General features: G+C 41.5%; 1 protein-coding gene across 2 annotated transcripts; it reads left to right on the plus strand.

Moving 5' to 3' along the window:
- Window positions 1-5583: 5583 nt before the first annotated feature.
- Window positions 5584-107330, plus strand: LOC117521909 (tensin-3-like). 2 transcript variants are annotated; one of them, XM_034183274.1, is made up of 27 exons: window positions 5584-5853; window positions 27670-27837; window positions 28022-28072; window positions 29339-29461; window positions 29576-29640; window positions 35491-35574; window positions 42826-42938; window positions 46488-46548; window positions 48204-48279; window positions 49617-49746; window positions 50872-50937; window positions 51898-51999; window positions 70042-71220; window positions 82665-82822; window positions 83695-83827; window positions 83923-84006; window positions 92447-92585; window positions 92675-93228; window positions 93681-93767; window positions 93874-94005; window positions 95619-95714; window positions 97114-97191; window positions 97488-97568; window positions 99407-99575; window positions 99660-99728; window positions 106210-106239; window positions 106352-107330. In XM_034183274.1, the coding sequence occupies exons 2-27, from the start codon at window positions 27688-27690 to the stop codon at window positions 106494-106496; spliced, it is 4155 nt and encodes a 1384-aa protein (XP_034039165.1). In that variant the 5' UTR covers window positions 5584-5853; window positions 27670-27687; the 3' UTR covers window positions 106497-107330. The 2 variants fall into 2 exon arrangements, with proteins under 2 accessions (XP_034039165.1, XP_034039166.1); XM_034183275.1 differs by lacking the exons at window positions 5584-5853; window positions 70042-71220 and having other exon boundaries at window positions 27688-27837.
- Window positions 107331-139680: the final 32350 nt, after the last annotated feature.

Here is a 139680-nt window from a genome sequence, read left to right on the forward strand (position 1 = left end):
GTTGCAATAAATAGACCTGTTCTTTTCTGGCCCCGCCTAGCTGGCAGCATAGCCACCGCTTGTCTCTTGTTGCTGTGAAACATCTGCTATGACTAAAAATGAATGTCAGCTGGATGCTTTGCCTCTGTTACTTGTAGCTAATATGACTAAGGGGTGATGGGGTCCCAGCCATGCTTGGCATTATTGTAAGAAATGCCATTGGAGTGCATTCTGCTGGACAAACTATGCAATGATACCACTTTCAACAGCAAGTGATTTTCTGCTTTGTGTATTATGTAAACTGAATGTTTTCATGTTGCCAAAAATAATACTATATGTGTGTGGTGTGTGTGTGTGTGTGTGTGTGTGTGTGTGTGTGTGTGTGTGTGTGTGTGTGTGTGTGTGTGTGTGTGTGTGTGTGTGTGTGTGTGTGTGTGTGTGTGTGTGTGTGTGTGTGTGTCAGGCTCTATGTTATGTGCCGACGCGTGTTGAGGAGCGGACCTGCGTCTGACTGAACCCAGCGCTAAAATAACCAGAAAGCGGTTCCAATAACAAAACAATTTATTTTCCCCCTTTTGTGCAATACTCGGTGTACAAACATAAAACGCGTCTGTCTGGCGGAGTGAAGGACAGCGCGCTCTCCAGCGCCCAAAGGGATCGAAGCTCGGCGCCTCTGGACCCACGTTCACCGCCAAACACCCCCCGGGTGGACACGACAAACCGACTCTGTGAAGGATAGAAAAGGTGAGGTAAGTCAGCAGCTACAACTAATATCCTTCAAAGGCACACACTATCAGCAACACATTCAGGTCTGAATTTAAGCTTTATGTAAATGAGCAGCTTCTCACAACAGGTGGAGGATCATCTGTCCGCACGCCACAGCCGTGAGAAGCGAGCTGCACAACTCTCATCAATATTCACATATACTGCGTAACAAAATACCAAATTACTATTAACAATTATTCAGACAATCAAATCACCTCTGATGTGTGCTGACAGCATGTGTCCCTCACCCGTCCTCCTTCACAGGCACGATGTGTCAAACCCAGGCGCGGTCCTCAGCGTCTCACAAACGAACATCACAAGGTCGAGTTCCCGGCAATTCTGCTTGAATCACACATGGCTTAAATGCAGAACGCCATCTCATTATCTGCTTCAGCTGAAAGTCTTTAAGGTTGTACGTGAGCATCATCCACAGGTGCTGCATATCACGTTGATAAGGGTGAAGGACTCTTCTGCCAGCACCTTCTCCACAGACAATAAATCAGTTTGCATACCACCTGGAGAGCAAAGAAAAGAAAAGAACACCAAAATGTCCAGCCAAACCCCCCCAACACACAACACTCTAGTTGCAGCCATGACTGTGTATATATAGTGGACAAAGTCTACATGACCTCACCCATAGGTACTGACCAAGAACAACTGATATGAATGTCAATGTCTGGGCGTTGTCATGTTGGCAGAACCTGGCAGTGCTGATTCTGGCTACGTCACAATGGACTCATTGATGCATATAGGTGTGAAGCATGGGTGGCTCAATGTATGATGAAAAAAATGCTGAAAACACCCCTATCTTTAAGCCTGGACTAGCTAAGCTAACAGGGTAACTTCGGGTTGTGGGTTTATTAAATCATATTTTTGGGGACTGCATGGCAGTGTGCCTAATGGTTTCCTTAAAATATATGAGTCGCTTATTTTCTCAGTAATCATGCATTGAAGGGACCTAACAGATCAGGCTAGCCATAGGTGCTAAAAGTGGTAACACCATTAGCATACAACATGAAATCAGAAGAGAATTTCACTCAGCGTGAATACGGCAGCAGGGCGTCTTAGATGATCCATTTGGACGTGTCAGCACACAAGTGACCATGCCCACACTTACACATAAATTTGGGCTTTAAATGTCTTAAACTAAGACCATTGTCATGGGAGGAGGAAATTATCTATAGAGACCAAAACCTTTTTTTTTTTTTAACAGGCTGTAAACATGTTTATTTCTGCTCCAAAGTTAGAGATTTTAACAAACTCCTATGGGAATGCACTCTGTTTTGGAACTGCAACTTTTTCTTCTTCCAGTAGGGCTTCATCTGAGGCCATTGAAGCTCACCGATTCTGCTTTTTTCTCTTCTCTCTGTTTGAGGTGTGGCTCCATCCAGAGATGGGTGTGGTATCTGTTCTGCAGGGCTGTGAAATGAAAACTGTGAAATCCGAGGAAAATTTGCAGGGGGTTTTGGGGATGGGGTGGGGGGTTCAGCACCCCAGGAGCCGGGGTCTAGGGCCCTGTGGGGCCACAGAATTAAATGATACTTTTTCAGCATCTCCTGAAAGAACAAATCTCAAAATTAGTGAATATTTAAATGATCCTATATTCATCTTTTATTTGACCTGTCAATGATGATGTTGAAATAACAGAATATGACGTGGAAGTAGGACCTGGAATGATTTTCCTTTTAATTGTAAACCAAATTATGCATTAACTCAGAATAATTAAACTACATGAAATTTATGAAGACTTCAAAAACCACAGCTAAACTTGTAGAATATTTGGAAAATCATGGTAAAATATTAATAACATACCTTATAGTAAAAAGTCAGTTATATTCTTGTGTAACTTCATGCAGCCTAAATCCATTCAAAGCCACAATGTCTTTTTTACAATGAAAGAAAGTCTAGATTAGTGGAAAAAAGTCACATAGTCTTGTCTAAAATCCTGTTTGAACAGCAGAATGTTTATTTTCCAGGGAGATAAAAATTCATACTGTGTTTTACTGAGAGGGCACACTTCACTTTTCCCGTTTCTTTTATCTTTCAGGTGTGTTGATGAAGCCAGCGACAATTCCAAGGATTCTTGTCCTTATAAGACTTTTTCAGCCCTGGTTTTGGAAACCGTCCTGTGCACCAGCAACATTTCCTGTGTAATCGTTTTGTGAATTATTTTGTAATTTGTGTCTGTAGCATGGCCCAAGCAAAGGGCCATCATAGTAACTTCTTGATCCATCTTTGTCAATCTTGAACAAACTTGGTATACATAGTAGTTAGGGCCATAATCGGCACCAGATTTGAAATCGGGATCCAATTTTTAAACTGTTCAAAAATTTCATACAGATTCCATACATGTCAACCCCTTTGAGGGTCCACCTGTATAACCAAGTGAGAAATCCATAAAATCAACTCAAAATCCTTATAACCTCCAAATCGCACCAAAATCAGTTTTATTACAGTACACAGAACCGCATAGCGGTATCGCATAACTGGGTTTTTGTCCACATATTACGAGTTGCCACAATGACATTAAAGTTAGGATCATTAGTATTTCCTCCACAGTTGAATTTCAAACAATAGAGGTCTAGTATTCAAACGTCAAGCTGAATTTTATAGAACTGAATGTGTCAAATTTAGTTATTTTTTACAGAAACAGGAACTGTGTGTCACTAGTGGAAATACATTAATAAAATCATGAAAATAAATTGAATATAATGAACAAAATAAAACATACCTCAGAACTTCATCAAGTGTATCGAAAATTGCCTTGCCAGTGCTGATGTTGCAGACTGGCATGTCGATGATCCTCGACTTCACCCCTGTGTTTGTGTCGAAGATCTGTACCAGGATGGCCAGTCTCTTGTCGGTTTTCTTGTCATAGTTTGGATTTCAAGTGTTCTTTCACGTCGTAAATGCCAGACGCGCATGACCGGATACAAACAAAATCATTACCGTAATGTAATGTAATGGGGTCCCTGATAGGTAACTTACATATCAGGGACTGGCAGACCAGTCTAGAAGTTATGGTAATGCGCGAGACTCAGAAAAACAAGCATCCGGCTTTTTGTGAGGATCATTTGATGATGTTTAAGAAAAACAAAAGTAAAATAAATTTTCAACAGAAAACCCTGAATATCCGTAAGACTTTATTTGTACATCCGTATGACTCTGAAACTCAGAAAAATCCATATAATTTACGGACAATCCGTATAGGTTGACATGTATGAGATTCTCAAAGTTATTGATAGTATGTTCCAGGTATTTGCAATCTTAAGGGTTTCAATCACGTTCGAACTTCTTTAAATGGGGTATTCATAGTGACTACAATTTTTTGGGACTACATATATTTATTATCTGGAAATCCTCCCCATAATTAAACTGAGTTCATCCAATGAGTCATTTGTTTGTGTGATACACTCAAAAAACTGAATCACTGGGTTGGATTCCATCTAATAAATATATATAGCCCCAACTCAATTAAATTACATTATCTTGCATGGATATGTTTTATTTGAGTTGGGGCTACATATATTTATTAGATGGAAATCCTGAACATAATTGAATTGAATTCATCCAAAGAGCCATTTTTTGAGTGTTGTGTGCAAACCCCGTGAATGACCACCAGGCAACAGGCAACCATTGTTTGTTTCCATGTTTCCATTGTTGGGCCACAATGGAAACAAGCGCTTTATGCTTTTTTGTGTTACCCTGTATATTTATGTAGCCATGTTTATTTAATACATTTTATAGAGGGTTTTCAATCACGTGACTGATTTGCTGCAGGACAGGTGCCGTCTCCATTCTGGATTACAAGCAGGCTGACGTGTGATAGAAAATTGGAGAGAATGTCTGGTTATTACGATGCTTTAAATCCTCGAGATAAAGCTATTTATTGTGATAGATGTGTAGCAGTTGGTTCAGTGGATCCGTATCTTATACCAGATAGTGAATTTAGTGGTGATGTAACGAACTGGCCGACAGTGTCACACTGCGACATTGTGAACTAGGAAGCTGCCGACCAGGTCAGCCTCGGCGGCCTCCTGCAGAGCATCACAGCGGAGCTCTGAAAGCGGAGGTCATCTTGAAGTCCTGAGCGATTTCTCTCACCAGGCGCTAGAAGGGCAGCTTATGGATCAGCAGCTCGGTGCTCGAGGACCACAATGTAAATAAGCATCCATATTGGAAGCATTCTTGTGTTATCCTCGGCAGTATTTTTATGTATTCTTATATAATTTAATGGCTGAATAAAATAGTGGATTTCTGTTAGCGGCAGATCTCTCTCAGCGCCACGGTGCCGTGAGGCTTCTTCACACCGACGTTGAAGCTTCTGCAATTGTTCGCCAAATGTATGTAGCGTATCACAGCGGCCACCACGTGGTAATCCAGAATGGCCACGGGACACAAAATGACATGACAGATATGTCACATGAAAACCCTCTATACTGTATTGTCTTACATATGTTTACATTTTATACGAATAAAAAATCAATCAATCAGCATAAAAAAATTCCATTCTGGGTATTGCAACCCCCCTCAGCTCCCCCTTCTAAATCCGCCACTGTTCCGCCACGAGCTACTAGCAAACAGTTTGCTAGTAGGTCGCTAAAAGCTAGATTTTTCTGTGTGCCGAGATTAATCTGTGTTTCTAAATCTTGTGGATGTAAACATCAAACTTCTTAGTTTTCTTCGGGTTTTTTTGTGTGTGTGTGTGTGTGTGTGTGTTGATGTGAAACGAAGACTGCGCGGCAACAAGTTGCCAAGGCGACGCGTCGCCGTCGTTTATTTACCCATAATCCTCTTCTTTGCGTCGACTCAGATGGAGAGACGGAGGGAGGAGGAGGATTGTCCTGTGCCAGGACTTGTGGCGGCTGGAGGAAGTGTGCTGGGGGGCCGAGCAGCGAGTTCAGGAACCGAGCGAGGAGACCTTCTTCCATTTTCTCGGCGGTGGCGGCTGAAATTTTCCCGGCGCAGCTGCGTCTCGAGCGGTGGTTCCAGAGACAAACTTCCAGCGGATAAAAATGAGTCTGTGCGGCTTCTCCTCCACCAGCAGCGCCGACTAGAAAACACAAGAATCTAAAGGGGCTCTTTTTTTTCCCCTTTCAGTTTGAAAAGGTAAGAACTTTTCCCGTAGTCAGTGAGTCTGTAGCAGAGTTGTCTTTTTTCCCCCGCTCCACCTCCTTACATCCACTTTGTAACGCTTTAATCAAACTGTAATTCAGGCCACTGTTCTTTCTCTGTATTTTGGCTCCGAGTCCTCAAACCAGCAGGATTTTGAAGGGACTCATTCAAACTAAGCAAACATTGATCCTGTTTTCTTCTCCTTTTATGAATATGAGTATTATTGAAAGTGCAGATTCCCAAATCTGAACTAAAACTTTTCCTGGCGTCTTTTTTTTTTAAAGCTTTTTAAAGGTTTTCTTAAATGCATTGTGTTTTGCATTGGCTGTAATTTTGTATTGCTTGTTGTTGTGGCATGTGGAGACCTTTATAATGTCAAACATATGGAGTTGAATAGAAGTGCTGTGTGTCCAGTAAAATTACACGAGTTCCAAAAATCAACTTTTCTTCTTTCTTTTTGGGTTCTTTTTTGACCAGTTGGTTTCTTCTGATGGTCGATCGTAAATGACGAAGATAATTTTTTTTAATTTGAGTTACAGCTGCTTGCGGTATTTCTAGCCTCAGGGCTTCAATTCTCAGCCAACCATTGTTGTTGACATTCACTGTAAACCCAAATAAGTTGGCAGAACGCAAAACAGTTGAGGTACCTGATTGCCTCAATGTTTTTAAGTTTATGTACTCAAAAATAATAAGTGATCATAGCTTAATATGACAAATTCTTGTTACATCTCTTCTGATTGCAGCTAAAGTAAAATGGTTGATTAAATTAACTCTTTTATATAACGCCTAAATAAATCGTTGTCATTTGATTGGTGGTTTGTATGTCACATGATATTGATCGTTCGTCCCATTTGCCATTATGTTCCATTTGTCATGCAATTTTGGTTCCATTTACCATGCAATTTTGGTTCCATCCATATGTTTTGTACCATTTCACCCCACTACCACCTTAACATAAAACACAGGGACTTGCGCTTAGTTTAAAAACAAACATGGTAGGATTTGTTTTGGTGACAGACGATGATTTGAATGAGCTAGAGTCTGTGGTGGAGGTGTCAGAGAGGAGGATGTTGAGGAAACTGCTCAGCATCCGGGACAGCACCTCCCACCCCCTGCATGCCATACTGACGTCCTATCAGAGCACCTTTAGCCACAGACTGAGACCACCAAGGTGCACCACAGGAGGGCTTTCCTACCTGTGGTGATCAGACTGTGTAATTCCTCCCCCTCTTCAGGATGAATACATAATGAGCAGAGTTATTCAGTTACTCAGACTTATGTGCATTATTGTCCAACATCTTGCACAAATATCTTTTAAAAAAAATTGTTCGCTGTGTACTATCACTGTTTCGGTTCTCTGGCAAAATAATTTCCTTCGGGATAAATAAAGTTGATCCTGTTCTTATAGACGGTGCTCTTTCTTTTAACACAAAAAAACTCCCAAAAACAAATCCAGTAAGCCTTTTTGAGACATCTGGAGCTCAACAAATTTCTGTTGTGATTTTTTTGCTGGACTGAGGAAAGCAGACGGCAGTCTATACACTAAGAAGTCAATGCACAGCATCAGGTACGGACTGCATCGTCATTTTAAACCTGTGAGAGATGTTGGATTGGATTGCTATTTAAAGTTCGTGTAGGACTTTTTGGAACCTCTTGACCTCAAGGGACCAGTGACACACACCAAAATGTAAGTCCCTTTTCTCTTGTTTATAACTTAATAAAATATCAAATGACAAGTATCTATTTTAGGAATTATATAAAACAAATAATGAATGTTTTTTTTAATTTGTGCAATGGTAAGAATATTTCATGAGGTGAAAGATGAAATGTTCCATTCAGTGAGGCATTGTATATCTATACCTGTTTCAACTTAGAGCCTTCAAGTTATTAGGAGAAGTCGGGAATTCCCGAAAGTGACACAGTCCTCATGTGACACTGGCTGACAGCAGAATGGCAAAGTGCACCATTGTTGTTAGCATTTGAACCATAACATTGTCAACAATTCTTGTAATCGATGAAATTATGTCTGTTTCAACTCATGTAATGTGTTAGATGTTAAGGGCTTCTACTACTCGGCAACTCTGTGGCCGCACAATTGCTTCGACACGGTCGTGAACCATCAGAAATTCTCCATCGGGGTTAACACATTCGTGGGTGTCGTAATGTAATTTGCCACCAGAACAGTAGGGGGCACAATGTTTTTCTCAAAGACTGGCCTACTATCCCATGATGCCTGTGGTTGTGAAAGTTGTTGATTGTGATACCGCAAATGTGAGATTCTAGATGTAGTTAGCTGAGCAATCACAGGTCGTGGGGCCTCCGTCAGATCAACATGTAGTTACAATTTTTGGGTGGTGCATATCAGGCTACAGAGAGGGGTTCGAAGGGGCTTGCAACAATGCTGATGACTCTGCATCGCTAAGGAGTTGTGAAAACAGAGTAGCAAAAATTGGGCTTTAGACTCTCACCAAGCGGAAGTGCGATAAAGTATGGGAAACTCGTACTGATCTCTACAAAATTCCAGTGTAGAAATGAAGCTGTGACCTGACAAGTTGATGGAATTTGGAATTCGGACAAATGTGCACATATTTGATCTCGAGTCCAATTTAATATAGATGAATGGTGATGAGAAATTACATAAACTGGTAGGCCTACAGGTTTGTAATGAATTTTTTTGTTTCTTTTGAAAATGCATTTGGCTCTGTATGCTGAAAGCAGACATATTGCAAAATGAATTTAACGATGTGAAACTAACATTTGTGATTAAAAACACACTTTCGATGTTTATTGAAGTGAATACTACAAGCATGTGCTCTGTCATCACCGGCTAGTTCCCAATGTTTTTCCGTGACTTGGGTCTCTCCTACTGATCACTCTTTCCTAACCACTGATTTCTCCTCGCGAAATCCTTTGGAAATCTGTGAAGCTTCAGTAAATAATGCTCTCCTTCCCCCATTGTCTGTTTTGATGTTGATCACTAAACCTTATTATAGCGGTTGCAAGTAAGCTGTGTTGACAGCCGGCCAAGCTACTTTAGGAGCGGGAAATCCCCAAATGTGACATTGCATTGAATTCTCTTGTAGAACTTAACTTTAAATATAAAAAAAACCCCTTAATATTAAAATGACCATTGTTATAGATACAGTACTGTATACAAACTTCTGATTCAGATGGAAAAAGTGCTATATAAATGCAGTCCTTTTACTGTAGTGATAGCCACTTCTTATTTAAATAGTACTCAAGGTGGTAGAGCAAGTAGCTCAAATCATTTTGTCAAAACTCACAATGAACATATCACAACGCAATGTATCATGATGCAATGGTGCATACATGCAAAATTCTAGAGGGAGTTCCTTCTTTCCTTGATCATTCCAGCAAAGATGCACTGAACAAAAGTTATTGTCAGTTGTAGTTTGCTTTGCTGACAGTTTCCTAAGCGTTGGCAGTCTTAGGATAGCCAAATTCCAAGTGTTAGTGTTAAAATGTGAATCCATGTAGAGAGAAACACAAGCCAGAAGTCTTCCAATGATTTCATGTGCATGCTTAATAGTTCTGCAGCACCACGACAAACCACTGAGTGGAATAGCAACTGGCCTACGAATATGTAGACCTGGGTTTGATTCCTGGTCATGCTACCTGTCTGTGTCATTGGGAAAGGCACTGCATTGTCCCAATCCACTCAGCTACAAATGGGTATTTGCCTTGGTTTGGGAAGTAAGTAACAACTGAAGCAAACATTTCAGAATTATGTATGTTGTTTGAAGAAGACATACACAAGTTTTTGTAGACAATTCTACCGGCTACAGGATTGGTACAGCACCCTTTGATGCAGAAGCACGAGTAGTGTTCTCCATGTGTACCTGCTACAACCAGAGCTGATTTGTCCAGTTTGGTGTTTTCTAGCTGTTTATTGGCTGAGCACAATTGGCAGTTGGTTTAGTAGGGAATGACATGCAGGCAGGTTATCTTTAGGAACAGGGTTAGTGACACTTGGTATAAGCAATGGGTCATTCCATATGAAATCAGTCTATTTAAAAAATCTCCCCCGTTCATGGTCAAATATTAAATCATTCAGGATAATTATTTTTGCATCAAAAAGATGTCATCAGGGGATACTTTCAGAACTACATTCCTTTTATTGCAACAGGGGCTAGGTATGTCAGGTAGGGGATTTGGAAAATGGATTTTTGGTTAAAAAAAAAAGAATGAGTTGTTTTTGTAAATCGAAAACTGTATAATCAATAAAACTTTTATTAGGTTTTAAAAACCCATTGCCTATTTATTAGGCAAAAAAAAAAAAACCTTGAGAAAAAAAATCATGGCGTTATATACTTCTAGAGATATGGCCCTTCAAAATTGGGAAGAAAATAGGCATCTGTGCCCAAAAAGTGCCACGCCCCCTTTTTGACACTTCTGTTTGGAAACCTATTTGGAGTATGAACTGAACATTTTGGAATTTTTATATTGGGTCTGTAAGCTCCAAAATGTGTGAAAATGAAGTAAATCTGAGATCCATTCTTGGGAGCCATTTGTTGATTTCTTATGGGGTAATCCCCATACACAGCATGGTGGCTTAGTGGTTAGCAATGTTGCATCATAGGGAAACGGGATTGCTTCCCAATTGGTCCTTTCTGTGTGGAGTTCACGTGGGTCCCCTTGGGTGCTCCGGCATCCTCCCACTTCTAAGGACATGCAGGTTAGGTGAACTGGAATCTTAATTGACTGTAAGTGTGAATGTGTTTGTCTGTGTATATGTGGCCCTGTGTTAGACTGGTCACATGTCCAGGGTGTACCATGCCTTTTGCCCAGTAACTCCCAGATTAAGGGTTAGTCTTAGTCAAACATTTTCACATTACGGGAAAAAAAGCATAGCAGTATTAGTTTGTAGAACAGGTTGTTGACAAACCAGAAGATCCCTGGCTCAATACCTGCCTATTTCCTTCTGTGCTTTTGCAACATCCTTCATTTGTTTTTAAGCATGTTACATTTTTGATTGAATAAAATTGAGCCTTTATTGTCATTGTACATGTATACACCAAATTTGTCCTCTGCATTTAACCCATCCTAATTACAGTTAGACACAGTCCAACCACTAGGAGCAATAGGCTGCCACAGTCCGGCACCTGGGGACCAAGTCCAGATATAGAGACGCTGCCTTGGTCAGGGGCAGAGAAAGGAGCAGACCCTAAATAAGCATGTGTTTGATTGTGGGAGGAAACCGGAGTGCTTGGAGGAAACCCACGTAGACATGGGAAAAACATGCAAACTCCACACAGAAAGGACAGGAAGCAATCCCGCGACCTAACCACTGATCCACCGTGCCACCCCTTATTTAAGTTGACAAACTTAAATAACAGCTTATTTAAGTTGATAAACGAATCAAGTCGATTTAACATAAAATTTTGGGTTTACAGTGTACAAGTGTCCTTACTTGTCTCTCAGGGTTCAGTTTTTGGCCCATTCTTATTTTCCCTGTATGTAGCACCATTGGGGTAGATCATTTGTGGATTTGCGCTGAACTTTCGTTGTTATGCAGACAATTTGCTTTCTATTTTTGGACCACCAAAATTGAGAAACCTCTTTCATTGGTTGCATTGATTCAGTGCAGTGAGACTCTTAGGAATCTTAGAATAGAATAGAACAAATCCTTATTGTCCACCAAGGTGGAAAATTGTTCTTGGCTCACCAACAAAAAGGACACAGCTACCTATAAAAACAAGACAGGACATATAAACAGAGATACATTGTACATCAAACACTAAAAACAATGAAATATGATCTAGTCAGTCACTTTGTGGAGTTGTGAATATTGGCGTCATTTGGAAAGAAGGACTTAAAAAAAGTTTATTCTCGACGATTCTCTCACATTTAGTGTAGAGTAGCACTTTTTATTAACTAGCAGTAGATGGTTTGTGAAGCACTTTCTTCATGTTAAAGTTAGGGGTCGACCAGTTGTCTGCGCCAATAATCGGCTGACACTAACCGATTATCAGAACCAGTAAATATATATGATTATTATTACGTCATCGCATCTACAGCCTTCTTGACCTGGATATCCTTCCCTGCCTTTCTGCGCTTTGGGTCCAAAATCAGACACACCTGCATTCACACCCTTCCATGCACCTTTCTATCAAGCAACATAAGCCGTACAGGTTGTTGGTAACATTGAGAAGGCAAAACTCTTTTAACATTTTAATTACAGGCCAAGCAGGACAGAAGAACATTTTTGAACTGGCAATTACATTGTAGCTTTTGTTGCTATTTTAAAGGTCAGAGTTGTGTGAACAATATCTGGCCTTCATGGCAAACTAAAGCATGTGTTTTTCCTCGTCCTTCTTCTCCGATAACAGGCAGCAGTTAGAACAAGCTGGCACGTATGAGGATCCAGATGATGTAGTTTGGACAGGTGGGTTGGCAAAGGGTTGGCGTTGTGTACAGTAAGCAGAGCACATGGGTTTAAACCCTCAAAAGAACAGCGTGAGGCATTTTGCTTTGTCACAGCAGTGCCACTTGGCTAACATATGTAAGCCATTATCCAAAGAGAAGTAGACCTGGAGCAGGAGGAAGAATTAAAGCAATAAAGGAGCAAGAAAGGCATGGACGTTTTAGAAAGAAGGGGAAGAAAAACTCAAATGGGGAGTGTAATTCATTTTGGGACGCATTCCACTATGACCTTGGGATAGAAAATGGTAATTAGGGAGTACTTTATAGAAGCTTTAAGAGATTTGCTCAGAGCCAGGGCTGTCATTTTTATTCCTGTCAAAATATCTCATGAAAACGAGGGACAAATACACGTTAGAGTTCCAGAGTTACTAAATAAACGAGCTAAAAATACCCACTCCACCGTACGTGGCTTTTCTCAATAGATTTCATGGTTTTGTTTATTTCAGTTCGTCAGTGTTGAATGGGTGTCAAAGCCACAGTGTAAACACAGAGAGCCCCTGACAGGAAAAGGCCAGAACAAACTGTGGCCTTGCCTCTTGCCAGACCTTTTAATCAGACCTTTATGTCACTGTGGACATGGCATTCTGCAGATTGAGGCATACTGCTTTGCCAAATTTGAATTCAAGGCACTTTGGAACCATGAGGCTGGTATTAAAAGTTATTCTATGAGCATACTAAATGACAACTGGAGTCTAGCTCAGTATGCAGAAGTGTAATGGAAGGGTGCAAGTTGCAGTAATGTGCTACCTGACCAGAGAAAGAAATTTAATAGGAAAAAAGTGTGGCCCAAATTCGATAAAATAGCAAATGGCTCTTTTAAAATGTTGCAGTTCTTTCCGGCAGCCCTCCTACAGCAAGCCAGACTGCTTGAAGCGTTTATGGCCCCTTAGGTGTTACTTGAGTTTTAAGACAACTAGTTCAGGAGATTATTAATCTGTCCAGAAATGCCTCGGGTGACACAGCTGTACTTGATATACAGCTGCATCTAACATGGGTACAAAACAGTTTGAGAGAATTCTTGCACGCTACATTAAAGGGACTATTTTGTGCAAGATTGTCTTTAATTGCCTTTTGCAGTAAAATTAGTTTGGAATGTCATTTGTAAAACTCCCTCAGTGTTAAAGTCCCATAATTTTGTGCTTGTGTATGTCATACCTCCCCTACTATAAACAAAGTTTAGACCATAAATAAATTATTTGATATGGTTAGAAGATAACAACCATAGGAAAAAGGGTGAGGAAAGCAACAGCTCCTTTCCGTATATAGTGACAGATAGAGAAAGTGTTTGTTTCTTTGAGACTTATTAAAGGATGCATTGATAAAGTAGCCACAGGGATCAAAAACCGGTTCCACTTGATAATCGGTTCCAAATATTTCAGTGCATTGGAATTATATAGATGCCATTAGTTCCTCTTATCAATTTCTAACAGTTTACATTAGAAATACTTGTCATATGCAACTCTTTGGCATAAACACTGCTTCCGGCAACCAGTAAAACAGTGGCATCAGTGCAGAAAACATCTGTAGGATTTCATTTTTCCATACGGGGAGGTGATGCTCTAGTGGTTAAGCAGTGTGCTCGGGTCCGGAGGATCCTCAGTTAAAATCCCCAGCTGACCGGATAAGCGCAAAGGGCCCTCGGGCAAAATCCTTAATCCCCAAGTTACGCCCGGTGTGTTGTGAGCGCCTTGCATGGCAACACCCTGATATCAGTGTGTGAATGGGTGAATACGAGGCATCATTGTAAAGTAAATGATGCTGTATAAGTGCTGTAAAAAAGTGCTGTATAAATGCATCCCATTTGTTACACCAAGAATTGATTAGGGAATGTTGTCTAGTTTCACACTAAAGAAGCCAACCATCCACTGGTATGCCACCTTTGCAGGTACTCATTAGAAGGAACATAAATACTGCCAGTCATTGTTTGCAGCTGAAATGGATTTTTGCAATTCATTTGACTGCTTTTCTGGCTGCTCGCTGTGTTCTGGCTCCAACTCTGTTCAATGCTTGTGTGGTCTGGGTGGCAGGTAGCGTTGTGAAGAACAGCAATGTAAGTGCCCAAGGATCCTCCAAAGAGAGCTTGTACCACATACATCCAGCTGTCACCTTAGATCCTGATTGAACATCCAAAAATCACAACTAAACAGTAGGACAGGAAGCACCAGGATCTGAAAAGACTTGGTCCTTTTCCTTCCTGCAAAGGTGCCAGGTATCACCAGACAACTCTGTCCAATGACTTTATGCCTCTATAAGCTCTTTCCAGGCTTTTCCTGTCCTCAAAGACAATGTACCCATTCATGGACTCATTCAGTTATTACAAGTTATCATGAAATGGAGGCTTCTGCTCTGACATGTTGGCTTATGTATCTATTCCTTGATCAGTTATACCATAATAATGTTAATTAACATTTTTATTTCTTTATTAGCACAAGATGTCTCTTGCCTTTTTTTAAACTCTTGATACTGGTCAGGGTTGTAGGGACAGCCAGTTTATTTCCCTGCCTGCAATGGTGACAGAAAGGCAATAAATTCAGTCATCGAGTGGGCAAACAGCTCATGCTCCATCTCAGTGGGAAATCCTCCATTGCTTTGAAGATCGCCCATAATCCTTTGCCTTTATTACCCATTACAGTTATAATGTTTTGACAACTGGTGGCATAGTTTGCCTACTTAGCAGGATTTGATATAGGTAGACCTGATATAGACCTAATATAGGTATTTAATTATTTTACACGTGGCTAAAAAGGCATTTATAAATGTCAGAAATACATGATTTTTTTTTTTTTTTTGGCTTGCAGAGTTTTGACCTCCCAGAATTAATGCCTCAAAATTTGGATTCAGAGAGTTTTATGGTTCGGAGAGTTTTAAGATATGAATGTTTGCTGGAAGGATTATGGAAGGACGAAATGGAGTGGAGTTCTGAACCAGACTGTTTAATAAAATATTGGAAAGTGGGAGGATGCCTGAGGAGTGGAGAAGACGTCTCCTGGTTCTGATTTTTAAGAACAAGGCTGATGTGTACAGTTGTGGTAACTACAGAGGCATAAAGGTGACCAGCCACCGAATGAAGTGATGGGAAAGAGTAGCAGAAGCTAGACGTGGAAAACAGTTGAAGATTTGTGAGCAGCAATATGGTTTCATGCTGAGAAAGAGCACTACAGATGCAATGTTTCCTCTGAGAGTGCTGATGGAAAAGTATAGGGAAGGCCAGAAGGAGCTGCATTGTGTGTTTGTGAACTTAGAGAAAGCTTATGACAGGGTGCCAAGAGAAGAGTTGTGGTATTGTATGAGGAACTCTGGAGTGGCAGAGAACTATGTCAGAGTGGTACAGGATATGTACAAGGACAGCAGTGAGATGCGGGGTAGGAATGACAGATGCATTCAAGATGAAGGTGGGATTATATCAAGGATGAGCTCTGAGTCATTTCTTGTTTGCAGTGGTGATGGACAGGTTGACGGACGAGATCAGACAGGAGTCTCCAGGGACTGATGTTTGCTGATGACATTGTGATCTTTGAGTGTAGAGAGTGGGTTGAGACTAAACTGGAGATGTGGAGATACACTCTGGAGAGAAGGGGAATGAAAGTCAGTAGGAGCAAGACTGAGTACATGTGTGTGAATGAGAGGGAGCCCAGTGGAACAGTGCAGTTACAAGGAGAAGAGGTGGTGAAGGTAGATGAGTTTAAATACTTGGGGTCAACTATCCAAAGTAAGGGAGAGTGTGGTAGAGAGGTGGAGGAGAGGGTGGAGTGGGGGGAGAAAGATGGCAGGAGTGATTTGTGACCGAAGAATATCCGCAAGAGTGAAGGGGAAAGTTTACAAGACAGTAGTGAGACCAGCACGTTGTACAGCTTAGAGATGGTGGCACTATCAAAAAGACAGGAGGCAGAGCTGAAGATGTTGCGATTCTCTTTGGGAGTGACAAGGATGGACAGGATTAGGAATGAACATGTCAGAGGGAATTGTGGGGTACATTTGTGATGTTATCAAATCATCAGTGTAAAATAATCAATTAGCATTGCGAAAATCATTTATTCATTAAAAATACTGAAACCATTCCCTATAGCTTCAGATATGTGAGCATGTTCTGGCATTGGTGTGTTGTATTGTTATTTGCATGCAGTCCTCTCGATGGTATAGGCTCCAGAAAAATGACATTTCACTGGATAAACATCCAGTTAAAAATACTAGTTACAATTAACATTTTTTTTTGTCGTATTTTTATTCAACTTTAAAAAGCCTGGTTATAAGATGGTTGTATGCTGTGGTTGGCACTGGCTTTAGAAGCTTTCCTTGCATTCAATTTAATGCGCTTGTCTGTTTTCTGCTCTCACACGACAAAGGCGCTTTCTTTATCCTGTTATTTCTCTCCTCCCATTTAGTGCAAATATGCAAAAACAATCTGCACGGCGACCGCACTGATGTTGCAAATGGAAATTACACTCAAGGAGCCTCTGGACATGTAGCAACCAGCACAGTCGCACACAAACCTTCACGTAAATGGATTCAGCTATTTTGGCTCAACTCCCATGGTTTTGTGAGAGACTGTGACGGGCAAAGTTTTTGCCTCCATGGCGGAGTAAGAAAAATGAAAACAACCGTGAGGTCACAATCCACATGATGAGAGCAGGGTTTAACTCCTAGAGGCGAACTAACTCTGATCTCTGCGCGGTGGAATGGTTCAGTATCTGTGTTATTACATGATGCAGTGTCCTTTCATCTTGTGGTTCACCTGTTCGTACAAAATGGATGATTCCAAACAGTGCAGGCCAGGTGGTGGGTGTGGCTTTTTCATCCCGGAGCTTTGATATAGCTTCCAGCTCTGACATTGTTGCAGTTTAAAAAAAAATGAAAAAAATTATTAATGGAATATTTGCTTTTAATTTCAGTGTTGTTCAGGGTAAGTGAAGGAAAGGTATTTGGAATTGGTCCCAGGTGATGGTCATGCGTGTGTAAACATGGCTGACAGCACTCATGCAGTCCTAGTCAAGCTCTTACCTGCAGGGGTTGAGCTTGGGGAGCCAGACACACCCTAATCCCCCAACATCCTGACCTTAGTCAACCTGTTGTAGCTTGTTCACAGCAGACCTGACAGCCCGTTTTCTCCAGTCACCCTGCCTCCCCTCACTCTTCCACCAGACTTGCTCTCACAGTGCCATGGGTGGGCTTGGGATTTGAGATGCTTGGCACCGCTTATTCTGGCTTTGTGAGCTAATACCGTGCCTCGAACCAGGAACAAAAGCAGTCAGTGCAAATTAAAGACCAATTATCTTTAGTGCGTGCTGGGGCAAGTCGCCGATGTTAGCGTGAATGACGAGTGGGAGAAGCAAGAGGTCTTGCTTGCGGGAGGTGTTTGGTTACTGAAAGACTGCAAAACATCATTCATGTAAAACTGACCTATTGTAAGACCTCCTGGTTCTTCAGAACATTTATTTGGCTTGATCTAAAGGATAATCTGCTGCAAACATTTCTTTAAGACAGGTCTTTCAACACATGACAGCAGCAACAATAATCTTCCAGTATAGTTCGTTTGCACCTCTGGGTCACGTAGAGGTTAAGTGTTGATTAGACCTCCCAGGCTCTAGTTAGCACAGTATTTTGACACTTTCAAAGCATTGCTTATGTGGAAACAGCAGAACTGTCACTCACGGTTATTTTCAGTAACAGTAAAACTGTTTGCTATTCTGCTTTTTCCATTCCTGCAGTCCAGTAATGTCCAGTCAGCTGTTCATAAAACACAAATATTCACTTTACATTAAGTAGATTTGAGAAGCGGTTAATTTAAAACTAAACTAACTGTTAATAAATGTATTATCTTCCTGTCAAACAATAATCCAGTCAGTACTATCAGACACAGCAGTGTACTCAGTGATGGACCCAGTGTGTTTTTTTTTGTTTCTTCAGTATATTTAAAAAGTAGGATGAGAAGGAAGCAGAAAATGCCAGGTTGATGAAACATGAATTGAATGTTTTATGTGTTGGCTCCAGCTTCAGTACAGGCTGTGCAAAAGAAGAAGAAGAAGAAGAAGAAGAAAAACCTAAATCAGTGTTCTGGAGCACCACTTCTTATAATAAGTCCATTCAAATAAGAGAACACAGAACATCAGTGTGCAAAAGGCATGAAGTCATCTTCAGTAAGTGGAAAAAAAAATTGAAAGCAAAAATTGAGCAAACCTGAGCCAAAATGTAATTTCAGAATATCAGACACTGAAGTAATTCTGGCATTCTGATATTGTGACTCTAAAGTCAGAGTAACTACAAATGACTACAACTCTACCTGTATTTATAAAATCTGTTTGTGCTCATTAGTGGAGCAACAATAAAGCGTGAAACCGAAAAAGTAAAGTCTGTAACATTGACTATTAATTGTATCATCATGTTCACATGTTTGTTTTTCATGTGGTTATGCAAAATGCAATGTATAATTTTCAAACGGAATGTTCAGGATGTGGAAACTGTAGGTGCTTAAGCCAGTTGTTGAGCACTAGGAGGCTGAGGTGGTAGCCAACCCAGGGGGTATCTCGTTAATGGCACGTGGGCAATTCTCTATGGTAACAGAATTACAATCACAACAAATTTTTAATGGTAAGATAAAATATGATTAGATTATGCTGTCATTGTAATTCTGTTACCATAGAATTGCCCCTGTATGTACACATCCTAATTTTGCTGATAACTTAAGGAAGAAGAAAACAATCGAAAAATTATCACAAAACATTTTATTTAAACATTTAAATTACCATGTTCAACTTAACCCTGTTCAGAAGATAAAAGGAAAAAACAACAGCAGTTAAACTAAGTGCTAATTGACTTGAAGTTCTATATTTATGTAGTCAATGACTATAATATTACTTGCTGGAGAAGCCAAAATATCCATCCATCCATCCATCCATCCATTTTCTTCCGCTTTATCCGGAGTCGGGTTGCGGGGGCAGCAGCTCAAGCAAAGACCTCCCGATCCACACACACCTCCCCCAGCTCCTCCGGCGGAACCCCAAGGCGTTCCCAAGCCAGCCGAGAGACGTAGTCCCTCCAGCGTGTCCTGGGTCTTCCCCGGGTCTCCTCCCAATGAGACGCGCCCGGATCACCTCTCCAGCGAGGCATCCAGGGGGCATCCAGAAAAGATGCCCGAGCCACCTCAACTGGCTCCTTTCGACGTGGAGGAGCAGCGGCTGAACTCCGAGCTCCTCCCGAGTGACCGAGATTCTCACCCTATCTCTAAGGGAGCGCCCAGACACCCTACGGAGGAAACTCATCTCGACCGCTTGTACTCGCGATCTCGTTCTTTCGGTCATGAGCCAAATCTCATGACCATAGGTGAGGATGGGAACGTAGATCGATCGGTAAATCAAGAGCTTTGCCCCCCTACTCAGCTCTCTCTTCACCACGACGGTCCGATACAGCGACCGCATCACTGCAGATGCTGCACCGATCCGTCTGTCGATCTCACGCTCCATCCGTCCCTCACTCGTGAACAAGACCCTGAGATACTTAAACTCCTCCACTTGAGGCAAGGACACTCCACCGACCTGAAGAGGGCGAAGCACCTTTTTCCGGTCGAGAACCATGGCCTCGGATTTGGAGGTGCTGATTTTCATCCCGGACGTTTCACACTCGGTTGCAAACCGCCCAAATGCACGCTGAAGGTCCTGATTTGATGAAGCCAACAGAACCACATTGTCCACAAACAGCAGAGACAAGATTCTGTGGTTCCCGAACCAGACCCCCTCTACACCCTGACTGCCCCTAGAAATTCTGTCCATAAAGATAATGAACAGAACCTGTGACAAAGGGCAGCCCTGGCGGAGGCCAACGTGCACTGGAAACAGGTTTGACTTATTACCGGCAATGCGAACCAAGCTCCTGCTGCGGTCGTACAGGGACCGGATAGCCCTTAGCAAAGGACCCCGGACCCTGTACACCCCCCACAGGGTGCCCCAAGGGACACCGTCGAACGCTTTCTCCAGATCCACAAAGCACATGTGGACTGGTTGGGCGAACTCCCATGAACCTTCGAGCACCCGATGGAGCGTGTAGAGCTGGTCCAGTGTGCCGCGACCAGGACGAAAACCACACTGCTCCTCCTGAATCCGAGGTTCGACCATCTGTTGAATTCTCCTCTCCAGTACTCTGGAATAGACCTTACCGGGGAGGCTGAGGAGTGTGATTCCTCTGTATTTGGAACACACCCTCCGGTCCCCCTTCTTAAACAGAGGGACCACCACCCTGCCAATCCAGAGGCACTGTCCACGACCGCCAGGCAATGTTGCAGAGGCGTGTCAGCCAAGACAGTCCCACAACATCCAGAGATGTGCTCAGGACAGATTTCATCCACCCCAGGAGCCTTGCCACCAAGGAGCTTTCTAACCACCTTGGTGACTTCGGCCTGGGTAATGGATGAGTCTGCCTCTGAGTCCCCAGTCTCTGCTTCATCTTCGGAAGACGCGACGATGGGATTGAGGAGATCCTCGAAATATTCCTTCCACCGCCCGACAACATCCATAGTCAGGGTCAACAGCTCCCCACCTGCACCGTAGACAGTGCTGGTGGTGAGCTGCTCCCGCCTCCTGAGGTGTCAGACGGTTTGCCAGAATTTCTTCGAGGCCGACCGATAGTCCTCCTCTATGGCCTCCCCGAACTCCTCGCAGACCTGAGTTTTTGCCTCTGTGACCGCATGGGCTGCGGCACGCTTGGCCTGCCGGTACCTGTTAGCTGCCTCCGGGGTCCCACCTACCAACAAAGACAAGTAGGACTCCTTCTTCAGCTTGACGGCATCCCTTACTTCCAGCGTCCACCACCATGTTCGGGAATTGCCGCCGCGACAGGCACCAGAGACCTTGTGACCACAGCTACGAGCGGCCGCATCGACAATGGAGGTGGAGAACATGGTCCACTCGGACTCCATGTCTCCAACCTCCCCCGGGATCTGGGAAAAGGGAGTTGAAGGCCTCGCTGACAGAGGGTTCCCAGCAGACCCTCACGATATTTTTGGGCCTGCCAGGTCTGACTGGCTTCCTCCCCTCCCAGCGGATCCAACTCACCACCAGGTGGTGATTGGTCGACAGCTCAACCCCTCTCTTCACTCGAGTGTCCGAGACACGTGGCCGACGATCAGATGATATGACTACAAAGTCGATCATTGACCTCCGGCTCAGGGTGTCCTGGTGCCACGTGCACTTATGGACACCCTTGTGCTCGAACATGGTGTTTGTGATGGACAAACTGAGACTAGCACAGAAGTCTAACAACTGAACACCACTCGGGTTCAGATCGGGGAGGCCGTGCTTCCCGATCACCCCCGTCCAGGTCTCACTGTTGCCACCCACGTGGGCGTTGAAATCCCCCAGGAGAACAATGGAGTCCCCAGTTGGAGCACTATCTATTACCCCTCCCAGGGACTCCAAGAATGTCGGGTACTCTGCACTGCCACTCGGCCCATAGGCCGAGACAACAGTGAGAGACCTGTCCCCGACCCGAAGGCGTAGGGACGCGACCCTCTCATTCACCGGAGTGAACTCCAACACACGGCGACTGAGCTGGGGAGCAATAAGCAATGCGACCCCAGCTCTCCGCCTCTCCCCATGGGCAACGCCCGAAAAGTGGAGCGTCCAGCCCCTCTCCAGGAGTTGGGTACCAGAGCCCAAGCTGTGCGTGGAGGTGAGCCCGACTATCTCTCGTCGGTATCTCTCAACCTCCCGCACAAGCTCTGGCTCCTTCCCCCCAGCGAGGTGACATTCTATGTCCCAACAGCCAGGGGCTGTGAGCGCGGACTGGGCTGCTGGGCCACCCGCCCTCGACCGCCACCCAATCCTCTCTGCACCCGACCCCCATGGCCCCCTCTGCAGGTTGTGAACCCACAGAAGGGGAAGCCAAAATAAATTACTTTTAATCACAATATTATAGCATAGCACTACAGATTCACTGGCCAGTAGATGTCAGTATGAAGATGAGCTGATCCCTTTGACACATGAAAAACAAAATTTAATTTTGACCTATCTAAACCACTGTGACTTTTTTCTTTGACTAGGTTTTATTTTTATTAACAATGAAAACATTGCATCATTGTTGCTTGCTGTGTGCTAGCAAGGCAATACCAAATGCTGCTTCGTGACCCAGTGGGGCTCACTGAATACAAGCTTTAGACATTTTTTGAAAATAAAAGTCGGTGTTTGTGTCACGAGATGTGTATTGATTTGGTTGAGAACCCGTATATATCGTATATCTTAAGGGATTTCACATATCAGCACTCTGGGTATGTAAAATGTGTGTGTTTTTTTTATATTTATTATTTTTTTCTTTCGATGGAGCAGTGGCATTAAATTGAAACATTTTATTCCCAATGTTCCGATTTATTTATGTATTTTTTTTGTGCTACACTGATAAATTCCGCTAACCACATCAGCTGACAGCACAATCTTATCGAGACTTTCTACCAACACATCTGCTGATCCAATAAGTGTGCTCTCGCACCTGCAGTATTGTTTAAGCTGCAAAACAGCAAAAATGTTACTCAGCAAGGAATTATGAATTATTTAGGCCTGATCGAGCAAACATCAATAAAATATTTTTACATCATATTTGTCTCTCCAGGAAAAAATACCCGCTGGATATTATTCCAGTTTTTTTGTTTTGTATAAGCATTTTGTTTTCTACCTTCACAAGAAAATATGAGGTGAATGTACCATGGTTTGAACTGTAAAATGATTCTGAAACTGTCATTCGTACCAAATTATGGGGGAAATGTCCTGTTGCAACTGTCAATGTAAAATTTAGTTGTAAGCTCTGTGCAGAATTTGAGTGAGTCGCTGGCCAAAACATCACTGACATCATTTCAGCTCTCATTTCTAGAAATCTGGCCAGTTTTCTTAAATCCTCCAAACCGTGACTATCCAGGGTTGGGACCAGGAAGCAGAGTTGTAGTCTTACACACCTCTCTGCAGCTTCTCTCCCCCTGCCATCCCCTCATTACCCCATCCCTGTAGAGACGGTGCCTGCTCCCAGACCACCAATAACCAGTAAAAATCTATTTAAGCATAAAAATTCAAAAAGAAAAAATAATATAGCACCTTCAACTGCACGACAGACTAAAACAGTTAAATGTGGTCTATTAAACATTAGGTCTCTCTCTTCTAAGTCCCTGTTAGTAAATGATATAATAATTGATCAACATATTGATTTATTCTGCCTTACAGAAACCTGGTTACAGCAGGATGAATATGTTAGTTTAAATGAGTCAACACCCCCGAGTCACACTAACTGCCAGAACGCTCGTAGCACGGGCCGAGGCGGAGGATTAGCAGCAATCTTCCATTCCAGTTTATTAATTAATCCAAAACCCAGACAGAGCTTTAATTCATTTGAAAGCTTGACTCTTAGTCTTGTCCATCCAAATTGGAAGTCCCAAATACCAGTTTTATTTGTTATTATCTATTGTCCACCTGGTCGTTCCTGTGAGTTTCTCTGTGAATTTTCAGACCTTTTGTCTGACTTAGTGCTTAGCTCAGATAAGATAATTGTAGTGGGCGATTTTAACATCCACACAGATGCTGAGAATGACAGCCTCAACACTGCATTTAATCTATTATTAGACTCAATTGGCTTTGCTCAAAATGTAAATGAGTCCACCCACCACTTTAATCATATCTTAGATCTTGTTCTGACTTATGGTATGGAAATTGAAGACTTAACAGTATTCCCTGAAAACTCCCTTCTGTCTGATCATTTCTTAATAACATTTACATTTACTCTGATGGATTACCCAGCAGTGGGGAATAAGTTTCATTACAGTAGAAGTCTTTCAGAAAGCGCTGTAACTAGGTTTAAGGATATGATTCCTTGTTTATGTTCTCCAATGCCATATACCAACACAGGGCAGAGTAGCTACCTAAACTCTGTGAGTGAGATAGATTATCTCGTCAATAGTTTTATATCCTCATTGAGGACAACTTTGGATGTTGTAGCTTCTCTGAAAAAGAGAGCCTTAAATCAGAAGTGCCTGACTCCGTGGTATAACTCACAAACTCGCAGCTTAAAGCAGATAACCCGTAAGTTGGAGAGGAAATGGCGTCTCACTAATTTAGAAGATCTTCACTTAGCCTGGAAAAAGAGTCTGTTGCTCTATAAAAAAGCCCTCCGTAAAGCTAGGACATCTTACTACCCATCACTAATTGAAGAAAATAAGAACAACCCCAGGTTTCTTTTCAGCACTGTAGCCAGGCTGACAAAGAGTCAGAGCTCTATTGAGCCGAGTATTCCTTTAACTTTAACTAGTAATGACTTCATGACTTTCTTTGCTAATAAAATTTTAACTATTAGAGAAAAAATTACTCATAACCATCCCAAAGACATATCTTTCTCTTTGGCTGCTTTCAGTGATGCCGGTATTTGGTTAGACTCTTTCTCTCCGATTGTTCTGTCTGAGTTATTTTCATTAGTTACTTCATCCAAACCATCAACATGTCTATTAGACCCCATTCCTACCAGGCTGCTCAAGGAAGCCCTACCATTAATTAATGCTTCGATCTTAAATATGATCAATCTATCTTTATTAGTTGGCTATGTACCACAGGCTTTTAAGGTGGCAGTAATTAAACCATTACTTAAAAAGCCATCACTTGACCCAGCTATCTTAGCTAATTATAGGCCAATCTCCAACCTTCCTTTTCTCTCAAAAATTCTTGAAAGGGTAGTTGTAAAACAGCTAACTGATCATCTGCAGAGGAATGGTCTATTTGAAAAGTTTCAGTCAGGTTTTAGAATTCATCATAGTACAGAAACAGCATTAGTGAAGGTTACAAATTATCTTCTTATGGCCTCAGACAGTGGACTCATCTCTGTGCTTGTTCTGTTAGACCTCAGTGCTGCTTTTGATACTGTTGACCATAAAATTTTATTACAGAGATTAGATAGAGCATGCCATAGGTATTAAAGGCACTGCGCTGCGGTGGTTTGAATCATATTTATCTAATAGATTACAATTTGTTCATGTAAATGGGGAATCTTCTTCTCAGACTAAGGTTAATTATGGAGTTCCACAAGGTTCTGTGCTAGGACCAATTTTATTCACTTCATACATGCTTCCCTTAGGCAGTATTATTAGACGGCATTGCTTAAATTTTCATTGTTACGCAGATGATACCCAGCTTTATCTATCCATGAAGCCAGAGGACACACACCAATTAGCTAAACTGCAGGATTGTCTTACAGACATAAGGACATGGATGACCTCTAATTTCCTGCTTTTAAACTCAGATAAAACTGAAGTTATTGTACTTGGCCCCACAAATCTTAGAAACATGGTGTCTAACCAGATCCTTACTCTGGATGGCATTACCCTGACCTCTAGTAATACTGTGAGAAATCTTGGAGTCATTTTTGATCAGGATATGTCATTCAAAGTGCATATTAAACAAATATGTAAGACTGCTTTTTTGCATTTACGCAATATCTCTAAAATTAGAAAGGTCTTGTCTCAGAGTGATGCTGAAAAACTAATTCATGCATTTATTTCCTCTAGGCTGGACTATTGTAATTCATTATTATCAGGTTGTCCTAAAAGTTCCCTGAAAAGCCTTCAGTTAATTCAAAATGCTGCAGCTAGAGTACTGATGGGGACTAGAAGGAGAGAGCATATCTCACCCATATTGGCCTCTCTTCATTGGCTTCCTGTTAATTCTAGAATAGAATTTAAAATTCTTCTTCTTACTTATAAGGTTTTGAATAATCAGGTCCCATCTTATCTTAGGGACCTCATAGTACCATATCACCCCAATAGAGCGCTTTGCTGTCAGACTACAGGCTTACTTGTAGTTCCTAGGGTTTGTAAGAGTAGAATGGGAGGCAGAGCCTTCAGCTTTCAGGCTCCTCTCCTGTGGAACCAGCTCCCAATTCAGATCAGGGAGACAGACACCCTCTCTACTTTTAAGATTAGGCTTAAAACTTTCCTTTTTGCTAAAGCTTATAGTTAGGGCTGGATCGGGTGACCCTGAACCATCCCTTAGTTATGCTGCTATAGACTTAGACTGCTGGGGGGTTCCCATGATGCACTGAGTGTTTCTTTCTCTTTTTGCTCTGTATGCACCACTCTGCTTTTAATCATTAGTGATTGATCTCTGCTCCCCTCCACAGCATGTCTTTTTCCTGGTTCTCTCCCTCAGCCCCAACCAGTCCCAGCGGAGGACTGCCCCTCCCTGAGCCTGGTTCTGCTGGAGGTTTCTTCCTGTTAAGAGGGAGTTTTTCCTTCCCACTGTCGCCAAGTGCTTGCTCACAGGAGGTCGTTTTGACCATTGGGGTTTTTACGTAATTATTGTATGGCCTTGCCTTACAATATAAAGCGCCTTGGGGCAACTGTTTGTTGTGATTTGGCGCTATATAAATAAAATTGATTGAATTGATTGATTGAATATTTTTCGATTTTGATTTTTTTTTTTTTTTTTTTAATTCGGCCGTGTCCGTAACTCTCATTTCAGTATTTGCACGGCAAGACTCTGGTGGCAAAAGGCCGACCCTATTCGAGCAGCAGCCGTGTCCATAACTCTCATTTAATGCAGTATGTTTGTTTATACAAGTAGTTCCAAGTTTTATCACCACAGTCTTGCCGTGCGAATAGCCAAATGAAGGTTATGGACATGGCAGCCGTGCGAATAGCCACTTCCATTTTTAATTGAAAGATTATTATAATTTTTGAACTGAAACCTTGAAAAAATGAAGAAATGAAGCAGAAACCATAGAAAGCATGTTTTCACATTATATACTTACAGACAAGTTGTATAAAACTTTAAGAAAGTTGGCGTATGATTTTATTCAAATTGTGTTAGGGATATCTGTATCTGATCATGCACTCTGAAGGTGTGTGGTTCACTATTCCCTAGTTGACAGCGTGTCAGAGATCATGAGATGGTGGGTGTGGTGTCGGGGACATCCTCTTGCTTCACCAGCAATGTGGGAAGTTCACGGCCACGAGGTCACAGGGAAACACCATTTCTCAGGGATTTATAATGACTGGTTTCAACCAGAATTCTTTGAGCAGTTTGCAATTTTTTTGACATTGCTGTATTTCTCTTTATTGCCAAAATGCATGGAAATTATATCTGACAATGTTAAAAAGTCTTTTTTTTTTTTTTTTTGACAAATTTTCCTGCCGGTACAGTAGTTATGACACACACTGGTGTTTGTTGCTGTGCAAACAAGAAACCCACTGGTACTGAGGTCACTCTCTAAAGATATCTGCAGGAAAGTTGGACACAGTGACTAAAGCGGAGGACTTTGACCATCAAATATTGACTTGAACAAAGTCACCTGCTTCAGCTGAGAGCATAAATGAAAGACTTGAGTCACGTTTGTTTCTGCGCTTGTATTTTTTGACAGAAAGCTCTCAGATTTAGGATGGAGGAGGGATATGAACTCGACCTGACGTATATAACAGAACGCATCATTGCCGTGTCCTTCCCCCGCGGTTGTTCCGAGGAGGTCTACTCGCACAACCTGAAGGATGTGACAAGAATGCTCAAGTCTAAACATGCAGACAATTACCTGGTCAGTGTTTGTGTGTACGCTGAACATGTCATACAGTCAGCAGTATATTGATAACCTGATGGACTTTGATGTGACAATTGATCTGTTTATTACTTGACTCATCTTTCAGTTGAGATACAAATTTGAGGTATTTTACAGTTTATACTGTTGCTATGTGATGGGCTTTGTTGTATCTTTTCTTTAGATTATCAACTTGTCGGAGAAACGACATGACCTCTCGAGAATGAATCCCAAGGTATGTGACTGCCATCCACATCCATTAGCGGAATATAAAACTTATGTGAATCATTTTTTCAAGCTTCTGCTTTGGATTAATTTACAGGGGCTAAATATTGGGTAATATGCTGCATTTACAGCAACTGAGAACCCAGAATTCTTTATCTCCAACTCAAAATGAAATCATAGAAATCCTCATATCCAGTAACACAGGAAAGGTTTCTGGATCCCGACTTTCACATTTCACATCAAACCCCAAACCCCAAAATGCTTGTTAATCATACATTAAATTTGTGATTTTTCAAGAATATTTTAGGAAGGTGTTCTGTTTTACGAGTTATGCTATATGTTATCCACCACATCACTGCCAAAACAATCTGAAATTCCTTTAATTTTTGCTCTAATAAAAATAATTACACAGTGTACTGTTTACTGGGCGATTCTATGGTAACGGAATTACAATCAGAGCACATTTTTAATGGGGAGCTAAAATATGGCCAGATTTTCCTGTCGTCATAATTCCGTTACCATAGAATCACCCTACTACGGCTCTGTTACTGTCCTGTTTGTTCAGTTAAGTGACGTATACATGTTTTGACATCATTTGTCGTTTGTCAATGAGCAGTGAAGCAAACCTGCAACCACTTTGTGGATTGAACATGCGGCGGATGTTCAGTGCACACAAAGATGAACAAGAACTTGAGTGAACTGCTTGTCACCACTGAACAAATGAAAACATCAATACGGAGCTAAGCCAGTTCATGTTTACCTCACTAAATGTAAATAAGGCTTTTAATTGATTTTTTTTTCTTAAATTACAGTTAGCCTTACCTTAGCCTTGCTGTCCTCCTTGTAGTCCTTTGGTTGTCCCACAAACTGCAAACAAGTGGAGTGCAAAGCAGTATGAAGAAGTGACTTATAGTCTGGAAAATGCAGTATGCAATTTTAGAATTTCAGAGGGGTTTTTTTAAGATTTATTTTCTTTTTTAATTTAGCTGTTACTGTACTGAGTGGCAGGGGTGGTGACCAAGTGGGTAGTGCGCTTGGTTTTATTGTGGTGGAATGTTCCTGGTTCAAACCCCACCCCTGCCACATTTCTCCATATAATGTGAAGTTGCGTCAGGAACGGTATCCGGCATAAAGCTTTTGCCAAATCAACATGCAGATCCTCATTGGATCGGCTGTGGTGACCCTGAGTGAAAACAAGGGAGCAGCTGAAGGGACTTACTTTGTTGTACAGATAATTGCATCTGCAGATAATATTTGTCCCTCACTGTGTTTTCAGACCCTGGATATGGGCTGGCCTGACCAACATGCTCCACCTCTGGATAAGATCTGCACCATCTGCAAGGCCATGGAGAGTTGGCTCAATGCCGACCCTCTACATGTGGCGGTTATACACTGTCGGGTGAGCGTCTGCCGATTGTGATTTGTTGCCGTATACATGAATTGGCAGCGATTTTTATGTTTTTCTTTCATGCATGTGGAGAGAATCAGCTCCTGTCTCGTCTTGTTTCTGCAGGGTGGAAAGGGTCGAATTGGTGTGATAATTTCATCCTTTGTACATTTCACTGATATATCAGCCAGGTAACCACGATAATATGTCACTGTTTTCTTTGCTTGTTTTGACATCATGTTGCTATAAATGTCATATTTTGCTGGCGTCATGCGTGTGCCCGCTTACTGGTGTCGGAACAATATCAGCAACAAGCCACATCAGGTCTTGGAGACTCGGTCAATAGACCACAAGACAAAATCATTGCTTAACCACAGATGAATTATTTTCTTCTTGTATTAAAAGGTCAACATGAATCAGAATGTGAGCCAAAGACAAGTCACCCATGTCCAAATCAAAGAAAACACACACACACACACACACTATGAATCACGCTGTATAGAATTGCATGAATCAACTTGAAAACACGCTGGTTACAGTAATAGCTTGTGGCTGCAGTGTCAGTTTCATAAAATCTATTCATCTGGGACAAAACTGGTTCTGCTTTCATAAGCATTGTCTCAAACAAAATAAGATTTAAGGTCTCGCTATGTCCACCTCCACATGGCACTGCAAGTCAGTAGTATTGTCATCTGTCAGTTTTGAACAGCTTAGTATTTATTGAGACAGGAGTTTATTAATAAAACTCCATTCATGTACGGAGCCGTGCTGGATAACACTCAAGATTATGAAAGCTGGAAGTGACACTAAGAATGCATTCATTGTCACGTTTTTCACACTGTGGAAAGTTCTTAAGTTCCATAGTGATTCTTTGGGTATTTTTAAGGTTTTCCCTGTGTTATTATGTCAATTAAAGAACAAATGTAAAATCTGTGAATGTTGATAACAGAAAATCATTCCTGAGAATGAGCCTTCTTTTCTTTTTTAAGAAAGTAACATATTAGAGAAAGTAACATTTTCTGGTTAGAAAACCCTGATTACTCTATAGGTTTACATCCCAGTGCATGAAATCATGTGTTGTGATGTTGGAATTATGATTTTTAAGTAAAGGGTTAGTTACACAAGTGATTTATATTTCATTTTTAATAATCATCACTCTGTAGAGGTTTAATACTAACGCCTCCATACGAAACATCGTGATAGTGTAACATGATTTGATACATGTCAAAATGTGTTATTACGTCACTGTTTACACCAATTATGCAGAAAATGTATAAATTACTACATAATTGGTGATGTAAAGTTGCCAGGCTTCAATATTAAATAATCAAATAATTCTAACCATAAATTGTAATCCTAGATATTGTCTGTTTTCTTTTTTGCACACACACACACACACACACACACACACACACACACACACACACACACACACACACACACACACACACACACACACACACACATATATATATAAAATACCAGTGTTTAAATTATTTTATTTAATTACTAAATATGCAGTATTATTCTCCTAAAAAGGGAAAAAGCAACCAACTTCAAATGTGATGTATATTTTTAAAATATTACATACTTTTGATATTCAATCTTTAGAACGTTACTGTTTAACTTCTCTCCATGGTTTAGTGTTCCAAAAATCACAGTATACATACGGAGTTGGCAGCCAAGTATCATAATATATGTTTTCTTTGTGTGTGTGTGTGTGTGTGTGTGTAATTATATAGTACTATCACAGACATGACACAAAACTAAAGTCATTTCAAATGGCAACTTTCTGGCTTTAAGAAACACTATAAGAAATCAGGAAAAAAAATTGTGGCAGTCAGTAACGGTTACTTTTTTAGACCAAGCAGAGGGAAAAAAATATGGAATCACTCAATTCTGAGGAAAAAAATTATGGATTCATGAAAAACAAAAGAACGCTTCAACACATCACTAGTATTTTGTTGCACCACCTCTGGCTTTTATAACAGCTTGCAGTCTCTGAGGCATGGACTTAATGAGTGACAAACAGTACTCTTCATCAATCTGGCGCCAACTTTCTCTGATTGCTGTTGCCAGATCAGCTTTGCAGGTTGGAGCCTTATCATGGACCATTTGTTGTGTGGGCCGCCAGAAGAGGAGGTACTGCTGGCCCACCACCAGAGGGCGCCCTGCCTGAAGTGCGGGCTTCAGGCACAAGAGGGCGCTGCCGCCACAGACACAGCGGGGGGTGACAGCTGTCACTCATTATCTCATGACAGCTGTCACCCATCTACACTTCATCATACTACTCCATAAAACCCGGACGTCATCTCCACCTCGTTGCCGAGATATCATCGACCTGTGAAGGTAATATCCTCAGCCAGAATCTAATTGTGTCTTAGTCTGAATTCATTTTGCAGCTGCTTTCCTGTGGAATGCCTTATCAGTGAGGTTGGTGTAATCAGCGACGGCTTCGCTTCACACCCCAGCCAGATAAGTGTTGAGACAGGAGCTGCACGAGTGTGTGTAAGAGGTAGAGGTGGAATCTCCACCATTGTTGTTACTGGGTGTACACACACCCACTTCTTATTGTTTCTGCTCCTCGCCAGCAGTACCAGATCTGACATTCGGAGATGGTGGCCACCTGGGGACTCGGGACTTGGCGGCTCCAGTATTCTCCAGGTTCGGTGGCGGAGGAAATCGTGTGGTTCCGGTTCTTCTCAGGACAGACATCTTCTATCCTCGAGCCTGCCCACACGTCACCTTTGTGGATTGACTGTTTGCAAAATTCTGTATTCCTCTGTATTGTGGTTGTGCTCATTCACAACAGTAAAGTGTTCATATTCGACTCTTTCATTGTCCGTTCATTTACGCCCCTGTTGTGGGTCCATGTCACTACACTTTCCCAACACCATTTTCTTCAACTTCCACCAAAGATTTTCAATTGGATTAAGATCCAGACTATTTGCAGGCCATGACATTGACCCTATGTGTCTTTTTGCAAGGAATGTTTTCACAGTTTTTGCTCTATGGCAAGATGCATTATCATCTTGAAAAATGATTTCATCATCCCCAAACATCCTTTCAATTGATGGGATAAGAAAGGTGTCCAAAATATGAACGTAAACTTGTGCATTTATTGATGATGTAATGACAGCCATCTCCCCAGTGCCTTTATCTGACATGCAGCCCCATATCATCAATGATTGTGGAAATTTACATGTTCTCTTCAGGCAGTCATCTTTATAAATCTCATTGGAATGGCACCAAACAAAAGTTCCAGCATCATCACCTTGCCCAATGCAGACTCGAGATTCATCACTGAATATGACTTTCATCCAGTCATCCACAGTCCACGATTGCTTTTCCTTAGCCCATTGTAACCTTGTTTTTTTCTGTTTAGGTGTTAATGATGGCTTTCGTTTAGCTTTTCTGTATGTAAATCCCATTTCCTTTAGGCGGTTTCTTACAGTTCGGTCACAGACGTTGACTCCAGTTTCCTCCCATTCGTTCCTCATTTGTTTTGTTGTGCATTTTCAATTTTTGAGACATATAGCTTTAAGTTTTCTGTCTTAACACTTTGATGTCTTCCTTGGTCTACCAGTATGTTTGCCTTTAACAACCTTCCCATGTTGTTTGTATTTGGTCCAGAGTTTAGACACAGCTGACTGTGAACAACCAACATCTTTTGCAACATTGCGTGATGATTTACCCTCTTTTAAGAGTTTGATAATCCTCTCCTTTGTTTCAATTGACATCTCTCGTGTTGGAGCCATGAGTCATGTCAGTCCACTTGGTGCAACAGCTCTCCAAGGTGTGATCACTCCTTTTTAGATGCAGACTAACGAGCAGATCTGATTTGATGCAGGTGTTAGTTTTGGGGATGAAAATTTACAGGGTGATTCCATAATTTATTCCTCAGAATTGAGTGAGTCCATATTTTTTTTTCCCTCTGCTTGGTCTAAAAAAGTAACCGTTACTGACTGCCACAATTATTTTTCCTGATTTCTTATAGTGTTTCTTAAAGCCATAAAGTTGCCATTTGAAATGACTTTAGTTTTGTGTCATGTCTGTGATCTGCTTTTTTTCTACAAAATTAAACAACTGAATGAACATCCTCCGAGGCCGGTGATTCTATAATTATTGCCAGGGGTTGTATACATTTTATACCAAGTAAGATTTCCAAAAATGCAAGCCAGATCTTCACAAAAAAAACCCTAATGGTTAAACATGAAATAGCTACTACATATAAGTTGAGATTCTCCACATTAATAATAGTAATAATGCTTAAAAAATTGCTGGCACTGTTCGCGTCTGTCCGTCATTCTCACCCCCATAATTACCATCGTCCCATCTCCAGAATTTAACTGCAGTTCGTTCAAACCAAATGTTGACTCGTACAGAACGTTCTAGTGATATAAATGCGTTACATGAGCTTGGTTAGGTGTGTCAAGGTGAGAGATTTGGCATTGTAAATGAATTGTGCCAAATGGAGCAACGTTTCTGACCGCTACCTTGTGACCCTGATATGACTGCGGTAATGTATTCACAAATTTTCCTGGGAATCCCCCAAAGGACAACTCCACTGAGCCTGCCGTGACTGGTGGAGGCCCCGGTGACCTTGTGGTTTGGGTTATGTTCAGGTTACTGTAAGGTTTGAATTAGGACTGTCTTCTCTATTCATAAACTGTTTGAATGAAATGCCCCCAGTGAGTCTCTTGCATTCTTCTTCAGGAACAGACCGTATTGTTGGCTCACATAATTGTGCAGGAGTAAGTTCAGCATGTCAGATATTCATGAAACAATATGGTCTGGCATTTTCTTCTTCTGTCTTTCTTGATTGTGTTAGCCAAAACCAGGACTCGCTCCTGTGTGGTACCTTTAATGATGGAGGAAGACAAGAAGTTAACACAAAAGGATCAAGTGAAAGCAGATACTTTGTTGAAATGTTTTTTAAAAGTCTTCACAGATGAGCCGCCTGGTCAGTTGCCACATGTTGCCCCGAAAGCAGTTGATGGGCCTCTTAATACTGTAGAAATTAGCTGTAAAAAAGTTTGTAAAGCATCCAAGCTGATACCAAACAAACCACCAGGTCCCAATGGGAAGCGCAGCAGACCATTAAAAGAGATTAAACCCACCATTACATCTCCAATCTCCAATTTTTCAGATACCATTGTGAACTAAATAAGTGCCACCACAGTGGAAGGAACCTGTGAAAGCCATATACAGAAATCCCAGTAAAAGAACAGCCATCAACTACAGACTGGAGCAGGTGGCTCTGTGTGATAGAAGTTGGACTTCGATATATAGACCGGGAGTCCATTCCAGGTCTGTGTTTCAATCCGCAAGGCCATGGAGTCCACCTAACTGTAAATGGGCTCCAGCTTTATTTGATGAGGTAACCTGCAGTGGACTGGCATCTTGTCTAGGGGGAGTCGTGCACTCTCATAAGGTTCACATTATGGTTTCTGGAGATAAGCACTGGTCTGTGTCAGTATTTTAGCCAAAAACTGAAGCAAACACTTGGAGCCAGGCCGTGCTGTTACGCTGCCGAGTCGATCCTTTCTGCTCACATCAGCCTACAGTTTGGCCGGTCTCAATTGCTTCCTGGGGGTTTTGGCCCTGTGAGGAAGACCAGGTTTTCAAGGTGAATGTGAGAGACGAGAGGGCTGAAAGAGGCACCTCGGGAAATAATAAGAGGGATTAACAATGGAACCAACTGGGGGAGGTGGCGGGAGAGAGCGGGTCGATGAGGGACAAACAGCCCTCTGGTGAAAAGGCCGCGGTGGCTGTTGGTTTTAGGGCTGTCTGTGCAGCAGCCCTGTGCACACACTCTGTGCTCTTCGGCCCCTCGTTGTTTATTTAATGCTGACATTCTCTTCCTCTTTGCTGCAATCCCTTGTCTCTCTGGTTACTTTCACTCCGGCCCATCGCGCACGTGCGTGCACATGCGGTCGGGTTAATGCAGTTCAATTACAGAGCAGCAGAGTTCCTGATAATCTGTTCCTTGAGTCATAATTACCTAAAGTATTTAACGCTTTTCCCTGTCTCCCTCAAAGTGCTGATCAGGCATTGGACCGCTTCGCTATGAGGAAATACTACGATGATAAGGTCTCAGCTATGATGACACCTTCGCAGAAACGGTAAGACCCAAAATATAAGCACGCCCTTCTATTTTACAACTTAGTGTATCCACATGCTGAGTAGTTGTGTTGTAGCTCTGTTGTCCAAAGTTCAAACTCATCCGTGTGCCAGAACCACCTGATCCAGGACAAATCTTTATACGTTCTGGTGCTGCTTGCCTATTTGTCTCTGAAAAGACCAGCTGATAGGGCAGTTATTGTCTGATTGTGAATGGAATGCAGTCCCGTCATGTCCTGGCACATCACCATGAATCATTTTTACTCACTTTGAGTGTTCTTATTTGCATGATCGGTTCAGCTGAAGGATTTTGTTCGCCAGCCCAAAGTTTCGTGGACGGCTGTTGTTGTCCTGTGATCGTGTCTGAGTCCGTCATTGTCACAACAACAATATGGCTATGCTTTAAAAAAAGAAAGAAAGAAAAGAATCACTAATGTTTTTACAGTCTTTAGATAAAGTAGGATGTTGCTGAAGCTCAAGGTCATATTCTTGACTGTGGTCCAGTTGATTTTTTTTTTTTTATTGCTAAGTTTGAGATCACAGAAAAATGTTACCACAGCATTAAAAAAGGTTCATGTTTAGGCAACTTTGCACTTAATTCATAATTAAATTTATGATTGAATAGGATCACACAATCACAGCCTTCTCTTTTTCAAAGTTGTTGTTTGTTCGTTTTTTGTTGTTGTTGTTGTTTTTTTAGCAAATTAAATGTGTACATATGTATATGGCTACAGAAAATGTATTAATTTGGATTGTTTTCCCTTGTTTTCAAAATAAATAAATACAAATATGAGAGAAATGTTTTTGTAATTAAAAAAACTGGCACATTAAAAAACAGTTGCAAACATTTTCAGATTCAGAAGACTGATGCACTGTATTTTCCAGAGTATAAGTTGTGTTTTTTGCTACTTTGGGAGGTCCTGTGACTTAAATACAAAAAGAATCATATGTTTGTTATGAATAATAATAACTATAATGACTGTTTTTATACAACTTTACCGGAAATCAAAGCACTAAACAGAAAATACTAATAATAAAGAATTAATACACAGCAACATTGCACAGAACTCCCAAATTAAAGAGCAGATAGTACAGAAACGTATACTCCGGAAAATACGACACTTCGTAGGTTTACAGCTCATAATTCCACAGTCACTGGTGACTGTCGACTCCTCTTCATGAATGTGAATCAACGTTTCCTGACTTTTTTCTCATTTGAACCTTTCAGAGTGAAGCAGTTTCTACTTTGGACCACTTGTCACAGCCTGTGACAAGTGACAAATATGTTAGTTTAAATGAGTCAACACCCCCGAGTCACACTAACTGTCAGAACGCTCGTAGCACGGGCCGAGGCGGAGGATTAGCAGCAATCTTCCACTCCAGCTTATTAATTAATCAAAAACCCAGACAGACAGAGCTTTAATTCATTTGAAAAGCTTGACTCTTAGTCTTGTCCATCCAAATTGGAAGTCCCAAAAACCAGTTTTATTTGTTGTTATCTATCGTCCACCTGGTCGTTACTGTGAGTTTCTCTGTGAGTTTTCGGACCTTTTGTCTGACTTAGTGCTTAGCTCAGATAAGATAATTATAGTGAAGTAAGTAGGATGAAGTATTTGGTTAGACTCTTTCTCTCCGATTGTTCTGTCTGGGTTATTTTCATTAGTTACTTCCTCCAAACCATCAACATGTCTATTAGACCCCATTCCTACCAGGCTGCTCAAGGAAGCCCTACCATTAATTAATGCTTCGGTCTTAAATATGATCAATCTATCTTTATTAGTTGGCTATGTACCACAGGCTTTTAAGGTGGCAGTAATTGAACCATTACTTAAAAAGCCATCACTTGACCCTGCTATCTTAGCTAATTATAGGCCAATCTCCAACCTTCCTTTTCTATCAAAAATTCTTGAAAGGGTAGTTGTAAAACAGCTAACTGATCATCTGCAGAGGAATGGTCTATTTGAAGAGTTTCAGTCAGGTTTTAGAATTCATCATAGTACAGAAACAGCATTAGTGAAAGTTACAAATGATCTTCTCATGGCCTCAGACAGTGGACTCATCTCTGTACTTGTTCTGTTAGACCTCAGTGCTGCTTTTGATACTGTTGACCATAAAATTTTATTACAGAGATTAGAGCATGCGATAGGTATTAAAGGCACTGCGCTGCAGTGGTTTGAATCATATTTATCTAATAGATTACAATTTGTTCATGTAAATGGGGAATCTTCTTCACAGACTAAGGTTAATTATGGAGTTCCACAAGGTTCTGTGCTAGGACCAATTTTATTCACTTTATACATGCTTCCCTTAGGCAGTATTATTAGACAGCATTGCTTAAATTTTCATTGTTATGCAGATGATACCCAGCTTTATCTATCCATGAAGCCAGAGGACATACACCAATTAGCTAAACTGCAGGATTGTCTTACAGATATAAAGACATGGATGACCTCTAATTTCCTGCTTTTCTTCTTCTTTGTCTTTCAGCTGTTCCCGTTAGGGGTCGCCACAGCAGATCAATCGTTTCCATCTCACCCTGTCCTCTGTATCTTCCTCTGTCACACCAACCACCTGCATGTCGTCTCTCAGCACATCCATGAACCTCCTCTTTGGTCTCCCTCTTCTCCTCCTGCCTGGTGGCTCCATCCTCAGCATCCTTCTCCCTATATACCCTGGGTCCCTCCTCTGCACATGTCCAAACCATCTTAATCTCGCCTCTCTGACTTTGTCTCCAAACCGTTCCACCTGAGCTGTCCCTCTGATATGTTCATTCCTAATCTTGTCCATTCTTGTCACTCCCAAAGAGAATCTCAACATCTTCAGCTCTGCCACCTCCAGCTCTGCCTCCTGTCTTTTTGTTAGTGCCATTGTCTCTAAACCATACAACATAGCTGGTCTCACTACTGTTTTGTAAACTTTCCCCTTCATTCTTGCTTGCTGATATTCTTCGGTCACAAATCACTCCTGCCACCTTTCTCCACCCACTCCACCCTGCCTGCACTCTCTTCTTCACCTCTCTACCACACTCTCCATTACTTTGAACAGTTGACCCCAAATATTTAAACTCATCTACTTTCACCACTTCTACTCCTTGTAACTGCACTATTCCACTGGGCTCCCTCTCATTCACACACATGTACTCAGTCTTGCTTCTACTGACTTTCATTCCCCTTCTCTCCAAAGCATATCTCCACTTCTCCAGACTAGACTCAACTTGCTCTCTACTCTCACTACAGATCACAATGTCATCTGCAAACATCATAGTCCATGGGGACTCCTGTCTGATCTCATCTGTCAACCTGTCCATCACCACTGCAAACAAGAAAGGACTCAGAGCTGATCCTTGGTGTAATCCCACCTCCACCTTGAATGAGTCTGTCATTCCGACTGCGCATCTCACCGCTGTCACACTATTCTTGTACATGTCCTGCACTACCCTAACATACTTCTCTGCCACTCCAGACTTCCTCATACAATGCCACAACTCTTCTCTTGGCACCCTATCATAAGCTTTTTCTAAGTCCACAAACACACAATGTAACTCTTTCTGTCCTTCTCTGTACTTTTCCAACAGTATTCTCAGAGCAGACATTGCATCTGTAGTGCTCTTTCTCGGCATAAAACCATATTGCTGCTCACAGATCTTCACCTGTTTTCTAAGCCTAGCTTCTACTACTCTTTCCCATAACGTCATGCTGTGGCTGATCAGCTTTATGCCTCTGTAGTTACTGCAGCTCTGCACATCACCCTTGTTCTTGAAAATAGGAACCAGCACACTTCGTCTCCACTCCTCAGGCATCCTCTCACTTTCCAAGATTTTATTAAACAATCTGGTTAGAAACTCTACTGCCATCTCTCCTAGGCATTTCCATGCCTCCATTGGAATGTCATCTGGACCAGCTGCCTTTCCACTCTTCATTCTCTTCATAGCAGCCCTCACTTCTTCCTTGCTAATCTCTTTTACTTCCTGATTTACTCTCACCACATCATTCAGCCTTTTCTCTCGCTCATTTTCTTTATTCATCAACTCTTCGAAATATTCCCTCCTCACTTGTCAGCACATTACCATGTGCATCTTTTACCAACCTAACCTGCTGCACATCCTTTCCAGCTCTGTCCCTTTGTCTGGCCAAGTCCTTTTCTCCTTCCTTACTATTCAACTTCTTGTATAGCTCGCAATATGCCTTTTCCTTTGCTTTTGCCACTTCTCGCCTTACGCCGCATTTCCTTGTACTCCTGTCTACTTTCTTCATCTCTCTGACTATCCCAAAACTTTTTCGCCAACCTCTTTCTCCTTATGCTTTCCTGGACCTCTTCATTCCACCACCAAGTCTCCTTGTCTTCCTTCCACTGTCCAGATGTCATACCCAGTACTGCCCTAGCTGTCTCCCTCACCACATCTAAGTACTTTTCCAGTTGTCCAAAATTGCTTCCCCTCCAACTAGTGCTTCTCTCACCTGCTCGCTAAATTTCACACAACAGTCTTCCTCCTTCAGCTTCCACCATCTGATCCTTTGTTGAGCTCTCACTCTCAGTCTGTGATTTATTTTAGCTTGCATCTCCTATAAAGAATGTAGTCCACCTGTGTGCACCTTCCTCCACTCTTATATGTTACCCTGTGCTCCTCCCTTTTCTTAAAGTAGGTATTCACCACAGCCATTTCCATCCTTTTTGCAAAATCAACTACCATCTGTCCTTCCCCATTCCTATCCTTGATACCATATCTACCCATTACTTCCTCATCACCTCTGTTCCCTTCACCAACATGTCCATTGAAGTCTGCTCCTATCACCACTCTTTCATGCTTGGGCACACTCTCCACCACCTCATCTAATACACTCCAGAAATCTTCTTTCTCCTTCATCTTACAACCTACCTGTGGGGCATATGCACTGATGATATTCATCATCACCCCTTCAATTTCCAACTTCACACTCATCACCCTGTCAGAAACTCGCTTAACCTCCAACACACTTTTAACATACTCTTCCTGTAAAATGACCCCAACACCATTTCTCTTCCTGTCCTCACCATGGTACAACAACTTGTACCCACCGCCGATGCTCCTGCTCTTAACTCCCTTCCACTTGGTCTCTTGCACACACAATATGTCTACCTTTCTCCTCTCCATCATATCAGCCAGCTCTCTCTCTTTACCACTCATACTACCAACATTCAGAGTCCCCACTCTCATTTCCACCCTTCTAGTTTTCCTCTTCTCCCGCTGTTCGTGGCAACGTTTTCCTCCTCTTCTTCGTCGTCTTCGCCCAGCAGTAGCCCAATTTCCACCGGCACCCTGTTGGGCAATAGCACTGGTGGCGGACGTTGTTAACCCGGGTTGCAACCGATCCGGTATGGGAATTCGATTCTGAGTCTGCATAGTTGGGTTGGCTTGTTTTACGCCGGATGCCCTTCCTGACGCAACCCTCCTCATTTATCCAGGCTTGGGACCGGCACTCAGAATGTACTGGCTGCACACCCCATGTGGTTGAGTTCTCTAATTTCCTGCTTTTAAACTCAGATAAAACTGAAGTTATTGTACTTGGCCCCACAAATCTTAGAAACATGGTGTCTAACCAGATCCTTACTCTGGATGGCATTACCCTGACCTCTAGTAATACTGTGAGAAATCTTGGAGTCATTTTTGATCAGGATATGTCATTCAATGCGCATATTAAACAAATATGTAGGACTGATTTTTTGCATTTGCGCAATATCTCTAAAATTAGAAAGGTCTTGTCTCAGAGTGATGCTGAAAAACTAACTCATGCATTTATTTCCTCTAGGCTGGACTATTGTAATTCATTATTATCAGGTTGTCCTAAAAGTTCCCTGAAAAGCCTTCAGTTAATTCAAAATGCTGCAGCTAGAGTACTGACAGGGACTATCAATCAATCAATTCAATCAATTTTATTTATATAGCGCCAAATCACAACAAACAGTTGCCCCAAGGCGCTTTATATTGTAAGGCAAGGCCATACAATAATTACGTAAAAACCCCAACGGTCAAAACGACTAGAAGGAGAGAACATATTTCACCCATATTGGCTTCTCTTCATTGGCTTCCTGTTAATTCTAGAATAGAATTTAAAATTCTGCTTCTTACTTATAAGGTTTTGAATAATCACGTCCCATCTTATCTTAGGGACCTCATAGTATCATATCACCCCAATAGAGCGCTTCGCTCTCAGACTGCAGGCTTACTTGTAGTTCCTCGGGTTTTTAAGAGTAGAATGGGAGGCAGAGCCTTCAGCTTTCAGGCTCCTCTCCTCTGGAACCAGCTCCCAATTCGGATCAGGGAGACAGACACCCTCTCTACTTTTAAGATTAGGCTTAAAACTTTCCTTTTTGCTAAAGCTTATAGTTAGGGCTGGATCAGGTGACCCTGAAGCATTCCTTAGTTATGCTGCTATAGACTTAGACTGCTGGGGGGTTCCCATGATGCACTGAGTGTTTCTTTCTCTTTTTGCTCTGTATGCACCACTCTGCATTTAATCATTAGTGATTGATCTCTGCTCCCCTCCACAGCATGTGTTTTTCCTGGTTCTCTCCCTCAGCCCCAACCAGTCCCAGCAGAAGACTGCCCCTCCCTGAGCCTGGTTCTGCTGCAGGTTTCTTCCTGTTAAAAGGGGGTTTTTCCTTCCCACTGTCACAAAGTGCTTGCTCACAGGGGGTCGTTTTCACCGTTGGGGTTTTTCCGTAATTATTGTATGGCTTTGCCTTACAATATAAAGCGTCTTGGGGCAACTGTTTGTTGTGATTTGGCGCTATATAAATAAAATTGATTTGATTTGATTTGTAAGGGACTTGCAAGTGAAATACTGATTGGCTTTTTTTTTCCAAGTCCTGCATAGAGGTGTATAAAGATCTAAAGCTGTCCAGAACATCAGAATAACAAAGCAAATACTATAATGAAGTTTGTCTGAGTTGTGCAAATTATGCTTCATAAATGTTTTTTGTTGGGGTTTTTTTCTAAATAGACATGCAGCTCATCACATTCATCTTGTTACTCTTTGCTACATCTGGACTTCCACATTAAGAAATTGCTGATATTATTGAAGATCACAGTTGTAAAAAGTGCTGGTATTGGCACATTTTGTTTGTGCAAACAGTGACTAATCCTGCTTGTTGTTTACACTGAAGTGTGTGTGTGTGTGTGTGTGTGTGTGTGTGTGTGTGTGTGTGTGTGTGTGTGTGTGTGTGTGTGTGTGTGTGTGTGTGTGTGTGTGTGTGTGTGTGCACTTTCACATCAGGTACGTGTGGATCCTCAACAGTCTTTTAAGTGGATCAATGAAGATCAATGCCTCCCCCTTGTTCCTGCACTGCATCATTCTTCATGGGATGCCAAACTTCAACGCTGCTGGAGGTTAATTTCATGTTGTTTACCACTACAAGCTGCACAGCTGCAACTTCAATGAACATACAATCACTGGAACAGGAGAGTTAAAAACAAAAAAAGCCACCCAGGGCCCACCACATCAGAGTGAGAGCCGTAAACAAGATGTAGACTTTCTGACACACATTTACACTCAGACATAGAGGCACTTACACAAGTTCAACTCAAAACACTCATTTTTATGAGCTCCTAGTAAAACCAACAGAATTCACACCCGTTTAAACTGATGTTTTCGCTCATCCCGGTGAAGCAACCAGGTCTTTATCACATTGTTGGACTGAAATCCTCTTCACACAACCACAGCTGTGAGCGGTACAATCTCAGCATGAGATCTTTCATGACCAAATGTTATCGTTGCACTTGTCTTCTTCTTTTTCTTCTTCTTTGTCTTTCGGCTGTTCTCGTTAGGGGTCGCCACAGCAGATCAATCGTTTCCATCTCACCCTGTCCTCTGTATCTTCCTCTGTCACACCAACCACCTGCATGTCCTCTCTCAGCACATCCATGAATCTCCTCTTTGGTCTCCCTCTTCTCCTCCTGCCTGGTGGCTCCATCCTCAGCATCCTTCTCCCTATATACCCTGGGTCCCTCCTCTGCACATGTCCAAACCATCTCAATGTCGCCTCTCTGACTTTGTCTCCAAACCGTTCCACCTGAGCTGTCCCTCTGATATGTTCATTCCTAATCTTGTCCATTCTTGTCACTCCCAAAGGGAATCTCAACATCTTCAGCTCTGCCACCTCCAGCTCTGCCTCCTGTCTTTTTGTTAGTGCCACTGTCTCTAAACCATACAACATAGCTGGTCTCACTACTGTTTTGTAAACTTTCCCCTTCATTCTTGCTTGCTGATATTCTTCGGTCACAAATCACTCCTGCCACCTTTCTCCACCCACTCCACCCTGCCTGCACTCTCTTCTTCACCTCTCTACCACACTCTCCATTACTTTGAACAGTTGACCCCAAATATTTAAACTCATCTACTTTCACCACTTCTACTCCTTGTAACTGCACTATTCCACTGGGCTCCCTCTCATTCACACACATGTACTCAGTCTTGCTTCTACTGACTTTCATTCCCCTTCTCTCCAAAGCATATCTCCACTTCTCCAGACTAGACTCAACTTGCTCTCTACTCTCACTACAGATCACAATGTCATCTGCAAACATAATAGTCCATGGGGACTCCTGTCTGATCTCATCTGTCAACCTGTCCATCACCACTGCAAACAAGAAAGGACTCAGAGCTGATGCTTGGTGTAATCCCACCTCCACCTTGAATGAGTCTGTCATTCCGACTACGCATCTCACCGCTGTCACACTATTCTTGTACATGTCCTGTGCTACCCTAACATACTTCTCTGCCACTCCAGACTTCCTCATACAATGCCACAACTCTTCTTTTGGCACCCTATCATAAGCTTTTTCTAAGTCCACAAACACACAGTGTAACTGTTTCTGTCCTTCTCTGTACTTTTCCAACAGTCTTCTCAGAGCAAACATTGCATCTGTAGTGCTCTTTCTCAGCATGAAACCATATTGCTGCTCACATATCTTCACCTGTTTTCTAAACCTAGCTTCTACTACTCTTTCCCATAACGTCATGCTGTGGCTGATCAGCTTTATGCCTCTGTAGTTACTGCAGCTCTGCACATCACCCTTGTTCTTGAAAATAGGAACCAGCACACTTCGTCTCCACTCCTCAGGCATCCTCTCACTTTCCAAGATTTTATTAAACAATCTGGTTAGAAACTCTACTGCCATCTCTCCTAGGCATTTCCATGCCTCCATTGGAATGTCATCTGGACCAACTGCCTTTCCACTCTTCATCCTCTTCATAGCAGCCCTCACTTCTTCCTTGCTAATCTCTTTTACTTCCTGATTTACTCTCACCACATCATCCAGCCTTTTCTCTCTCTCATTTTCTTTATGCATCAACTCTTCGAAATATTCCCTCCACCTTCTCAGCACACACTCCTCACTTGTCAGCACACCACCCTAACCTGCTGCACATCCTTTCCAGCTCTGTCCCTTTGGCCAATCGGTACAAGTCCTTTTCTCTTTCCTTACTATTCAACTTCTTGTACAGCTCGCAATATGCGTTTTCCTTTGCTTTTGCCACTTCTCTTCTCGCCTTACGCCGCATCTCCTTGTACTCCTGTCTACTTTCTTCATCTCTCTGACTATCCCAAAACTTTTTCGCCAACCTCTTTCTCCTTATGCTTTCCTGGACCTCTTCATTCCACCACCAAGTCTCCTTGTCTTCCTTCCACTGTCCAGATGTCATACCCAGTACTGCCCTAGCTGTCTCCCTCACCACATCTGCAGTACTCTTCCAGTTGTCCAAAATTGCTTCCCCTCCAACTAGTGCTTCTCTCACCTGCTTGCTAAATTTCACACAACAGTCTTCCTCCTTCAGCTTCCACCATCTGATCCTTTGTTGAGCTCTCACTCTCTTCTTCTTCTTTACCTCTAAAGTCATCCTACAAACAACCATCCTATGCTGTCTAGTGACACTCTCTCCTGCTACCACCTTACAGTCTGTGATTTCTTTTAGCTTGCATCTCCTATAAAGAATGTAGTCCACCTGTGTGCACCTTCCTCCACTCTTATATGTTACCCTGTGCTCCTCCCTTTTCTTAAAGTAGGTATTCACCACAGCCATTTCCATCCTTTTTGCAAAATCACCTACCATCTGTCCTTCCCCATTCCTATCCTTGATACCATATCTACCCATTACTTCCTCATCACCTCTGTTCCCTTCACCAACATGCCCATTGAAGTCTGCTCCTATCACCACTCTTTCATGCTTGGGCACACTCTCCACCACCTCATCTAACACACTCCAGAAATCTTCTTTCTCCTTCATCTCACAACCTACCTGTGGGGCATATGCACTGATGATATTCATCATCACCCCTTCAATTTCCAACTTCACACTCATCACCGTCAGACACTCGCTTAACCTCCAACACACTTTTAACATACTCTTCCTTTAAAATGACCCCAACACCATTTCTCTTTCTGTCCTCACCATGGTACAACAACTTGTACCCACCGCCGATGCTCCTGCTCTTACTTCCCTTCCACTTGGTCTCTTGCACACACAATATGTCTACCTTTCTCCTCTCCATCATATCAGCCAGCTCTCTCCCTTTACCAGTCATACTACCAACATTCAAAGTCCCCACTCTCATTTCCACCCTTCTAGTTTTCTTCTTCTCCCGCTGTTCATGCCAACGTTTTCCTCCTCTTCTTCGTCGTCGTCTTCGCCCAGCAGTAGCCCAATTTCCACCGGCACCCTGTTGGGCAATAGCACCGGTGGCGGACGTTGTTAACCTGGGCCGCGACCGATCCGGTATGGGAATTCGATTCTGAGTCTGAATAGTTGGGTTGGCTTGTTTTACGCCCTTCCTGACGCAACCCTCCTCATTTATCCAGGCTTGGGACCGGCACTCAGAATGTACTGGCTGCACACCCCATGTGGCTGGTGCTTTTTCAGAACTTATCTGTCTTTTTCAGTGTGTCATCCATACATCAAGGTCTACCAAGGAATGCAAGCAGTGTACTCTTCTGGAGTATAGTAAGTAATTCACGCATTTACAAACATGATACAGGAATTTGAACATTGTTTGAGAACTTTGTGGGACAAAAAAAATTACTTCTGAGGAGAAGCTTATATTATTACTGGTGTATGTCAGAATTATTCAGAAACTGGGAACCAATGAGTATGAAAAATGATGAAAAAGTCGGGTTTTGTGACTCATCTTTATAAGCAAAGACTGTCCAATTTACTAAAATTTTATTTTAGAAAATCGTTTTTAAAATTATATTTTTGATGGCTTTTTAATAGTTTTTATCTAATTAATCCTTGAAATTCTAAGTAGTTTCTGGCTGTTTTTTGCTCCAGTCATGTTTTATGTCACTGCGGACTCATTTTTCACTGCACCTGCAAGTCTTGCACCTCTATGGAAAGAGCAAAATCAATGCTGGAAGGATTAAGAACTCAAAAAAGACTTTTGTGCAACATAGCAGTTAGCTGAGCCACTGACAGTTGTGATCAGGAGTGAAGAATTTTAGATTTTTCACAGAATGTGGACAGAATAACTAGTTTACATCTGGTAATATTTAAAGGAAGTATGTAGGATGAAGTGATTTTGTGGAATATCATTATTTTAAGGTTAGATTTGGTTATTTTTGCCTGACAGGAATTCTAGTCACATAACTATTTCAAGGGTCATTAGAAATTTGAAAACCTGATGATAATTCCTGTTTTTACAGTTTCTGGGTATGATACCGTATCGTGTGTCCGTGCCAAATTCTGCCTGAAAATGGAGTGAGCAGATACATGATTGCACGGCCAATATTGCATTCTTTGGAATGCCCAACCCTTCATATATTTCAATAAAATGTCTGATTTCATCACAAATAACTCTTCCATTTAGTGCCCGATTGTGCCAAATGCATTCCGCCTTGTGCACGACTCTCTTATTGCAAACTTTCAAATGTTTTGTGTCATTGTTGTGCGACTACTACTGATTAAAAAAAGAACAACATTGTGTGCATTTATAAAACATTTGCCTTCAGCAAAGATGGTGCTGGTTGAATTAGCTCTTCCTCCGCCATGCTAAGCTGCAGCCACTGAACTCTGCAACTCACGAGTGTTTGAAGCACGCCAGACCCCCCCCCTCGCGGAGACGCTGTAGTATGGAAGCCGTTGCCTGACATACAGTACACGCAGTGAGTAAGCAAGAAAATGTTTAAAAAAAATGCTTTTTAAAAATCGATTCTTGGACATTTTGGATCGATTCAGAATCGTAATAAATAAGAATCGCAATTCGGACGTGAATCGATTTTTTTGCCGACACCCCTACTTTTTATGATGTGTTGAGGGGTCACGAGATAAATTAAATTTAAGGTGGGGTGTTTAATCAACTTTTTTTTTTAATTATTTAATTTAGGGTGGGTGTTTAAGCATCTTTAATTTAAAACAAAAAGAGGGTGGGTGGGTGTTCGAGATGGGGAGATCTGATGCACACCTACAATAAATGGTATAATTTGGGTGGTGGTGGTGGGGGGGGGTCGCTTCAAGAAAACATCCCTTTAACATCTACCAGTGGGTTGTGGGTTTCTGAGGTCTAAAAAGAACCGTCAGCACCTGACTGATATCTGTCCCTAAATCTGTGATTGCTTTCAGTCACTGACTCATGATATTTGATTAATTTATTTATGTTTTAGTCTCATAGGTCCAGGCCACAGAGACAGAATATGCATCACCCTTGAGCCTGCGCAGCTTCTAAAAGGGGATATCATGGTAAGAAAGAAAATGCAGTTGATATAGTTACTATGTAATATGTTAAATACCATTAAGCAAATTACATATTTAGATATTTTTTATGATGTCAAAATTAAATCCACAGGCTCCAGCACTCAAGCCACCCCAATGGAATAAGTGAAAGAAATTGCATATGTATATGTGTAATTGTCTTAGTGACTGTCATTAGTTTTAAAGTGAAACCCAGTATCTTACAACATAATCTCAGTAAAAGTTGTCTTGAGTACCGTATATATATATATATATATATATATATATATATATATATATATATATATATATATATATATATATATATATATATTATTTTTTTTTTTATGGTGGGGGGGCCTTTATAAGCTTTTGCTTCTGCCTACACCCTTTCGGCCGCATGGGTTCGCTGTTAAATTGTTCTCTTTATGAGCTTTTTTGTTATTTTTGAGTCTGTGTGCTGAATAATTATTATTTGATTCATTCAAAATCAAATCATATATCAGTAATCAAATAGAAATCGTAAAATGATGGGTGAAATGAGCTGTCATTTAAAACAAATAAAAAGGAATTATCACTTTTAGAGCCTGTTTGCTCAGGACAACAATATTTTTTTATTCATCGAATATCCCATAAAGAGTTGTAAAATCAGTAGTAGAAAAAGTTACAGCACAGGCATTTTAATTCTTCTTTAATATTGACATTCTTAAAATTACTGTGTGTGTGTTTGTGTGTGTGAGAGAGAGAGAGAGAGAGAGAGAGAGAGAGTACACTCATGAAATGCTTTTGCGTTCTTTCTCTCATCACTGGCCTTACAGGTAACTACCGTAATTATTACCTTAACCGAGGCAGATACGTTTTCACTTGTCTGTTTTTGTTTTTTCAGCAGGATTACTGAAAAACTGATAAAATTATTTTCACTGATCATAGTAAAAAGAAGGAGGATTTAGTGGTTGTTACAACCACTAAATTTTAGAGCAGAAGAAGATGAAGCGCAAAGCCAAAATTTTTTAGCAGCTTGTTTTAACATTGTGACACTAGATTTTGTGGCTGGATTTTATTATAAACTTGTTGAAAGTTCATAATTTGGTCTGGAACCGATCAATACCATTATAATTTGAAGCAGATTCAGATAAAGAGTTGGAGCCTGAAAGTTTAAAATTATATTGGGAAAAAAATTTGTGTTATCCAGTGTTTTTCAAACTGGTGAAACATTTTTGGTATAACCTGGAACATCCATCATCAATTTTGTGAGGTGTATCTGCAAATAGAGTGCCAAAGAAGGTTTTATAGCCCAAAGTGTGTAATTCCTTATTTCCTTGGTTTTTTATTTTTTGTCTTTGTAGGTAAAATGCTATCATAGGAGTGAAATGAGTTCAGAACGTGAGGTTATATTCCGTCTGCAGTTCCACACGGGAGCAGTGCAGGGCTACAGCCTGATGTTTGAAAAAGAGGACATGGAGGAGGCCAACAAAGGTAGACCTGAAATAACCCTGAGAGCAGGTTTCAACGTGCCAACACTTCACTCTGCTTCACACAGCATTTACAGCCTGGACTTAACTTACACTTGGAAATTTGACACCAGTAATTTTTTTTTGTTCCTTCCTGCAAACAACCCATTTTAAACATATAGAAAGTTTGACTTGATATCCCTGATTGCAATTGAATTATCTATATTTTGACGTTCAACATTAAAATATAGAGCTACCGCTGGTGATTTTTTTGTGATGTATTAACCACTTGATTATATTTTAATTAATTTAATATTCTGTGTGTTTTTCCAAATACTCTATTAAATATTATTCATTTTATCGAGTAATCCTTTGGTTAACTTACCAGTAAATAATAGCCATAACTTCTACCAGTAACATTAAACGTTGAGTGAAAACATTTTCTCGTAAAACATATTTATTTCTCTCACACACACACACACACACACACACACACACACACACACACACACACACACACACACACACACACACACACACACACACACACAAATAACTAAATAATTAAAGAGTTTCCAAAATATGAATGTAAGAGCAACATTTAAACATTTAAAAAGGCATCAGTGGGGTGAAAAATTCCAGAAAAAAGTCTCACTTAGATTTGCTTCTTCCTGATGCACAAAAAGGCAAAAAATAAAATCACTGACATATTTTAACATCAAATCTATGATTCAAGGCGTCGCTTTTACTTACTGATACAATTTCTCACATAAGTTAAGATTTTTGCTATATAGGTTTAATTAGGATAAGATATTCCTTCATTAGTCCCACATGAGGAAATTTTCAGTCACAGCAGCAGCCATATGCAGTTGTGCAACAATAGAGTAAAGTAAAGTGTGCACACTGAAGGCAAACGCACATACTGAGGCATGGCAAACTGAGAGAATGAAAAATAGAGAAATACTATGATTACCACACTCACAGTGTGTGGGTGAGTCTGTGATATGTATTTAAAAGAAATACACGTCGGTTGAGGTTGACCCCTTCTCCTCATGGATGTGTGTGAGAAAGAGAGAGAGAGAGATCATGATTAATTTTTCCAGCTGTAAATGAGCCAGACTCACGGGGTTCATATGTGCTAACATTTCAGATTCCAGATTTCCAGAGTATGGTAAAGTGGAACTGGTTTTCTCAGAGGGGCCCGAGAAGATTCCAGGTACACTCATAACTTACTGTCTTTCTTTGGTTCTTTCTTTGTGTGCTGCCTGTGCTCAGCTCCTCTCCCTCTGTGCTTCCCGGTGAGAGTGGGTTTGGAATGCTGCAGAGGGGAAATGTAGTGTGAAGTGTGTGCTGACAGAGAGATGACGAAGCACAGCAAGTGCTGCCCGGCAGCAGCAAAAACCGATGTTGTGTCTGGATGTGGCCACGGCGTGTGCGCTGTGTGCATTTCTGAAAAAATAACATCATGGAAATATTCCAGAGTGTCTTTTAAAGTCATTCCTCAGCATGTTTGGTTTGTGTTGTTGTGTTAATTACAAGTTCAGTCAGATCTGACATTAGTGGACGTGGACATGTCCTCTCGCTGGCTATCCATTTGTGAAGAGTGGACGTGGACATGTTCTCTCGCTGGCGATATGTCCATGAGCAGGAGTTAATGGATTTTATTTAACGTGCCACAGTCATGAGAGCACTTGAGGAGGAGCTGCAGTCTGACAGGTACAAAAATGGTGTTTCGCACACCTCTCAATTTATAGGTGAAAAAATTTGTGTTTTTCTTGATTCTGCAGTCTGCATATAGATTCATTGAGTCAGTGTCTCCCAACACAAAGATTTTCATTGACCTTCAATCATTAATGCCACTGTCCCCATATTTGCTCAAACTGACTCTATCCAGAGGGTTCAGGGTAATTCCTTGACTGATAGGTTACATCATCACTCTGTGTGCTAATGGTTTATGCTTTCAACCCGTTCATTAGATCACATTCATGGACACCTGCCATCTTCACACACCAGTTTATCATAAATATAAACTGTGTCCTTCTGGGATGCATATCTATGAAAGTAAGAATGGGAGTTTAAAGATGGTGAAACTTCAGAGTGCAATTAAACAACTGGAAGAACTGGTGTAATAAGGTGGAATATAGAACGTTAAAGGTAACATTATCTTTGGCTCCAGGTGCAGACAGGTGGCAAAATGGCAGCGATGTCATTGTGAACTACAACACTGCAGATCCTTTAACCCGATGGGACTCGTACCAGAACATCTGTGATGGTGAAGGTACTGTAGCTGTACTGCATTAATTACCACACAACCAGCCATACTTTTACAAACATGTCAGTGCTTGTCTCGAGACTCAGACTGCCTGTGTGTACATGTCAGTGCCTGTTTTTGAGGATGGAAAAAGGGTGCAGAGCTTGTTTGTTGTCCCCTCCAGACATGTAGTTTATGTCATTGTTGTGCCTTCTTTTTTCTTCATGGTGTCATGTACATCATGCCCAACAGGTCTGACGAGGCGGGACAGAGTAGCGTTTCTATTAATTGGTGTTGATGGAGGAATTTGGGTTTAGTTTGAAGCAGTAAGTTAGGGGCCTGTAGCTCTTCATAATACCTAAACATTATGCACTTTTGTCGAATGGCTATAAATCAGTCTGACACAGAAATGAGATAAAAGGGGAATGAAACTATTTGATGCTCATATTTTTATTAAGGTGAAACCTGCTATGACAAGCATCACCGACCAGCATAATGTGATCAATAACTCTGTTTCCTGTCTTGTGATGCTCCTTTTCTCTTAGTGCAATCACTTTAATAGAAAGATGATTCATACCTGAAATGGTTACTTAAGCAGTTAATGCAGTTAGATTCTTGACTTGTCCACCAGCGTGGTAGTGTTTTCGTGTCCTTCTGTTTTTATCAAGATTACTGGGGGAAAAAAAGGTGTTCATCGTGTTATCAGTATTTCTTATTTTCATAAAGGATGTACCCTGCCAACATTCTTGTTCCGTCACGTCACATTACTTTCAAAGGACAATTGAAAGCTTGGTTACTGGCAAATCAGACATGCAACCATCTGTAGCCTAAATCACAATTCAACTGTGGAGGCACCATTCGAGTTTTTTTTTTTTTTTCAGGTATATCTACACCCTTGTGTATTTTATTTTATTACATGGTTTAGTAGTCTTTACATAATAAACTTGAGTATAAGACCCTATGCAATATTTACACTTGTGCATGTGCAAATGAATGTATTGGGCATCGTGCAATACAACCTAGTACTGTAATGTGCAATTACAACCAGGCACTGAAGCACTTTTGCACTTAGCACTTGTCACTTTAATTCAGTACTTTTGCACCTCAACATTTGCTGTGGCGACCCCAAGTGCAAACAAGGGAGCAGCCGAAGGGACTTTTTTACCCATCATGAAACTCTTTTGGTTCTTCCACCTGTCGGCTACTTATTATTTATCAATTATTGTTACTTTGAATTGTAAATATTTGTATGTGTGTTCTGTTTTAATTGTTTTTCTGTCATGATTAATTTACTTTGGTATGTTGTGTGGTCTTCGTCTGTTTCTATGTTACTGGGACTACAGATGGAAATTAGCACCTTGCTATAATCTGGCATATTTGCACATAACTATGTCCATTAATATGCATTGTCCCATTTCAAATAAATAAACATACAGTGAGGAAAATAAGTATTTTAACACCCTGCGATTTTGCAAGTTCTCCCACTTAGAAATCATGGAGGGGTCTGAAATTTTCATCTTAGGTGCATGTCCACTGTGAGAGACATAATCTAAAAAAAAAAAAAAAAAATCCGGAAATCACAATGTATGATTTCTTTTAATAATTTATTTGTATGTTACTGCTGCAAATAAGTATTTGAACACCTACCAACCAGTAAGAATTCTGGCTCTCACAGTCCTGTTAATGTTTCTTTAAGAAGCCCTCTTATTCTGCACTCTTTACCTGTATTAATTGCACCTGTTTGAACTTGTTACCTGTATAAAAGACACCTGTTCACACACTCAATCAATCACACTCCAACCTGTCCACCATAGCCAAGACCAAAGAGCTGTCTAAGGACACCAGGGACAAAACTGTAGACCTGCACAAGGCTTTGATGGACTACAGGACAACAGGCATGCAGCTTGGTAGAAGACAACAACTGTTATGATTATTTATTAGAAAGTGGAAGAAACACAACCGTGAAGCATGGGGGTGGAAACATCATACTCTGGGGGTTCTCTTCTGCAAAGGGGACAGGACGACTGCACTGTATTGAAGGGAGGATGGATGGGGTCATGTATTGCGAGATTTTGGCAAACAACCTCCTTCCCTCAGTAAGAGCATTGAAGATGGGTCATGGCTGGGTCTTCCAGCATGACAATGACCCCAAACACACAGACAGGGCAACTAAGGAGGGGCTCTGTAAGAAGCATTTCAAGGTCCTGGAGTGGCCTGGCAAGTCTCCAGACCTGAACTCAATAGAAAATCTTTGGAGGGAGCTGAAACTCCAAACCTGAAAGATTTGCAGAAGATCTTTATGGAGGAGTGGACTAAAATCCCTGCTGCAGTGTGTGAAAACCTGGTGAAAAACTACAGGAAACGTTTAACCTCTGTAATTGCAAACAAATGCTACTGTACCAAATATTAACATTTATTTTCACAGGTGTTCAAATACTTATTTGCGGCAGTAACATACAAATAAATTATTAAAAAAAATCATACATTGTGATTTCTGGATATTTTTTTTTTTTTTTTTTTTTAAGATTATGTCCCTCACAGTGGACATGCACCTAAGATGAAAATTTCGGACCCCTCCATGATTTATAAGTGGGAGAACTTGCAAGATCGCAGGGTGTTCAAATACTTATTTTCTTCACTGTACGTCTCCATTGGGATCAGCAATTGAAACACAAGACCCGTAAATCTCTCAAAATCGAAATTTTTATACATTAATACTGGGAGATCAAAGCTCTGCCTGTCAAAAAATCATGCATATGTCAGGAGTGGAAGACCCTAAGCCTTGTAAGCATTGCACCCTTGTCCTTATTACTGTAACTATTGTTAAATTTTCAGTGACTTGCCCAGGCCTACACTCGTGACTGTAAGAACATTCCCACAGCTTGAAATGGTATGAGAATAGAGACTGGTGTGATACTAATGTATCATCCCATAGAGATGTGCCAACAAGGAACTCTGTGCATGCTTCTCGAAAGAAAAACAAATGTTTTAAAGTGTTACAGGACCTTTGGTGCTGAGGGACTACATTTTGATTGCATTACCACGTGCACACATTCACCACTCTTTTGGTTTATGGTGTAGTTTTGAGGAAAGTGAGTTGTAGTAATACTCATGATTGGAACACAGGCACTTCCTGTGGAAACAAAGTTTTGCGATGTGCAGTTTTCCACTGTGGGGGCTAGTATTGTGCTCAGGAGGTAGTATCTGTTTTTGCGGGTGTACTCTACATCTCCACAAGCAGGCGCAGCCACAGAATGGAGAGGTCTGTAATTTTTATCATAGGTACACTTCAACTGTGAGAGATAGAATCTAAAAAAAAAATCAGAAGATCACATTGTATGATATTTAAATAATTGATTTGCATTTTATTGCATGAAATGAGTATTTGATCACCTACCAACCAGCAAGAATTCTGACTCTCACAGACCTGTTAGTTTGTCTTTAAGAAGCCTAGACCTCTACATTCTTTGTAGGTGGGAAAACTGGCAAAATCAACAATGTATCATATATATATATATATATATATATATATATATATATATATATATATATATGAGGTCTGTTAGAAAAGTATCCGACCTTATTATTTTTTTCAAAAACCATATGGATTTGAATCACGTGTGATTGTGTCAGCCAAGCTTGAACCCTCGTGCGCATGCATGAGTTTTTTCATGCCTGTCAGTTGCTTCATTCGCCTGTGAGCAGGCTTTGAGTGAGGTGTGTTCTACCCCTCTCATCTATTTTTTATTGCAAATAAATGTCTGAACGATTTGGATCTTTGCTGCATCAATTTTTTTCCAGAAACTGTAAGAGACCTCCAGGTGGACACCGTTCGAAAAATTAATATGGCTTTCAGGGATGATTTTATGGGGATTAAACAGATTACGGGGTGTTACTGCCCCTTTAAGGACGGCCCACAACTGCTGAAAGCGCGGTGCGCTCCCAGCGCCGATGGACAGGCTGACACCCCGCACAAACAACCAGATCATTTCCAATGTGAAAGCTTTGTTGATCCGGGACCTCGTCTGACTTTCACAAAAAGCAGAAGATGTGGACATCAGCACTTTTTCCGGCACATTCCACCGTTACAGGAGTTTTTTTTCATGGAAAAAGAAGCCGAGGGACGCGCCACGGAGCCGTTCATTACGCGGGACAAAACCACCTCGGTGTTGGTCTCACAGGACGGCTTAAAGGTGGATTTCAGACGGATTCCGGTTGCTTTCCAGTCGTGTAAATATCCGATTGTGATTGTGCATGAGCTGAACATGCCAGAACATGTCCTGTGAGGCTTCATCACGGCGTTTCTTTTCGCCATGCAGCTCCGCCACGACACGTGGAATTCCTCCGACTTTGTTCCTCTTTCCATGACAAAAACTCCTGTAACAGTGAAATGTGCCGTTCATTTCTAAACTGGACGCTGTCTTGATCCGGTATGTCCTCTGACTAGCACAGGAATTGTGAAAAGACGTGGACATCAGCACTTTTTCCGGCACATTCCACCGTTACAGGAGTTTTTTTTTTTCATGGAAAAAGAAGCAGAGGGACGCGCCACCGTACCGCTCTTGACGCAGCACAAAACCACCTCGGTGTTGGTCTCTCAGAACGGCTTTCAGATGGTTGCTTTTCTGTCGTGTGAATATCCGAGAAATTGAGCTTGAGCTGGACAAGCCCCAACATGTCCTGTGAGGCTTCATCATGGCGTTTCTTTGCGCCGCCGAGGGGCTGCACCACGACGCGCCGAACTCCTCCGCAAGTCTGTCTTATTATGCCGGAAAAAGTGCTGATGTCCACGTCTTTTCACAATTCCTGTGCTAGTCAGAGGACATACCGGATCAAGACAGCGTCCAGTTTAGAAATGAACGGCACATTTCACTGTTACAGGAGTTTTTGTCATGGAAAGAGGAACAAAGGCGGAGGAATTCCGCACGTCGCGACGGAGCTGCATGGCGAGAAGAAACGCTGTGATGAAGCCTCACAGGACATGTTCAGCTCATGCACAATCACAGTCGGATATTCACATGACTGGAAAGCAACCGGAATCCGTCTGAAATCCACCTTTAAGCCGTCCTGTGAGACCAACACCGAGGTGGTTTTGTCCCGCGTAATGAACGGCTCTGTGGCGCATCCCTCGGCTTCTTTTTCCATGAAAAAAAAAACTCCTGTAACAGTGGAATGTGCTGGAAAAAGTGCTGATGTCCACATCTTCTGCCTTTTTGTGAAAGTCAGATGAGGTCCCGGATCAACAAAGCTTTCACGTTGGAAATGATCTGGTTGTTTGTGCGGGGTGTCAGCCTGTCCATCGGCGCTGGGAGCGCGCCGCGCTCTCAGCAGTTGTGGGCCGTCCTTAAAGGGGCAGTAACACCCCGTAATCTGTTTAATCCCCATAAAATCGTCCCTGAAAGCCATATTAATTTTTCGAACGGTGTCCACCTGGAGGTCTCTTACAGTTTCTGGAAAAAAATTGATGCAGCAAAGATCCAAATCATTCAGACATATATTCGCAATAAAAAATAGACGAGAGGGGTAGACCACACCTCACTCAAAGCCTGCTCACAGGCGAATGAAGCAACCGACAGGCATGAAAAAACTCATGCATGCGCACGAGGGTTCAAGCTTGGCTGATGCAATCACACGTGATTCAAATCCATATGGTTTTTGAAAAAAATAATAAGGTTGGGTACTTTTCTAACAGACCTCGTGTATATATATATATATATATATATATATATATATATATAACCATAAAGTTTTAGTTGAGGCCAACATGTACTTGGCTGTCAAGGGGACCATCACTCACTCATCATTGCTCACTCATCTTCAACCGCTTTTCCGGGTTTGAGTCATGGGAGCAACAGTTCCAGCAGGGGACCCCAGACTTCCCTTTCCTGTGCCACATTGACCACCTCTGACTGGAGGATCCCGAGATGTTCCTAGGCCAGTGTGGCGATATAATCTCTCCAGCTAGTCCTGGGTCTTCCCCATGGTCTCCTCCCAAATGGACGTGCCTGGAACACCTCCCTTGGGAGGCACCCAGGAGGCATCCTTACCAGATGCCCGAACCACCTCAGCTAGGTCCTTTCAACGCGAAGGAGCAGCGACTCTACTCCAAGCTCCCCACGGATGACCGAACTTCTCACCCTATCTCTAAGGGAGACACCAGCCACCATCCTGAGCAGTGTTGCAACAGTTACTTTGATAAAGTAATCCAATTACTGATTACTGATTACTCCTTGAAAAAGTAACTTAGTTACTTTACTGATTACTCAATTGTAAAAGTAACTAAGTTAGATTACTAGTTACTTTTTTAGTTACTTTCCCCAGCTGCCGACAACAACCCTCTGCCACCTCAACATGACAATGATACCTGTTTTGCCAAAACTCACTTTATAGTCACCCTTTCTTGACTTTAATGAAAATAAATACTTGTTTTATAAAAAGTAAAATAATCTTTCTTGACCTCATATTTAACTGTTGACAGCACTGTAACAGTAAAACTTGCAATTTCTAACCTACATTGTTTATAAATGTAACTGTTAAATTCTAACATTTTTCTAACATTTAAATTCTCTATAAACATTTTACTTGTCAAAATTATTATTATTTTAAGTAGTATTAGTAGTTGTAGTAAAAAAAACTGGACCTTTAATCTAGGGGTGTTGTGGGGGAGGGGGCACATCCCTGCCCCATGCCCCCATTCCATCTGGATTCGCCCCTGCTTCGGCGTTTGAGCACAAAGAATGGATAACATTTATTTATGCAGAAAACATGACCAGATTTACAGGTAAGAAAGTTTTATTGTGTTTTCACATCATGTGGTCCTCAGAAAGAGAGTTTAGGTGCATTTGAGTGGAAAATAGTGTTAGTTGTTGACACGTCGCGGCGGATCAGCTGTTTTTAACGAGACGATACGGAACGGCTCAGCTCAGAATTCTAAATAAAAGAGAAAAATAAAGCATAAAAATGACTTTGTAAAGCTCAGTGCAGGTGTGCTGTTTTCACCGCGCTTTAAGAGGTGAGGACGAGTCGTAGCTGATGAAAAGCTCACAGCTCGCTTAAAGTGGGCAGGTCAGTCGAGCCCCGACCCCCTGCCCACGGACCAAGTTTAATGCTGCTGTCGACCCACAATGCAAAAATAATAGTAACGCACAGTGACTTGGAGAAGTAACTTTAATCTGATTACTCGTTTGGAAAGATTAACGCGTTAGATTACTTGTTACAAAAAAATTGGTTAGATTAGAGTAAGGCGTTACTAAGTAAGGCGTTACCAGCATCGCTGATCCTGAGGAAGCCCATTTCAGCCTCTTGTACCCGCGATCTAGTTCTTTCGGTCATGACCCAACACTCATGACCATAGGTGAGAGTAGGAACGAAGGGGACCATCAGTGTGCAAATATGAAAGAATTTGAACAAACTGTTTTCATTTTGTTGATGAAAGTCTGCACATTTCCGAATACCGTACCAACTGGTTTAGTTTCTGTGATGCTGCCATTTGTTCTCACAACAAAGCAAAGAGTTGTTCTTAATCACAGACAGAAGACACAAAACTACATTTAACCAAAAAAAAAAGAGGAGACACATCTGAATGATAGTGAAGTGCCCGGCTGAGTTGTTCCTTTTAAGGTGTGAAGCCGTACAAACTCAAATCTTCAGGCACATCTGCTTTATTGACATCTTTTTACACAATAAAGACCTCATGCTTACAACGGTGCCACGCCCCTCATCGACAGTTGTGTTGCTATGACTTAGTGCCAGTCTGCTTTGTCAAAACAAATGCTAACATAAGACACTAACTGTACAATCGATAGTTTAAAAAGTGTCAGCTACTGATGTACATCCTTAGGGATCCTTTCAATAGTATCAGTAATTTTTGCATATTCAGTGTTGACACCAAGTGGTTTGCTTGAGGGTTATAGCTTGCCCCATGCAATTACATTGTACAGGCATTTAGCCTGTGACAATGTTCTTGTTTGAACTCAATAATACTAATTAGAGAAAAAGTACAACCTGTACAGGCCCTGAGGCCCACTGGTGCTGGTGCTTATCCCTGGATTCTGTAGCATAAAGCAAATGCAATTCTACAACTCCCCCAGGTGGGATACCAATCCGACGCAGCTTGCTTCCCCGACTGGGTGGACTGATACAATGCAGATGAAGTGTCTTGTCCAAGGACACAGATAGGTAGGGTGACCAGAAGCTAAAGCCACGTCTACAAATTGGTTCCTTATCCCACAGAACTACGTAGCTGCTGTACTTAGTACTGGACCAGTTAAAATAATTTTTCTCCCAAGTGAAAAGTTGAATCCGAAAGCATCTAAAAATAAGGCCCAAGTTGCAAAATCCTAGAGTTCCAGTTCGTTTTACAGCCCTGTAGAGATGGTATGCAGTAACTAACCATGTGGCTTAGATTAGGGTCTGGAAACCGGGTAGTTGAATACTCTGGATGTAGTTCCTTCAGTGGGAAAGCACTTTATGTTTAGCAAGTGCCTAATGGGAATAGAAGCTACCACTTTGGCTTCTATAAGAATCCTGGAGCCCCTTCTTTTCCTCTATGATGAACACAGTAACTGTTGTTGTTTCCATTTGGAGGAGAGGAGGAGTGTTGTTATATGTAAGAAATAGAGTTCATGGGAAGAGCATTCAGTTCTCAAGAGATTTCCATTTTGTTGTTTCATCAAATGAATAGGCAGGCTTTAACCAGCCCCCCCGCATGCACACTCATTCTCTCACCAGCGCCTACGTAGACTCAGAGCCACCATGTCGGGCCGGCCCATTCTAGCTGTGGTTGTTGCTCTTCGCCCAACCACAGAATTCACAACAGCCTCCCAGAATAGAGCCAATTGGTGGTGACATTAAAACATAGATCCACCCTTTCCCAGTATTCAATGAGTGTTTTATAAGCTACGTTTGGTGGCTTGATCAAAATGAGCTGCCTTTTTAAATTGTCATTTAAAATAACCTAACGCATCAATATAGAATTTTATTTACACCTCTGGGAAAGTGATGAAAGAGCACACAAATTAAAAAAAAAATCATCAAAGCAATCACATAATTGCTTTAATTCTAGCACATTCATGTGGGATATTTACAGTCTTGTTTTCTCATGTAAACACTACATCTGAGAGGGAAAACTGGGAGTTCTGCTGGAATTCTGCATCTACTTAGCAGTCCTTTGGCAGCCTCGGTTTCCTTCTGTGAGGCTGTCACTCAGACACCAGTCACAGGCAGGAAGCCTGAAAAACCTTTGCCACTCCGGTGCTAAAACTATGAAAAGAAAACCTCATTTACTTCAGTGGCATTTCTTTGTTTGTTAGTGCAAATTATTTGTTTATCAGCAAGTGTTAATTAAAACCTGGATTTTATTTATTTATCTATTTATTTATTTATTTATTGAAAGATTGTTTTTCATGACCAGAATTCCTTATTTTTGACTTTATGGTAAAACCACATTGTCGGCTTGGGTAGAAGATGACTGTAGAAATGCAAAATAATTGAAGGCAAAAAGGTGCATGAAAAAGGTTTTGTTGTTCTTTGCGTAATTTGCTTGCATTTGATACTTTTGCATCTCCTACCTTCCAGATGTTTACGATCCATGGGTCCATTTACAAGCAACCCAAACTCACCGGATGCTTTAATTCAACCTGACTACAACTCGAACCATCGATATTCATTAAGACGAAATGATGCTCCTCCCACAAAAAATGGACACATCCAGGCTAGACATACTGATCAGGCGGGCTGGCTCTGTGGTTGGCATGAAGCTGGACTCTCTGGTGACGGTGGCAGAGAAGACAACACTGGACAAACTGCTGGACATTATGGACGATGCCAGTCACCCTCTGCACACCGTCATCAGCAACCAGAGGAGCCTCTTCAGCCACAGACTGCTCCTTCCCAAGTGCAGGACCAACAGACATGAAAAGCTCCTTTGTCCCTCAGGCCACCAGACTGTACAACTCCTCACTCAGGGGGAGGAGGAGTAACAGGAAGACAGGGGACAGGAAGGAGAGGAACAGTGTTAGCCAGTAAACCAGTAGCGATCAGTATGTCTGGAATTTATGTTTGTGTATTTATATATATATTTGCATATATATATATATATATATATATATATATATATATATATATATATATATTTATTTTTTTTATTTTTTTTACTTTCACTTTTGATACTCTGTGTGCTGCTATACAATGCTACTGGAATCTCAGTTTCTCAGAGGGAGTCTTCCCAAGGGATCAATAAAGTTCTGTTTAATCTAATCTAAAATGGCATTGCAATAAGTGCACAGCACATAGCCAACACTGCCGTCCATTTCGTGCACAGCCTTTCCAGACACTTCCCACACCTTAATGGAGTGAATCAATAAGCGATCTTTGACAGAACGATTATTTGTGAAACATTGATGTTAGCACACTTAATTTAAGAAAGATTGTAATAGAAGTAAACAAAGTAAATGGTAAATGTGTTGCAGTTTGATAACACGCTTACATCAGATGCAGTTGCTCAGAGTGCTTTACAGTGATGCCCCACATTTGCCCATTCACACACTAATGCTAGTGCCCTGCCGTGCAAGGCACTCCTGGAGCAACTTGGAGATTAAGGACCTTGCTCAAGGGCATCTTAATGAAGGATCCTCATGTTACAACTCTGCCTCTGTAACCTCTAGACATCAACTGTCCCAGGTGTAAAAAAAAAAAATTATGTCAGAAAATTTCAGCATAGGCAAAGGAGTGCATTAGTGAATTAGTGCCACTAGATGTCAGACTAGCACTAGCATCTTTGGAACAAAACACCAGCTTTCCTCTTCAGCCTTAAAACTGAAGAAGTTATTTGACATTTTGTATTTTTCCATGTTTACATTTGTGTTGTTTAATGTGTGTTTTCTATTCACTTTCCGTGTATGTGTGTGTGTGTGTGTGTGGTAATAAATGTTTCTATGTCTACACCTGTACACGAGTATTTTTGAAAAGTGGCATATTTTTTTAAATCCTCTCCACACAACCACTGTTTAAAAAAACTCTCCATCCATATGAAAATGCAAAACACAACTTAACAGATACCCGGGGACGGGGCCAAAAAAATAGATCCCTGCCAGGTGCTGTTTCTAAACCCTCTTCAGCAACATGTGACTCAGCTAGATACATTTATACCAGACCATGATTCAGCAAGGTGTAGCAAACATATTCCCTTTTTCTTAGCCACAGACATTTCAAATGTTCTCTGTTCCTTGTCATCCATGTCAGTCATAGCATCACATTCAAGTTTATACAATACAAGTTCAAATGAATAAACAACAGATTGTAAATGAGCACCAAAATTAAGGAAATGGCACATAAAAATTTTAAATTTTTGAATTTAATCACGCCTTACTTGTTTGCAAATCCACCCCTGCTCCCTTTACAAAATCCTGGATCTTCCCCTGATAACCCCAACTATATAGATGTGGGATGGACCACTTGTCTGCCTAGCTGGTTGCCATCCAGAACACAAGCCCCTAAAAACTGGCACCCCTGCCTTCACTGCGTATGCGTCATTTCCGAGTGTCGGCAGCAATTCACCAATTATCGCCTTGTTTCTGCTTCAAACTGCACACCACTCATCATCTATCTCAGCGACAGATATCTGAAGCTTTTGTACAACAATCATTTCCACATAAATTCAGCATTATTTCATAATAAAAGAGGGAGGAGCACCACAGCAGCACGTCTGAGTCTGTCTCTCTGAGTCTGATTCTCTACACACCCAAACCGACCATCCATCCATCCATCCATCCATTTTCTTCCGCTTTATCCAGAGTCGGATCGCGGGGGCAGCAGCTCAAGCAAAGCCGCCCAGACCTCCCGATCCACACACACCTCCCCCAGCTCCTCTGGGGGAACCCCATGGCGTTCCCAAGCCAGCTGAGAGACGTCACTCCAGCGTGTCCTTGGTGTTCCCCGGGGCCTCCTCCCGATGGGACATGCTCGGAACACCTCTCCAGCGAGGCGTCCAGGGGGCATCCGGAAAAGATGCCCGAGCCACCTCAACTGGCTCCTTTCGACGTGGAGGAGCCCATCCGACCAAAGGGAATAATGGGATTATTAACCATCAGATGATAAAGTAAAACCTCTTACATCATTCTAATGTCAACTTTAAGCAGAAACGGGGTGATACTTGGCTCATTTCACTACTGACGCACCGAAATGACGGTGCAGCTGCACGTCAGACGTCTGCAGTGCTGCTGCACTCGGTCCTCTGTCTTTTATTCCAAAATAATGCTGAATTTATGAGGAAATGATTGTTGTGTAACAGCTTCAGATATCTGTTGCTCAGACAGATGATGACTGGAGTGCAGTTTTAAGTAGAAACGAGGTGAAATGACGATGCTGACAGTCGGAAATGATGCATGCGCACTGAAGGCCGGGCGGACCATTCGGTGTGCGACACCGGTACCGTGATGTCGTGGATGAGGCAGAACACGGCACCAGTGCATGCTTACAGACTTTATTTGACTTGACAATAGTCGTGTTGGCCAATCAGAAACGGGTAAAATGACCAAAACTCTGTGAACACTGACATTTTCTGAAGCTCTTCAACTTGTAAGGGCTTTTGCAAAAGTTCCATTTTCTCTGAACATGTGGACAGGGACTGAGAGAAAAAGGGCGGTGTGAGATTGTGGAATTTTTTTCTGTCACAAAAAATATTGCTTCACTTTGCAACCTCACAACTTTCACTTTGGACCAGCTTTGAACATGGCTGTATACACGGTGGTGCAAGCAGTTAGAACAACTTACCTCCCAAACAGAAGATCTGTAATTCGAGGCCACACATGTCCCATTCTCTGAGTACATGTGGACTTAGATCAGGGCAGGCATTCGGTGTAAAACTTGTGCTGAATCAACATGTGTGTGTATCCACACTGGATCCACTGTGACAACCCCAAGCAGAAATGGGGAAAGGCAAGTGAAATTAGAAATTAGTTGGGATTTATTATATGTACTATATAACCTTACCAAGTACACACACACACACACACACACACACACACACACACACATATATATAAAATTATTTTCCTACAGTGACATAATATGCAATGCATATTTGCAGTACTTGCATGTGATTGGTAGCCTATCCAGGGTGCACTCTGTCTCTCGCCCCGTGACTGCCATGATAGACCCCGGCCCCCTGTTACCCCTTAACTGGAATCAGCAAGTAGAGAAATGGATGGATGGATACAGGCGATTGGCAGCGATGTTCACAGGAAAACAGGGTGTACGTGTATTGTGATCCTGCTTGTCTCAGGCATGTCTGTGTGTTGCACTTTTTAAATAAAGAAATGCACAGTACTTATCTTTAGATCATGTTTATCAGGTTTTCCTCTTTGTCTGTGAAATTCCACATGGACTGAGAGAAAGATCAAACATGAATCCGGTTGTGATTAGCCACGGTATGTTCATTATCAGCTTGTGTTTCATGTCACTGATTCAAACCTACAAAATCCTTCATACGGTACAACAAACCAGTCAAGATAGTGTCGTATCTGGTGTCAGTTTGTGGTTATGGTCCACATATAAAGCCTGACTGTCTACTGACTGATTTATTGCAATCAGGTGAAGTTTGTCGTCCATTTCTTGGATGTTCTTGTGGGGCCGACACAGTCATACCAATTGTGCAATGTGGAAACATCTACACATTGTTTATCACTCACTCGATTGCACACGCACATACGTGAAATTATGCCAAAATTATGTCAGGCATGGATAAACTTATGGCAGTTGATAAATTGTCAGGAATGTCCAGCAGTAAACAAAATATCTGGACCGTAATGCCATGACAGTCCTGGCTCTCACTATTATGAAGAGGAAGGTGTTGGTTCGACCATGGCTGGGGAGCAGGGAGGAATTTTGTGCATATTACATCCACTAGGGATGTGAATCGTACAACAACTCACGATTCAATTCGATTCCGATTCTTGGGGTGACGATTCGATTCAGAATTGATTTTCGATTCAAAGAGCTCTGAGAAATAGTTATATTACTTAAAAAATGTTTATGTTTAAGAAAATGTAGCTTTACAAGGTTAATCAAGTGATTCTAGATGTAAATTTACTTATTTGCTTTGCTCGTTCGGAGTTGGCTGGCAGTTTAGTGAAGCGCTGGTCAGTAGTCGGCAGATACCGCTGCTCCACTCTTTTAGCTCCAGGTGATAGCATAGCATGTGGGCTTGCGGATTTGAAGTGTTTCCGAAGTACTTGACTTTCATTTTGCAGATTTTGCACACTGCATAAGTCATGTCAAGCTCCTTCTTATGCAGCAAATAATAAAATCCAAAATGCGCCCAAACATTTGCCTTCAGCAAAGACGGTGCTGGCTGAATTAGCTCTTCGTCCGCCATGCTAAGCTACAGCTCACGAATTTTGAAGCACGTCGGACCCTCCCCTTGCAGGTACGCTGTAGTACGGAAGCCATTGCCTGACAAACAGTACACGCAGCGAGTAAGCAAGAAAATGTTTTCAAAAATGCTTTTTAAAAATCAATTCTTGGACATTTTGGATCGATTCAGAATCGTAATAAATAAGAATCGCGATTCGCACGTGAATCGATTTTTTCCGGCACCCCTAACATCCACTTAAATGTCAGAAGGAGAAAAATAGATGTGGTTACTTGACAGTGTCATCACTTCCTTCTCAGTGAAGGAAGTGCTCACCCTGGTTTGATCCAGGACACTGATTTTGTGAGAACAAGCTCCATTGCCTGCTACAGGTTAAGTCACCCAAGAAAACGTTGATATACTGAATGGGCCCCATCTCAGATTTTGTTGACACGTTGGCTAATATGCTGAATGGTTTTTCATATTTAATAAATAAATTATGATAATTACAAGGTGGAAAAGACTTGGTTGTCTCCTCTGGGTCAGGGGACAGTTATTGCCCCAGGTGGAGGAATTTAAGTATCTTGGGGTCTTGTTCACGAGTCAGGCTAAGTTGGAACATGAGATGAAAAAACAGATTGGGGTGACATCTGAGGTTTTACGGATGCTATACCAGACTGTTGTGGTAAGGAAGGAACTGAGTCAGACGGCGAGACTCTCAGTTTATCAGCTGATTTACGCGCCTGTCCTCACCTATGATCATGAACTTTGGGCGATGACTGAAAGAATAAGGTCCTGGATATAAGCGGCAGAAATGAAATTTGTCCGTTCTGTATCTGAGTTTATACTCCCGGACAGAGTGAGAAGCTCGACTATCCTGGAGGGACTCGAAGTAGAGCCGCTGCTTGTTTGCATTAAAATGAGCCAGTTCAGGTGGTTTGGGCATGTGGTGAGGGTGCCCCCTGGTTGTCTCCCAAGGGAGGTTTTCCAGGCACCTCCAACTGGGAAGAGGCCCTGAGGAAGACCCTCGACACGCTGGAGGAATTATATTTCCCAGCCAGCCTGGGAACACATCAGGATCCCCGGGAAGAGTTAATTGGACTTGGCGGAGGATAGGAAGTGTGGGATGAACTGCATGGTCTGTTGTCACTGCGACCGGACAGGATTCTTGCTATAGCTTTTCACTCCTGTGAGTTGCATATTCAGTTTCTTATTCCTCATTATGCATTGTACAGACAGCCGTGGAGTCTTACACTGTATTTCCCACAAGGCAGTTTTGCGCATATCAGAGGCACGTGTTGACGTTTGAGGGGAAGAAAATCTGGATCATAATTAGGACTTTTGACTCAGAGTTTTGGCATTCAAATGCCACAGGATGGTAGTAACTCAGCTCCAGTGGAAAGGGTTGTGAAATCATACAAGTACACAACCAGACATACAGGAAGAGTTTTACTATTGCTACTCTTTACACCGTTATTTAGAGACTTACCAAATAACTACAACCTCGATGTAAATATGAACATTTATTTAGTTTAGCCAAGAACATACTTGGCTCACCATTTATTGGCTCGAGCAGTGCCAGTGCCATTCTGATGGATACAGTCATTGAAACCTATAATTGGCTTTTTGGCACATCTGTTCCTACAGGTGTTGTACACAAGGGTTGAAGGCATGTCATTTCACGAAAGAGCGAGAGAGAAAAGCAACTCAAGTGCCATTGTTCATGAAAATTGCCCAGAGTTGTGAGACAGGATTGCTTTCTTTAAAAAAGTCTTTTTACAGACTGAAAAAGTTTGGAGCTGTTGCAATTTTGTTTTTATTCTATGATCCTCCCCGGGCCGACCTCTTTTGCTCTTTCTTTTCCTCGTTTTTTTCTCCCTTGCTAACCCAGCGGGGTTGTCCCCTCACGCAGAGCGAGGGGTCCTGTTTCTTTCCTCAATCCCGCCCTCACTGCTAAGCCCCGCCCCACTTGTTTACATTCCTTTGCCCTCATTTGGAAATCCCAATCTCCCCCTTGTGTGGAGTGCAAACACTCTTACCTTCTCGGCAGAGAAGAAAACGAGGCCAACCTATTCAAACTAGCTTGATTTGACCCTGATCATTGGTCAGCTCGTTAACAGCCATGTAGACACTCCTGGACCCTTCAACACTTCAGATTGTGTTTTTCCAGACATGGGCATCAACTTGTTCAGTTACCTGACAGTGTCAGCAGGGAAGGTAAGAACCGTGGATTTATTTCCCCTCTAGCAGACGGATGGGGAAGATAAAGAAGTGGAAGGATAAAATGAGAGGTGGTTGGCATTCGGTTTTTAAATGCATTTGCACCTTGCCAGAAAGAATGTTGCAAGATGGATTTGTTAGAATATTCCCAGTGGATCTGACCTCATTGGAGGCCTGAATCAAGGCCGTCCCAAGGCCGGAAGCAGGGTCCAGCAGTTTGTGTGTCAATTTCTGCAGATGATTTTGGAGATGAAAAGGAGGACAGGAACTTTTATCATATGTTTCTGTTATTCAGAACCTCAACTGAAGATGGGGGGGGGGGAGTTAAGTTTTTTTTTTGTTTGTTTTTTTTTTGAGTGACAGTTAAACTGTGTATATATATATATATATATATATATATATATATAATTTTTTTTTTTACTTTAATAATGCTGCTAACAGACCTTTGGAATATTTTATGAACGTCTTACGTGAAAGTCTAGCAAGGCTGCACTTGATTATATTCGTGTCCACTCTGAAGGAGCACCAACGGATTTGACTCTTGCATGTGATTTTTATTTTACGTTTGAGGATTAGGGAGTCTGTTTGGACATATGCTGGGGGTCAAGGGGCAGGCAGAGGTGGTAAATCACAACAGAATGAGGAATGCAGAGGTCAGACGATTCATCTATGTCTTGCAGGGGTAAGAGACAGCTCTCGGCAACTTTGCATGTATATATTTGCGTGTGTGTGTCTGTGTGTGTGTATGGGGGGTGTGCATGTGTGTGGGGATTGTTGTGCAATTTTCAAAACCCTATTAATAGTACCAAAGACCGAATTGAGTCACATTTAAGCTATCTTTAGTCTTTCTCACCGACTTTGATCTTGACTGGTCAATACTCTTATCTAGTCAACATTAGAAGCTAATGTTTGCTAAGGATTTGGACATTGCAGACACAAAGGAAGTGGAACTTTGTGTGTGAAGGTGGGGAGGGTTGTCACGTACATGCATACACTACAGTCATTCCAGTATGATGTACAGTATGTAGAGTATGAGGACCACCTTTGACTGGTGGACACATTACACACACGGCTGCCTTGGCATTTCATCTGCCACCTTGACGAGATTGAGACAAGTATTATTTCAAATAGATTTTCCTGAAATGTACTTGGAATTGCAAAATGAATGTTTTTCATCATTTAGATGGTTACATTTCTGATCAACATCAGCAAAAATGGAAAATGTTGTGACAGATTTGTTTGTTTCCGTTCATTATGTGGTTTAGTTGTAGTGTGGTGTGAAGCGTTTGCTGTGTAACCTCTGGGATATTTCCCTGGTGAGATGTGGGCGTATGTGTAGTCTGTAGAGATAACATGACCGTACATGTTAACAGAATGTTGTGTTGTCTGTGGTTTTGCACCATTTGTGTTTGTCTCTTTGGTCCATGGTGTTTGTCTTTGTGTGTACGTGTGCCCAAACCAGCCTACTGTATGAAGCGCTGCATCTCTTCTCTTTGCAGCGCCACGTTCACATCATGGCCTAACCCAGGACAAAGCACCTAACAAGAGGAACACCAACGGAGGAGAGGCTGCATTGGGCCGAGGAACCTCCACCACCTCCAGTCCTGACCACAGTGACCACACGCTTTCTGTCAGCAGTGACTCCGGCCTGTCAAGCACATCGCTGTGGGCTGACAGACCCACACCTATCACCACCACCACCACCACAACTATCAGGCCCAACCAGGGGCCCAGTCAGCAGGAAAAGGTGCAGCTGAAGCGCCTCTTAAGTGGGTTTGGGCTTGAGGACCCATCCCTGGAGGAGATGGGAGATCAGGGCCATAGAGTAGGCGTCCAGCAGATAGTTCCAGCACAAGTACACTTTAACGGAGTCCCTTGTCCTAGAGAGAGGGAAACGGACATCCTGGATGATGAGGTCATAACAGGTCATGACCTGCACAGTGTGGACAGTCTAGGGACCTTATCCTCATCCTGCCACCAAAGCAGCCAGAACTCGCTGTTGTCAGATGGCTTTGGGAGTCCTGGGGGAGAAGAGCATCAAATCCAGAGCCAGCATCATGTCCACCACAATGCACCTCCTCCCATGGAGGAGTATGACAGAGGCTACACTGAAGCTAGAAGGGGCTGTCTCAGCTCCAGGAGCAACTCTGTTGCCTCTTCTACTCCCAGTGTTTCCTGTACGCCCAAGCAGCAGGTCTACAGACAGGGGAGCTACTCCACACAATCGTGGGTTCGCCAGCAGCAGATGGTAGCGGCTCAACAGTTCGTTTACATGCCGGAGCATGTAAACGATGCAGAGAGGTACCCGGGCGGTAAACAAGGAGGAAGTCTCCATAAAGCAGGCGTGCTCGTGGAATCGCAAGGTCCGAACAGGGACACATCAGACGCGCTGGGAAACGCAGGCGACAAACAGGCAGCGATAAACAACAATACCAACAACAGACGGGATGAGGAGTTAAAATCATTAACACTGGACATTGACAACTCCATTGACCAGCTCAACCAGTTGATCATGGACCTGGATCCCACATTTGTGCCAGTATCGTCACACAGTAGCTCCATTAAGAGGAATGGGGGAACAACACTTGTGAACGGCTCAGTTGGCAAATGTTCAAATAGCATCAATGTCAACTTCAACGATAACAACACAGCAACCCTGAAAAACATGCAGCTGTCAGGTAAGCTAGCCAGACACTGTCGAGGTGGTGTGCAAGTGTGGACATTCATTCATTATTCCATTTCAGGGTCACTGGGAAAGGGGAGGGGTGGAACCTATCCAAGTGGTCTGTGGGCAAGAGATGGAGTGTACACCCTGGACAGGCCACCAGTCGATTAGAGAGCTGAGACATGTAGACAGACAAACTCATTCACAGTCTCACTCACCCAGAAGGAACCCACACGGACATGGGCAGAACATGCAGACTTCACACGTAATAGACCAGGTCAGAAGTGAACCTGAGACCTTCTCGATGTGAGGCAACAGTGCTAGCTGTACTGTGCTGCCCAGTATGGGCATAATAATAATTATGATAATAATAATAAAGTGCTTTCAGGTCAAACAATTCAGTGTGCTATATGATATAAAAAAAAACACAAGAAGGTAAAAATTACAAACAGAATGAACAAACAATAATAGGGACAAAATTTCAACCCCATTATTGCAAAAAACCTAAACACATGCAGTTAAGATAAAGTAACACTGTTTACTAATTGGAAACAGCAGAAAAGAGATGAGCTTCCAGTATAGATTTATATGTGAAAACTGTATTTGACTGTCTCATGTCAACAGGCAGACTATTCCTTGGATCTGTAGAATAATAAGAAAAGGCACTAAAGCCTGCTAACATCTTCACCCTAACCACACACACTAACCCAGCATCTTAAGTTTACGATGCTCGTGGCGGCACATAAGGCTGAACATGTTCTGCAGGATATGGACTGCACAATGATACAGTACTTTATATGTTATCAACAAAACCCTGAGATCTGCTTTTAAGTGAACAAGGCGCCAGTGAGGAGAAACTAACACCAGAGTAATAAGATCAAATTTCCTAGTTCTGGTCAAAGCTAGTGTTAGGGTTAGACATGTTCTGGATCATTTGAAGACTTGTTCTACTATGTGGTAAGCCAGAAAATAAAATATTGCAGTAATCATGTCTGGAAGACAAAATAATATGAATCATTGTCTCAGCGTCAGCCCAAGACCCTATCGGTTTAATCGTTCCAATGTTACGCAAGTGAAAAAGTGCACTTCTAGTCACCTCACTAATGTGCAGGTGAACAAACAAAGACAAGAATTCACCCAGAGAGCGTGATTAATTTTTCTGTCTGACTGGGCCAATAACAGAAGAATTAACAAGAGTAATCATGATTATTGATGTACACAATTGGCTCTCTTAGGTATCCCCAATAAACTGTGCTAATAAGATGGACGTGTCCACTGATTAAACCACTTCTAATGAAATAATAGGAATATTTTAAACAGCATCTTGTTTACTTCTTCTCCCTCTCTCAGCCGGCGTGTTTTAGTTGCAGAAAGGCAGGGTTGCTGCCAGCTTTTCAGATGTTTTCGGTAGGTTCTTGAAGGCAGCGCGTTGTTCAGACTTGTCTGTTTAGCTATCTGACGCGGAGATCAGTGTGACACATGAAGAGAGACAGCAGCCGCGGTAGAATCTGTGCACGCTGTTTGATTTTCGAGATTGCACACTGAGGAATGCACATATTGAAGAAATCCAAATCCCCGTAATTATGGTTCAGGTAATAACCGAATCTTGGGTCAGTGCTCCCCTTATTGTCACCCAACATCTCACACTGCCATTTGTTCAGAGGAGTATTTGAGCAAATTGTGATTTATAAAATAATATCAGTATTGCACTACAATAATCTCTCCTGTTTTTTTATATTTTATTTTTATTTCTGTTGGATTTAATTCTGCTGGCAGAATCAAGGTTATGCAACAAAGTGACTCCTGTGTCAAGATATGACTCATGTTGAAACACATTCTGAGATTATGTGCAAGGATTCAGATTGTGAAGGTTAAACACTGAAAAATACGCCCTACAAAATGATTTAGAACTTTTCAGCTACGAGCTGGTACATATTTGAAAATTGCTTTTATTAAAAAATTCCACTTTTTTAACTTTAATGCCCCCCCCCCCCGGCAACACAGGCCGTTGCTGTTTGGCATATTTGAGATGCACTCTACTTATTCTGTCTTAAAGCAGTAAGAAGAGAAGCTGCAGAAAGGAACAACAGTATTAGCAAAGCGTGAATTTCAGTCTGGCATGTACCTGTTGTTGTTGTTGTTGTTGTTGTTGTTGTTGTAGTAGTATGGGTGCACAGGGATGGGGAGGGGTCTGAGGAATTTCCAAGCAGGAGAACAAGTGAGCCCAGAGGCAAAGGTTTTTCCACTCGAATCCTGTCTGTGCATATCAGCTACACAACGTCATTCCAAGGCACAAACGCTGAAGGTTATTGGTTTGCTAACGTGCAACTCAACAGTAGAAGGGAATGGATTGTTTGCATTCTGCTGTTGGGCTCAGAGCAGTTTGCCAGAATGTTGGGAGTTAAAGCTCAAGATAGTTGAAATGAAACATTCCAGATGTGATGAAGTGTAGAGTTTCAGCATTAATAGAAGGGGTTTTACAAAAATGTTGCATTAACTTTTCCTTAATTGCAGTGATTTTTAGACGTAGTCCCTGCATTTTAAGAGACATCCGTGTACAAGACAGCAGAACAATCTAGGCTGGAGTCTCTCATGTGCCTCACATTGTAGTTGAAGTTTCTTGTCTTTTTAAGAGCAAAATGCATACAGATTAAAGTTGTTCTGTGCACAGTTTTTCCAATCACAGCTACAGAAGCCTATACTTGTTTCAGAGTTGTCATGGCTGTCTTGGTGGCTTCCCTCACTTGTCTCCTTATTCCGTAGTTATTCAGGTTTTGAGAACCCCCTACTCCAAACACATTGAACTCACAGTACCATGCTGTTTGTATTTCTTAAGGATTGACGTAAATGAAGTCAAAGACCTATTCAGTGACTTGGAAATGTTAATCTATCATCCCCTGATTTATCAATAAAAAACAAAAACAAAACAAAAACTAGGTGTGAAAGAGATGATTTGTGTTAACAATATTTGCTTATCCTGTTACTTATAGGATCTAAAAATGGATAGTTCAAGTTTTTTGACAATGCGAAGAGGAAGGCAAAAGTGGCTGTCATTCCTAAATGATTAATGCACAATTTTTTTTGTAAAAATCTCTTGAATTAAAGCTGATATTCTACACAACAAGTAAATCTTGTTTGTTTAATTTCAACTCCATTGTGGTTGTGTAGAGGCACAATTACAAAAAACAGTTGTCACTGTCCATATAGCTGTGTGTGTGTGTGTGTGTGTGTGTGTGTGTGTGTGTGTGTGTGTGTGTGTGTGTGTGTGTGTGTGTGTGTGTGTGTGTGTGTGTGTGTGTGTGTGTGTGTGTGTGTGTGTGTGTGTGTGTGTGTGTGTGAAGATGAGGGGAAATGAGTGATGTAGGGATGATCTTCAGCTCACAGTCTGACACTGCATAATTTTCTTTCAGCTGCATGATTTCCACAGTGCAGTAATGTTTTGACTGAATAGCCAAATTTACATTTTATTTATTATGTATATGCTGATTATACTTATATACTTGTGTCAGAGCAGTTAGCTCAGTGGGATAGAAGTTGGACTACCAGTATATAAACCTGGGTTTGATTCCCAGTCACAGTACCGGTCTTTGTCCTTAGACAAGATGCTTCATCTGCATTGTTTCAGTCCACCCAGCTGTAAATCAGTACCAGCCATGGTTGGAAAAGTACCCTGTGATAGACTGGCATCCTGTCCTGGGGATACCCAGGTATAAGCACTGGCAGCAGTGACCCTCAGGGCCCATATATATTTAAATAATTGATGCAAATAAAAACACACAGGTAAAGTCACCTGGAGGCACTATGCGAAGTTAATTCTAATCACCACATAAGCGTACATAATACTGTGAAATGTCCAGATATGCCTTCCACAGGTAGGTTCATGACGTGTGTCAAACTACAATGATACAGAACTGAAAACAAAAGTTAAAAACAAAAGTAAACACTAATGTAAAAATACATAACTTCACCTTAATGCTTCACTGCTTCACCTCAGATAGCTTTGGTGCCTCCTCCCGTAAATGATTTGCTTACGCTTTTTGACACTTTGCACCCAGGTGTGTTTCCTCTCATTTGATTCTACCATATAATTAACAAAAAGTGAAGTTCCAGCTACAGTATACCGTGGCCTACAGTCTTATAAAGACAGTATCATGAGAAAGTAGATCCATAGCTGAACCATAGTTATTGCTGCTCAAGATCACCTCATCTAGTTGGTGCACGTACGGTGCATCCAGAAAGTATTCACAATGCTTCACTTTTTCCACATTTTGTTGTTACAGCCTTATTCCGAAATGGAGTAAATAAATTATTTTTCCTCAAAATTCTACTCACAACACCCATAATGATAACATGAAAAAAATTGATTTTTTTTTTGTCGTAATCTACTTTTTATTATTGCCATTTATTCTTCTATTATTAGAGTTTATTTTGTTTAGTGGTTAGTGGTTTGCTTCCTGGGAAAGTGCTATATAAATGTCAATTATAATCATTATTATTAAGAATGAATGAGATTTGGTTTTGTTTTGTTTATGTTTTCAGTGGTATACTAGTTAGCAGCACAGTGGATTAGTGGTTAGCACTGTTGCCTCACTGCAAGAAAGTCATGGGTTCGAGTCCCACCTGAGGCCTTTCTGTGTGGAGTCTGCATGTTCTCCCCATGTTTGCTTGGGTTTCCTCCCGGTGCTCTGGTTTCCTCCCAAATCCTAAAACTTGCATGTTAGGTGAATTGAATACTTTAAATTGACTCTAGGTGTGTGTGTAGGTGTGACTGTGTTTACTAGGCTATACGAGAGAGAGGGCCTCATATGTGGCCCTCCAACAGACCAGCGTCCTGTCCATGGTGTACTCCGCCTCATGCCCTATGACTGCTGGGATAGGCTCCAGGCCCCCCCGCTCCCTGTCACACTTATAATTGGTGTTAAGGAGTATAGAAAATGGATGGACGGTATACAAGTCACACTGCAGTATACTATGCAATACATTTCGGTCGGCTTTGCAGATGGTAAAACAAACTTGTGGGTGGTGAAACGACAAGCCTACAGAGGTAAGTTCCTGACAATGCTGAAATTAATTTTCTGTTTAAAAAAATTGATGCTAGATTGCATTTCTGGAGCTTAGTATACCTGCATGTCTTTTAATGGTATTGCATGTTATATATCAGTGCCTAAAGCCACACAGCACTAACGAAGGACACCGAAGCCAAAACGAAAGAAGAAATCTGGACTTAAGTTGACTTTCGGAGACATCGTTTAACTGTCATCCAGCTTCATTCCTGTAGCTGGTGCTTTGTCAGAATTTTCAAACTGTTGAAAAATGTGAATGAATCCCGAAGACAACTTCAGTTCTTCCGTATTCCGTTTTGCTTTCTGTCTTGACGGTTCCTCATAGTTTGCATAGTTCCCGAACCGTCAGTGTTCCATTTGATTGTCATCCAACTTCGTCCAACCTCCCAAGTCTGACATCTTGCATGTGCGTTAACAATATCTGAACGGATCAGTAACTAAAGATCCAACGAGCTGAGCATGACTCGTTCATGTGTGGGACGAAAAGCAACATTGTCATACAGAAACAATCCTGGCAAGAACGTTTTATCAACTACTGTAACTATTTACGCACATTTGTCTGGCTGGAACGTTCCAGCCACAGATGCCATGCGAATGTAGTTATTGTGAAGACAGACCTGTTGTCAAGACAACCAGAACTCACACCTGCAGGTGCTGTGGAGAGCACACGTTGGCTGCAGAAATGATCACAGGCTGGCTGCACTCGGTCTGACACCCGCTGTCAAGTCACATCATCATGAATGTTTTGTTTTGTTTAAAGCCTCAAGGTCATCTTCAAGATCACGGTTCCTTTTTCTTTTGTTAGTTTCGGTTTTGTTTCGTTCTTTTATGCGCTCTGGACTCACAGGCTTTTTGGTGATGTGAGAAGTGCTGGCTCATTCGTCCACTTTTTCTCAAGGATTTGGGACTTTGGGACTTTTTGTCTTTTGTTCAGCTATTGCCGTATGCCGTGTGACCAGGCCTTAAAATCCGGCACCCAGTACATGTCAACATGTACACAGATAGGTTTTTTGGGGGGTTATTATATTTAGAGTCCAACCGATACAGGATTTATAATACCCATACTAATTTCGATATTTGGTCATTCTAAAACTCAATATGACTATATATTGACTGATATTAAAATAAGACAAGATAAGATAATACTTTATTGTCAGATTAGTCTTACATATTCAGTAGTTCCGTTACAACACAATACATAAACAATACAAATAAGACAGATATTTCACAAACAAATAATCCGTACAACAAAAATTTACTCACATTGTGGCCTTGATAATGTTGTTATGGATTAAGCTCCTTATTTAGTTTCAGTATCGACTGATGCACAAAAGAATGTTTCAGTCTGACCTTATTAAACTGTGGAACACTTTATCTGTGTCTAGATGGAAGAAGGACATATTCACTGCTCAGAACGTAGTTAGTGTCAGAAATGATTTTTTCCAGCCTTATTGTGTTGTGTTGTATTCTTTTTTATACATTTCTTTTGTGTAGTTTTTGTAATGAGTCTTTACCATGATATTATGACATAATGCAGTTTTCTTTATTGACATGAATAGAATTTGAACAATACTTGACAATATATTAGGTCAGTAAGATTGCTATGTATAAAAAATGCAGCCAAACATTTGTGGTGGCGCTATTTATAAAAACTCCACTCGGTGCTGTGCCATCCATCCATCCATTTTCTTCCGCTTTATCCGGAGTCGGGTCGCAGGGGCAGCAGCTCAAGGAAAGCCGCCCAGACTTCCCGATCCACACACACCTCCTCCAGCTCCTCCGGGGGAACCCCAAGGCATTCCCAAGCCAGCCGAGAGATGCAGTCCCTCCAGCGTGTCCTGGGTCTTCCCCGGGGCCTCCTCCCAGTGGGACGTGCCCGGAACACCTCTCCAGCGAGGCGTCCAGGGGGCATCCGGAAAAGATGCCCGAGCCACCTCAACTGACTCCTTTCGACGTGGAGGAGCAGCGGCTCGACTCCGAGCTCCTCCCGAGTGACCGAGCTCCTCACCCTGTCTCTAAGGGAACACCCTGTGGGGGAAACTCATCTTGGCCGCTTGTACTCACGATCTCGTTCTTTCGGTCATGAGCCAAATCTCATGACCATAGGTGAGGATCGGAACGTAGATCGATCGGTAAATCGAGAGCCTTGCCCCCCTACTCAGCTCTCTCTTCACCACGACGGTCCAATACAGCGAGCGCTACACTGGAGATGCTACACCGATCCGTCTATCGATCTCACGCTCCATCTGTCCCTCACTCGTGAACAAGACCCCGAGATACTTAAAGTCCTCCACTTGAGGCAAGGACACTCCACCAACCTGAAGAGGGCAAAGCACCTTTTTCCGGTTGAGAACCATGGCCTCGGATTTAGAGGTGCTGATTTTCATCCCGGACGCTTCACACTCGGCTGCAAACCGCCCCAGTGCACGCTGAAGGTCCTGATTTGACGAAGCCAACAGAACCACATCATCCGCAAACAGCAGAGACGAGATTCTGTGGTTCCCAAACCAGACCCCCTCTACACCCTGGCTGCACCTAGAAATTCTGTCCATAAAAATAATGAACAGAACCAGTGACAAAGGGCAGCCCTGGCGGAGGCCAGCGTGCACTGGAAATAGGTTTGACTTACTACCGGCAATGCGAACCAAGCTCCTGCTGCGGTCGTACAGGGACCGGATAGCCCTTAGCAAAGGACCCCGTACTCCCGGAGCACTCCCCACAGTGTGTGCCGAGGGACACCGTCGAATGCCCTCTCCAGATCCACAAAACACATGTGGACTGGTTGGGCAAACTCCCATGAACCCTCGAGCACCCGATGGAGCGTGTAGAGCTGGTCCAGTGTGCCGCGACCAGGACGAAAACCACACTGCTCCTCCTGAATCCGAGGTTCCCTCTCCAGTACTCTGGAATAGACCTTACCGGGGAGGCTGAGGAGTGTGATCCCCCTATAGTTGGAACACACCCTCCTGTCCCCCTTCTTAAACAGAGGGACCACCACCCCGGTCTGCCAATCCAGAGGCACTTTCCCCGATCGCCACGCGATGTTGCAGAGGCGTGTCAGCCAAGACAGCCCCACAACATCCAGAGACTTAAGGTACTCAGGAGCCTTTCCACTGAGGAGCTTTCTAACCACCTCAGTGACTTCGGCCTGGGTAATGGATGAGTCCGCCTCCGAGTCCCCAGTCTCTGCTTCCTCTTCGGAAGACGTGACAATGGGATTGAGGAGATCCTCGAAGTACTCCTTCCACCGCCCGACAACATCCCCAGTCAGGGTCAACAGCTCCCCACCCGCACCGTAAACAGTGCTGGTGGAGAGCTGCTTCCACCTCCTGAAGCGTCGGACGGTTTGCCAGAATCTCCTCGAGGCCGACCGATAGTCCTCCTCCATAGCCTCCCCGAACTCCTCCCAGACCCGAGTTTTTGCCTCTGCGACCGCACGGGCTGCGGCACGCTTGGCCTCCCGGTACCTGTCAGCTGCCTCTGGTGTCCCACCTACCAACAAAGATAAGTAGGACTCCTTCTTCAGCTTGATGGCATCCCTTACTTCCGGTGTCCACCACCGGGTTCAGGGATTGCTGCTGCGACAGGCACCAGAGACCTTGCGACCACAGCTACGAGCAGCCGCATCGACAATGGAGGTGGAGAACATGGTCCACTCGGACTCCATGTCTCCAACCTCCCCCGGGATCTGGGAGAAGGTGGGAGTTGAAGACCTCGCTGACAGAGGGTTCCGCCAGTCGTTCCCAGCAGACCCTCACGATATGTTTGGGCCTGCCAGGTCTTACCGGCTTCCTATCCTCCCAGCGGATCCAACTCACCACCAGGTGGTGATCAGTCTACAGCTCTGCCCCTCTCTTCACTCGAGTGTCCAAGACACGTGACCGAAGGTCAGATGATACGACTACAAAGTCGATCATCGACCTCTGGCTCAGGGTGTCCTGGTGCCACGTGCACTTATGGACACCTTGTGCTTGAACATGGTGTTGGTGATGGACAAACTGTGACTAGCACAGAAGTCCAACAACTGAACACCACTCGGGTTCAGATCGGGGAGGCCGTGCTTCCTGATCACGCCCCTCCAGGTCTTACTGTCGCCGCCCACGTGGGTGTTGAAATCCCCCAGGAGAACAATGGAGTCCACAGTCGGAGCGCTATCTAGTACCCCTCCCAGGGACTCCAGGAAGGTCGGGTACTCTGCACTGCTGCTCAGCCCGTAGGCCGAGACAACGGTGAGAGACCTGTCCCCGACCCGAAGGCGTAGGGACGCGACCCTCTCGTTCACCGGAGTGAACTCCAACACTTGGCAACTGAGCTGGGGAGCAATAAGCAATGCGACCTCAGCTCTCCGCCTCTCCCCATGGGCGACGACAGAAAAATGAAGCATCCAGCCCCTCTCCAGGAGTTGGGTACCAGAGCCCAAGCTGTGCGTGGAGGTGAGCCCGACTATCTCTAGTCGGTATCTCTCAATCTCCCGCACAAGCTCAGGCTCTTTCCCCCCTAGCGAGGTGACATTCCACGTCCCAACAGCCAGGGACTGTGAGCATGGACCGGGCCACCCGCCCTCGACCGCCACCCAATCCTCTCTGCACCCGACCCCCATGGCCCCCTCTGCAGGTGGTGAACCCACAGGAGGGTGGGCCCACGTCACTCTTTCGGGCTGAGCCCGGCCGGGCCCCATGGGCTAAGGCCCAACCACTAGGCGCTCGCGCGCGAGCCCCAACCCCAGGCCTGGCTCCAGGGTGGGACCCCGGCTCCGCCATACCGGGCGATGTCACGGTCCTTGATCTTTTACTGGTCATGGAGGTTCTGAACTGCCCTTAGTCTGACCCATCACCTAGGACCTGTTTGCCTTGGGAGACCCTACAGGGAACACAAAGCCCCTGACAACATAGCTCCTAGGATCATCCGGGTACGCAAACTCCCCCACCACGATAAGGTGGCAGCTAGAGGGGGAGCTGTTGCAGTGACAAAATGTGCTCCAAACACAATCCATACCGGTGGACTTCACATGCCATTCATCCCACTCACCTGTATTTTGTGGTACTTTGTTGATAACCTGCAGATATTTCGAGAGACACTCACTCTGCGTCTCCAGGACACTATGTTTGTTTAAAATCCATCCATTTTCTAGCTGGATCTTATCTCAGCACTCATAGGTGGTGAGGCAGGGTACACCATGGACAGCACCCCAGTCTGTCACAAGCCTGTATTTAAAATATATTTGTCTTTTTATTTTTGTTGAGTTTTTCCGATAGAAGAACAGCATTAAATTGAATCCTGTTGTGTATGTCACATGATTATGACCAGTTTACCATGAACACTAATGAATTCTGTGCTGCATAGTCTTCTTCTCTCCGCTCAATGTTGTGGCCCACAAACATCCACACATGGTTTCTCATAGCTCTTATCATGAAAAAATAAACAAACTATGAATTATTTTGTTGAACAAACAGTCGAAAAGCAGTTCGGTTGCAAGTAAAGCAATAATTCACTGCTTTGTATTTGAGAGGATAAGTGCAGCTCGTTTAAGCGCTGTTGCCTCACTATAATATTTATCCTCATTGTTTGGACATTTACATTGTACAGACTCGAGACATTCTTTATGTTGCACATGTTTAGAATCCTTCAGTTGGAGCTGTAAAATGTACAATAAGATGAAAAACATGTATCATTGTGATGCATGCATAAAGAATTCTTACAGTGTCTTTGTCGTCCAGACTTGCCCCAGATAATGTGAGTAATGATCGCAGCTATTAACACTTCAGCACAATTAGCATTCTTCAAGCCTGGGGAGGCCATTACACCCCGTGGGTGGGGTGGGGTGGGGTGGGCTCACATTAACACCGTGGTGCTGACTGGTGGTGCTCTCCAGAGTAGTCACAACATTAACCTCCCACACAATACTACCCCATCCACCCCACCAGCTAATCACACTGTTTGTCCCTGTAGAGTGGGTGGGCGCCACATGGGATCTCATTTTGGTCTGGGTGCCATAGGACAGTAGCAATGGGCTGCTGGGCTACACCCATTTTGGAGTCCTAAAAAAACCCCTTCCAGTCCTAAAGCTATAAGTGTACATGATTTAATTTTGGCTTTGATACACTTTGATATGATATCTTGAGGTCCATCTGTTCACGTCATGAAATTGGGAAATCTTCTGCTGGCAATCTTTGGTAATACCTCAGTTAGACTGAAGGCGGTCCTGGAAAAACATGCTATTTGGTTCAATAACGCGTTTGTGAAAAGGACCAACTCAAATTTGATGGAAGTTGTTTCAGGAAAAATTAAATTATGACTGTTTAAATGTTTGCATTTTCTAACTTTCAATCAATGTTTGGAATTTTCTGATGGAATGAGCCCATTGTTGGTCCTCTGTCTGTCTGTGTGTAACCAGCTGTTCAGAAGAGTGAGGAGCGGGGAGGCGTCATACGGACCCTGAGTAGCCAAGGAGGTGACGTGACAGACCATCCAGGCTTCTGTAGCTCAGGGTGGAGTGGGACTGAAGAGTACAGAGGCTCAAGGACGTACTCACCCTGTACGCCACAGTCCCAGGTGATACAGTTTGTGTAGTTTATAACCACTTAATTCACGTTGTGGACACGTGAAACTGTTCTTTATAAAAAAAAAAAATAAAAAAAAAATTTAAACCATTTTACGTATGTGAATGTGTGTAGAGCAGGTACTTCAGTGGAAAAAGTTGTTGGATTACCAATATGTAGACCTGGGTTCCAATCCTGGTCATGTTGCATCTGCATTGTCCCAGTCCACCCAGCTGTAAATGGGTACCGGTGTCACAGACCGAATGGTCCCCTACTAAAAATTGGTCTGCCCTGCCTTCACTGCGCATGCATCATTTCGGAGCTCAGCAGCTTATCTGAGACGGACTCTCTTCACCCAAAGGGAATAATTTATTAATGGGGTTATTAACCATCAGATGACAAGGTAAAACCTCTTAAATCATTCTAAAGTCAGTTTTAAGCAGCAACAAGGCAATAATCTGATGCTTTGAAATGACCGTTGCGCAGTGAATGCAACAGCTAGCAGCTCGTGTAGCTCTTTTATTATGAAATAATGCTGAATTTATGTGGAAATGATTGTTGTACTAAAGCTTCAGAAAACTGTCACTGAGATAGATCATGGCTGGAGTGCAGGTTGAAGCAGAAATGAGGTGATCATCCGTGAACCGTGGCTAATGGCACATGTGCAGTGAAGGCAGGGCGAACCGATTTTTAGGGGGGACTGTTCGGTCTGCAACACCGGCTTTGGCTGGAGAAGGAACCTGGGTCAGACTGGTGTCCTACCCAAGGGGAGTCATAGACTCTAGTCCACCTGACGCTGTAGAATCCATGGATAAACCCCAGCCTGACTGGATGTATACTTGACTATTTGACTGTACACTGTTTTCTTTCTTCTTTTTTTAACAGCATACCCTGGTGTTCAGGAGTGACAATTCTGATGACCGGGCACAGGGCACAGACATAGACAGTGGGGTCGAGGCCGGGAGTGACATGACTCCACCCACCCCTGCTTTCCCCATCTCTCCTCCAACACCATATGGTTTGTACAGTTCAATGCCATTTAAAATGCATTCATGATCTGTTTTGTTTCTTACCTTTAAATGCACTGTCCTTTTTTTTGTTTTGTATTTTCAGTGAAAAATATGTCAGAATTCAGTCACCTGAGGCCATCTCCATCCCCCAGCATGCAGTCCTACGGACTCTACAGAACAGACCACGGTAGGATCAGTTGTCTTTATAATGGAAACCAAATTATTGTCACAATATTGTCCTATGAAAGTTCTGCAGATTGTTACTGTAATCCACTGAAGTAAATAATGATCAGTCTCGTTGTAGAAATGGAAGGGCATTCTGAGTAAACGTCTGCCACATTCCAGTGTAGATTTCTACCTGGCAACCCTCAGCAACCACCAGCAGCTGAAAGCAAAACATCTAAAACAAAAAAGTGTTATCACGCTTTCAATATTAACAAAATTAAAGGTCATTTTTAGAAATTTATAACATTCACAGGCTTGCCTTGAAAATATGACCTTACTGGCCTCTGTATTCCTGAGAAGTGCTGGAAGAGATTTAAATCTGAACAGGAGAGAAGAGAATTGGTACCTTCTAATTTTCATGAGTAGAGGGTGTCTCTCATTATTTACAGATTTAATTAGGTTGTTTGTGTGACACCTTGTAAGCAGGCAATAGTTAAAAGTGAAGTCGTTAAATGGGTGTTAAGGTAAAGTGGTCATTCTTACTGTGCCTATAATAAGTATTAACCTCCCTGGGCTTTTACACATTTTCATTTGTTTATGGCATTTTGAACACAAAACGTAATTCAGGCTTCTTTATATATTTCAATTTCTACAATTTTCCCCTTAAACACAAGCTGAAAGCAAATCTCTGCAACTTGATATAAATTAAAATTGTACCATGGTACTCAATGAGTGAGTGTCAGACTAGATTTGTTCTGCTACACACAGGTTTACCATCCTGTTTGTATTTCTTAATAATTGAAAACGTCCAAGACATATTCAGTGATTTGGAAATATACATGTATCCATCCCTTAGCTTGTTTAAAGAAAACTTGCTGTAAAAGTAATTATTTACTTTTGTTATACTAAAGGGTGTCATTACCAATGCAAATCACCATCTTGGCTTTGATATTTTTTTTTAATTTATATCAAGTTGTAGAAATTTGCTTTCAGTTTGAATTCAAGGATTATAATTTTAGAAATGTTAATATAGAGAAGTCTGAATCACCTTTTATGTTCAAAATGGGACAAAGATATTAAAATGTATAAAAGCCCAAGGGGATGAGTACTTCTGATAGGCACAGTACATGTTCGAACAGCAGTAAATTGGCGAAACCCGTGGTCTTTATAGAAAATAGTATTGTATCCAAATGTCATTCCCATTGTAAACTAAAAATATAAATAATGTGCCCTTTGATGACCTTTTCTATTTGGAATCACCTTGTTATTGGAAATTAAGCAGCTGACGTTGCAATGAAGTAAAAGCAAAAAAACTCTTGCATTATTCTTTTCATTATTTTGTTCCTCATTTATAGATAGGAAAATAAAAGCTGCAGACTGACTGTATGTCTGGATCCACTGTTTCTTTAAAACAGAACAATTCCAAACCTCCTGACTTTAATTGGTACAGTAAGAGTCACATTTTTGTTTATGGAATTTTAGCGGTTTTTAGAAAGCGACAGAAGTCAGAGTTGTCTCGTTGATACAAAATTAGGGAGATTCCAAACAGATGTCTTTTCATGTTTAGTTCTGGGACTGATTCTGTGTGGTGCAACACAAACAGAAAGGTCTTTTGTTTCTCCTGTGTGGGTGTTTGTTTTCAGTGGATGAACACTCCCTGGTAGAAATGTTTTTCTTTGAATTATTGTACTTTTGCAACATGCACTGTGAACTTTAATGTACTGTATGAACACATAGCTGAATTGTTTTATTGTTTGCACACACTTTATTGTAGGATTATCACAGAAGTCTCTTTTTTTTTAATAGTTTTTTGGTTTTCTTAAACATGCAATTTGTGAGCTAGACCCTTATGGTCATATTGACAGATTTACATTAAAAAAGTAAAATTGAAATGGGTAAAACTCAAAAACAAGATACATTCATCAAACAGGTGATGTTTACTGGATACCTGTCTTATGACATTCTTTTACAATAATGCAAGTTCATTAAATTAGATTAATGTAATTTTTTTTTCTTTTAAACAACCTTATACAGTTTTAAAAACCTGTTATCAGAGTTAATTTAGTTGAAGTACTGTATTTTCCAGAGTATTAGTGACAACTTTTTTCTGTATTATCACTCCTTTAATTAAGTTAGGATTTTTGTGCATTGTTGCAAAATACTCTTTATTATTGCCATTTATTATTTTATTATTAGAGTTCATCTTATTTAGTGGTTTGATTCCTGGGAACTCCTATATAAATAACCATGATAATAATTAATGTGATTTGGCATTTTTTGTTTGTTTGTTTTTTTGTGGTATACAAGTCGCACCTGGTGTATACAGTAAGCCTCAGGATATTCAAAACTAGTAAAAATAAAATAAAAATACCTCGCAACGTATACTCTGGAAAATACAGTAATTGTTTTTAGGTTTTTGAGTGTATAATAACATGTTCTCTTAAGTGATTATATGTGACCAATGTAGCTGTTTTTGTAAATAGCACATTTGAAAGATTAATAGCATCTTAAAACTTTGTGAAAAGTAGTTAAAATTACAGGATATTGGCAAAAAATTATAAACAAAATAAACTAAACAACACTTTTGAATATAACATTGTCACAAAGTCAGCATCCTGTTCTCAGACATCAAATCAATTGTCCCCTGGGGAAAGACATGTCAACCATCAAGTTATTTTGTTTATTCATACTACCAAGATTGTGGAGTTCTAAATAAAGTTCTACAATTTTGCCCTGAAAACAAATCATGAAAGGTAAATTTAGCAACACAAGAATGAGCAAGAAAGGTGCACGAAAGGTGGTTGAAAACAATTAATCCCACCATTGTGATTGTCATCCACACCTCCAGAGGAAGGAAAATAATGCGTTATTGTGTTCTTTCAAATTAATTGCATGTTATCTAGCATCTCAATGTGGGCAGTATTTCAAAATTTCAAAAACGGCGCTGTATTGCATCTAATTTACTGGATTTACTGGATGAGGACGAGAAACAAGCATGCAAGTAAATGCAGTTTGTGTCACAATAACTTCAACATGTAATAGTATAATAGCAAATAGTTCTGTGTAGTATAATAGTAGTATATTAGTTCTAGTCTCTCCAGAAAATTGCTCACATTTTTTTTTATCTGTGGCATTAGCAATTGTTGGCAGTGTTGCCAAAGTAACTTTGAAAAGTTAATTAATTAATTAAAATTCAAAAAGATTTTGTCATAATCATGACAGTGTCATTATGACTTTGTGATACCTCACGCAACTAGTACAATATGAACATTTTTTCGATATTTGTTCAGGGCCTGATGGGTGTAATCTGTGGAAACAGCAGCGCTGTAGAACACTGCAAGCAATCAGGACATTTTTAAACATGTTTTACAAAAAACTGTGACATTTGGACACATTGTGAATAGTAGTAGGTTCTTCAAGGTCCTCTCTTTGAGGACATCACAGTAGATCTGAGATGAATTTGCATGTTGATTTGGCACAAAGTTTACACCTCATACCCTTTCTAGCACAAATCCACATTACATGATGAGTGGACAGGGGCGGTCTTGAACTGGGAACCTTCCGCTCCTAAAAGAAGTGCACTAATCAGTTGGCCACATAATTGGATAGGGGATTCATATGCGTCTTTGAGTTTCATTTAACAGATTTAACTTGGTTTTGTTTGTTTTGTTTTGTTTTGTTTTTTGTTTATAGTACATCTTGAAGTAAATGATTTCTGCTTGAATGTGGATTTGGTTGCTCAGTTATTTTCATACCAGGCCGTAGTTAAAGGCTAAAATTAAAACACAACACAGACTGTACCGAGCAGTGAGTGATTTCATTGACTGGAGCAGGAAGCGATCATGCATAATGATGTGCAGTGGTTGTGCACAGGGCTGTGTTGAGACTTTAGTACAGCTCCGTGAGGTGCACAGCTCTGCTGATCGATCTGGTATGTTGCAAAGGTAGCTGATGGTGCACATGTGGGTAGGACATGCAGTCATAGGCAACCAACATGGTCTAAGAAGAAGCAACTCCTTCTTATTTTCCCCTGCAACATATCGTCCCATGAAAAGCAGGTTTCATCCTTCAGTGGAACACCGTTTTGAAATGTTAATATTTTAGCTTTATGGTAAAAACCACCGGGAGATTAACGTATATGCTGTATGGAGCTTTTCTGTGCATTTGGCTCCATCTTGTGGTCACATGTGCTTGTGCACTAACTGCTGTCATGGGTATAAAGTAGTATATGACACATGAATTTGGATCGGTTATAATAAATCAGAACCGATTTCCCCATTTTTGGAATCAGAATGCAAACTGGGGCCAAAAATTGACAATGGGAGACCTACTTAAGTCATCTGTTAACATTTAATATTGAGTCCAAACCACATCTACTCCAAAACCACAAATTATAGACCTGGCTGCCCACCAGTCTAAGGGGAACCACAAAGACCAGAAATATTTTTTACGAGTGCCAACAAAAAAATAACATAGATATAATAACAAAAATTAGCACCAAATATTGATTAATCAATCATTATTTCAGTTTATCTTCACCAAAGAATATCTGCAAGAGTGAAGGGGAAAGTTTATAAGACAGCAGTGAGACCAGCTATGTTGTATGGCTTAGAGATGGTGGCATTAACAAAAAGACAGGAGGCAGAGCTGGAGGTGGCAAAGTTGAATCAGAATAGCCTTTATTTGGCAAGTAGAATACAAGGAATTTGACTTTGGCACAGCATGTATAAATATACACTAAACACTGAATAATTCACAGTAAAAATGTTCAAATGTGTGTGTACAAAAGTGTGTAAGTAAAATAAAATTTGCGGTAAGAGAAAAAAGTGTGAAACAGACAAACAGAATGAAGTTGTATGTGAGGTATATGAATTAGTGAGTTTTTTGGCAGGTTGCGATTTATCTTTGGTAGTGATGAGGATAGACAGGATTAGGAATGAACATATCAGTGGGACAGCTCGGGTGGGACAATTTGGAGACAAAGTCAGAGGTGATATTGAGATGGTTTGAACATGTGCAGAGGAGGAACTCGGGATATATAGGGAGAAGGATGCCGAGGATGGCGCCACCAGGCAGGAGGAGAAAAGGGAAGCCAAAGAGGAGGTTTATGGATGTGCTGAGAGAGGACATGCAGGTGGTTTGTGTGATAGAGGAAGATACAGAGGACAGGGTGAGATGGAAATGATTGATCTGCTGTGGCGACTCCTAATGGGAGCAACCGAAAGAAGAAGAAGAAAATCTACAGCACTCTGATCAGTTATTTCTCACTATCTCCTATTATTTTTTCTTATGTCTGTTTGAAATGGAGATAATGCCCAGATGAGGTCTCAGTACACTGTGCTCTCTGCTGAATGAAAGCCGTACTCAGTCAATACTGGGTACCACAGTCTCGTTTGAGGGTGGGCGCTAAAGGGTTAAAATATGACACAATAATCCTTCTTCCGGGGACAGCTCTCGTATGTCCCCAGCAGAAACATGACACTTTCTCTAAGTTTTTGGGCAAATTACACGACAAACAAAGTGAAAATGCAAAGAAAATGTGACAGTGTGGTGGAAAGCGGACATGTGTTGCAGTTTGTTTATGATTTGGAGCTCAAACATGTCGAGGCGGTTGTGCAGTTGAGAGACTGCAGCTGCTCTGGCTAGGTTACCAACATGACTTCTCCCATTTGCCTCATCTTCCCTTCTCCACTGGGAACCGAAAAAACTGTACTTTTTGCGACTGCGTCGGTGATTGCAGCTGAAAACAAAACAGTACACCATCTTTCCGTGTGAAGTGATACTATGTTTGTTATGCACAATGTCATGCTGTCCCCGAAAGTGGACACATCCCACGCCATCACGCAGGGGTTCAAATGAGACTGCACTGCTCCATTGGTGAAATTAATATGTTCATTTTCTGAGCTGCTAAGTGTTGTTTATAAGCAAGAATTTCAGTTTCTTATTACAATTTGAATGAATAAAGTGTGTCCTGCGATGGTCTGGTGTACTGTCCAGGGTCTACCCCACCTCACTACTCCAGGTCCGCCTTGAGACTGGCGGCCTGGCTAGCCTCTCGTCCAGTGACCAGCGGGATAGGCTATAGCCCCCATGACCTTTAATTGGAATGAGGGTATATAGGAAATGAGTAGATCATTATTTTAAAAGGAGTTACTGAAGAACACATGATCACTATTTATTCTTCAAAATGCCGTCCGTCCATTGGCATTCATCATTGGCACTTCTTCCCTCTAAAAGGTGAACATTGTCACATTACCTGATGCCTTCAACCACTTCATTAAGTCCTTAGTTGTCATCCTGAGGTTCTTTACAACAAAACCTCATTGATTTTTTGGTACTGATTTGAGCATCCTTCCTCAACAATGGAAAGTATTTGTGGTCCCAAGCTTCTTATGTTTTTGAACTGAAACTGCTCTGGAAGAATTTACTTTTTTTTTTTTTGCTTTTTCTGTCTGCTGTTAAAACAGCAAAGCACCCTTAAATTCCTTTCCCGTCTACAATGACAAGAAAGACTTCTATTCTAAACACAGGAAGGCACTGGTTCTTCTTTTAAGCTCTTAAATACAGTAATTCTGGAAATAATGTAGATGTTTTAGCTGACTTAAGGCAGTTATTGTTTGGAAAATTGAAATATGTGTAGCAAGGGAAAGTTGAGTTTGAAGGTTTTTAGCCATTTTATGCCGCCACTGTTATGTCTGCTTCCAAAATCTTGTAGTAAAACAGTCCACCATCTTTATGTGGGTTGATTACAGCATCTGTTAACATTTTATTTTAAGACAACCCAAAGTTCCACACAGTTTCATTTCATAGATTAATTCCTTTAATTGAACCACATCTGTACTTAGCAGATGTTCTTTTTGTTTTATCAGTGAGCATAATCCTCACATATTTCTTTGAACAACTCTTGTATAATCTGGTGGAGCTGCCACAGAACATTATTGGTTGATTGGTTGACTATGACAGTCCCAGGTGAATTTTGCCCTCATTTGCACAACAAAGTAAAAAATTCTTTCCCCTTTTTTATTGTATTTCACTCACTTCCAATAAAAAATGAATGTGGGCAAGTGTATTGAATGTGATTTGGCTTTTCACTAAAAGATCCATAAATGTCCTCGTAAATGTAAAAATATTTGAAGTGTCACAAAAATTTATGACCTTATTTTTAGCTTTGACAAGAGTCCAGATTTTCACTTTAAGTTATCTGATGTACAGGTTCTGACCTTTACTTTTGTCTTGATTCTCTGCACTTGTTTCCATGGTTATCTACAGTATGTGTAAAGGCCATAGGAGATGTAACGCCTGCTGTGCTGCTTACTACTTCAGACACTCAGTCAGGAATCACCACATTCAATGCCCACCATATCACCATGGTTACTGTGGGACAGAAACCACGACAAAAACTTCTCTTTCACCAGGAAAGTGTCTGTGCACACATGAGGGCAAAGACAGATGCAAAGAAACCAGCAGCTCTGCATGTCTCCTTCCACAAACAGTAACCCAGACTAATCCTGACTGTAAATAAAGCCTGTGTGGAAACACAAGCTTTTATTTTGCTTTATGGCCCCAGGCTATGACTGATTAAAATCATGCTTGAGGATAATACTGTCAGTGGGCTTTTAATTTTTAATTTCTTGCTCCACTTCAGTCTGGTTTATACACTCAGTGGGTTGTAGAAGGGGTAGTTAATGATCTCCCCTCCCCCCAATTGGTGGCATTTTTTGAACCAGAAGACTATTTTAATTTAATTTCCTTGATTACTGCTTACTGAAAACAGTCTTTTGAGAATAGATAGATAGACAGACAGTGTTTTATATTCAGATTATAAGATGAGACCCCCCATTGTCATCTTCTAATGCTAAACTCACACACTGTATTTCTTGGCTGCCTTAGAGTTGTTTGATGGTTCTATTGCATTTATCACCATAAGTTTAAAGTTTGCTGCATAGCTTCCCCTCAGTGGCTGGGTAACTGGCCTCACTTTTGAGGCACTCTTCTTTCAAGATGATCAGTTTATGCAGCACTGTAAACTACAAGGTTGGGTCACTTCATTTCACAGCTATATTGCGCCACTGACTGTTGCAAGTGTATATGGCATGTCAAAGTTGAAACATTGAATATAAGATGACCCCACTGTTGAAATTGTGATTTAAATAAAAGTAAAGAGAAATGGAAAAATAAAAATCTTCACTTTACTGCTTCACCTCAGGTAGCTTTGGTGGCTCCTCTTGCATGTTTTTGATGCTTCTTTGCACACATTCATTTTGACAGAAAATCTTTAATTTGAGTCTGCCATCTAAATAGCAATCTAACAGTTTCAAGCACACAATATGTTCAAATTTCATTTCAAGCTTTGGTTATTTAGTTTTTGAGTAATCCTTCAAATAAACAGATCCGTCCAGTGACCCCATTGGTGCCAAAAGGAAAAAGTGTTAATTTGTTTTGTTTTTGTTTTTATCACACAGATCCGCGCGCTTACTCTGAGGCGATCGGTCATGTTGGACTACCACTTGACACTTTGCCTGAGTCCTCTGTCAACTGCCACAGGACACTAAGTGTGTCACACTCTGCCTCCATTAGTGGGATGCTTCAGCGGACCGATGGGTAGAAATTTGTCCTACTGGAAAAACAGTTGTATCATTTATTCATTATTTATGATTTGTAACCTTTGCCATATTTTTTGTCACCTGAAGCACATTGGTGAACCAGTCCTGGCCAGAGCATGCAGTCCTGAGCCGTCACTCCTCTCTAAGCAGCTATCCTTCTCACAGACAACCACCACAACACTCAATGTCAGTTGACTATGGCCACCATTCTCCTCCCATGCACCACACCCACATCCACCCTGCTCCCAATGCCCACAGCTCTCCTCGAACCAGCCAACGAAGCTGCGTGGCTCGCTACGCTCTCAACCGCAGTCCTGCTCAAGTCTTTGATGAGCCAGATGACTCAGGTCTTGGTTACGGCACAGACTGTCCAACCCCTGTGTCTTCTCTCCTGGGGAATGGAGGCATGGACGGGGATCTTCTGACCATTATAGATGCACAGAATCAGTCACCACAAATTCAGCCCCCAGTCCTTCCTGAGAAGAAGAGGACATCAGATGGAGAGCATTCACTGGGGACGGCGTCTCCAGCCCTCAGTGGATTTTCAAGTCCACACAGTGGAAGCTCGCTGAGTATTCCCTTCCCCAACATCTTGCCTGACCTCTCAGCCCAGATGCCTGGTACAGCCTCACTTCTGCCAGGTGAGGTTGTTGTCCAGTGTCTGTGATCAGTCCATCCTAAATGCTTTTACAGATAGCGGCCTGGTGTAAGGTTGACAGAAATGGGCTTGTTAGAAAAAAATACATCTACCCCACTAATGTACTGACACAGTAGGTTCACTGGCATTATCTTGTTGCTGTTTTGAATGGACAGTGGATTTATAGGTTGGTCCATTGGGTTTCATGAATTGACATTTTAAACTGATTTATTTTTTGTAAGTATTCCTCATAAATTAAGCAGTTGTCAGCAGTGAGTATAGCACTCAGAGGCTTGAGCTTGTCCTTTGCCATCTATTTTGCTATTGGGGTGTATGGGTCATTCATGTCTTCGATGTCTGTGGGTGTCTCACAGCTCAAGATACAAATAAATGTATGTATATGTATGTATTTGTCCTGGTGTTTGACATATTGCGTAATTATTGTATGCTTTCCAGATGTGCTGGCCAGCAAACAGGTGACTGTGAAATTTGTCCAAGACACATCAAAATTCTGGTACAAGCCAGATATCTCAAGAGATCAAGGTTGGTTTCTACTTTCTGTCTTTTTTATTGTAGGACCGCAAAACAAAAGAGAAATTTTTCTGCAAAACTTTATAAGATTTTGACATCTTGTTTTTTCCTCTGTCAGCTATCTCAGTCCTGAAGGACAAGGAACCTGGCTGTTTCATTGTGCGGGACAGCCACTCCTTCAGAGGGGCCTATGGACTCGCAATGAAGGTGGCCACGCCCCCACCCTCGGTTCTCCAACAGACCAAGAAAGGTACATTGCATCAGCAACAATAACAAACACCTAACTAGCGCTATGAATAATTTTTCTGCCAATAGATGATGTAGTCGCTCCAGATTTCACATTATAAACAAAGCTTCCCTGTGCCTCAACCTACACGTGCATGCACATACATCTGTGTGGGGCCAAGCCAAGAATGTAAATTTAGTGCAGAAAAGCTCAGAGCACAGAGGGAGTTCTGCTGCATTCTCTGCATTTGACACCACGGAGCCACAGAGACTTTACATAGAAACTAGTTGCTGGCTGCTATTAATGTTTAAAATGCTGTTCATAGCACCTTGAATATGTTTTTCTTAAAGCATCATTATTTAGCTTCACCACCTCCTGCATAATGTATCTAGGAGCTCAAATCGGATGTATTTTCTGTTTTTGAATTGCCAGTAGTTATAATGAGACTATCAGGGATTTGATTGACTTTAGGGATATCCTAAGACTAATACATCACACAGTCCCACACAAAGCTGTCTATAGTTACAGTCCACTGTACTCACATTTGGGGTGGAACCTGAGAGACCTTCCCTGTGTTTATGTGTGAGAGCGCCCTGCTCAGGCTTTCTCTCCTGTGCACCGTCATGATGGCGTCAAACACACCTCTGTTGCCTTCTAGTTGTAGATGCACATCTAATGTTTCACCTCTAACAAAAGATGTGCTGGCTCCATAAGCCTGCTCTAATCAAAGGGTCTTCTCTCAGGTAACTTTGCCCCATTTAATATTTAGCTGATATTGACTGTGTATTCAATGGAGTGGGGTCAAGTTTTTTTTCCCCCGTGCATGTGTGTGTTTGTCATATTCTTGAACGGGGAGGGATTTCTTGGAAAGAAACGTGTTTGTGACAGATGTTTCTTTCCAAGCAATGTGCATTTGTCCACTTCATAAACCTCAAATATGCAATTGACCTTGGCTTCAGAGACCATAGGTCACTTTAAACATGATTTTGCTTTCTTTTAGTGCACTAGTCGACTTATGGTAAATGGTAAATAGACTGCATTTATATAGCGCTTTTCCATCTGCATCAGACGCTCAAAGCGCTTTACAATTCTGCCTCACATTCACCCCAATGTCAGGGTGCTGCCATACAAGGTGCTCACTACACACCGGGAGCAATAGGGGATTAAAGGCCTTGCCCAAGGGCCCTTAGTGATTTTCCAATCAGGCGGGGATTTGAACCCATGATCTTCTGGACTCAAGCCCAACACCTTAACCACTAGACCATCACCTCCCCTATGACCTGACTTATGACCTACATCAGACGTGTACTTATTTCAAGTGACCAGTGCCTTTGGATTCTTGACATTCCATCTTGATATACCTTGGCAATTTTAACATACAGCATGTTGGACAGAAAGAAAAAAGATGTCCATTTGATGAACCTGCCCTTCTCTTGACCCCTCCTGTCCCCTCAGACATTCCTCTGGCAAATTAGAATCTCGTTAATCTCTTTGGTGATTGATTTAATATTCTTTATGTCACTCTTCAAGGCAGAGAATGTACTTTTTGTTTTGAGTGCAGACCCTAAGTCGGTGTCAAATAAGGGGCTGTTTTGCTCCAACAGACTGGTGAGGGTTTAACACTCGCTGTTTTTCAGGAGGAGATCTGTCCAGTGAATTAGTTCGCCACTTCTTGATCGAGTGCACATCAAAAGGAGTTCGGTTGAAGGGTTGTCCCAACGAGCCTTATTTTGGTAAGCGTCTCTCTATGAATATTTGAAGCACAACAGTGACACCCTCTGGTTCATAGGCTACTTTGCAGTAAAGGTCAACAGATTTGTAACACTGCCCTCTGTTGGTGGGTGCTGCCTTTTCTGAGTGGATGATGCTGAATAATCTTCAGCCTGCCTCTTTTACTGCCACCCTAACAGATGTTTGGCAGTAACTTTGGAGTTTCTGTTAGCCAGTGGACCTGATTCAGGTACAGATTCAATATATGAGTCTCACAGGAAAACATAAAAGCCACGGGGCAGGATGAGTGCGCTGTGTAACAGCACTGTTTCCGTCATTAAAACCAGCACCGTTTCCCAGACTGAAACACAAACAGTAACTGTAATTGGATCTTTTACTACTCTATCTTTCCTCTTTCCTTCTTTATAGTCTAGTTCTTGGTGTAATTGTTCCTGGTTCAGTAGAAAGTGTTTTTTTTACTTGTTATTATCCACTGCTGCATGTCTTGAATTTTTGACATACTGCCGTGCACTCCTATGAACCGTCTTTGGGCACAATGGGTTTGAACCTTGACAAAATAATGTGGAAAACACGCAGATGAATTTAACCACAAAGAAATCACAGGTAATAGCATTACTTTAAGGTATGTTATATAACGGCTGAGTGGATCCTTGTCATTTGATTGGTGCTTTGTACATCATGTGACATGGATTATTCATCCCATTGTTGCATTTTGAGTGCAGTTTGGTTCCATATGTTTGGTACCGTTGCACGCTGCGAACTCCGAACACTAGTGGGGGCGGTGTTTAGTTAAACATGGAGTTTGTTTTGCTGACAGACGGCGATTTGAAGGAGCTAATTGATGGTGATAATTCTTCAAACACACACACACAAAAACAAATCCACTGCACTGTAAGCCATCTGGAGGCATGAAGAGCTGTTAGGAGGAAGTTAGAATGAAAAGTTGGACTAATTTCTGACATTTTTTTTTTTCGCTGCACTGAAGATGGTACAGTTTTTTGTTTTTTTATTTTTAAGTACACAAAGTCGGTGCACAGTATCACGGACTTCATCGTCAGAATTATTTTTGGACTCCTATTTAAAGTTCGTGTCAGCAGCAGTGATGCACAAAAGCTGGACAAATTTCTGGAACAAACCATTCAAGTATGTTCCAGCTTTCACCAAATTAAATATTTGTTCCACTGAACTCATAAACATTCATTATTTGTATATTATCCCACGAGGAAAGCATAGAAACTCCTGGAATCTTCTACACAGCACTGCCCCCAGGTGGTAAATAATAAAATGTGATCAGATGCACAAATGACAATGCATTTTTGCCAAAACAGTGCTGACAAGGAGCAGCACAGGCTTAATGTGAACTGTAATTTATTTAAATTTAGTTTTTGTTTTGTTTTACAGGAAGCTTGACTGCGTTGGTCTGCCAACATTCAATCACGCCATTGGCGCTGCCCTGCAAACTTATTATCCCTGACAAAGGTATACATTCCTTATGTATTGTTTGAAAGAAATTTTAAATATTGTTTTTCATAATGTTCTCTTTGTTTAATCCCTGAACATTGTGATCCAAGTAGAAATTTAACCCTCTGAGGACCAGAAACATAAAAAGAAACCTATTGATTTGGACTCCATAGACCACTGAGGGTTAACATTAAATATTTGGTGACTAATTTGTTGATTCAATTGTATGGCAGCTACACATTTTCCGTGTTGTTGTTGAAAGGTTTTCCGGTAAGAATCTTAAAAGATTTATTTTGTTCTTTCTTTGTTTTCAGACCCTCTTGAGGATGTTGTGGAGAATAATACCTCACAGTCAGTCACCAACTCTGCTGCAGAGCTGCTCAAACAGGGGGCAGGTAGACACACATTTTACATCAATTTCTTATTGTGGCATTTATGTTTTTCCACAGGGTGCGCATGCAAACTCCACACAGAAAGCCCCCAGGTGGGAACCGATCCCATGACCTTCTTGCTGTGAGGCAGCAGTGCGAACCACTGGGCCACTGTGTTGCCTAAACTGGAACTCAAAGTGTTCAAATACAGGTTCTCCTCACAACAAACTTTTGGTTCAGTTCAAATAAATTTTGTTTTAACTGATTTAGTCAGGTTTGTTAAAGAGGGAACCCAGATTTAAAGTGTGTTTCAACCACTTTAAACCTGTTTTGTAATGATTTCTGTGTAGGCTCTCAGTTGTCCAGGTGGTTTCCATAGTAGAGAAGCTTGAATCTTCGACTGGACTGGGTTGCTTGACGTAAGGACGTTTCGCTTCAAATCACAGAAGCTTCCTCAGCTAAAATTCTTGCTCTGGTAGTCTGACTTCTGTCTTGACTCTTGTAGAGAAGAATAAACTAAAATTAACTAGAGCACAGTAGGTGCTAATTAGAGCTATTGTTTAGTCACTAGCCTATAGCAGTCAGCCTCTCGGTAGGTGGGGTCTGGTTAGGATAAAAAAACTCCAGCTTTTGTTGGCTTCTGGTTTATTCTTCTCTACAAGAGTCAAGACAGAAGTCAGACTACCAGAGCAAGAATTTTAGCTGAGGAAGCTTCTGTGATTTGAAGCGAAACGTCCTCACATCAAGCAACCCAGTCCAGTCGAAGATTCAAGCTTCTGTACTACTGTTTTGTAATGAGTAAAACCAAATGACCTTTTTTTAAAAAAACAAAACAAATTGGTATAAATTCAATTTAAGATGGATACTGAATTTTCTGGAGTATATCTCACACCAGCATATTAGTCGGAGTTTTCAAAATATACATCATGAAGAGGTTAAAAAGAATATATATATATATATACACACACACACGATGCTACTACTGCGTCATTCAACAACAGAGTCCACCAGCAAAATCATTTATATTCATATTGTCAATTACCTGCGCATGGATACATAACTGCACCTTTGATAAAGGAGTATTCTGCCTAATTACAACATAGGTTCTATTTTTAGATGATTTTTCCTGGGGGGGTGGGGGGGGAGGGTGTCATCTTTTCACGTACATTATTTATTTAAAATGCAAACACTGCATTAACAAGCAGAAGCTAATGGGCCTAATATATGTTATAGTTCAAGACAAGATGAACGCAGAATAAACTACGTGTTATTGCCACTGAATAGACAAAAACGTCATTAGAAGTACCCGCATGCATTAATTGCTTCAGCGTGGAACTAAATGTGCACATTTACCTCACTAAATATACTTTTTAAAGCTACTATTATACAGTTAGCCTTACCTTAGCCTAGCTTTCCTCCTCTTTTGTGTCTGCAAACAAGTCAACTGCTAAGTTGGGTCTCTTCTCTAAGACCTAGCCCATCCTCCTCTTTCACGTCAGTGTTTTGGACCAGACTTCTGTTGTCACACGTATAGACAATGCCATCTTGTGGTCATAGACAGTAATGCAGTATATTTTTAACATATGTTCACTTCAAAATATAAGTTGCAGGATCGGCCAAACCAGTTGTTTTTTTAAAGCACTACTTATTGTCCGGAAATATTTTGCTTTATTCATGGTTTGTGTACATGACAGTGAGTGACCACCTGCATAACCTGTAGCTAAAACAATTTTTCCATCAATGTTAATGATCAGGATCTACCTAAAAATCCACTGGAAATGGACATGTGTACAGATAACCATATTTCCACGCTAACTGAATGTTATGTTGTGTAAAGTGTTCTCTTGTGTTTGTGCCTACAGCCTGTAATGTGTGGTACCTGGGCTCAGTGGACATGGAGTCTCTGACAGGCTACCAAGCGGTGCAAAAAGCCACCACTATGATTCTCAGTTCCAATCCTCCACCAACCTCCACTGTGGTCCACTTCAAGGTCTCCTCCCAGGGAATCACGCTCACCGATAACCAGCGGAAGTGGGTGCACATACAACATCACATAAACACAAATGAGCAGCCCTGCTTCTTCTCACAGTAACCATGTTTCCCATCCGTGTATAGGCTCTTCTTTAGGAGGCATTACACTGTCAACACGGTCATATTCTGTGCACTGGACCCTCAAGACAGAAAGTGAGTATTAATCCATCCATCCATTTTCTATACCCACGTACTCCAATTAAGTGTCACAGGTGGGGTTGGAGTCTGTCCTAGCAATTAGTGAGTATTAATGATTATTATTTGTAAACAGGGTCATTTAGGGTTGTATCCCATCCTGACTGGAAAATCACTAAGGGCCCTTGGACAAGGTCCTTAATCCCCTAGTTGCTCCCGGTGTGCAGTGAGCGCCTTGCATGGCAGCACCCTGACATCGGTGTGAATGTGAGGCATGATTGTACAGCGCTTTGAGCGTCTGATGCAGATGGAAAAGCGCAATATAAATGCAGTCCATTTACCATTTCTAGTTATGACACTCATTTCGTTCTCAAAGGACGTCAGGTCAGTTTTGGGAACAGGTGCTGGTGCTACACAGAGCCGCTACTATCAGCTCCAAGAACTGTCAGGAATCCTGACTAATGGTTTCCCAAATAGAACAGCAGTCCACACTGAAAAAAGTGAAACACAGTGCACTTCATTCAAAGTACTTATTTACATTGGTCTAATGGAAAATTGTGGTTTCCAGTTTAAATCTGCTGGAATCACTTTAAAAAATCATAAATATACATTGTGAGAAACTAAAAAAATTAGCTGTAACAAATTACATCAATTTTTTTAAGTTGATCCAAAGTAGCATTTTTTTCAGTGCATCTCCTAAATGTAACCAGTGGTGTTGTCCTTTCACTGAGTTCCTCAGCAATGAAGAACTGAGGAATCTATATGGAAAACCTGGCACATGGCCATTGTGTTGCTCATAACACAAGTAAGATGTCTCATCTAGGTCTCCATGAATCATTAATTTCCTTCCAGCTAGACTGAACAAGTTTCCAAAGACATCCAGTCATCATCTTGGGTAGCTAGTTAATGTCCAGGTCAGGAAGTACTAGGACTCTGAAGATCTGGACCTTGTTCAGCAACTTCATAATGCCATAATCACCACCTCTACTGGTGGTTGGCTTTCACTGCGGTATTGTATCACTTCCTGTTCCGGAGCACAGCAGTGTTTTGCTGTGTCTGTTAGCTGTTTAATCTGCGCAGTTAGATTGATCTAGTTAACTAGATAACGATTTGTTTCACAGTATAATCTTCACGTGCCTTAACTAAAGCACTCCCTCTGCTGAATCACCTCTAAATTATTTACACATTATTCACTTGTGTGTTTTTAGGAATCCGCTAGCTTAGCGCAGCTACTAGCTCTTAGCTGGTTTAGCATGGCGGCTTCTCCTGTCTCTCCCGCACTTTTGTGCTCTGGGTGTGAAATGTTTAGTTATTCCTCGGCCTCCTTTAGCAGTAATGGTACTTGTAATAAGTGTAGCTTATTCGTAGCTTTGGAGGCCAGGCTGGGCGAATTGGAGACTCGGCTCCGCACCTTGGAAAATCCTACAGCTAGCCAGGCTCCTGTAGTCGGTGCGGACCAAGGTAGCTTAGCCGCCGTTAGTTCCCCTCCGGCAGATCCCGAGCAGCTGGGAAAGCAGGCCGACTGGGTGACTGTGAGGAGGAAGTGTAGTCCTAAACAGAAGCCCCGTGTACACCGCCAACCCGTTCACATTTCTAACCGTTTTTCCCCACTCGGCAACACACCCGCCGAGGATCAAACTCTGGTTATTGGCGACTCTGTTTTGAGAAATGTGAAGTTAGAGACACCAGCAACCATAGTCAGTTGTCTTCCGGGGACCAGAGCAGGCGACATTGAAGGAAATTTGAAACTGCTGGCTAAAGCTAAGCGTAAATTTGGTAAGATTGTAATTCACGTCGGCAGTAATGACACCCGGTTACGCCAATTGGAGGTCACTAAAATTAACATTGAATCGGTGTGTAACTTTGCAAAAACAATGTCGGACTCTGTAGTTTTCTCTGGGCCCCTCCCCAATCGGACCGGGAGTGACATGTTTAGCCGCATGTTCTCCCTGAATTGCTGTCTGTCTGAGTGGTGTCCAGAAAATGAGGTGGGCATCATAGATAATTGGCAAAGCTTCTGGGGAAAACCTGGTCTTGTTAGGAGAGACGGCATCCATCCCACTTTGGATGGAGCAGCTCTCATTTCTAGAAATCTGGCCAATTTTCTTAAATCCTCCAAACCGTGACTATCCAGGGTTGGGACCAGGAAGCAGAGTTGTAGTCTTACACACCTCTCTGCAGCTTCTCTCCCCCTGCCATCCCCTCATTACCCCATCCCCGTAGAGACGGTGCCTGCTCCCAGACCACCAATAACCAGCAAAAATCTATTTAAGCATAAAAATTCAAAAAGAAAAAATAATATAGCACCTTCAACTGCACCACAGACTAAAACAGTTAAATGTGGTCTAGTAAACATTAGATCTCTCTCTTCTAAGTCCCTGTTAGTAAATGATATAATAATTGATCAACATATTGATTTATTCTGCCTTACAGAAACCTGGTTACAGCAGGATGAATATGTTAGTTTAAATGAGTCAACACCCCCGAGTCACACTAACTGCCAGAACGCTCGTAGCGCGGGCGGAGGTGGAGGATTAGCAGCAATCTTCCACTCCAGCTTATTAATTAATCAAAAACCCAGACAGAGCTTTAATTCATTTGAAAGCTTGACTGTTAGTCTTGTCCATCCAAATTGGAAGTCCCAAAAACCAGTTTTATTTGTTGTTATCTATCGTCCACCTGGTCATTACTGTGAGTTTCTCTGTGAATTTTCAGACCTTTTGTCTGACTTAGTGCTTAGCTCAGATAAGATAATTATAGTGGGCGATTTTAACATCCACACAGATGCTGAGAATGACAGCCTCAACACTGCATTTAATCTATTGTTAGACTCAATTGGCTTTGCTCAAAATGTAAATGAGTCCACCCACCACTTTAATCATACCTTAGATCTTGTTCTGACTTATGGTATGGAAATTGAAGACTTAACAGTATTCCCTGAAAACCCCCTTCTGTCTGATCATTTCTTAATAACATTTACATTTACTCTGATGGACTACCCAGCAGTGGGGAATAAGTTTCATTACAGTAGAAGTCTTTCAGAAAGCGCTGTAACTAGGTTTAAGGATATGATTCCTTCTTTATGTTCTCCAATGCCATATACCAACACAGGGCAGAGTAGCTACCTAAACTCTGTGAGTGAGATAGATTATCTCGTCAATAGTTTTATATCCTCATTGAGGACAACTTTGGATGTTGTAGCTTCTCTGAAAAAGAGAGCCTTAAATCAGAAGTGCCTGACTCCGTGGTATAACTCACAAACTCGCAGCTTAAAGCAGATAACCCGTACGTTGGAGAGGAAATGGCGTCTCACTAATTTAGAAGATCTTCACTTAGCCTGGAAAAAGAGTCTGTTGCTCTATAAAAAAGCCCTCTGTAAAGCTAGGACATCTTACCCATCACTAATTGAAGAAAATAAGAACAACCCCAGGTTTCTTTTCAGCACTGTAGCCAGGCTGACAAAGAGTCAGAGCTCTATTGAGCCGAGTATTCCTTTAACTTTAACTAGTAATGACTTCATGACTTTCTTTGCTAATAAAATTTTAACTATTAGAGAAAAAATTACTCATAACCATCCCAAAGACATATCTTTCTCTTTGGCTGCTTTCAGTGATGCCGGTATTTGGTTAGACTCTTTCTCTCCGATTGTTCTGAGTTATTTTCATTAGTTACTTCCTCCAAACCATCAACATGTCTATTAGACCCCATTCCTACCAGGCTGCTCAAGGAAGCCCTACCATTAATTAATGCTTCGATCTTAAATATGATCAATCTGTCTTTATTAGTTGGCTATGTACCACAGGCTTTTAAGGTGACAGTAATTAAACCATTGCTTAAAAAGCCATCACTTGACCCAGCTATCTTAGCTAATTATAGGCCAATCTCCAACCTTCCTTTTCTCTCAAAAAATCTTGAAAGGGTAGTTGTAAAACAGCTAACTGATCATCTGCAGAGGAATGGTCTATTTGAAGAGTTTCAGTCAGGTTTTAGAATTCATCATAGTACAGAAACAGCATTAGTGAAGGTTACAAATGGTCTTCTTATGGCCTCAGACAGTGGACTCATCTCTGTGCTTGTTCTGTTAGACCTCAGTGCTGCTTTTGATATTGTTGACCATAAAATTTTATTACAGAGATTAGAGCATGCCATAGGTATTAAAGGCACTGCGCTGCTGTGGTTTGAATCATATTTATCTAATAGATTACAATTTGTTCATGTAAATGGGGAATCTTCTTCACACACTAAGGTTAATTATGGAGTTCCACAAGGTTCTGTGCTAGGACCAATTTTATTCACTTTATACATGCTTCCCTTAGGCAGTATTATTAGTCAGCATTGCTTAAATTTTCATTGTTACGCAGATGATACTCAGCTTTATCTATCCATGAAGCCAGAGGACACACACCAATTAGCTAAACTGCAGGATTGTCTTACAGACATAAAGACATGGATGACCTCTAATTTCCTGCTTTTAAACTCAGATAAAACTGAAGTTATTGTACTTGGCCCCACAAATCTTAGAAACATGGTGTCTAACCAGATCCTTACTCTGGATGGCATTACCCTGACCTCTAGTAATACTGTGAGAAATCTTGGAGTCATTTTTGATCAGGATATGTCATTCAATGCGTATATTAAACAAATATGTAGGACTGCTTTTTTGTATTTGCGCAATATCTCTAAAATTAGAAAGGTCTTGTCTCAGAGTGATGCTGAAAAACTAATTCATGCATTTATTTCCTCTAGGTTGGACTATTGTAATTCATTATTATCAGGTTGTCCTAAAAGTTCCCTGAAAAGCCTTCAGTTAATTCAAAATGCTGCAGCTAGAGTACTGACAGGGACTAGAAGGAGAGAGCATATCTCACCCATATTGGCCTCTCTTCATTGGCTTCCTGTTAATTCTAGAATAGAATTTAAAATTCTTCTTCTTACTTATAAGGTTTTGAATAATCAGGTCCCATCTTATCTTAGGGACCTCATAGTACCATATCACCCCAATAGAGCGCTTCACTCTCAGACTGCAGGCTTACTTGTAGTTCCTAGGGTTTGTAAGAGTAGAATGGGAGACAGAGCCTTCAGCTTTCAGGCTGTGGAACCAGCTCCCAATTCAGATCAGGGAGACAGACACCCTCTCTACTTTTAAGATTAGGCTTAAAACTTTCCTTTTTGCTAAAGCTTATAGTTAGGGCTGGATCAGGTGACCCTGAACCATCCCTTAGTTATGCTGCTATAGACTTAGACTGCTGGGGGGTTCCCATGATGCACTGAGTGTTTCTTTCTCTTTTTGCTCTGTATGCACCACTCTGCATTTAATCATTAGTGATTGATCTCTGCTCCCCTCCACAGCATGTCTTTTTCCTGGTTCTTTCCCTCAGCCCCAACCAGTCCCAGCAGAAGACTGCCCCTCCTGTTTCTTCCTGTTAAAAGGGAGTTTTTCCTTCCCACTGTCACCAAGTGCTTGCTCACAGGGGGTCATTTTGACAGTTGGGGTTTTTCCGTAATTATTGTATGGCCTTGCCTTACAATATAAAGCGCCTTGGGGCAACTGTTTGTTGTGATTTGGCGCTATATAAATGAAATTGATTTGATTTGATTTGATAAATCCTTCCCAAGACCACTTTCGACTTCATAATCTGAGTGGCATTAATGTCACTGCCAAAATGAGTACATCTTGGAAACAGGTTCAGCATTTTCCCCACAAAAAAAAACAAAAAACTTCACTGCTGGCTGAGTCAAGACATCATTGAATGGTTGAGTCTTGGTCTTGGCTCAAGACGTTCACAAGCCTACACATTCCAACTCCTCACTCTACTCATCAAGAGATCCAACCAAGATGTCCCATAATTGTGTAAGATCATGAGATCATTGGTGACATTGATGATGGTGAATATTTTCTCAAAGGTAAACCTATTCAAGTTGCTGGACTCTATGACATGAAGTTATAGTCTGTCCAAGCGGGCATTAAGTAGAGTAGGAGCCACAACACATCCCAAACAAACTGCAGAATTCACTGGGAAGTCGTCTGGATCTCTGGACAGCATTCACAGGTTCATTCACACACAAATTCTCAGGTTGTCCTAAAATGCAGCCCAATCAACCAAACCAAGGCTGCAAAGCAGCTCTGTAGATTTTTATGCTTGTGTTGAAGGAGTACCTGAAGAGTGAAGCTGCCGTTGATGGTTCACCTTTTGGCTGTGGAGCCAGATTACAGTTGATGGTGAGCAGTAAGCAGCTGGCACTGGATCCTGTTGAGATTGACTCATGCATATTCTTTACCCTGCACAGAGAACAGTGTTACAGCAAGCTAGGCAGCAGCTCCAGTGGCTGGTGGCTATATTGATGTCATGCATACAGCAGGAGTGTTGGATGACACAAAAGTAATATCACTGAATTTGCAGTTTAATTTCTTAGTACTGCCGGCACATATTACAGTGGAATGCTTTTGTCAAGGTCCAATAAACCCACAACACCATTATTCTCTATTTCTCTGGCATAGGTGGAAAAAAGATGGCTGTCCTGCAGCAAAGTAAGTAATGTGTCTCATGGCTACAACAGAACATTAGCCTGTTGGTAAAAAGTTAAAACGTTTTGTCTTGGTTGTGCGAGCTGATGTTGAGCACTTTTATCTACTATTTCAGGATTTTCGGCTTTGTGGCGAGAAAAACGGGCACTTCCATGGACAATGTGTGTCACCTGTTTGCAGAGCATGACCCCGAGCAGCCTGCCAGTGCCATTGTCAACTTTGTGTCCAAAGTGATGATTGGCTCCCACAAGAGTAAGTAGGCGTGGCTCGGACCAAGCCGCTGAGCCGGGTAGGCCTTTTCAGGAGTCGACACTAACGCTGGACAGAAGACGGTTCTGACTGGACATCAGCTGTGTCCGTTAATATTATTGCAACAAACTGATCAGCACCGGGGCATTCACTGACACCGTTCAGTCAGATCAGATCACCTCTTTGAAAATGTTTTTGTGTGTAAATGAACTGTAGAGTAGCCAAAGTGAGAACAAAATCATGAAAAAAAGTGTAATTCTTTGCTACTGGTTTACAACTGTTGAGATTGTACAGTTTTAATTTTTTAAAATCAGATGAACAAACCCCACTGCTGTTGCATGTAAACTGTGTATTTTATGATATGTATTCAGAATACTTCATTTAAGCTATTAAATGTTTTAAAAGTGGACGATGATGTAGAAGTCTACATCTGTCATCCAGGGATTATTTTCAGGTTGAATTTAAAATACAGGATTATCTACATTTTATCTATGCAATGTAAAAATGTTAGTTTTTTAAACCCATCACACACACACACACACACATATATATATATATATATATATATATACACACACACACAGACATAATTTTTACTGCTAATACAACTATTTTTAAGAGCAACAGAAACTTAAAATATGTGTTGAAATGAGATAAACAAGAACAAATATTTGATGTAAAAACACATTAATACTGTTTGTAGAACAGCTGCCAAAATCGAGTTTGTTTGGTTTTGATTGCCAGTAAAAGCACTACAGTTAGACCATGTTTAAAAAAAAAAAGATAAGAAAGAAATAGACACATTTAGTTGACTTTTAAGACAAACATATATTATATTTAGGCTGCTATTTTGAGAGAACAAATGTTGCTGTAGTATTTCACAAACTCTTGTTGGAATTGCACAGATCAATTTTGTGTTTGACATAGTACCGTGTCCATCGATGAAATGTACGTTGTGTTTTTGTGCATGTGTTGATGACCAACAAGTAATTTTTGGTTTTGTCAGTGTTTTGTGTCCAACAGTTTAACCACCACAAATGTTATATACAGTATATGCTTATATATCATGTACACATTTTATATATTGTCCCCTTTTTTTTGACCTGTTATCTCTATCGTACACTTCCTTAATGCCATACCTCTGTTTATATGTCATATATCAACGGTTTATATGTATATTGTCATTTTTGATGTGTTCTGTAAATAAACCAAAGGGAAAATGTTTTTAAGGTGTTGATCCATACTGTTGAACCAAATGCCATATTTACATCACAGGCTAAAGTGACCAAAATCCAGTGAAGAAGTTAAGAATCCCTGTTTTACTCAGCGCAACTGATTAGCAGAAGAAAACGCAAAATGTCTAACGAACTTGTCAGTCCTGCTGTACCTTTACTCACAGTCTTTGGACTATGATAAACATTTCTATTACATGTTTTGGCTTTAGGGTTGCGACTCACGATTATTTGCATACTCGGTTAATCTTAAATTTTTGCTCGATTAATCCATTAATTGTTCGGTCCATAAAATGCAGAAAAATGTTGATCAGTGTTTCCCAAAGTACAAGATGATGTCCTCCAATGTCTTGTTTTGTCCACAAATATTCAAAATATTTACTTTTAAGAAAATGACATCTGCAGAGCTCCCGAGCAGCCATAGTGGGAATTATATTTTAGAGGTGGGGATTTATTTTTACATCTTATTTTGTGTTCCCTTGTAAATAATTCCATCTCTGGAGATGCCTCCTTTTCCTCAAGGAAGCCTCTCTCTTATCATCTTTCCTGACTCGCAGGCCATGTTCTCTGCATTTGGAATACATCCATACATATATGTGAAGTTGTCCGGAGTGCCGTAACTGACAACAAATAAAGTCAACGGCATCTACTGTAATATTTTCTCTGAGAGATCTGTATTATTTTAAGAAGTCTTTATAGTTTTATCTCACTAATTGCATAGTTGTGGTTTTCAGTCAGTAGTAATAGCATGTCTGCATATTCAGTACCTAGCTCAACATGCAGCGGTAGTATAGATCAGTGGATGATAAGGAGCTGACCTGCCATTATCTACACCTGGGTTCAAATCCCATTCTATCTGTCTGTGTCCTTGGACAAGACATTTAATCTACATTGTCTGAGTCCACCCAGCCAAAAATTGGCACAGTCGTCAGTTAGGAAAGTATTCTGTGTTGGACTGACGTCCCGTCCAGGGGGAGTCATAGACTCTCATCCATTTGATATTACGGAATCCGGAGATAAGCACCAGCACCAATGGGCCTCAGGGCCTACACTGGACTTACTTCTTCAAAATAAAGTTTTATGAGTGCATCCATTCTGTAGTGTTGGGTATTAAGAATAGCTAATTAAGAAGGGATGTAGAAAATATTACGAGGGGACGCAAAACTATTGCAAGGAAAATAATTACCACCATGGCCTTTTTTTTCCTTATTTAAAAATGACTCAATGATTTATTATGAAAATAGTTGCCAAAGGATTTAGTAGGTGATTAATCATTGGCAGCTGTATTTGGCGTGGGACATACCAGAGATTTATAATAAGAAAACCCTGTTGGAAATTCAGTGTGCACTTAAAAAAAAAAAAAGAATGTCAGTGCAGTTTAACTTTGATTTAAGAACTGGATCTTTGGTGTCTAGGATCTGTATCTTGTGAGTCCATCAAGTCTGTCTAAAATTGAATTCATTCAGTTTGAGAGTTTTAGTTGGAATGAAGTCAGACAAAATACTTTTTCCTTGTGGTCACTTTGTTGCCACTTTTGTTTGTGTCACAAAATGGTGTTTTTCATTTGAACCAACAATTAGATATGCAGGTTTAAAATAAGCTTTGTTGTTAGGGATCAATGTAGTCCAAAACATGGAGATATTTGGTGTCAGGAAAGAATTTGAAAGAGCGTGCGTCGTGTGCAAAAGAGTTTGTATCAGTCTCTGTCCATGTGTGCACAGTCTGGAGTTGCCTTGACAACAGCAGGCTGTAGGGGAGAGCAGATAAGAGGGGAGCTGAACGCTTCACCAAGGCCGTTGAAATCCTTCTGGAGGAAATCAAGCAGGTCGTTTTGACCTTCGGTAGCTGATAAGGCTGCCATGTTTAGGGTTAGACAGAGAGACACAGAAATTCCATTTGCAGCTCCTCTGACCGTCAAAATCCAATTTATGAATATTCCCTGCTCTTCAACATCTTCCTTTGCAAGGCAGATATTTGCTCCGAGAGATATTTGTGTTCAAAAGTTAACACACTCTGAGATTGTACCGCATTGCCCACTTCGTTAATCATGACGGATGATATGGGGTTGTGGTTCTGGTAGCAACCGTCTTGCCAATTTTCCGAAAGGTCAGGGCAGCGCATAACCCAATCAGCCCATCCCTCCTACCATAAAAGCAAATAAGAATAAATCTTCAACGTCTTCCACAGAGAGTGGTGCCAAGCACACAATGTGTCATTTCTCCCAGGTGTCGAGAACATAGCCCGCAGGATAGGTTCCATCTGGGCACGCAGGCTCCCCCAGCCCTGATTTCCTTGTTGAAAAAATCGTGTCAATAGCGTTGAGAGACCAGCTGATCAATTCAATGGTTATTCCAAATAAAGCTTGAAGAAATCACAGTCTGGTGAAGTTGTGACTTTTGAAGGTTGGAGAGATAGAAAAACACAGAAGAGAGGAGGAGATGCGACCGCCCTCGCCGACGTCCCAAGGCTTCAAATTTAAGGAGTTCAATTACTTCCTATACTTAGCCATCAGTGGCAGGTCTTTATGTGGCAACAGCATCAAACTTGCTTCCATGGTCTGTCTCTGAGAGCTCTTCCTGTGAAGCTGAGAGTTTTCTGTGAGGAGCTCATGGAGTCGTCATCATCATCGTCATCATCATCATCTGGCGGCCGTGGCCGAGAGACAACACACAACCGAATGCTAGCAATCACACTCACCTATGGCTACTCCTAGATCCTCTATACAGATGCCGGTGTCCCGACTGGCCAGGTCTGGGGATGTCAGTTTCCTGTTCTTTGATGGTTTCCACAGTATTGGGTTGGAGATTAGCTCGTCTCTTCCTCGGTAGCAGTGACCAGCAAATTGGGCCCAACATTGAATTAGACGCTTTCTTAGTAGTGGAATGTGACTGTATATTTGCCTGACTGTAAGGACCATGATAGGCTCTGTATCCTTCTGAGGAGATTTGTATAGCAGTTATCTACGCTCTTGTGTAGTCGGGCATTAAGCATCCATATTTCTTAACGGTACATCAAAATGGGTGATATGACTGTCTTGAATAGATCAATTTTAAGATTGTTTGGAAGAGCTGATCACTAGATTTTGTCCATCTTACTGCTGTCCAAGCCTGTGCCTTGTGGGACTGAAAGTCCTTCCCAGAGTCCATGACTTTGGAGTCTACGGAGTTGTGAGGTCACTGTACAGAAGTATTTGGCAATGCTGATACCTTTACAGGGGAAAAGAAAAGTCCAGCTCTTTAGGGTCCTGCTGCTTCCTGTCCTACCCTATGGTTATGAGACTTGGTTGCTCACCGGTGATCTAAAGTCATGACTAGATATCTTTGGTATCAGATCTCTTTGGAGAATCCTTGTGTACCACTGGAATGACTACATCGGAGCAGTACTAGTCTTGTGATAAAACGTCAATCTCAACACTGTGGCCATGTGGCACATTTTCCTGAGTGTCATCCAGTGTACAAGTTCCTCGGTGATGAGGACCCTAGCAACTGGACGAGGTCTTGAGAGTAGCTAGATGGCTACTTTTCTGCGATGGGGATGGACCATGAAGCTGTGTGAGCTCTTCCCAATCAGGTGGTCACTAGTACCTGCTTTTAAGCCTGACGTGACCCAAAATTTTCTGTGAAATATGCAGCAGTTCAGTCTGTGACCACCAGAGGATGCTAATAAACCTCGGCTGTAGTGTCAAGTAGGAACTGGAAGTTTATTTTCAGTCTTTTTAAATATTTTCCTTCTCTGTCTTTGCCTCAAACTGACAGCTGAATTGTCCACATTGTCATTTGTGAATCTGAAGTTCAGTTCACCTCCACACAGGCCTGGACAGGTTGGCTGTGGTCCACCAGTGTGTGTGTGTGTGTGGGGGGGGGGACTTATATCCTGTCTCTCTGCAGGTGGTGAAAGTAAAGAATTCCCGGGGAGGGCAGGAAGGAAGCCAACGGCCAGGTGTGGCGACTGTGCAGCACGCGCAGGCCATCTGTTATTTTGTGCGCAGTGGCCCTGAAATAAAAGAAGCTGGGGAAAGTCCAGAAAACCAAAGCAACATTATTAGACTGCATAGGAACCTGTCAAGAGAGACAATATTTCACACAGGTAATGACAGTGTTGGAGGCCGAAAGCGCTATGCGCGCTGGATCCTGAAATGCTTTCTCGTCTAGCGTGTTTGAGCAATCATAATACTGACTATTACGTGTCTGATTAATGCTCTGATTCTTTAAAGAAATGACAGACCTCCGGCTGGCGATTGTAAGTGATCAACCTGTGGAATATAATCGTCGCTATTGTGTTGACATTCCCGAACTAACCGTGGGCGTGTTCCTGACACAGATCCTGTCACATACAGTAAGTCTGACTCAACAAATACCAGCTTGCCAATAAACTTCACACATTTACACCAGTCGCCTGCAGATGTTGGACGGTAAAGCCACTAGAAAACAATTTGGCAGGAAAAGTCCCTAAATTGTTGAGGTGAAAGGCTCTGTGGATCTACAATAAAACTCGGGTCAGAGTGTCTCGGCTGTGCAGTTTTATGGCCAATAACTCACAAAAACGGACAAAAATACACGTTTTGCTCCAGCTGCTGAATTTCAGGATCCTGTTTATCTGTTGAGGCTGAAACTTAAGAAGAATCAGATTTATGGGCGATCAGCGGCGTTTGGGCCGTTACTCAAAAAAGGTACTTGCTACTAAAAAATGTAATACATCGCTCATTTATTGTCTATATAAAGTATCTCGTTACATTACTTGTTACTTTTGCGTTACTCAAAATGCCTGCGAAATGTTAAACCTATGTGCACTACACATATACAACAAAGTGTGTGTGTGTGTCCTCTACATTTTTGCAGTTTTACCGTTTAAAGCTGTACGGCCTTTGGGTTATTTTAGATTTAAGTCATAAAAAAGAAATATTTTTTTGGCACCACTATAATTTTATTCTGTAGCATTTAAATAAGGGATTTCATTTTATAATTAAAATCACACGGTCTGGAAACAAATCAGAATTTTGACCCCTGATGGGTAGAAATTCAAGAAATCAGATGCCATGACCTACATTTGGTAGCGATGTCATAGATCACATGAGGACTTCCCCCAATGGAAGGGCTGCTGGCATGGACACAACAACTGCCAGTTGGAGTAAAGAAAGGCAGCGTGAGGTCAGCTGGCTCCTCGCTTGAATAAAATAAACCAAGATGGCGGAAAATGCTCCATAACATCTTATTTCTATATAAATCTAATATGTTTCTCATATATTTTGTAAAAGTTACAGGCAAACAAACACTTCTAAATCTAAAAACTGTTTTTAAAACCAGATAACACGCCAGATCACAGGTAATCTCAAAACCTCACATGTGCGCACACATGCTTCCTCCTGCATTTCATCTGCACGATAACGTGCATTAAAATGAGCTGCTTTTTGGCAACGTTGCAAAAATAAACCAACATTATAATGCTTGGATTTCAGTAGACACAAAATTTTGTCCGTTTTATGAAATGTGAAAGTCCGTACAGCTTTAAGAGATTGTGTTTAAAGCCTATGGAGTGTTTTAGTGCAAACGTTCACTACTTAACACACATGTTTTAGATATTCCTGACAATTATTAAAGTGAAATACTTCCATTAAAAAAAAAAAATTATCAACAGGACTTAGAGGTGCAGAAAGGCACCATGGAAATGAACGAAGCTCTTTAATCCACACATTTTGCCCCCACTGTCAAAGTTATTTTTCATGAAAGCCTGCAACATCCCCATGAATATTACATCGGAATGGACGTCGACCAGTGTTGCCACAGTTACTTTGAAAAAGTAATCCAATTACTGATTACTGATTACTCCTTGAAAAAGTAACAGTTACTTTACTGATTACTCAATTGGAAAAGTAACTAAGTTAGATTACTAGTTACTTTTTTAGTTAATTTCCCCAGCTGCCGACAACAACCCCCTGCCACCTCAACATGACAGTGATACTTGTTTTGCCAAAACTCACTTTATAGTCACCCTTTCTTGACTTCAATGAAAATAAATATTTGTTTTATAAAAAGTAAAATAAAGACCTCTTTCTTGACCTCATATTTAACTATTAACAGCACTGCAACAGTAAAACTTGCCATTTCTAACCTACATTGTTTATAAATGTAACTATAAAATTCATTCTAACATTTAAATTATCTCTAAACATTTTACTTGTCGAAATTATTATTATTTTAAGTAGTATTAGTAGTTGTAGTAAAAAAAACGGCTTCAAAACTGGACCTTTAATCTAGGGGTGTTGTGGGGGAGGGGGGGCACATCCTTGCCCCACGCCCCCATTCTATCTGGATTCGCCCCTGCTTTGGCGTTTGAGCACAAAGAATGGATAACATTTATTTATGCAGAAAACATGACCAGATTTACAGGTAAGAAAGTTTTATTGTTTTTTCACATCATGTGGTCCTCAGAAAGAGAGTTTAGGTGCATTTGAGTGGAAAATAGTGTTAGTTGTTGACGCGTCGCGGAGGATCAGCTGTTTTTAACGAGCAGATACAGAGCGGCTCAGCTCAGAATTCTAAATAAAGGAGAAAAAAAAGCACGAGTCGTAGCTGCTGCAAAAAAACGCGGCTGAAAAGCTCACAGCTCTGCTTAAAGTGGGCAGTTCAGTCGAACCCCGACCTCCTGCCCACGGACCAAGTTTAATGCTGCTATCGACCCACAATGCAAAAATAATAGTAACGCACAGTGACTTGGATAAGTAACTTTAATCTGATTACTGATTTGGAAAGATTAACGCGTTAGATTACTCGTTACTAAAAAAAAAAGTGGTCAGATTAGAGTAACGCGTTACCGGCATCACTGACGTCGACAGAGTTAAAGTCTTTCTTCACCTGTTTGTAAGCGTTATTATGAGAATCAACAAAGTTACTGGCCATTTAGTTGCTCTCATGCTGCATTCAGGTGAATCCAGTAAAAGTTGTGGATGCTTTTATTGAATTTAGACTACCAACATGTTAGATTACGGCTTTGCAGACAAATGTCATGTGATTACAGTAACATGTTATTTTGTACTGTGTAACACTCCACACTGGCCATTACTGACTGTTGGCAGCAGAGATATGACAAAACAAGCCTTCTGACTTCATTGAACCGCTTGTACTTTCCTATGAAGATGTGTATGAAGCAAAATAGTTCTGGTCCAACATCGTCAAGGGGAGGGAACTGGATTTTTGTATTTAACTGAAGCATCATATGACCTTGACATGACACAAGTGCAACTCCTCTGCAATTACTCTATTGAAACTTCACACAGTGGTAGCACTCCAGGTAGAGACGTGCACAAAGGAAAATAATCCCCAGCTGAAATGTGGAAATAACTGGACCTGTGTTTAATTAAATGCATCACATGATATTGACCATGTCAGCACGACTCCTAAGTATATGGTGGATTTCAGTGAAAATTTTTACAATGGTAACACACCGTATGAGGATGTACATTCTAACTCCAGTGTCTGTTTTTTTCAAGTTGAAATGCAGATATGAATGAATGAATCTACCAGACTTAAAAATGTACACATTATTTTTCATGCTATTTTATTTACAGTATGTAAAAATCAATGTCCAAGGTTCCTTATAATGTTAGTACCTCCATCACACAAGAGGCCAAATGAGTCTGAATGAAGAGTTGAATGAATGTCAAAGTCGGGTTCATTTGAAAGCCTCTGATCTGAGTGCAGTCCAAACACTTAGACACATTCGAGCAAATCAAATCAAATCCCTTTATTTATATAGCGCCAAATCACAACAAACAGTTGCCCCAAGGCGCTTTATATTGTGAGGCAAGGCCATACAATAATTATGAAAAACCCCAACGGTCAAAACGACCCCCTGTGAGCAAGCACTTGGCGACAGTGGGAAGGAAAAACTCCCTTTTAACAGGAAGAAACCTCCAGCAGAACCAGGCTCAGGGAGGGGCAGTCTTCTGCTGGGACTGGTTGGGGCTGAGGGAGAGAACCAGGAAAAAGATATGCTGTGGAGGGGAGCAGAGCAGCCAGACCGAATGCAGAGCACTCAACTGTTGAGGTGCGTTTGAGGTGGAAAAAGCACAAACGTGGTCAAAGTGCAGTCTGACCACAGTCTGACTGTGTTCTAAACGTTCTGACGGCCTCAAAACAGCATTTGAAACAGTCTGATCACATGCGATGGTAATTCCCCACACCGTCAGGCACATCCACATTGTGCACTGGATGAGCCGCACAGCACCCTGGTGCATCCCTTTCTGTGTGCTAAGAACAAATTGCAAAGTCTGTGGCACAGAATCATAATATCATGCAAGCCGGAGAAGCTTTCATGATATTAAAGGGACAAATCTCGTGTGTTTTAATCAAGAATGTTGTGTTGAAAAAGCCGTTAACGAGCTGAAACACACTCAGACACACAGTAGAGAAGCTTGAATCTTCGACTGGACTGGGTTGCTTGACGTGAGGACGTTTCGCTTCAAATCACAGAAGCTTCCTCAGCTAAAATTCTTGCTCTGGTAGTCTGACTTCTGTGACAAGTGACAAAGTTTTTATTCGGCACACAAAATATTCAAATAGAAAAAAATGAACAATTCCACAAACAAACACAGACAAAACTAGTGAGTCTGAAAGGGTGTGGGCTGAAGCAAAGCTTATTAGCGCCCACCCCTGCTCGTACAAGTCCAACAATTCTTATCAGTCATATTTACATAAATACAAATTCACTACTACATGTCGACACACAGACATACACATCAATATACTATTCACTTATAATTATATTTATATAGTACCAGATCACAAGAAAGTCGAATCAAGACACTTTACGCCAGTAAGGACTAACCTTACCAACCCCCAGAGCAAGCACTAGGCAACTGTGGTGAGGAAAAACTCCCTATAAGGAAGAAACCTCAAGCAGACCAGGCTCTTGGGGGTGACCCTCTGCTTGGGCTGTGCCATATATACCTATATACATACTTATATACTTTACAAACATAAATATATACATACATATACACAGTCACTTATATACATATACACCTACCCATATCTATATATCTACATACGCATATACATACCCACACATTCAAATATACAATGAGTCCCACTTATAAATTGAACATTCCATATAAATCAAATTATATTTGCTTCTTTATGATACTTAGACATGATGTTCTTTTTGAGTAGTTTCTTAAATCTTACTAAGGTACTACTCATTCTAACCTCTGTTGAACATTTGTTCCATTTCCTCACCCCAACCACAGACACACAAAAACCCTTTACATTTGTTCTTACTGGTGGTTTCATAAAAATTGCACAACCTCTTAAACTATATCTGGATTCTCTCAATCGGAACAGACTCTGGACATGTCTCGGTAAGGCTTGGTTTTTCGCTCGAAATAAAGTTTGAATTGTAATGTAATCGACCAAATCTATGAATTTTAATAAATTTAAAGACACAAATAAAGAATGAGTTGGTTCACGATATTGTTTATTGCAGATGATTCGTATGGCTCGTTTTTGCAAAAGGAATATTGGATTGGTATTTGATTTGTAAGTGTTTCCCCATGACTCAACACAATATGTCATATATGGTACCATCAGAGAATGATATAAAGTAAGTAACCCTTCTTGCGGCAGTAGGTCTTTGGCTTTATACAGAATGGCTATAGTTTTTGACAATTTTGATTTCACATAATTTATATGTGGTTTCCAGCTAAGTTTATTATCAATTATAATTATAGTTACATTTTTACATTTGGGTGCCTGTTTATTTCCAAATATAATACATTTAGTTTTCCCAAGGTTGAGTGACAACTTATTAGCGTCAAACCAAACCTTAAATTTTTCCAGTTCTTTCTCCACTATGTCCAGAAGCTGTTCAAGATTTTCACCGCTACAGAACACAGTTGTATCATCCGCAAAAAGGACACATCTCAGTGAACTCGACACCCAACTTATATCATTTATATAGATTATAAACAACAAAGGACCCAGCACTGAGCCCTGCGGCACCCCACATGTGACATCCCTGAGTTCAGAATTTGTATTATTGAATTGAACATACTGAAATCTGCCTTGTAAATAACTAGCTATCCATTCATATGCCAGACCTCTGATTCCATATTTCTGCAGTTTAATTAATAGTATTCCATGGTTAATTGTGTCAAACGCTTTCTGTAAATAAAAAAAAACACCTATTGTGTATTGTTTATTGTCAATTGCAGTTGCTATACTTTCCACAAAGTCCATCAAAGCATGTGATGTAGTTCGAGACCTTCTGAATCCATATTGTTCTTCACAAATGATGTTATGCTTCAGTAAATAATCATTTAATCTTTTAGCAAATATTTTTTCCAAAATTTTGGAAAATTGTGGCAGGAGTGATATAGGTCTATAATTAGAAAATGTGTGTTTGTCACCAGTTTTAAACAGAGGAATTACTTTGGCTATTTTCATTTGAGAAGGAAATTTACCAGTACTTAGTGACATATTGCAAATATAATTGAACGGTTTTACTATACAATCAATAACTTTTTTAATAAAGCCATATCCAAATTATTAAAATCAGTCGATTTCTTACTTTTTGAACCATGAACCAGATCAAGTATTTCCCTTTCATGAGTACCACCAATGAACATTGAAACAGATTTGTTAAACGTTGAATTATTTACCCATAAGTTATTAGTTGATGAGTCAATTTTACTGGCAAGATTTTTACCCACATTAACGAAGTATTCATTAAAGTGTTCAGCAATAGACTCATCGTTATCAATCGTGATGTAGTTGTTACTCTGAAAAAATGAAGGATAATCTCTAGTTACTCTATTCTTTTTTACTATTTCATTTAATATGTTCCATGTGTTTTTGATGTTATTTCTATTTTTGACAAGTAACTCATTATAATAGATTTTTTTACTGAGTCTCATGATATTGATTAACTTATTCTTATATGTTTTATACTTACTTTCAGCTTCCTTAGTTCGTAGTTTTATGAATTGTTTATATAGTACGTTTTTCTTTTTACATGCCCTCTGAAGCCCCTTAGTTATCCATGGTTTGTTGCTATATTGATTTCTATATATTTTGTCAATAAATGGACAGTGTTTATTATACAAACTGGAAAAAATGGAGATGAAAGCATCATATGACCTGTCAACATCATCAACAAAAACATCTGACCAATTCTGACTTGATAAATCCTCCCTTAAATTATCAGTTGTTTCAGGTGTTACTTTTCTACTCATGAATTTGATATTGCTTCGATACATACAACAACCCTCCAATGGAAAGACTGAGAAAACTGGCAAGTGATCACTGATATCACTGACCAGTAGTCCCCCACTAAGATTACCGGATATAACGTTAGTTAAAATATTGTCAATGAGAGTTGTTGTATCCATAGTTATTCTGCTAGGATGAATGATGGTTGGATACAGTCCTAAACAGTACAAGGTGTTTATAAATGAGGTAATTTGTGGATGATTGTGAGGGTTTAAAAAATCTATATTGAAATCTCCACAGACAAATAAATGCTTATTTCTGTTGATTTTGTTGTACATTCCTAAGATAATGTCTTCAAAGGTGTCAATATTTGTCCCAGGAGCTCTGTAAATGCAACTAACAACTATGTTTTTGGAGTTTATAGATGTAATTTCTATGGTAACACATTCCATGATGTTGTCCACTGTAAATGACATGTTGTTAATGAGTTTACAGTTATAATCTGACCTTACAAACAATACAACGCCTCCGCCCCTTCTCGTCTGCCTATTAACCAGGAACAATTCATAACCATCAAGATATACCAGATCTTTATTATCCTCATTTAACCATGTTTCTGAAATTGCAATAACTGAAAATGTTTTTTGGATGTTTTCAAACAATCATTAATAGTGGACAGATTACGAGAAAGACTTCTGCTGTTGAAATGTATAATTGAAAAATCTTCATCATTGATTTTATAATTTTTGAATTGTTCTTCTGTAAAATATTTGCACTGTCTCACAATATTCTCACTGAAAAAGGTATCAGGATCATTTTCAGATTCGAAGGGGTGGTTAGCAGAGCTATTATAATTAAATGTATCTAGACAGAGCTCCTGGGCAGAAATAAACAGATCATTATCATTAGTCATTATGTCTCTCTTGTCTCCGGGTGTAGATGATGTGGATGAGTGGGTTGCTCCAGTCTGCATCATGGTGCTGTGATGTGTTTGAGTCCTCATACCTATTGTTCATATTTGTCCAGCTCCTCGATGTTCCTTATTGCCATAACCTTTGCTTGTTCTGGTGATCCGTTCAGTTTGATGAATATTTTACAGTTTGAAGTCCATGTGTGCTGGATTTTTCCCTGTTTCTTCAAGAAGCGTGCTTTCCTGGCGATGTCAGCATTCCGTTTGGTGAGATGTTCATTGATGAATACGTTTGTCCCTTTCAGTTTTCTTCCTTGTTTTAACAGTGCTGTTTTGTGTTTTCTGTTGATGAATCTCATGATGACGGTTCGTTTATCACCGTCATTTCTCCGGGGCAGAGGGTGGCACGCTTCAATGTTATTTAAATCCATTTCTATACCTTTAGATAGGAGGAAATCAACAACCTGTTTTTCCACAGAGCTGACCTCCTGTTCACTGGGCTCCCCTCCACTCTCATCTGTTACCACCCGTGCGTAGGACCGTGGTTTGATGTGAAGACCGGTGATGATGACGTCGTTGATTCTGGTGTACTGCTCCAGTTCAGCCACTCTATTTTCCAGCTGCACCAGATGCCGGTCTTTCTCGGTGTTCTGGAGCCGTAATGCCTTCACCTCCTAAACCAGATCCATGATTGATTTCTGTTGCTGCTTCACAACAGAAATCTCCTCTGATAGAAAGTCCAGAGATTTTTTAATATCGTCACCTTCCTCCGCTGTCAGAACCTTCTTAGGCCCCATGGTCGGCTTATGGGCAGCTTGACGATCGCTGATGTTAACAGCCTGCGTTGTTTGTCACCGGGATGGATCTGCACTGCGCTGGTGCCGCGCGGCCTCGGTGTTTCTGTGCTGATGGATCTGCGGTGGCTGCACGAGACCTCGGGGAAGCGGCACTCGTGATGCGCGGCTTTAATGACGCAGCGCGCGGCCTCTGTGAATTCACCACGTTGGGCGGGCCTCGGACGTTGTTGCTGTCCAGTCGCGGGACTAAGTTGCCGGTTGAGGTGGTATTCCCACTGTCCGTGTTGGCAAACACCGGCGTGGCAGATGGCAACTACAAACACCACCTCTGAAAACTCAGGTACAAACTTTTTGCAGCTCGCTCTGACGACACGCAGCTCTCTAGTGACGACACGCAGCTCTCTCTGACGACACACAGCTCTCTCCTGTCTGTCTTGACTCTTGTAGAGAAGAATAAACCAGAAGCCAACAAAAGCTGGAGTTTTTAACCTAACCAGACCCCTCCTACCGAGAGGCCGACTGCTATAGGCTAGTGACTAAACAATAGCTCTAATTAGCACCTATTGTGCTCTAGTTAGCACTCTCCTAATGACGGGACAGAAGCCTCCCCTGATGGCTCCCTTGATGACTCTCCTGATGACGTGAATGACTCATTACTATGAACAAAAGACTGAAACTGCTTTGACCTGAGTACCCCATTGTAAACAGGGGACAAAGCGTGTCTGAGACCCGCTCCCCGGTTAAGGCTGGGTTTCAACTGTTTTACAAGAATGCTTCCTTGACCATTTTTTCTTAGCCAGAGAGAAAAAATGGTTTGAGAGACCCACGCAAACACAGGGAGAACATGCAAACTCCACACACAAAGGCCACAGGTGGGATTTGAACCCATGACCTTCTTGCTGTGAGGCAACAGTGCTAAGCACTAAGCCACTGTGCTGCACCAGCTGAAACCCATCCATCCATCCATCCATCTTCTACCGCTTAGTCCAATTAAGGGTCGCGGGGGGCTGGAGCCTATCCCAGCAGTCATAGAGCGCGAGGCGGGGTACACCCAGGACAGGACGCTAGTCTGTCGCAGCCAGCTGAAACCCATTTCACTGAAATAACACAGGACTCAGTTACTTAGAAAAAAAATGGATTTGTTGATTAAATCCAACAAAAAGATTCTTAAAAAAAAAATTTGTTGAGCGTTCCACAAGATTTTGTTCATCAGGTGTTGCTCCTCATTACACTCAAAGCTTCTCATTTAAACCTTGTGTGACTGGAACATTTCTTTGCTTTTTCATGAATAAATCCACCTTGCTTATCCTCGTAACCCTGTGACAGACTAACGGCCTGTCCAGGGTGCACGCCGTCACTCAGCCGGTGACCGCTAAGACAGGTGGACATCTTCCTAATGGATTATTTACCAGTCCAACACAGATTCTGAAACATCCAGCAGAATAAAGACTTAATGTGGGAGCAGGGTCAGACTGGGAACAAATTTCGGCCCTGGCATTTTTCCTCTGGACCAGCCCACTATTGGCACGACAGATCCACCCCCAAACACCCACCCGTCCATACTGAATCCCCAATGAACAAATACTATACACCTAAACACCATGAACACACACCTAAACACACACTTTCACTGTCATTTCACCTTGATCATAGCACAAAACGCGGACCCGGCACCACAAGGGGGCGTTTGGGGGCGACGCCCCCTCACGTCATCAGCCTCGCCCCCTCGGATGTTAGAGTTATAAAAAAATTTAAAAAGAAAAAGAAATACTGGAAAATATAGCAAAATATTGGTTATTCAATAAACCAAATTAATTAACTAAAGTAATTAATTTTAAAACAAAAAGATATGGCGTGTCTGTGTTCAAGCCATTTGATAGGTTGAGGTTTGCGCTTGTCAGTGCGGCAGAGGGCGGTGCGTTTCCAACATGTCGTGACGTCAGATGCATCACATCGGAAGCGGCAAGGGGTTTTGAAAAAAAAACAAAGGGGGGGGGGCAGAGATTGCGGCCACGTCACACTCTGGCTGTTTCCACAGTCTGAAAAAAGTTCAGCGATCACCATCTTGAATTTGCATCGCCTGAACCACAAAAAAACCTTTAAAAAACAGCAGAACGATTCTCTCATCACCCTGCTGGGAGAAGCTTTTTTTCAGCTACTTTTCGGAGTGACGCCGACCGAGGGAGGACTGTCGACTTGGTGGGATATCGATCGAACTGCGACAGCGGGCCGACCCGCACGGACAAGCCGGCCTTCAGGCATCATCACTGGGCAGAGCGATCCAGGCTGCCGGGGTGATGGAGCAAACCCACTCAGTCCGAAATCTCACACTTTTTGGATATATGCGAAGTCCCAGTTTGACCAACGGAGTTTAGTTCTGCAGCTTTACTGAGATGACAATAATGTAAAAATAAAATGTGACATTTACTGAACTGTGAAGGTTTAATGATCGGCTAACATTAGCGTAGCCTTTTAGCACAGTTGATCTGAGTGAACACTTTAATTTCTAAATGGTTCCGTCTTTTTTATTTTTACCAAATAAAGCTACAGCTTTTTTCAGACACCACAAAAGCTCAACTTTAAATAACTTATTTTTTCGGGCGTTTTTTCCATCGTTTTTTGCCGTCCCCCCCCCCCCCCCCCCCCCTTTTATATATATATATATATATATATATATAAACTGTTTAGTGTTTCTTTATATTTAAAGAAATATTTTGATTTGTCCCAATTAGGAACATTTGCTGTGCAGACAACCAAACATCCATTGATGAGCTGAACACCACGAAGTCCAGTCGAAAGATAACATCTGCTTTTCAGCAACACCACCAGAGTTCAAACCTGCAGAAGAGACCTTCATCTGGTCCTGAGACTCCAGCAGAACATCACCTGCTTCTAAATAAAAGGCTCTTTAAACAGCAACTATTTTATTATTTTTAAAAAAAGTTGTTTCATTTTATATTTTAACAATAAATGAACGGATCATTAAAAATGTCGACGACTCAAAGTCAAAAGACAGGTAGAAGCTCTCCACTTATTGTGCTCAAATTCATATTTTAGAAATGACTCTGTCCTGATAACATTAAAGGCAATTACATATTTTGACAAATTACAAGTTTAAATGACTATATATATATATATATATATATATATATATATATATATATATATATATATATATATATATATATATAAAACATCATGAGGTTTATGTCACAGAAATCCTACTTTACAATCACACTGCAGTCATTGTTAAATTATTTCCTTTTGCATTTATAATAAACATTTGTATTTATTTAGTGTTTGTTTTTCTGGTTGAAATAAGATATAAATAATCTACCAGACTTCAAAAAAATATACAAGTTTCCATGTTATTTTATTTGTCTAACAATAAATGTCTGAGGTTCCTCATGTTAAACAAGAAATTATCTAATCTGAAATAACAGGTGGTTTTAATTTACAGATGAAAGGTTTCTAAAGAACCATTTATTGATTTATTTAGCTATTTTAATTACAAGTGTTCTAAACTTTTTTTTAACAGTAATCAGAAATTTTGAGGTAACAACAAAAAAACATTTCCAATGAATTTTCTTCAGAAAACTGCTCTATAAATGAGCAGTCCTGTCACACGTTAATGTTTTGTACAGATCAGTTGTTTCTGCACCAATCGGATTGGTCCAATCCATTTTGTAGAGATCAGTGATTTCTGCCACGAGTCTTCTGTGTTTTGGCTCGACGCGTCGTTCCTATTGGACAATGCGAAGGTACGTCACAGCTCAGAGTGTCGAAAGTTGGCGCACCTCATCTCGACAGAACACCGGCTCTGTGTGGTATGCAGGAGATCACTTGACCGAGCGTCTATACGTTCAAATAATAATTAAAAAAAATACTGTCATCACTCTTCACTCTTAGTCAGGCTCATACAATGGTGTAGCGTAAATACACGAGCTTTCCAGAAGCGCACGTCACCTCCGGTGCACACCTGTGATAAACTCATCGCCCCCTTAATATTTTTTTTTCTGGCACTGGGTCTGACAAAACGGAAGCAAAAGCACACAGGCGGAAAAAAAGCTTTTGTGTCTCTAAAGTGTGAGTGAGAGAGAGAGAGAGAGAGAGGTAATGTGTAACCACTGCTAGGATTCACACAGCAGCAAATTAAGGAGCTGAAGTCTGTAGCTGTTGCATTTAAAGATTAACAAAAGTAAAGCACAATTAATTAAGAGCAGAGAGAAGTCCAGGCGCCGAGGACTCAATCCATTCACAGGGGCGGGAGTGGCTGCCTGCTCTTCCTGCAATCTGATTGGCCACCCTGTATGTTTCTCCAATTGTCATTGGCTGTTGTTCATGTCAATCATTGTGCTCGATGTAAGTCACCGTTGTGTGATCAAATGGAAACAAAACTGAAACCTAGAATAAGACTGCGCCGTGTATGAAACACTACAGAACTTTTATTTTGACACAAATTCAGGAAGTGGTTCTGCAGCTGCGCCGATTAAATGCTGTAGCTTCACCGATCACGGACTTTCCTCATGTTGACAGCAGTGCGCGGTTCGAGAACACTGTATTTCCATAATCTCTATAAATATGGGAGGGCCGGCCCACGCACATCTAAACATGAGCAGCGGCCCACCGGACAAATGCCCAAAATCACAGGTTACCAGTCCGAGCCTGGTCTCTTTGACTTGTGATGGCGGCTCAGTATCCTCCTGGATGCTTACCCCTGTTGCAGCCTTCTACTGCACCTGCCCACTACGTTTAGTTCTGTTGGACTCCACCTACAGATGTTCTTGTCCTACCATAGTCTGGAAATGTAGCTTTTGAAAACTAGATCAGTAGATAAACACACTTTTTGCACACTCAAATCGCTCCTTCATTGTGTGGTCTCAAACACATGGAGAAAAATGACAAAGTGGCAAAAAGTTAATAATGAATCCGCTCTGAAATATCCTGCTTCATCACTGATGCTCCAACTGGTTCGAGAACCTTTTCGTGCTCAGTCTCTGTTTTCTCTGGCCGCCATATGTTTCCCAGAGTTCGCACTCAGCAGTTGCCATGGTACGTAGCATGAAGGTGTACTGATGTCGAAACGCTCCTCACAGCAAAGGAGGGGGTGTCGGCCATTACGATTCCACCTCATTATCTCATTTAAAGGAGCAGCTAATCAAACAGCCCGTGTTTATTCAGGGTGAGGACTGTACGGTGGCTCTTGATGCTCTCGATAATTTGTCCAACACGCGTCACAGACATGAAGACCCCAGAAAACTGGGATGATTTGTAGAAAATGAGAATGATATTCTCTCTTTTAAGTGAAGTAAAATCAAATTACAAATGCCAAATTGCTGACTTTTGATCCTAATCATCAGTCTTGGATCCTGATTTCTGACATTTGACCCTAAACCCTTATCTTTGATCCTGATTGCTTAACTTTGATCCTGAGCATTAGTCCCAACCATCCATCTTTGATCCTGAGCAGTATGTTGATTCTGATTGCTGAGCATTGATCCTGATGACTGATTGATTTGATTATTTGACAGATGTTATGTTTTCATTGTTGTTTATCTACTTTTCTTTGAATACTGGATGATGATTGCTGACCTGTGATTCTGATCTTTGATCCTGAACTCTGACCCTTGGATCCTGATGTCTGACCTTTGATCATGATTTCTAAAACTTTGATCCTGATCATTGGCCGCAACCATCCATCTTTAACCCTCTACTACATGTTGATTCTGATTGCTGATCTTTGATCATAGTCACTGAGCATCAGTCCTGATGGCTGATTAGTTTGATTCCTTAATAGAGGTTATGTTTTCATTGGTGTTTCTCAGTGTTTCTTTGAATACTGCATGGTGATTGCTGACCTTTGATCCTGATCCTGAACTCTGATCCTTCAATCCTGATTGCTGCCTTTTCATCCTGATCAGTTGTCTTTGTTCCTGTTTAATTAACTTTGATCCTGACATCCATCTTTGATTCTGTATATTGATTCTAATTGCTGATTTCTGATCCTAGTCACTGACCATAAATACACTCTAAAAAATTAACTGCTGACTCAATGAGAAAAAGTGATGTAACAATTTGCATAGATTTTTAAACGTTATTTCAACTTAGTTATTTCAACTTTCAACTGTGTTAATGCCACAAGACTTCTCTAGTTAAGTTGAAATAACCTAAACAAAAATCTATGTAAATTGTCGCATCATTTTTCTGGCTGAGTCAGCAGTTCATTTTTTAGTGATGTTTTCATTGGTCTTTTATTATAATTCTTTGATTATGATTGCCGAACAAATTACTGATCCTGATTAGCATTGAATCGGTGTGTAACTTTGCAAAAACAATGTCGGACTCTGTAGTTTTCTCTGGGCCCCTCCCCAATCGGACCGGGAGTGACATGTTTAGCCGCATGTTCTCCTTGAATTGCTGGCTGTCTGAGTGGTGTCCAAAAAATGAGGTGGGCTTCATAGATAATTGGCAAAGCTTCTGGGGAAAACCTGGTCTTGTTAGGAGAGACGGCATCCATCCCACTTTGGATGGAGCAGCTCTCATTTCTAGAAATCTGGCCAATTTTCTTAAATCCTCCAAACCGTGACTATCCAGGGTTGGGACCAGGAAGCAGAGTTGTAGTCTTACACACCTCTCTGCAGCTTCTCTCCCCCTGCCATCCCCTCATTACCCCATCCCCGTAGAGACGGTGCCTGCTCCCAGACTACCAATAACCAGCAAAAATCTATTTAAGCATAAAAATTCAAAAAGAAAAAATAATATAGCACCTTCAACTGCACCACAGACTAAAACAGTTAAATGTGGTTAGCAGCAATCTTCCATTCCAGCTTATTAATTAATCAAAAACCCAGACAGAGCTTTAATTCATTTGAAAGCTTGACTCTTAGTCTTGTCCATCCAAATTGGAAGTCCCAAAAACCAGTTTTATTTGTTGTTATCTATCGTCCACCTGGTCGTTACTGTGAGTTTCTCTGTGAATTTTCAGACCTTTGTCTGACTTAGTGCTTAGCTCAGATAAGATAATTATAGTGGGCGATTTTAACATCCACACAGATGCTGAGAATGACAGCCTCAACACTGCATTTAATCTATTATTAGACTCAATTGGCTTTGCTCAAAATGTAAATGAGTCCACCCACCACTTTAATCATATCTTAGATCTTGTTCTGACTTATGGTATGGAAATTGAAGACTTAACAGTATTCCCTGAAAACTCCCTTCTGTCTGATCATTTCTTAATAACATTTACATTTACTCTGATGGATTACCCAGCAGTGGGGAATAAGTTTCATTACACTAGAAGTCTTTCAGAAAGCGCTGTAACTAGGTTTAAGGATATGATTCCTTCTTTATGTTCTCTAATGCCATATACCAACACAGTGCAGAGTAGCTACCTAAACTCTGTAAGGGAGATAGAGTATCTCGTCAATAGTTTTACATCCTCATTGAAGACAACTTTGGATGCTGTAGCTCCTCTGAAAAAGAGAGCTTTAAATCAGAAGTGCCTGACTCCGTGGTATAACTCACAAACTCGCAGCTTAAAGCAGATAACCCGTAAATTGGAGAGGAAATGGCGTCTCGTTATCTTTGGCTGCTTTCAGTGATGCCGGTATTTGGTTAGACTCTTTCTCTCAGATTGTTCTGTCTGAGTTATTTTCATTAGTTACTTCATCCAAACCATCAACATGTTTATTAGACCCCATTCCTACCAGGCTGCTCAAGGAAGCCCTACCATTATTTAATGCTTCGATCTTAAATATGATCAATCTATCTTTATTAGTTGGTTATGTACCACAGGCTTTTAAGGTGGCAGTAATTAAACCATTACTTAAAAAGCCATCACTTAACCCAGCTATCTTAGCTAATTATAGGCTAATCTCCAACCTTCCTTTTCTCTCAAAAATTCTTGAAAGGGTAGTTGTAAAACAGCTAACTGATCATCTGCAGAGGAATGGTCTATTTGAAGAGTTTCAGTCAGGTTTTAGAATTCATCATAGTACAGAAACAGCATTAGTGAAGGTTACAAATGATCTTCTTATGGCCTCGGACAGTGGACTCATCTCTGTGCTTGTTCTGTTAGACCTCAGTGCTGCTTTTGATACTGTTGACCATAAATTTTATTACAGAGATTAGAGCATGCCATAGGTATTAAAGGCACTGTGCTGCGGTGGTTTGAATCATATTTATCTAATAGATTACAATTTGTTCATGTAAATGGGGAATCTTCTTCACAGACTAAGGTTAATTATGGAGTTCCACAAGGTTCTGTGCTAGGACCAATTTTATTCACTTTATACATGCTTCCCTTAGGCAGTATTATTAGACAGCATTGCTTAAATTTTCATTGTTACGCAGATGATACCCAGCTTTATCTATCCATGAAGCCAGAGGACACACTCTAATTAGCTAAACTGCAGGTTATTGTACTTGGTCCCACAAATCTTAGAAACATGGTGTCTAACCAGATCCTTACTCTGGATGGCATTACCCTGACCTCTAGTAATACTGTGAGAAATCTTGGAGTCATTTTTGATCAGGATATGTCATTCAATGCACATATTAAACAAATATGTAGGACTGCTTTTTTGCATTTACGCAATATCTCTAAAATTAGAAAGGTCTTGTCTCAGAGTGATGCTGAAAAACTAATTCATGCATTTATTTCCTCTAGGCTGGACTATTGTAATTCATTATTATCAGGTTGTCCTAAAAGTTCCCTGAAAAGCCTTCAGTTAATTCAAAATGCTGCAGCTAGAGTACTGACAGGGACTAGAAGGAGAGAGCATATCTCACCCATATTGGCCTCTCTTCATTGGCTTCCTGTTAATTCTAGAATAGAATTTAAAATTCTTCTTCTTACTTATAAGGTTTTGAATAATCAGGTCCCAGCTTATCTTAGGGACCTCATAGTACCATATCACCCCAATAGAGCGCTTTGCTCTCAGACTGCAGGCTTACTTGTAGTTCCTAGGGTTTGTAAGAGTAGAATGGGAGGCAGAGCCTTCAGCTTTCAGGCTCCTCTCCTCTGGAACCAGCTCCCAATTCAGATCAGGGAGACAGACACCCTCTCTACTTTTAAGATTAGGCTTAAAACTTTCCTTTTTGCTGAAGCTTATAGTTAGGGCTGGATCAGGTGACCCTGAACCATCCCTTAGTTATGCTGCTATAGACTTAGACTGCTGGGGGGTTCCCATGATGCACTGAGTGTTTCTTTCTCTTTTTGCTGTGTATGCACCACTCTGCATTTAATCATTAGTGATTGATCTCTGCTCTCTTCCACAGCATGTCTTTTTCCTGGTTCTCTCCCTCAGCCCCAACCAGTCCCAGCAGAAGACTGCCCCTCCCTGAGCCTGGTTCTGCTGGAGGTTTCTTCCTGTTAAAAGGGAGTTTTTCCTTCCCACTGTCGCCAAGTGCTTGCTCACAGGGGGTCGTTTTGACCGTTGGGGTTTTTACGTAATTATTGTATGGCCTTGCCTTACAATATAAAGCGCCTTGGGGCAACTGTTTGTTGTGATTTGGCGCTATATAAATAAAATTGATTGATTGATTGATTGATTGATTGATTGATTGATTGATTAAATAATCAAAGGAATGAGAATGAGACATCAAAAATCAAATGTCAGATCAAGATCAAAGCAAGTAGGATCAAAGATCAAAGCTCAAATATCAAGTGCAAACATCGGGGGCAGTACTGTCTGGGGAGGTGGGGGTCAACCATCCGAGGAGTTTGCATCAGGCTGAGAGCTCTCCTGTCTTGGACTATCTTTGGGGTCTTCAGAAATGAGAGCTATAAGCAGCTCCATAAACCGACAACTCTAAAACAACAACAAAAAAAGTAATTAACACACACTGGAATAGGATCAAAGGCATCCTTTGCCCTTGTGGATCTTTGTTTTGGTCACCTTTCAAAGCACAGCTAATAATCGGCTCATGCTGAAAGTGTGTAAGAGTTCCAGTGAGCACGGAATCAAAGCGGAGAGACGTTAATCAGAAGGAGAACCTTAACATCCCGTCCGTCTGCGACAGGACTCTGCACAGAAAGCACTCAGACAGTAGCGATTAAAATGGAGACGGTCATGAGACTAAAAGGGGGAAAAGAATAACAGCGACTGTACCAGACATGCCATGTGATCTGTGGCTGCCTCATTCCGAAACATTCCGAAGCATTCCCGCCCAGCCCTTCTTTTTTTTTTCCTTTTTGGCTCCCAGAACACCTACCTGCAGTATGTAGCCACGTTTCTCTCAGACATGATTGGCAGGTGTTTACTCGTGGCTCTCCCAGACATTCTGCAGACCTCCACCTGATTCAGCTATGTGCTTCATGTTCTGTGAGTTTTGGATCCTGCTGCAGATTCCTCAGGTTTTCTTCTTCACTGAAGTAACACCAGCGGCTGGATCACCAAAGTGCACTCAGGCAAACGAAGGAAGCAGCTGAAAGTGTGAACACATTATTTGTACATATGACAGGAATATGTCGTACTCTCAGGTTGCCCCGCTACCCATCTCACCCGACCTACATGGCGACACTCGAGGTGCCTACAGGTCGATTGTTGAAAGAACCAAAGAGGAACGAGTGAGAAAGTGACAATCACCAGGTATGAAGATGGAGAAGGGTGTGGAGAACGTAGCTCACTTGTTAATATTACTTAGGGAATAACCCCCTTGTGTCTAATGATTTGTGGACATTCATGCTGGTTATACGGTTACAAATTGAACTTTACCAACGACTCGGCACCATAAAATGGCTATTTGCGACCGTATAACAGCATGAACGTCCGCAAATAATCAGACACCAGGGGGTTATAACCATTCTAATTCAGTTCTATCGTTTGCACGATTTATTTTTCTGTAGGTAATTTGGTCGGCGAGGCTTACCATCGAGTCGAGGCAGTGTGACTCCAACAGCGGTCAGGGCGCGGAGTAATACATCCAACGTGAAAATGCATCAAATCCATCAAATGTGGCACAGTAATCCATATCAATACTTCCCTATGGTAGCTTAAATTCACCCAATTCAGCCGCGGCGTCGGTAGGTGACTTTCTCTCGCTCTCACCTAAATCAAATCAAATCAAATCAATTTTATTTATATAGCGCCAAATCACAACAAACAGTTGCCCCAAGGTGCTTTATATTGTAAGGCAAAAGCCATACAATAATTACGGAAAAACCCCAACGGTCAAAACGACCCCCTGTGAGCAAGCACTTGGCGACAGTGAGAAGGAAAAGCTCCCTTTTAACAGGAAGAAACCTCCAGCAGAACCAGGCTCAGGGAGGGGCAGTCTTCTGCTGGGACTGGTTGGGGCTGAGGGAGAGAACCAGGAAAAAGACATGCTGTGGAGGGGAGCAGAGATCAATCACTAATGATTAAATGCAGAGTGGTGCATACAGAGCAAAAAGAGAAAGAAACACTCAGTGCATCATGGGAACCCCCCAGCAGTCTAAGTCTATAGCAGCATAACTAAGGGATGGTTCAGGGTCACCTGATCCAGCCCTAACTATAAGCTTTAGCAAAAAGGAAAGTTTTAAGCCTAATCTTAAAAGTAGAGAGGGTGTCTGTCTCCCTGATCTGAATTGGGAGCTGGTTCCAGAGGAGAGGAGCCTGAAAGCTGAAGGCTCTGCCTCCCATTCTACTCTTACAAACCCTAGGAACTACAAGTAAGCCTGCAGTCTGAGAGCGAAGCGCTCTATTGGGGTGATATGGTACTATGAGGTCCCTAAGATAAGCTGGGACCTGATTATTCAAAACCTTATAAGTAAGAAGAAGAATTTTAAATTCTATTCTAGAATTAACAGGAAGCCAATGAAGAGAGGCCAATATGGGTGAGATATGCTCCCTCCTTCTAGTCCCTGTCAGCACTCTAGCTGCAGCATTTTGAATTAACTGAAGGCTTTTCAGGGAACTTTTAGGACAACCTGATAATAATGAATTACAATAGTCCAGCCTAGAGGAAATAAATGCATGAATTAGTTTTTCAGCATCACTCTGAGACAAGACCTTTCTAATTTTAGAGATATTGCGTAAATGCAAAAAAGCAGTCCTACATATTTGTTTAATATGCGCTTTGAATGACATATCCTGATCAAAAATAACTCCAAGATTTCTCACAGTATTACTAGAGGTCAGGGTAATGCCATCCAGAGTAAGGATCTGGTTAGACACCATGTTTCTAAGATTTGTGGGACCAAGTACAATAACCTGCAGTTTAGCTAATTAGAGTGTGTCCTCTGGCTTCATGGATAGATAAAGCTGGGTATCATTTGCGTAACAATGAAAATTTAAGCAATGCTGTCTAATAATACTGCCTAAGGGAAGCATGTATAAAGTGAATAAAATTGGTCCTAGCACAGAACCTTGTGGAACTCCATAATTAACCTCAGTCTGTGAAGAAGATTCCCCATTTACATGAACAAATTGTAATCTATTAGACAAATATGATTCAAACCACCGCAGCGCAGTGCCTTTAATACCTATGGCATGCTCTAATCTCTGTAATAAAATTTTATGGTCAACAGTATCAAAAGCAGCACTGAGGTCTAACAGAACAAGTACAGAGATGAGTCCACTGTCTGAGGCCATAAGAAGATCATTTGTAACCTTCACTAATGCTGTTTCTGTACTATGATGAATTCTAAAACCTGACTGAAACTCTTCAAATAGACCATTCCTCTGCAGATGATCAGTTAGCTGTTTTACAACTACCCTTTCAAGATTTTTTGAGAGAAAAGGAAGGTTGGAGATTGGCCTATAATTAGCTAAGATAGCTGGGTCAAGTGATGGCTTTTTAAGTAATGGTTTAATTACTGTCACCTTAAAAGCCTGTGGTACATAGCCAACTAATAAAGATAGATTGATCATATTTAAGATGGAAGCATTAATTAATGGCAGGGCTTCCTTGAGCAGCCTGGTAGGAATGGGGTCTAATAGACATGTTACTATAGCTAACAACGTTAACAGTTAGCAGCTTGCGCAGCCAGCGTTCTGTCGATTGTGCATCTCATCACATAAATCGACAGTTCTGCATCCCGACAATATTGCGCATGTGTGTGCATGCGCAGTTGCGTGGAGGACTGGAATGACATCTCGTCAGAACACCGGTCAGGGCGCGAAGTAATACATCCAAATGTGAAGCAGTCAACTGTTTTGCCACCATTTCCCCGATATTATACTGTCTTAAATCTCACACACTTAACCAATCAGATTCGCATAAAAAATGTAATTCGATTTGAATTTCTGTTTTCTTATATAACCCACATCGAAGCTAACTTCTTCTCCTTTCAGCTGTTCTTGTTAGGGGTCACCACAGCAGATCAGTCATTTCCATCTCACCCTGTCCTCTGTATCTTCCTCTGTCTCACCAACCACTTGCATGTCCTCCCTCAGCACATCCATAAACCTCCTCTTTGGTCTCCCTCTTCTCCTCCTGCCTGGTGGCTCCATCCTCAGCATCCTTCTCCCTATATACCCTGGGTCCCTCCTCTGCACATGTCCAAACCATCTCAATCTCACCTGTCTGACTTTGTCTCTAAACCGTCCCACCTGAGCTGTCCCTCTGGTATGTTCATTCCTAATCCTGTCCAACCTTGTCACTCCCGAAGAAAATCATGACATCGTCAGTTTCTGCAGTGAAGCTAACTACGTGTAAAATAAATGTAAACATTTTGTAACATTTCCTTTCACACCCAACATGTATAGCTCACATGTACTCATGTAGTATGAAGCTCAGTCTTCATTTGCTGTAAACCCGGCAATTTGTTGCGCAGATTTGTAGATGTCCAAAATTTATAGGTATTTATACCACACTTAGTTGGCTTCGTCCCATGGGGGGGGGGCATCTACAGTAACTCTGCATCTCACTCTGTTTTTTGGTGATGACTTTCACTTCTCCCCATGATAGACCTGTACATTTGAAGTGGACATCCAGAGTCAGTCTCCAGGAGGTGTTCTTGGGTCTACCTCTTCTTCTCTGACCTTAGGGGTTCCATTCTAGTGACAAATACATAATATCATTCCCGCCTTTCCTTAATGTATGCCCTACGCATTCCCATCTTCCGATTTGGATGCATGGGAGACTGGTAGTTGGTTGGCTTTCTGCCAGAGTGAGCCATCTTATTCCTAATATTTGTTTTTTTCTATTAGCAAATTTTTGGATGGTGTTTTTTTTTTTTTTTTTTACAATACCTACTTTTGTTTTTAAATCATTTATACTTCTTACATCATTATTATTCTTCAGCTATTCAATGGGACAACTTGGTCATTATGTATGGCAATTTGGTTTTATAGGTGGGCGAGTGGGGTAGCAGGGTAGCAGGGTGGGACAGCTAGTTGCACGAGATGTCCGGAGCTCATGAAAACGTGATATCACAGGGAGAAGGCCCAGGTCTTTTTAGGACTGAGGGTAACGTGAATGTAGCAAAATACAGCAAAACCTGATGTAATCTGACAGATTTGAGCAGGTTTGCAAAGAATAACAGGTAAATACACAACAGACTGAAAGCTGCACAGAATGACTTGGAGGGGTTGAGTAATTATGCATTTGAAGAATTTTTGTACCTGCTACACTTCATAGTAAAGGGGAGTACTGGTCAAGCGTAAAATGCATTCAAGCCAGCTTGGAGTTTGACCGTCTTGCAACAGTCAAGGTGAAACGAAATATCTATGGGTGTTTTAAGCGATGATGACATTTACTGCTGATTCTGCACAGTAGTGCTTCATTCATGGACAACATTCCTCCAAGGTGAGATCTGAGTCTCACTTGGTGGAAGATTGTAAGCTCCTCCTAAACCAGATGGTGGATCTCAATGAAGCTTCAGACAGTGGAAGGGTAGTGGTTTCCTCCGTGTTATGTTTTTGACTCCTCCCACTCACTCCCCCCAGTACACGTACTCACAATCTTGGGCATGGGAGGCAGATACGCTAACCAGTTGACTATAAGCCTGGGCTCTGGTCTGAGTGGCCTATTGACTTCCACATGCACAGTGCCCCCTGCTGGCCTCCATCACAGTAGCACGCTATACAAAGATGCACATAAAAAAATAGTGCCTGTGGTCCAGCTTCTTACACAGGAGATAACTGGTTTTATCCTGGGTGTGATTTTTGTTTTGTTTGTTTGTTTTTGTATGCAACATCATTTTTACCCAAGACTTTGTGTCCGTCAGTCTGTCCGTTTGTCTGTGCTCAGCATTCTTGGGACACAGACCTTGGACAAGTTCAAAGATGGCTAACCTTGACCTATTTTAAGAGGTCAAAAGGTCACATTCTGTTTCCTATTTTTATGCTCGTACAGCCAAGGGTATGTTAGCATTTCGTTAAATTTTTATATAACTTCTTCAATGTGGAAGTTGACCAATTTCCGCCAAGGAGGTTATGCTTACTTGACTGTTAGCAGGATTATGCATAAAATACAGAACTGATTGTCCTGAAACGTGGTGGAAGGGTGGAGTTTGGTCCCAGGAGGAAACGCTACAATTCAGAAGAGATCCAATTAAGGTGGCGGATTCAGGATCCACCCCCTCCCCTCCCCCATTCAAGTTTCTTTAACACTGCAAGATAGCATAAAATTATAATAATTTTTTGTGTTCATCAGAAATAAAGATTGTATTTGTATGTTCACTGAATATGTGGAAAAAGTAGAGCTGGAGTTCTAGTATCATTTGTTATTAGTGGGGAAACCAGCTTGTCCTATCTTGCAATTTCAAAGAAAATGGGAAAATAAATTTCATAAATTTTTCTTCTCCCTCATATTTATGGAACCTGTGTTTAAAATATCTTTTTAGGTCTTGTTGGAGGTGTGTACTCTCAGAGAACTTCTTGATAATTTGTTTATTTCTTCACGATTTATTATCACTGGTACCTATGTACAGGAATATATATATATATATATATATATATATATATATATATATATATATATATATATATATATATATATATATATATATATATACATCAAAGTTTGTCCAGTTTAAAATGATTGTAAAAAGAAGTTAAATTTTTTTATTTTGATGTCACAAAAACAAAAACTCATAAATAAATAAATAAAAACCTAAGTTGGTGAATACGTTTTGTAGGCACGACATCTGTAGCTGTGGTGGATCCGATCAAATCATCTTCAAAGACTGGAAAAATGTTGCGGTTTCGGATACGACAATTGGTCGCAGTCGGCCGGTGTGGCCTTTGCCAGCAGGTTTTGTTAAACACATGTACAGTAATATCCTATGGGTACAAAAGCACATTCTTCACACTCCACTTTTATTGAGTGGCAGCTCAGCGGGGCGACATTCCATCAGAACATTACTGCCAGGGCGGCGCGGGGCGCGCTCCTCTGCTATGCTGAATATGCACAGGTGGCTGAGAGAACCCCGTCCAAACAGCTGGAAGTGGGGCAGCGGGGCGGAGGGGCGGCACACCACCGTCTGTGGGCAGCCCAATTGTCATGGGCTTCCAAGAAGTTTCCAAAGCAGCTGTTCACCCCGGCCCTGGTGTTGGTGCTCTTTGAGGTACATTGGACGTTCTGGAGGTGTGGATCCCTTCGCTCATCTGTAACTGATTAATAGTGGAGATAAAAATGCTACGGATGTAATTCTGCAGGAATTTCTCACTCACGTGTGGGATGTGTCCTTATTTGTAGCACTGACAAATAACCACAACAGGTTCAAATACAGTGTCCTCCAAAAGAACTCAGCCCCTTGGTAGTTTGCACATTTTAATTTGTTTATGTAATTTCAGGGGAGGTGATGGTCTAGTGGTTAAGTTTTGGGCTTGGGACCAGAGGATCCTCAGTTCAAATCCCAGCCTGACTGGAAAATCATTAAGGGCCCTTGGGCAAGGTCCTTAATCCCCTAGTTGCTCTCAGTGTGTAGTGAGTACCTTGTATGGCAGCAAACTCACATCTGGGTGAATGTGAGGCATTATTGTAAAGCGCTTTGAGCGTCTGATGCAGACGGAAAAGCGCTATATAAATGCAGTCCATTTACCTTTGAGTCATTTCAAATACAAAAACTAAATCAGGCTTCTCAATATAAAAAAAAAAAAATCTAAAATTCTTCATCTTCCTTAAACTCAAACTCAAAATAGTGAGTTTTATTGCCACTTTTCTTCAGACAAGTCATGGGATGGATACTGAATATGTCTCAGACTTTATTTACATCAATTATGAAGAAATACAAACAATATGGCACTCTATGGTAAATCTGTGTGGAGTAGACAGTTCTCAAAAACTGAGTGACTGTGCAAGAAGGAGAAAAGTGAGGAAAGCCACCAACACACCCAGACAACCCAGAAAATGTTACAGGCTTCTGTGGCTGTGATTGGAGAAATGCATGTTTTGCATGCAGAATTGCCTCCTTGGCAGACGTAAATAAAATGTGCGAAATCCCAAGGGACACAATACTTTTGGAGGGCACTGTATATCACACATGGTGACAAGTTCAAATACTTTAAGATGTGGGAGTGGGTGTCTTCTTCTGCAAGCCTCCCATCCTGGACATCGTTGGAATGAGAATCAAAGGTATGTGATTTAGGATCAAAGATCAGGAACTGACTCAAAGGTCATTGCTAAGTAAACCTTCAGCATTATGGATGAGTAATCACACATCATCAATCAGGTCAGGATCACAGCTCAACAATCAATGTCACAGTTTAGTAGTGGATAAAAAAGGTCCTGGATCAGGTTGATGTCAAAGCTCAGTAATCAAGTTCATAGGTCAGAATTAATGACTAAAGACATATTCATAATCACACATCAAAATCAAGATTAAAGATCAGTAATTTAGAATCTAAGGTCAGGATCTAGATCAAAGATGTGATTAGGGATCAAAGATCGAGATCAACTATATCAATTGGGATGAAAGCTGTGATAATGAATCAAAAGTCAGGAAGAGGAGCATTTGTATTAATGAGGATCAAAGATACGTGATTTGCAATCAAAGATGAATAACAGGTTATTAGTAAGTAAAACTTTAGGATTAAGAATGAGTAATTACATATCAAAAATCATCAATCAGGTCAGGATCTCAGGTCAGTGATCAGGATCCAAGGTCAACAATCAATGTTATGGTTTAGTAGTGGATAAAACATCAGGTTGATATCAACTCACCTCTTGAAACACCGCTTGCACAGTCAACAGTTACCTTATAACATTAGTGAGACCAGCAGAGATATTGGTCTTGGATTTTGTGTCAGAGCTCAGTAATCAAGTTCAGAGGTCAGAATTCACATCCAAAGACGTGGTTTAGGACCAAATGTCAGAATCAGGATAAAAGATCATTAATAATGACCAAAGATCTGGATCAGGATCAAAGATCATTAGTGACTGTGTCATTAGTGATTGTGTCATTTAGGATGAAACATCAGGACTGGGATCAGAAAGATTAATCATGTTCAAAGACATGTGATTTAGGGTCAAATAGGATCAGCATCAAAGATGACTAATTGCAATCAAAGATATGAGACTGAGGATCAAATGCCAGGATCAACATCAAAGGTGATGAAATGCTATTACAGATGTGTGATTTAGGATCAAACGTTAGATTCAGGATCAAAGATCAATAAAACAGTCAGATTCTGTAGAGACTTTCAAGTCCAGACTTAAGACACACTTATTTTCCCTTTCGTATGGCTAGCATACTGGCATAGTATATGTTTCTATGCTTTTTAGTCTTTTAATTCATTTTATTAGTAAACAGAGCGTGCAGTGGCCTCAACTCGATTCTAAATTCTGGGTCTTTTAGTGAAGCTTAGGGCTAGTGGCCGGCAATCACCTTAGTATTTCTTCTGTGTTTCTTGTTGCTTAATGCTGGCAAAGTACACTGTATTTGTTGTCTTTCTGATACTTGATTCTGCTTTTTTTTTTTATCTTCTCTCTGTTTGAGGTGCGGCTCCATCCAGGGATGGGTGTGGTATCTGTTCCAGAAACCGGCCTGTGTACCGGCAACATTTTCTGTATGCTCGTTTTGTGAATTATTTTGTAATTTATGTTTGTAGCATGGCCCAAGCAGGGGGTCACCCCTTTGTGTCTGGTCTGCTTGAGGTTTCTTCCTCAGAGGGAGTTTT

Source organism: Thalassophryne amazonica, chromosome 12, assembly GCF_902500255.1.
Source record: "Thalassophryne amazonica chromosome 12, fThaAma1.1, whole genome shotgun sequence".
Taxonomy (NCBI): domain Eukaryota; kingdom Metazoa; phylum Chordata; class Actinopteri; order Batrachoidiformes; family Batrachoididae; genus Thalassophryne; species Thalassophryne amazonica.

Coding starts and splice junctions, on each gene's coding strand:
- LOC117521909 (XM_034183274.1), top strand. CDS start 27,688: ATGGAGGAGGGATATGAACTCGACCTGACGTATATAACAGAACGCATC. Junction 93,229..93,680: donor TACAGCCTCACTTCTGCCAG/GTGAGGTTGTTG, acceptor TATGCTTTCCAG/ATGTGCTGGCCAGCAAACAG. Junction 106,240..106,351: donor GATGGCTGTCCTGCAGCAAA/GTAAGTAATGTG, acceptor CTACTATTTCAG/GATTTTCGGCTTTGTGGCGA.